At 42.7% G+C, this 114,621-nt stretch overlaps 3 protein-coding genes across 4 annotated transcripts; 1 reads left to right on the forward strand and 2 right to left on the reverse strand.

Annotated features, from left to right (window-relative positions):
• Positions 1 to 2,083: 2,083 nt before the first annotated feature.
• teni.1 (thiaminase I, tandem duplicate 1) lies at positions 2,084 to 4,002 on the reverse strand. The gene is made up of 3 exons (XM_072673977.1): positions 3,942 to 4,002; positions 2,737 to 3,040; positions 2,084 to 2,650 (listed from the first exon to the last, which is right to left on the reverse strand). Exons 1-3 carry the CDS (start codon positions 3,986 to 3,988, stop codon positions 2,324 to 2,326), a joined length of 678 nt encoding a protein of 225 aa, XP_072530078.1. The 5' UTR covers positions 3,989 to 4,002; the 3' UTR covers positions 2,084 to 2,323.
• A 5,002-nt stretch (positions 4,003 to 9,004) lies between these two features.
• Positions 9,005 to 75,374, forward strand: cdk17 (cyclin dependent kinase 17). The gene is made up of 17 exons (XM_072673162.1): positions 9,005 to 9,336; positions 43,123 to 43,271; positions 55,116 to 55,280; positions 60,749 to 60,882; positions 62,479 to 62,604; positions 66,673 to 66,729; positions 66,892 to 67,006; positions 68,236 to 68,330; positions 68,412 to 68,474; positions 68,695 to 68,818; positions 69,218 to 69,338; positions 69,896 to 69,993; positions 70,719 to 70,824; positions 71,886 to 71,928; positions 72,064 to 72,154; positions 72,243 to 72,320; positions 73,365 to 75,374. Exons 2-17 carry the CDS (start codon positions 43,145 to 43,147, stop codon positions 73,400 to 73,402), a joined length of 1,581 nt encoding a protein of 526 aa, XP_072529263.1. The 5' UTR covers positions 9,005 to 9,336; positions 43,123 to 43,144; the 3' UTR covers positions 73,403 to 75,374.
• A 969-nt stretch (positions 75,375 to 76,343) lies between these two features.
• elk3 (ETS transcription factor ELK3) lies at positions 76,344 to 105,871 on the reverse strand. 2 transcript variants are annotated; one of them, XM_072673165.1, is made up of 5 exons: positions 105,573 to 105,871; positions 87,146 to 87,354; positions 85,164 to 85,928; positions 81,734 to 81,856; positions 76,344 to 77,412 (listed from the first exon to the last, which is right to left on the reverse strand). In XM_072673165.1, the coding sequence occupies exons 2-5, from the start codon at positions 87,350 to 87,352 to the stop codon at positions 77,308 to 77,310; spliced, it is 1,200 nt and encodes a 399-aa protein (XP_072529266.1). In that variant the 5' UTR covers positions 87,353 to 87,354; positions 105,573 to 105,871; the 3' UTR covers positions 76,344 to 77,307. The 2 variants fall into 2 exon arrangements, with proteins under 2 accessions (XP_072529266.1, XP_072529265.1); XM_072673164.1 differs by having other exon boundaries at positions 87,146 to 87,357.
• Between the last annotated feature and the right edge of the window lie 8,750 nt (positions 105,872 to 114,621).

Consider the following 114,621-nt stretch of genomic DNA (forward strand, 5'->3'; position numbering starts at 1 on the left):
AGTGATCATATATATATATAGTGATCATGATTGACTACAGCTGGTAGCTTCACTTCACTGTATATATATATATATATATATATATAGTGATCATATATATATATATATATATATATATATAGTGATCATGATTGACTACAGCTGGTAGCTTCACTTCACTTCACTGTATATATATATATATACAGTGGGGAGAACAAGTATTTGATACACTGCTGATTTTTCAGGTTTTCCCACTTGCAAAGCATGTAGAAGACTGTAATTTTTATCATAGGTACTCTTCAACTGTGAGTGATGGAATCTAAAACAAAAATCCAGAAAAATACATTGTATGATTTTTAAATAATTAATTTCCATTTTATTGTGGGAAATAAGTATTTGATCATCTATCAACCAGTAAGAATTTTGACTCTCACAGACATGTTACTTCTTCTTTAAGAAGCCCTCCTGTTCTCCACTCATTACCTGTATTAACTGCACCTGTTTGAACTCGTTACCTGTATAAAAGACACCTGTCCACACACTCAATCAGTCAGACTCCAGCATCTCCACAATGCCCAAGACCAGAGAGCTTTGTAAGGACATCAGGGATAAAATTGTAGACCTGCACAAGGCTGGGATGGGCTACAGGACAATAGGCAAGCAGCTTGGTGAGAAGGCAACAACTGTTGGTGCAATTATTAGAAAATGGAAGAAATGCAAAATAACGGATAATCTCCCTCGGTCTGGGGCGCCATGCAAGATCTCACCTCGTGGAGCATCAATGATCTTGAGGAAGGTGAGGAATGAGCCCAGAATTACACGGCAGGACCTGGTCAATGACCTGAATAGAGCTGGGACCACAGTCTCAAAGAAAACAATCAGTAACACTCTATGCCGTCAAGGATTAAAATCCTGCAGTGCACGCAAGGTGCCCTTCCTCAAGCCAACGCATGTCAAAGCCCGTCTGAAGTTTGCAAATGACCATCTGAATGATCCAGAGGAGGAATGGGAGAGGGTCATGTGGTCTGATGAGACAAAAATAGAACTTTTTGGTTTAAACTCCACTCGTCATGTTTGGAGGAAGAAGAATGATGTGTACAACCCCAAGAACACCATCCCAACCGTGAAGCATGGCGGTGGAAACATCATTCTTTGGGGATGCTTTTCTGCAAAGGGGACAGGACGACTGCACCGTATTGTGGGAAGGATGGATGGGGCCATGTATTGTGAGATTTTGGCCAACAACCTCCTTCCCTCAGTAAGAGCACTGAAGATGGGTCGTGGCTGGGTTTTCCAGCATGATAACGACCCAAAACACACAGCCAGGGCAACTAAAGAGTGGCTCCGTAGGAAACATCTTAAGGTCCTGGAGTGGCCTAGCCAGTCTCCAGACCTGAATCCAATAGAAAATCTTTGGAGGGAGCTTAAAGTCCGTGTGGCCCAGCGACAGCCACGAAACCTGAAGGCTCTGGAGGAGATCTGTATGGAGGAGTGGGCCAAAATCCCTGCTGCAGTGTGTGCAAACCTTGTCAAGAACTACAGGAAACGTCTCATCTCTGTAATTGCAAACAAAGGTTTCTGTACCAAATATTAGTTTCTTTTTCTGGTGTATCAAATACTTATTTCCCACAATAAAATGGAAATTAATTATTTAAAAATCATACAATGTATTTTTCTGGATTTTTGTTTTAGATTCCATCACTCACAGTTGAAGAGTACCTATGATAAAAATTACAGTCTTCTACATGCTTTGCAAGTGGGAAAACCTGAAAAATCAGCAGTGTATCAAATACTTGTTCTCCCCACTGTATATAGTGATCATATATATATATATATATATATATATATATATATATATATATATATATATATATATATATATAGTGATCATATATATATATAGTGATCATGATTGACTACAGCTGGTAGCTTCACTTCACTATATATATATATATATATATATATATATAGTGAGAGAGAGAGAGACAAAGAGAGAGAGAATTTCATTATAACGCCTTTCTGAAATCCAAGGACACTTTACAGTGGTAAAAAAACAAGAGAAACAAGAGTAATTTTAAAGAGTTTTTATTTTTAAGAGTGTTTATTTATAGTATTTTTGTATATTTAAAATGACTGAATGAAAAGTATAAGAGTTTGCCAAATCACAAGCCTTACACATTTACATTTTTAGAGCAATGGCAAAGAAGAACCAATTCTAGTTCCTTACAGAATGTTTCAATATTCAATATTTGTTAAGACAATCACTCATTTGAACATTTTGAATGAATCATGGATCTTCTAATGAATCACTCCAAACAACCCCCTTTTTGCGTCATTTATTAGCTCAAGAAGAGGCAAAGAAGTCATGCTCATTCTGCATTTGCATGCGGAAGATGATGTTGGCCTTCTGCACTTTCTTCTCTGTGTTGAGGTACTTGTTCAGAATGGCCTTGTAATGCTTCTCAGGGTGGCCACCCATGTTGCCTTCTTTCCATGTGTAGTAGGCATTAGTTTTGGGTATGTCCAAGTTATTAGCCAGCCAGAGCCAAAGTCTGGAGCAGGGCAGGAGGGCCACAGTGAAATAGATAGGATCTTTCTCTTTCTTTATCACCTCTTGGTAGTGAGACAGATACTTCTTCATAGCTGGTGTGGGTTTGACAGGTGGTGCATCCTGTAGTCAAGACATTTATGAGATAAATGAACATTGCCTATAAACAATTGCATGACTGCACTAGTACTTGTCCGGCGTTTTCTTACCTTGAGGAAATACTGACTGAGAAATGACTCTGAGAAGAGCTTGTAAGTACTATATCTGCCCTTCATGAAATCTCTCAGGTCTGATGGCCTTTTGACGTTCTCACTCATCTTCTTCAGGATCTGAGTCACATTTAGCATGTAGTGGATGTCCTGCAGGGTGAAGTTGACGTAGCGCTCGGCCTGCAGGGTGCCACTTTGCATTTGTACCAAGAAGTCAGCCCTGAGCATCATGTTGGCAATGTCTGTGTTGTTGTTCCAGAGATACTCGTAGACATCCTCCTGTTGCTTAGATGTTACACCATAGCTACAGAGATATGAGAGCAAGCAAATCAGCATCTGAAGTATTAGAGGTGCATAGCTAATGCTTTATAAATCTATTATTAAATAGATGCATAAATACAATGTAGGCTATATATACCGTTCCACTGGCCCATGGGCTGCACTAGTCACATCATGAACAAAAGCATGCAAAAACATCTATGAAATCCTGAGATAGGATAACTGTGTCTTATGAAAATTACAAATGCGTACTGATGAGATATTTGACTAAAAAGCACAATATAAATACATATAATTCGTGAACAAAAGCACTGTTTTTTCAAAGTAACTTGATTTTTAATTAGAAACTTAATTCAAATTAAGTGACGCTTCAAAAATTGCATTTACAAACAAAACATGTAAAGGTCTCAGGAAAACTATGAAATACTATGTAAAATCTTAATATCGCAAAAAATATTTATAAATGTCTAAAATATTCTATTTTAATAAATCTTAAATACCCTTAATATCCTATAATTCAAATATAGAAATATTGTTAATATTAAAATAAAAATAAAAACCTCACATCAGTTCACTCTCAGTAAGTAAGTTGTTAGACCTAATATTTAAGATGCAAATTAAAAGTTTAATCATTTTAAATATTTATCATTGTTAATAATTATTATTTATTTAAATTTCTTTAATCTCTTTTATCTCTTTTTTAAACTTTGCATGGCAGCCTGGATTAAAGAAAAGTTTTTTTCTTATTTGACGTTCCCACTCCCCAAATGAATGATCATAACACACTGTACATAATCTGCTAATAATATTATTATAATATTATAGTTGAAATAAACTAATAAGAATTCCAGACTGATGACTAAACTCGATGCAAAGCTTAAACATACATACAAATCTGAGGGGAAATTGGTGTAATCAGTCCTTACCCCACAAATAACAGAACAAGTAAGCAGTAAAAAGCAGCGGACTTCATCTTCTCATCAGTAAGTGGAGTTACAGCTGCTGCGGTACTGTTGTACATTACAGTTGTAAGTGACACAAGTTGAGATGCCTTCTTTAATACCATTCATTGGTGTGGCAACATGGGGACACCTTTGATTGCCTTATGCAAACTATTTCCAGTATGTCTAAAGACTCATTTGACAAATAACGAAAGCAGAGTAATCACAGTGTCACATCAGTACAAGAAGAAACTTTGCGATTTCTGCTTTCATTCAGATACATTCGAATTTGACATGGTTGAACTTACTAATTATCTTCCTGGTTATTTATACTTATGGTTTATGAAATGTAATATGTATGTAATGGATTACTTAACTGTGTGAACAGTTTTTAAATGACATACACAATGTATGTATTGTGTATGTCATGTACATTTATGGCATTTAGCAGACGCTCTTATCCAGAGCGACTTACAAGGTTACTCGTATTACAGAGGAGGGCCAATGTAGTGTTAGGAGTCTCGCCCAAGGACTCTTATTGGTGTAGCGCAGCATAGTCACCCAGACCGGGAATTGAACCCTGGTCTCCCACATGGTGTTGTTGTAACGCAATGGTAGGTGGTGGTGTTATCTGTTGCGCCACACCAACCGACGCTGTATTGGGACATACATTCATACCACCATCAGCTGTGAGTGGTATAATTGAACAGTGGAAGCGTTTACAAACTACAGAAAGCAACTCCGCCACCAAGTGTCAGACCATGTAAAGTTACAGAGCGGGGTCAGGGCCGAGTGCTGAGCTCAGAGCATAGTGCTGAAGAAGATGCTGAAGAATCTGTTATAGCTGCAAAGGGGGACCAGCTCCTTATTAATGCCTATGGCTTTAGAAATGGATTTCATGAATGTTCCTGTAGGTGTAATGCATAGGTGTCTCAAACCCCTGGTCCATATAGTGTATGTCTGAGTAAGCAAGATGGGACTATGATGGGACTTCACGCTTTGAATACCCACATTCTGTGAATACATTACTTTTTATTAGGTGACCTTCCAGTCTAACTCCTCATTTGGAAACAGAGATATGCCACACAGTAAATATGCTTTTGGAGCTCATGTCGTCCCGGCTGCCCTTTTTTCTGTTAATTTTCTGAAATTACATCCTTTTTTAAACACAAATGTAAAATGCATTGACACTCCAATGTGATTCATTTATTAGGGAGACTACATGTTTCCATGGTAAATTGACGTTACTATGTAAATATTTGAGTAACTTCTCCAAATCCAATTTTTAAGTGCCTCGTACCTCTGATGCATCAGCTAGTAGACGTCAGTGCCAGCCGACATCATACTGAAGTGATTTGGAGAAAGAGAGAGAGAGAGAGAGACATCTACCCACCAGGGCAGAGCAAGGCTAATAGTGCTCACTCTGGCTCCGGCTGCCTTAAACACAAATGTAAAAATGCATTGACAGCCCTATTCCAATGTGATTCATTTATTAGGAAGACTACATGTTTCCATGGTAAATTTAAGTTACTATGTAAATAATTGAGTAACTTCTCAAATCATCTATTCTTGTTTTGTGATTCTGAAACCGTATCTCTTATCTCTTGCTGAGACTGGCCTGCAAAGACTGATGGGACTATGCCTCAGACCATATGCTGGAACCCAGCTCCATTAAGCCCTTAGTCCCACCAAACTCTCTAAATATCACCATTACCAAACTACAACACCCAGCCTCAGTTCACACTTTAGATGGGAAGCCAGCTGTTCATAAAGCCATTTTAGGCTCCCATGGTTAAAATAACACAACCTGCTATGTCCTGGTCCCCCAAATGTGTTCGCAGCTGTTTATCCTTGTCGTGTGAAGCCACCATAATTAAAAGTCCTGAGGTTGAGAAACAATCCAAATCCCAACAGAATATCTGGATCTCCAGGAGGTTTTCAGTGTGAAAAAGACACTTGTCCCCCCAATATTCCAAGTGACTGTGCCATTGACCTCTTAGCTGGGGCTTCTTCACCACTTTGTAAAGTCAAGTGAAACATGGGCCATGGAGGAATATATACAGGGACAGAGGGCTACGGCCCTGCAGAGACTACAGAGGCCTGAATTCTGTGATCATTCTGTGGGGCCTGTTTCTTTGCCAAATTGGATCTTGCAGTTTGCCAAGAAACACCTGTATTTCAAAGTAAGAAGCATGGTGGTGATAGTGTGATGGGTTGGGCAGGATATGGTGCATCAGGAAAGTTTAGGGGGAATCATGAATTTTGCTCTGTATGATATAATTCTTTACGAGAATTATTTAAGAGCTCTCCTGTCCATAAACTAAGGCTGAGGCTTAGATCATGCAACATGACACTGATCCAAAGCATCCAACTGGGCCCTCTCATTACAGCCCACCCTAATCGTACATGGGTACCATTTAGGCCCAATGTGTAGTGTACAATCCAAATGGTACCCCTCCTGCTCCTATTACTGAGCCTGGTGGGCATCCGAATGTGGGGCCAACATGGAACCCACAAACAAAACTTTCTAGTTTCTATTTGACCCAACCATACAGGCCCCACATGGGTATGTTATCGGGGGAAAGTAACTATAGTTATATTGATGAAGGGAGAGAACATCATCTACCCACCCAGAGAGAGCATGGCCAGTTGCGCTTTGCTCTGGCAAAGCAGCAAGGCTCAGGATTCAAACCCACAATCTATGGCCACACAGGTTGGCGGTACATAAAAAATGCGTCAAATGCGGGATTTCAGGTCAATTTCATGTAAGTGTTTGCTTCTACAGCTTTAAAGGCGTCTGTTTAAGCCGAACCTTGGCGCCTTCTCTCTACCACTATTGGTCTATAAGAACTGCATGATCTACATGAAGCACCAGATACAGTTCTACAACCAAGCAATAGAGATGGAAAATTCAGCTCCAGAAAAGGAAAAAAGCCTGCCCCTGGATTTTGCAGCAGAGCTGCCAAGGCGTTTGCACCTAAATCTTGGGACAGAATTTTTTTTCATGGACCTAAATTGCTGTCTCTACTATACAGACCTAATATTCTGAAAAATCCAAAAATTCTAAGTTTCTAATCAATTATCAGATCAGTTTTACACACAGCATGAAAGCCTGTCACACTGAACAAGCCCCCCCTAGCCAAAAGATCCTAACCACAGCGGACACCCAGGGTGACCTGAGGGTCAGCACTGGTCTTAATACAACAAAAGCCAGTGAAAAGGCCACGCAGCAGTCTCCTAAATCCTCAACAGCATACAGCTGAAGCTTGAGTAATACTTCTGTGTAAGTGAATTATACTGTACTTTTTGGGAAACTCTTACATGTACTGAATCCTTTTAGTAGGACCGGCACTTTTCCTGATTCCTTATTTTCTGTATTCTGTGAACTTCCGCTTTGCGCTCTGTTACTGCTGACGTAGTGCCCCTAATGCTGCTGTTAATAGCGTTTCGAAATCACCAAACTGAAGCATTTTGAAAGTGATGTTCAGAGGATAATGGAGGCTGTGCTGCTGCACCGGCCTCGTCAGGGGAGGTTTTGAAAGGACCCATGGTGTGTTGTCACAGCGGGGCTTTCAACAGTTTCACCATGAAAACCTTACCCGTTGTTTCGCTAAACATCTGGTTCAGGAACAGGTCACATAAACTGCTGTTGTCCCGACATTACTTAAAGAGGTGTGATCTGATGCACTGATCAAGCCAGGTCAATAAGTGGTGGGGCTAATTCAGGGGTGATAAGTGGGGGATGAGGGTAAAAAAAAGATGCGAGGGTTAGTATTGTTTGCTCGTGGGCTCCACAGAAGATCCATACTGCAGTAGCAGTGTTAAGGCCTGGAGCGGTAATGACAGAGATGCTATTCTCCCCATTGCAGTCTGCTTATATGATTCTGCAGCTGTTATTTTTAGGTCAAATTCTACATACTGTTGCTTTAACAGCAGAAAAAATGACAGATGTCAGAAATACATTACGTGGGGATTTAATACAGTGGCTGTCTATGTCAGGATATGATCTCTAACCTCTGGGTAGGATTGCTCATCCACTTTGCTGGATGCACACTGAAAGGGCACTCATCAACCCCTATTTCTTTATATATTTTTTTTCTACATAACAAGGTCTGCAATAACATGACTTTTACATTTATGGACTTTGTCTCTTATTGGCGTAGCGTGGTGGGCTTGTCTGGCCATGAAATCGAACACCAGTTAGCTATGGGGAAGGCAATAGGCCTCATTCACCAGCTGTTTCTGCTTAAAGCCCACTTACACAGTTTTCACAACGCTTCTGACATTCCCTGTGTTTTCTTATTTGGAATTTCTTCAATTTACGAGGACAATGGGATCCATCATTATCACAATTCTGCGCTTTAAAAAACTTTTCTCATAAACAGATTTAAGAAAATTCCTAAAAAGATAATGAGGACTGTGAATGAGGCCCGATGTTGTTATCCACTAGGCTACACTAGGCTAACTTAGGATAGGATTTGGGCTTCTAAAAGCTAGCTAGCAATAAGTAAAGGTGCACGTATTTGTCACTGTACAGTGTACACTGAAATGTGTCCTCTGCATTTAACCCATCTGGTAGTGAACACACACTCACACATGTGTTAGGGGCAGTGAGTACACACACACACCCACCCAGAGCGGTGGGCAGCCAACTCCAGCGCCCGGGGAGCAGAGAGGGTAAAGGGCCTTGCTCAAGGGCCCAACAGTGGCAGCTTGCCGAGCCCGGGAATCGAACCCACAACCCTGGTATCGATATCCCGGCGCTCTAACCGCTGAGTAAGATATTATCTAAAATTTAATTTTATGCTATGAAACGGTGAAAGATCTCGGAATATGTATTTTGTGGGGCTCCTTCAATCCAACAAAGTGCTGCTCCCATCTATGGACAACAAGGAATCGAGGCAGCAAGCCTGCGCTTTCCCCAACTGTCCAGCAGGGGGCTCACATTACCAGCGCTACACACGACGTTCCTCTTTCTGCCTGCAGGCGGCGGTGTTTCCCTGCGTTGTCGGGCTTGCTGGGGTAAACAGTCCAGCGGCTCGTTTTCCTCTTCCTCCGCTGTGAGAGTCAAGGCGGAGGCGGCAGCAGCGGCAGCAGCAGCGGCAGCAGACGGGTAGCAAATCCGCGATCACCCCTCCCCTCTCCCGCTACGGCCGGCCTCGGCGTCCGCTCAAGGCGAGACGATCCCAGCAGCTCCGCGAGAACCGGCTGTCCGTAACGGCCCGGTTTGACCGTTGGAGTTTGAATTAAAGAGCCCTCGCGAGGCGAACCGCTCCGCAGACAACAGGCTGCGGTGAGACAGGGGCGAAACGACGGCATCCGGCCTGCGGGAAGTCGCCGAGGGCTTCGACTCGGCTCGGAACAGCTCTTTTACTGTCTGGTAAGTCTCCTGGCTCACATTTCGTCCTTGAATTTTTCGCATTTTCAGCGGAGGAGCTTCAAACGTCACCCAGAGAGCTATCGCTAGCTAGCGTGTAGCCGCGGCGGCAGGGAGGTCGTGGTGTAGCCTAGCCAGAGCCTCGTCTACCCTGAGCGAAGTTAGCCAGCCAGCCAGCCAGCCAGCCAGCCAGCCAGCCAGGTTCTCGCTCGCTTTAATACCTGGAAATGTCAAATTAGCACTTATTACTGTCTGTTAATCAACAGCAGACGCGTTAGTCGTGCTGTTACTGCTGCCTTTTTGCTCTGTGGTGGATTATTGCCGTTGAGGCTGCTGGAGGGGGACAACACCAGCTCTGGCTTGCTCGTCTTTGCAGGTCTGGTGTGCTTGTGTTTACGTTGACATCCGAGCTAAAGCCATACGTGACAACAACATGGAGATGCTGCAGAGACTGAGACGAGGAGAAGGAAACAGGCTGGTCCACAGGACGGAGAGCTGCCTGCCTGCCTGCCTGCCCGCCCGCCTGCCTGCCTGCCTGCCTGCTCTTCCCTGGTGTGGGACTGCAGCCTGGGTGGGTAGGGGGCACATGGTCAGATTATGGAGTTGGTAGCTTGAGGAACAGCTCTTGACCAGCCTCCTAGATCTCCTAAAGTACCTCACATGGTTCAGTTAGCAGTGGCATAGGTCCATTAGGACCGCCTTAATCCCATCATCTTCCTAAGGATTTAATTTTTCTCGTAAATGTCAGAATAGTGAGAATCTTCGTCAAAACTTCGGAAGTGGCTTTCAAGGGTGGAGAATCCTTGAATTAGTTGAGAAACTTCAGGTCACACATCAAGTGTTATCACCTCTGAAAGTGGTTCTTCTGAGGCATCACTCGTGCTGTTACAGGTGGTGCTGTAGCTCTCTGAGCTGTGTTTATGCAGCCTCTGCTCGGACAGGTGGAGCCCGCTGACAGCGATGGATGGATGGAGAGGAATGCTGTTCTCCGGCTTCTGTATTTTATGGAAGGAGACCTCCTAACTCTGAACACATCTGTAACTGAAGACCGTGGTCAGCTACTGAATTGTCAGTGTTTTTGGAGTCGTCAGGTTTCGGTTCTTTAAGGAGTTGCAGGGAAACGAGCACTGTCGTACTACGTGTTGGGCATGTGCTGCAGATACGCTGGGGGTTTGTAAAGGTAAAGGTGCACGTATTTGTCACTGTACAGTGAAATGTGTCCTCCGCATTTAACCCATCTGTGGTAGTGAACACACACACTAGTGCACTAGGGTCCGACAGTAGCAGCTTGCCAAGCCTGGGAATCGAACCCACAACCCTGTTATCAATATCTCGGCGCTCTAACCGCTGAGCCACCACTGCTCCTACTTTGGTACACTTTGGGTACTGGGACAAGTCTAGTGGTATGTGTAAATGACCTGTATAGCTGCTCTGTTAGTGTGAGTAAAGTGTGTAGTACCATATAGTGACGCACATGTTTATGCATGTGTGTGTGTGTGTGTGTGTGTGTGTGTGTGTGTGTGTGATTATCCTGCTCAGCTGAGCACTGGTGTCAGTATGGGCCGGTGGCCAGTGGAGTAGTTCGCCAGGGCTGGCGCTCAATCGTTTTATCGGAGGCTCTTCAGATGGAAATGAGAGTGCGTTCAGCAGCCTGGCTTGCAGCCGGTGCACGAATGACCCAAATCAGAAGTGTGTGTGTGTGTGTGTGTGTGTGTGTGTGTGTGGGTGGGTTTAGTATGCATGCTTCCAGGATGGTGTGGTTCAGGCTCATATATAATATAATATAACATAAGTGGATGTTGTGCCCCTGTTGTACACTGATGGTAACGTAGGCCAATTTGTCATTATCCCAGTGGGTTTAGACCTCATAAAGAGGAACACTGTCTGGTGTTAAATAAGTGCGTGAGATCCACCCTGTAGATCAGCAGTGTTATGTGGCCTTTGTTACTCCAGTGTCTTCTGTGAACTCTTTTTATTACAATGGATCACGGCGAATATGCATGGATGCATGTTTTTTTTTTTTATTTGCTTTTTTATTTTTTGGTATTCTGCTCCAGTTTCCCTGCATCTCTATTCTTTAGTGCGTACAAGCATGTGTAATAAGGCTGCTTGAGGGATGCACACATATGGAATATTGGGCCAATGTTGATCTCTGATTATTTGTAATTTACAAATCTGCTGATGTGGCTGCAATCAGCTGTATAGTGTGGGTGTTATAGTACAAATATTAGCACAGTATTTAAAGGCAGTATATTGACATGACATGCAGACAAAATGCCTCAGTAGTGTCGGATTACAAGGAGTTATATCCAAACACATTTATTTAATTTAAATTAATTAATTAGTATGTTTGTTTTTTTAAGGGGTGCCCCAGTTCGATCCGGTGACATGGGGGACAATCCAGGTATTTTTAAGGCCCTCTTCCCTCTGCCAAGATTCTTTGCTACCCTCTGCTACAGCTAGGATATTATTTGTATAAAGTATTAGTATAAACACAAAGATCAGGTATCGGTATCGGCTGACGGTCAACGTTAGGGTCCTCGGATCGGATAGTGGGCAAAGAAATAGATTGGGATATCCCTTAATATATCCCATATGTCTTTATATATTATATATATGTGTGTGTATGTATATGCATGGTATATAATTGTATTCCTGGAGAAGCAAGAAACAGTAGTGATAAATTAGTCATATTGCACACTTTAACAACATGGCCCCTGACATACACTGAGACTGTTCCATACAGGCAAAAGGACAGGATCAGTTAGACAAAGCAGCAGTACTGTTAACCCCCACCCCTCCCCCTGTGTATTTTCACCGTGTTCAAATGCTTTCCGCTCTTAGTATTACTTGTTCTCTGTTATGTGCTGTAATAGTTCAAAGAATTATTATGTAACAGGATATACTGACGCTTAATCCCTTATATGTCCCGGTATTACAAGAAGTAAAGTGAGAATGTGAAAAAAAAGCCAGAGAAAAGACCGAGCATTAGTGGCACTGAAGGTATCCGACCCTGTCTTGCATTGATTAGCACTTTTTCTTTTAGTTAATTGTGTGAGAGAGAGCGAGAGAGAGCGAGAGAGAGCGAGAGAGAGAGAGAGAGAGAGAGAGAGAGAGAGGGAAAAAAGAAAAGATGCAGCCATTGGGAAACCCGATCTACACTGGGGAAAATGGCTATCAGTTGGCACTAGATAATGTTACCCAAAGTCTCTTGATCCCTAGCTTGCTCTCTCTTTCCCTCCTTTCAGGTCTTTTTGAATCAGTAGGTCAAGGACACAAGGGCAGCTGATGTATCACACCCCAATGCTTCATTTGGATACAACTCATTTCACAAATATTATAAACATGTGTCCTGATGTGTACACGCTCAGACACCTAAGAAAACAGACTGTTTACAAGATTGCATTCCACATAGCCGTTTCCACTCTGTTAATGTACGTGCAGTCTGAGCACCTGGCCTGAGCGCTCTCCATAACACAGGAAATGTTTAGAGGGAACTATGTTTTCTGTCCAGACAGCACTCCGACTTGCTCCCAACACAGCCCTCCAACTGTTGGTATGTGTTACACATGTTGTCTGTTTTGCAGTGACGCTCACTTTAGTTCAAATTCTGTCATTTGGAATTGGTGAAATGACATGGCACCGTGATTTAGACTTTGGGATCGGGCAGGGTATTGAAATGTAGTTCCTTAAAAAAAGCACCACCTGAATTATATTATACTAATGAGGCCTGAAACGTGTGAAAATTAGGTGCCAGGTGCCTTAGGGTCTGCTGTAGTTGTGCTAAATTAAGCCTTGTTAAATTGTGATCTGCATATTCTGTACTCAACGTTATTGCTTTTAAAACCTAGGTGCCTTCCAGTTCAGGGTGCCCTTCTGTTTTTATAAACCCACATGAATCTTACCTCTTCATGACATTTCATATTTAATATAGACCAAACCAATATTCCTCTGTCTTCCATTCTCTAACAGGAACTCAAGTTGCCTCTCTCTTGCTCTTTTGCACTCACTTAAACATGGCCTGCATTTATAGGGGGTTGCTCTCAACCCTTCTTATTACATAAAGTTAGTTAAGTAAGTCCTCGCTTGATGGCATCATTCACTGTGTGGTGTTTTGCAGCATCGCCCTGATTGTGTATTGTTTGGACTGAGGTTAGCCCTCATTGACTGTATCAATTTCTTTTGCAGTGTGAAGTCATAAAGCCCAGAAATGCTGAATTCTGTTATTTTGTGTTGATGGATATGTGGTAAAGGCACAGAAGCTGCTTTCAGTGTCCTTGCTAACCTTCTAAACTTTGCCAGCAGTCTGCCTGCCAAAGAAGTCTTTTCTTGGCTGTCTTCTGTTGATAATTGACTGCTGTTCACTAGCTGTGGTGCCTTATGATGTCACAGGCGGGCATTACACGGTTGTCATGAATTTAGCTGAAGCCTCACGGCCGTCTCTAGCAGTAACACAATGACAGCACCGGTGGTTCAGACATCTTGAGGGAGCTAGTAGACTCAATTTGACCTACTTGTGTCTGGTTTCGGTACAGGGGTGTTCAGTGTGGCACTTTCCACTGTATGCAATACTTAGTACTGTTTTTGTTAGCTTGCATATATTTGGGCAGACTGAACGTACCAGCAGAACAGCAGTGCCGCATTCAAGGTTTCATGTACAGTGGAAACGAGACAGGTGTAGCAAGGTTTGACAAGGTCTCAGACCTTGAGTAGCAAAAAAAAAAAGAAGGCTGTGGCATGTCACAAAATGTATGAAGGAACTGTCCACTGAATCACTATTCCAAGCTTTTTACATTTTCTGACTCTTATCAAACATGGGCTCTTCTTAGCAAATGTTTAAATATCTGAAAAAATGAAAGTAAATGATGCTCAGAATGGAGAAAGAGACTATAAGATGGCTAAGTATATTCAGCTTGCTGTTTCTGCAGTGCAGACTGTTTTTAAGACAGACAGTTCGGACTTCCGGGGCTCGAGATGCAGTATGGCTCCAAGTTACAGCTTCGATATTGGCCAAATAAATTCAAGGACTTTTGCTCTTTTTAATTGAGTTTAAACTGAAAGAAAAAAAAATGAGTGGACATAAGAAGCACAACAGAGCTCGAAGCTGAGGGGAAACTTTGTTGGGGGGGAAATGACTGATTATGAAGGGAGTAGATTCCATTAAAAAAAACACCCAGCAAATCCTGGATGCAAATGTCAAATGAGCTGTAAAAAAGACTGCAGTAGTGAATCTGAAAATGTCAAAATGTACCATGGACTATCAAAGGCCCTCACAGCCCCCTAACCTAAATATCATAGAAAAATTGTGGGTAGATCTTAAACAAGCTGTGCATTTCAGTCAAAGTTTGCCCTGAGTTTGCCCAGGCAATATTTGATGGTTTTTAATTTTTTTATTATTTATACATTTTTTATGTTCAGAGTTACTGTGCTTTTGGATTTGCTAAAAACATATATATATTTTTTTATCACAGAGGCTGCCTCTACTACTCATTAAAATCACACAATGTGTTAATTGGCCAAACAGCATAAGGTTGTAAATTCTGTATTTCTTTGTTATGATAATTCAGGTTGATGTTTATGTATGAGCATCAGCATTGACATGGGGCCCACAGTTCTCATGTCAGACACATGTCAGTGCATCTTTGAAAACGGCACTACTGCACGTGAAATTAAAATAATGTGCCATGTAAACCGGACCAGTTGTCTTCTAATGGTCTCCCAGCATTTTCAGGATTCACACAAGCAATCTCATGACTGAAATCTTAGTTACTATTTATTAGTATTTAGCTACAAATTTCTGGTCTGCTATAGATCTGCTTTTAATGAAACGTTTAGTGTTGTTTTTTTTTTTTTAAGCACCAAAAATCATAGTGTGATTTTCAAAGAATCTCTGTAAGCAGGAATGTCGGAAGGAGTCTGAAGGAAGTGGCTTCTTGACCTTAAAAGTCACAGATGACCGTTCTGTGACTGATTCATCAAGATGACATAATGCGTCTGTGTGACTTCGTACTTGATGTAGCTTGGCGTTTGATGTGAGTCATTTGATGTTTGCCAGTTCATCAAGGTGTCCCATTTAACCAGATTGGCCTATAACCAGACTCTGGAACTGGACTCTGCTGGTAACAGGACTGGCCTAAATCAGGGCTGTTCTGCTCACTGTTTAATATCAGGAATGGCATCTGCTGGCCAGTGAATTGGATTGGTACTCACGGGGACCCGGGCAGCTGTTGGGCATTTGGCCACTCATGCGCTCTGTCTATTTCAATTTCTCTCTTCTCTCATTCTCTCTCACTCTCTCTCACACACATTCTGAGCCCTAAACTCTGCAGCATGTAAAATGGAAGCTATTTCAGCCATGCAGGGAATGCAGCAGTGTGTGCATTAGTGATTTGTTATCGTATCAGGGAGGTCAACCCCCCCCCCCCTTTTTTTTTTTTTTTTTTTGCAAGGTTGAAAAGTTTCTAAGTGGTTGAGGGGATCAGAATTGTAACCTAGAACATGAACATTTTAAGTCCTGTCTTGCTGGGCTGTGTATATGTGTCTAGTAGTGACCCCATCCAAAGTCACACCCTTCCAGCCTACCCCTTGAGGTTGTGAAAGACTCTTTTGTATTGGGTCGCTCAGAGTCAACCTACGTCCAGTGCTTACACACACAATGACCACAGTGCCATCCAGTGCCTATTCTTACATCAGACACGGCTCTTCTGTGTGCCTCTTTTTCCTGTACATCGATCTCAGACCCCTTGTAACACACCCATATAGACCCACATCTCCTCCGATTCTCCCCAACTTTTCTTCTGTTATTTCGAGCCGTCATGATCACGTGATTAAGTTCTAATACACTGTTAATAAAACATCTCTTACACTTGATGTCTACATATGTCTTTCCTGTTCCATTAGAAGAAGACTACACATGCAAGCACTAGGACTATGTCATGACTACTTGATTGAACTTGATTGCCCAAATAAAAAAAATAAAAAAAATGTGTTGAAGGTTATCAGTAAATCTGCAGTGCGTAGTTGACAGTTTACATGATTGTTATGCATGTTGAATTCTACTGCCCTTCAGAAACAGAACCTAATGGACAGGCCCATTTCTGTTTTGGATTTTATTTTAACCTAAGCATGGTCTGTTATGGTTCATTATTGTTCGTTCTTAAGAAAAACGTACTTACTCGGTTACTGTTTGGTCTTTAATCTGTTTATAGTGTGAATCCCAGAATTATTGTGATTTTGCTGAAGCTGCATGCACACAGAAATGACCGATGACAAATTAAATGCTGTGGGCCGATACAGTCAAAATGGAGCCCTTTGGCCCCAATTAGCAAACGTACATTTGGAGAAACTTTGAAAACTGCATTTCATGAAAAGTACAACTTGCCAACTGTGACGCAGGGGTTGTGTTGCTGTCAGTGGCTGTTTACCAATGTTGCATGGCCATCAAAACATGACTCTGCCTTTAATCTGGGAGGACTGGAAGATGTCATTGTTCTACCGTGAATCTTAGACTTTTGGGATCTTCCTGAAGCTGCATGCAGACAAGAGATGCCTGCAAAGGCAAAGTAGGGCATTTCTTGTGGTGTCTTTTCATCTTACAGAGGCTAAAATATTTATGGAGAGGCATATTGACAGTGGACTGACAGTTTGGTGTCACTCATTCTTGCACTGTGTGCGCGAGCGGTGGCGTACATGTGCAGGGGTCCACCGTGGAATGAGCTCAGTGCCACTCCAAGCACATTGTTTACATTCCTTCAGACATCACTAAGCAACAGGGGGTTTCACAGATCTCTGCGCTCATTCCCTTTGCAGACTCTGTCCGAGTCTCGGTGTGTGTCTCTATTTTGCTGCGTGGGTCCTTGAAAACGTCTTTCAGCTCCCAAGTGTCCTCTTGCATTTGCTGATTACTAAATTACATTATTATTAATTAGCATTATTGTGTGTAGAGTTGATTACTCTTCTACAGCTAAACCATTAATATTGCTGGTTACATTAAATCCTCTTCAGCCCCTTGCCTTCCATTTCTCTTTTACCACTTAGTCCCACTCCTGTGCAGCCATGCACACTTTAGCCTCCCTCACATGAGGGTTCGAGTTTCCAGGGGAACAGGGTTTGCCTGGTCTAAACTTTCTTTCCCCTCTTCTTTTCCCCTCAGCCTTCCAGCCAGCCTCATCAATAGCTGCAATTCATCAGCCAGTTTTTTGAACACCCATGTTCCTTCGCTTATCTGCCATCTTAAAGACCAGTTTCTGAAAACAGCCAGTCCTCCGTGTAACGCTTGTGCTCTGAATGTAATCTGGGACTCAATATAGTACTGATCCACAGGGATTGAACTGAGGCTCAGTGTGTTCAGCCAGAGAGTGACTACATCACTGGGGCTGTAGTAGGTGCTGGTATTTTTCAGCACTGCACTGGGCTAGTTGACTTCTTACGATTTTGAAGTGCCGTGGTGCACGTGGATGACCTGTTGGGGATGCCGACTGTATCCAGTCTGTGGATATTGCGTAGTCATTGCGTAGTTGTAGATGTATGGCTATCCAAACTCATTGTAAATGTGTTAGTATTTGTTTAGATTATATATTTACTTAATGTAAATATACTTTATTTGTTTAACACATAAGTAATGAAAATTAATTAAAACAAAATGACTACATGTGAATGGAAATCTGGTAAAATGTCCATCTATATGTGAGATACATTAATAGGGCTCGATAATTACATTATCGACTTACCGTGATCATTTTTGCTGATCTCGACATTGTCCATTGTGTTTACTTGCGTGTATTTTGGCAGAGGCGTTGCTTTTATCCAGATGCACTGTTCTGTTCTCTTGTTCTCTCCTCTGACAGAGAGCTGACAGAGAGCCCTAGAGCAGTCCTAGTCCTAGAGTCCTAGAGCAGACAGTGACATGTACTACCTAGAAAAAAGAAGTACACATTAAGACCAAGACCTCAATAACGGCACCTTCATCTTGAAAAGCCGTCTTCAACAGGTAGTGGTGGAACTTAGCGCTGCCCCACAGTTTGGCATGCATTGAACCATGGATTAACCGCCAAAGGTTATTAAGTTTAAAAGTGTGGAATACAGTTTAACTGCTGCAGTAGTCGTTCACACCATTTATCCAAGCGATACTTGGACATTTGCAGCTTGTATTCCAGCGCAAGACAAACAGAAACTGCTTTCGCCTCTCAGCTTATGTGTGTGGGGTCTGTTGTAAACAAGTGCCGCTTGTTTATCGCAGTCATTAATGGGACAATATATCATCCAAAAAAAAACAGACAAAGTTATTATGACCGGCCTACATATTAACATAAGGCCCTCTTTAAGTATCTCAGTCTTTTCTGTCTTTTGCTGTATCAAAACCTGTATTGAATGTAGACACCGGAATATCATATTGGACGGAATAATGTACCCAATTCGTACAGTCATTACCCATAGAACAGACTGGGTATCTCCTAAAACCCTCTAGATTAATGCCTGATCAAAAAAAAGCTGGTTCCGAAACCGAGGTCGTCTTGTGAAGACTGGTAAGCATCCAAGATCAGCTCCGCTCAGAGTGGGTCAGTAGTCTTGTGTGATTCATTAAGAGGCTTGTGTATAGCTCTTAAGGTCAGCAGTCTGTAACCTGCTGTGTGCAGTACACTGAACTTCAGCCTCTCTGTTGTGCTGTGGCTTTGCGTAGCTTTGAGCCCAGATCAGTGCTTTGTCTGGCAGTCGATTTTTAATTAGTAATACAGTCGTTATTTATTAATTCATTTATTTATTTGTCTTTCTGTAAAAGGGCTCTAGAAAGTTGGCCAAGATGGGTAAAACAGATATGTATGGAAATGCACAAGCTGTTGGCTAGGTTTGGTCCTAGATAATGTGACACATGGTGGAGTAATGATTAACCATGTAAGAGGGGGGTCAAACTCACTCTGTTCAAGGCTTGTTTACCACACTGCTTTTATGCACAGCCTTAGCCCTTATAAAACAGACATGTCACACACATGCAAACATGTGCCACGTGGCTCTGCAGCGCATGAGGTCTGGATGCCTGAGGGAAGGTTTATGGTCAGTAATTAGAGCAGGAGGGGCGGTGCATCATAATGAAAAAAGGGGTATGATGGCTTAATTGTATCAAAGTTGATTTTTTTGTATTATTATTTTTTTTTTAAGAGTGCAACTTGTGTTTGGGGATGGTGGCTTGTATTTTATGTTGAGCTACAACAACTAATTAATATTCATCAATATATTATTGTTAATAATAATAGTTGACAATGAAGCAGTGTTATTGCTTAGTTGACTTGGGGTTTGTGAGTCCTGTTTAAATCACATGACTGAAAAAATACAGACTGGAAAAATAGAAACTGCAAAGGTTTGATCAGTGAAACTACAAAATTGGGGAGCTTCACTTTAACATCACTAAAAAGGTTTGTTGTGAGTTGTGTAGAAGTGAGCGTGACGCAACAGCATGACTGCCTTGCCTGAGCTTCTAGACATTTTCTGAAGGTATTGTAAATAATTTGCTCAGGTTATATGAACAAACAGTTTGAGACACTTTCACTGTATGCCTACAGGAGTTGATGTGGCATCCTGCTCTAAATCCGTAGTAATTAATATGCAGTTGGTCCCCGTTTTACACCACTAACAGCTTCCACTGTTCTGAAAGGACTTGCCACAGTATTTTGGAGTTCGGAATTTTTGCCCATTCGTCCAGAAGAGCATTTCTGAGGTCAGACGCTGTTGTTGGACGAGAGGGCCTGGCTCACAGCCTTCGTTATAGTTCTTCTTAAAGGTGTTAGATGGGGCTACGGTCAGAGCTCTGTGCATACAATTTAAGTTCTTCCTCACCAAATTGTCCCGACCATGCCTTTATGGACTATACTGCCTATATTGCTTTACAGTCCTACTGCAACAGAAAAAGGGCCTTCTCCAAACAAAGGTTCTACAAAGTTGGAAGCATAAAGTTGTCCAAACTGTCTTGGTATGCTGAAACATTTAGATTTCCGGTTCCTGGAAATAAGCGGCTTAGGCCAGCCTCTGAAAAACAGCCCCATAACATTATTCCTCTTTCACCAAACTTCACAGCTGGACGGTGCAGTCAGACAGGCTTGATTTTATACACCCATGGCAATGGAACTGCATGAAAAACCTGAATTCAGTGATTTAAGGTGTGTCCATATACCTTTGTCCATGTTGGGTATGATTTAAAAGATTGGGTGCCAATCGAAGGCCAAAGATCTTGTATTTTAATGCTATAAAATATTTCAAATATATCATAAAATGTATTAGAAATGTAAGACTTATCATTCTTACTATAAAATGTTATAAAGATCATATTGTTACAAGTATGTGATTCATTTTTTAGCTTTGCAGTTTTAAATGCACTCAGTGTTCAAAGGTTATGCATTGATAGGTCATGCAAAGCGTCCTCAATATGCACAGCTTTATTGTGTGCTTGTGTTCTGGAATGCCACACCTGCTGTGGGACAATGGCAGGAAGGTTTGAGTCATCATGACCATCAGAGCGGCAAAGAGGATCATGGGCTTAGTAGTCTCCTGCTGATGTTTCAGACCGAGTGGCAGAGCGGTCACTTAAACACACCCCCTGGCTAATTAGAAGGGCAGAGTGCTTCCTAATTCAGGGCCAGCTTGTCCCTGATGTCGGTGCTTTTTGAATTGTTACATATTTGTTAGTGACCAAAGGCTACAAAACATGGCCAAAGGAAAAGGGTTACCTCCATCTGTTTTAATTGTAGCTACTCTGGAAGAAATGCAGGACGTATCTGGAATTCCAGACCTGGAATTAAGGTATCTTAGTATGTACTAGTCGGACAAACACACAGCTTGAATAAAAGCTTTGCCAACAGAAAGTATACAAGAGGGGTATATAGCCCCCAGCGTTGGACTGTTACGCGGTGGAACTGTCGTCCTGGAGTGATGGAGCTATAGTTATAGGATGCCTTGGAGTGGAGTTTGTGATTTAAACGTCATCATCCGACATTATGCTCTTGCTCATGCTCTTGGCTGAATGTGAGCATATTGTCACAGCGGTGTTTCAACAGCTACTATATCTAAAGCCTACCTAAATGACACTTGCGCAATGAGGGGACTCCCTGTTATACTCTGTATTGCAAAATGAGCAAGAGCAGGTGTCTGTAGGTGTAGGTGTCTGGTGAATGTAATTTACCAGTATTACCACATCCCCAACCCCTCCCCCCCCATATATATGAAGTGCCACATCCACTCGCACTGCACAGACACAGCTTTACTGGCACACTCGACACACTTGGAGGATAATGGTACCTTCATCAGCTAACTGACTTTTTTGTGTTGGCCAGCACTGTCCTGAGTGATTGGGGCGAGAGGGAGTGCCATCCTACCCAAAGAGACAGGCCGGGAGAGAAAGAGGTCAATTATGCTCTCTTGGACTCTCAGGCACAGATGGCTGTGCCCTCAGCAGGGATCGAAGTCGTGATCTCCCAGTGATGGGGGCCCATTTCAAATATAGATTTTTAGTTTTTGGTGGTGGTTTTGTCTTCTCATAGATGACAAGGCTGTTTAATTGCAGTGTGTTTGTGTGTGTTTCTTGCTGGGTGCTTCAAAGTGTTTCCAGGGAGCAGTCGGAGAGCTTAAAGCACCAAAATAGTAAGTTTCCTTTCTGGAAATGTGTGTAATGTTCCACTTGGGGTGGGCTTCTTTTTTTTTTTTTTTTTTTTTTTTAAGTAGAAAATGAAAAAGCAACAGTCCAACAAAACAACCTGTGTCAGGTTTATCAGCATGAAGTTTCGTTACCCAGGGCAGCATGGTTCCATTAAGTTATTATTAATATTTGACTTAAATATCATCTGTTAATGTACTGTATTTCATAAGAGTTTTGATGTTTAGTGTCTACAGTGCCACCAAGCATAAATCACATGTTCTAGAGTTTGAGAGGATGCATGAAAGCTGTCCTGTGCTGCAGACTATATTTGGGCTCTTCTAAGTGGGCTAGTGGAGCATCCCTCAGGTGAATTTAAAGAGAAAGCGAGGAATGAAGGAAGAGTGCCGGAGAGATGGATGGATGGATAATGTGGGCCGGTGGCCCCCCTCTGGGACGCAGTGTGTGACGTGGGTGTCCTCTTTCACTGACCTGTTAGTTCTGCTGGGGTATTGTTTCCTTTGTGAGCAAAACCAAAACCTCATCCTGTTCTCTCGCTCGCTCTCTCTCTCTCTCTCTCTCTCTCTTTTTTTTATCTCTGTGTCTGTATTTCTCTTTCTTTTTCTTCAGTTTTCTGTCATGAGAAAATGCAGATATGGCATAAAAATGCACAGTGATGCATGATGTTTGGCTGTTGTTACGACTGAGTGTGAAATTTGGACAGTAAAAGTAGTGAATCAACACTGAAACCTGTTTCTAAACAGTTAGGGAAAGAACACTCCTTAGCCCCTCGTGAAGCTGGCGGACAAAATGAAAGCAAAACTTGCAAGACAAATGTGAAGCTTTTGGGAAGCTACATCAGATTTACAGTCAAGGGTGTGTCAGTTAGTGAGAATACTGTTGCCTAACTAACTAGCCTTAACTTGCCTAGTAAATCAGATCGAAGTAAACCTTTGTAACATTGTGAACATGAAGGACAAAAATTTTGGATGGTATCTCAGGAACCGTCAGAAAGGTATTCATACTGCGACAGAATGTTTGGGCTGTACAGTAAAGACTCTTATCGTATTGTGATCAATTTTATTACCATGATACGCAATATGCGTTTCTGAGCATATCAAGGATATCATCATTGCTTAAAGAACTTCGTTCCACTGCACTGGTCAAGACCCCACAGGAGTGACCACCACAGAGCAGGTAGTATTTGGGTGGTGAGTCATTCTCAGCACTGCAGTAAACACTGACATGGTGGTGGCATGTTAGTAGTCTGGCACGAGTGGATCAGACACAGCAGTGCAGCTGGAGTTCTTAAACACCTCAACATCACTGCTGGACTGAGAAGTAAAAAAGAGAGATGAGGAGACTACGACAAGGGGAGACAACAAAACTTACTTACTTATACTTACTATAGCGATATTCTTAAACATACTACAGTTTCCCCAATATCATGCAAAGCCGTGTCTTACTTGCTAATGGCTTACAGCTTGGGCTTTTCTGGTGCGCGTGTGATTGTAAAATTTGGTTTTGGGTTACGTCCATCAATCTCTGTCCACTGTCTGGACCATTTGCTGCTGTGCTTATAACTATGATGTCTCATCGACGTACCATTACCACCTCTATTGAGAAGTACTCCCACTGCTCCAGACTAGACTACAGCACCTGGCTTTCTCCATGGCCTCCACTCATTGAGCTCAGTGAATATAGGGTAGAATGTCAGGACCTCGTGTTCACACCAGGGTCTGTGTGTCGATTTTATTGGAGAGGCACAAGAGGAATATCCTGCTAGAGTCACTGCGGCTTATTGTTTGATTCGTCATGGAGATTATGTGCGATCATCCCCTTATCTCCCTTAGACAGACAGACACACACACACACGGTTGCTAAAACTCTCTGTACCCCTATTAGCATCTCGCAGTGTGATGAGGCGTTTGGGACAGTAAGTGTGTGATTTAAGAACGCCATGATTAAGGTGTGTGTATGTGTGTGTGAGAGAGAGAGAGCGAGAGAAAGAGAGGTGAAGAGAGGTCAGCATACTGCCAACGCCAGCTGGAGACGTACACCCTGGCTTTTTTTAATGTTACCTGAGAAACAGTTGCTTTAGTAGCAATGACCTACGAATACGTCAGGAACATCACTCAGTCTCTCTCTTGTCCGCTCTTACACACACTTTTTTCTCTCTCTCTCTCTCTCTCTCTCTCTCTCTCACACACACACACACACACTTTGTTTTTCCTGATTTATTTCTTCTCTTTCTTCTTTTGTCTCTCTCTCTCTCTCTCACTCTCACTCTCTCTCACTCTCTCTCTCTCGTATAGTGACATTAAGTCAGAAATTGATTGGGTCCGTAAATCTGTCTCTCTCTCCCTTTGCCCTCGTATACTCCTTCTCACCCTCGGTTCTTCTGTCTCTCCTCATCTTGTTTAATCATCATGTGAGTCTCACACACACATGAGCTTTTATGAAGAAATGGCACTGATGGCACTGGTAGTCTGCTGCCACATTCCTCTCTGTTTTTGTGTTTGTGTGTAAATTAGTTTTTTTTTTTTTTCTTTTCATATTTGTCTCTTCACGGTTTAGTCACGGTGACCATGTCTCTTTTGCTCCCTCACGTCTCTGAGTCTAGATCTGATTTCAGCAGAAACAGAACAGACTGTACAGGGTTGTCTTCGGTGTCGTCACGTTGGAGTTGGAGCAGTCGATTAACTGCTCATTTCTTGATTCTTTTAAATGATCTTTAATATTTTCTTCAAAAACACACACTATGCACTTCAGGGCATTATTTTGCAACATAAAAAACCTCTGTGTTAACGGATAACCTGTTTTATATCATAGCAAATTTTCACCTGAAATGGAGTAACAATTTGTACCTATTTATTTATTGTAATTGGAAAATAAATTGGTGCTGCCAATTTACCCATCTGTTGGCATCCCCCCCCCCGCCCCCAGCATTGCTGGGCAGCCAACACACTCTGAGGAAAGCGATGGGTTCCCAGCTCCGCCACACCATCTAAAAGATGTCTGTGCCGGCCATCATTTTTTCAGAGTGTGGGGGTGCGCCATCTACCCAACCGGAGAGGACACTTGTGCTCTCTTGGATTCGCCGCTGATGGCAAAGGCTCATTCGAACTCCTGGGCCACAGAGGTAGCGTATTAGACTGCTGAATTCACCTGATTCCTGAATCTGTAAATTGAACGAAATCCTGTCATCAAAATGTAAAAACCCATTGGAATGGTTACTCCCTTGGCTCTCATAGATATCCAGCTTTGGCGTAGTTTGACATCTGAATCCTAGTTGTCGCACACCTCTGCACTGCTGTGTGATGTCTTTGACAGATGCCCCCTTTTTCTAAGGACCTGCCAGATAAAAGGTGCCGAGGTACGTCACCTGTTGTGTGACGTACCTTCTGTTGTGTCTTCAGCTTTGTTCCAACATGTTCTTTCTTCTTGATAAAGTCAGAGAGAAGATTTTGAGCTTGAGAAAGGTGAAAATCAAGCACATTCAAACATTATTAGGTCTGTCTTACTGTTTCACTTCCCCTTTCTGTCACAGTTATTTCCTCTTTCCTTTTCTATCTTATTTTTTCCCTCTCTCTTGCTCTCTCCTCATACATTTAACCGAAAAGGCCCTTCGGACTGCTTTTTGAGCAGGCTCTGCCATGGACGCTTTCTCACAGGCCCCATTCATGGTGTACTGATCTGGGTGATGAGAGGAGACACACGCACACAGGCGGCATTGTGTGTATTTCTGTTCAGGCCTGATGGGTAGCTGCCTGTGACATTTTTAGATTAGTATTTGTGTGTTTGCGTTAGTGTGTGTGTGTGCCGTTTTGTAACAGCATCCAGACTGTGGGCTTATGTAAGCACATGATCACGCTGGATCACGCTGTGCTGCCACAAACCCATTGGAATAACATGTTTTGAGAGCGTGTGTGTATGTTTAAGTCTTTTGGTTAATAACAGTCACTTAAGCTTCAAGAACTAAAATGATAAGTGTAATGATGATTATTTGAAATATGTAGTGGTGTGAAGTGTACACAAGTCATTTGTAGAGTCATTTGTTTCATTTTCTATATAGAACATGTTTAAAACCGGACAACATGACATGTCATTCTCACAACTCTTTAACTTGTAGTTAAAAAGGTCAGTTTTAACGGCTTTAAATCGTGCTCCGGCTCATAATGACAGCTTATGGGTCGGGTCGGGCTCAGGTTCAGAACGTGCACAGGCTCAGGTAGGGTCGGGCTGTAGTTTTTGGGCCCAATCGAAGCTCTACTAGGAACTAAGCTAAAATCAATGCTTAATGCCTCTAAAGGCTCCCTCACAGAAAGCTTTAGGTAGTTTTACACTAAGACCTGGTTAGCAAACAAATGGACTATTTTCAGTATAGACCTACAGTGTCTGTCCCCACCACTGTAGTGAAGCCAGTAGGTTCTTCTACAATAACCCACTTCACACCAAACCACTCTCAATGACTTTGTTTACGTCTCAACTATCGGTGGATGCAGCCTGTTTGACAGCATGGTGGAAGAAGTCCCCTTTAAGATGGTCATCAAAATGTACTGTGATCACACTGCTCAAACACCCTGTGTTTCCATACTAGAACAAGTACAGAATCTGTAACATCCGCAATAGAAGTCGCCAAGATAAATTTATTCATATAGCTTTTCTCACAACCTAATGATGTTGCAAGGTAGCTTTACGGATGCCAAAGTGTGAAAGCCGAAGACGACAGTGGCAAGGAAAAACTTTCTCAGAGGAGAAAGAGATCATAGCAGGAACCAAGACTTCTCTGCTCTTCTGGAGAAACTACTTGTGTAGCGTACCAGGAAAAAACCCCTCAAGACCAGCCTGATGTTTTTAAGATGCTCTGACCCAGTCGTCTGGGCCAAAACTGTGGCTTAGATGCTTATACAAAGTGGCTTAGATGCCCAATTTTCCCTGCTTTTAGCACATCACCTTCAAGAACTTGCTGTTCACTTAAAGGTAATGGACGTATTTGTCACTGTACAGTGTGCACTGTACAGCGAAATGTGTCCTCTGCATTTAACCCATCTGGTAGTGAACACACACACACACTAGTGAACTAGGGGCAGTGAGTACACACACACACACACACACACACACACAGAGCGGTGGGCAGCCAACTCCAGCGCCCGGGGAGCAGAGAGGGTAAAGAGCCTTGCTCAAGGGCCCAACAGTGGCAGCTTGCCGAGCCCGGGAATCGAACCCACAACCCTGTTATCGATATCCCGGCGCTCTAACCGCTGAGACACCACTACCTGATGTACCTTTAGATGAAGATAATCATTGTTTTTCACATCACTGGTCAACGGTGTTAAAAATATGGCTAACTGGTGTCTATGAATCACAGTCAACATAACCCCACAGAATCCAGTGTTTTGCACAGGTTTTTACGGATATTATAATTGATCTGAGTAGTGGAAGTAATATTAATAATAATGCTGAATCAGTTCTTTCACATGTTTGTGTTGGTAGATCAGGCTGACACAGGGATGTAGTTTGAAGGTCTTAAGTGTAGCAGATACTAGGAATGCATAATAATAATGTGCAGAAAAGAAATTACACTTTAATAAGAACTTGCATTGTTAAACGTTAGCCTGCATATTATTATTATTATTCTGAAACCCGCCTCACACTGCTTTGTGGGTAATTCTTGGACATCTCAAGCTGGATATGTCATTTCCTTTTCTTCCAATATGTGATCCAGCAGTTGCATTTCTAATCATTTCTCTACAGCTTTATTTTTGTGTATGTGTTTGTGTGTGTGTGTGTTTGTGTGTGTCTCTCACAGCTGTGTTGAGTGGGAGATGTTGTCCTGCTTGATTATAGTCATTATTCATGCTCACTCACGCCAGACACTGTACTGTTTCTTTCTCTCACTCATTATTTCTTTCTCTCACACTGAGAATGTGGCCCTTCCTGTGGATGTGTCTTTGAATGGCTCCTGACCTTTGACTCAGCGATTGGCTGTGGTGGGCTTCGTATTTCAAGCGGCTCGGTCTTCCAGCTCCGTGTTCGTTGTTGTATTTTTACGCTGCTGTTACTGTGCACTAGTGACCTACAGTGCAGCTATACACAATACTAATTAATGTTATACCAGCATCCAGTCCTGCTTCTCTTTTCTTTTTTGCCTTACATTTTTTCATTCTGTTCTGGATGGTTGGTGCCGTGTGTTGGTTTAGCTGTACTGTATTGAGCATTTGCTCTTATTTCTGCTTCAATTGTTGAAGTTAAGGATTCATCATCCTGTTTGGTAGAAAGGTGTGCATAGACACAACATGGCGTGGGATCCAGCCGTTTCCACCTTCAGTGTGTTTAACTGCATTTATAATCTAGATTTATGTTGCATTTATGACTTTTGGCAAGTAAGTACTTACTTTTTTGAACATATTCAGTCATTCAGAATATGCAAAGCTAGTGTGGATCCACCCTGAATTTAAGGTACCTTTGAGCTATGATGCTGCCAGAATGCATATTTTATTGTATTTTGATTCACAATATGCCGTACTAAGTATCATGGATCTACACATTTCATTTCATAGAGTGAAATTAGTCCTGTTTAAATTGACAAAGTGTGGGAAAGTATTCGGATGGTAGTTCTACACGTCAAAATATTGTAATAAATATTTTGTATTTTATTAATTTTGTGATTTTTTTTATTTTCCCTTTTTCTTCCAGTTACTGTTACTGCCAAATAACCCACCCATTCGTAGCTCCCAGTAGCATTAGCAATGCTCCCGGCACTAGGAGATACATGGAGGAAGGCACCAGGTCCCCAGCTAACGTTAGCGCTCTGCCGCACCAGCTAACGATTGGAGAGAGGGGCATCTTCCATCCAATATTAAGCATGGCCAATTGTGCTCTCTGGGGCTCCGGCCAGTGATGGCAAAGCAGTATGGCTCGGGATTCAAACTTCTGGGCCATAGTGGAAGTGCATTAGACCGCTGAGCCACCCGGAGCCCCTTGTTAAAGTGTCTTTTAATATCGTTCTGTAAATTGAATGTTGTGATTACTGAACTATGCAGAAACCTGTGGAGAACAAGAAGGCACAGGAAGTGCTATGAGCGGTGTGTGCGCGCCTCTAAATCCATGCTTCTGCAAAGTGGGAAGGTGCAGATGTTCTTGTCCTGCTGAATGCAGGTGAAGCATTGGCTGAACTGATGGACAGGCATAATTATGCATTGTCCGTCAACAGTGAGTGTGGACCACAGGGTGTTTTTGCATATATTATGAGGGGGTGAAAAGGTCAGTGTCGGTTTAGACTTCCAGACTACAAAAGCCTGCAAACACGTAACGTCAGCACTGCTGGCTGATGCTGCGCTTGTGGTGCACAATGGTGTGTAGCTGTCGGTACTTGTTTTCCACAGTTACCTCTGTGTGTGTGTTTGGTGGTCGTGTTCCATTTAACCAGTAAAACAGCTATCCTCACAGTATGTGTCATGATATTTTGTTTATTGTGAAGGCTGTAAACAAGTTGGAACAGGCAGAATGTGCCTCATTTATTGAAATGCAGTGGGATTTGAGATGTGTGTTAAACTGCCTAATACTATGCAGTTGATGCAGTCACCCTGTGCCAATTTACTTACTTCATAATTGGATTAAATCTGTCTGCAGTTGCTCAGTTTCCCAGAAGTGCTGATACCAATAATATCTAAAGGAAAATAAGTGCCACAACATAGCCACTACAATATTGATATTATTAAACATGGCATGTCTGTAGCAGCGATTAGCAGTATTGGGCTGCTATTGGGCTGATAAGCAGACAATGGATCAGATATCGGAGTGAAAACTAATGTGGCTTGAAATAACACATACTCACAATGTGTGAAGCCATGTTGTTAGTTGTGGCTTTCTGTTTGAGTTGAGCATAATGGCCTACTTTTAGATGCTCATGTAAAATAAGGTGCTACAGTTGGGCACAGCTCATGTTGAAGATGAGTGTAGATCTCCGTGTTTGCACTGGCTGTTAACATTTTCACATTTCAGCATTAGAAAATAAATCGTGGTACTGTACCAGGTCTAGATAACCTGCTGACCTCTAGCTACGGGTTCATTGTGAAGAGTGCATGAATGGTTCTCATGAGACATCGGTGGCCTGAGAAAGGTGGGGAAATCAATGGAATCCATGAAATGTACACTTAAGGGAAATTAACTTGGGACCTAAATATAAGGTGCAGCTCAGCTTCTTGAAAGATCTACAACGTCTAATCATAGGCTACGTTCACACAGGAGGTGAAGTGGCCCAAATCTGATTTTCTCATCAAATCAGATGATGTTTATTGTGACCTATATCCAACATTCGTCTGAACGGTTCACACTCCTAAACTGACACACATGCACAAAAGAGTAGTGCTTCACATGAGCTCCACAAGAGCTTTTTTTTTTTGGGTTAACCCTAAGCCTAACTAAAAAGTGCTGAAAGCTGAACAGCCTCTTACATAACATTTATGGCTGTTGGTAGTTCAGATGGCATCCCCGGAACAGATTTCTTCTGAAATTTCTATGAATGAATTTCTATGAAAATGTTGATCTTGTGATACACAGTGTGGTTTTCTAAACATACTGAGGATACTCTTAGTGCTTAATTAACACTGATCACCTGCATGTTTCATTACAAACAGTATTATTAGACTGGTTTATTTAAGTACAGCAGGTGTTGAATAAAAAGTATCGGAATATTATTATTTAGGAATCTGTTGCTTCTGATGTATTTAGTCTGTGATTCCATGTATTGTGATAAATAGTGATTATAGCATATAGTTTTTTTTTCCATTTTCCATATCTACAAAAAGAGTAGGTTAATATTCTTACATTCTTTAAATAGCTCATCATAGTGATATAGGTTTATTGTAACATTTAAGACCAATAGTAAAGCTAGTACTGAATAATACAGTAGGTTCTATGCTGCACATGGGTGTTTTTTAATTGACTGTTTACCTGAATGGTTACTCGCTCTATGTTCAAGAAAGCGAGGGTCAAACCCAGCCCAGAAAAGCTCGGTGTTTGCTTTCTAACGCTACATTCTGCAAATCTAATTACATCACAAATCCACTCTGTTGTAGCAGCCCTTAATGATGTGTTTATTACAGAAACTCATCACCATACCAATAAAGATGCAATTAATAATGCATCCACATCCAGGTTTCAAATTAGGGAAATGGTTCCTCTTAGTGAAACAGTTATCACAAAGGTGTGTGGGTGTGTATGTGTGAATGAGCATGTGTGGGTGTGTGTGATTTTGAAGTGTTGTAAGGACTTGCTTAAGTGCTTTAAGCATCATCAATTGGATTAGCCTACCAGATTACCCTCCCTCACACCATTTCTGCAACCACCCTGCCTGTATAGCCTTGATTTGAGCCAAACATCCAGGCATGCTTTTTTTAATGGATTGATGTTTGGCTATATTAGGCTCGATCAACCAACCATTAACAGGCGGTGATGGAGAGAGCGAGTTAACAAAGCAGTTTAAATGGCAGCAGTCTGGATCTGGAAGGTAAAAAATTGTGTTGGTGTTTTGACTGCGTTTGAACTTGTCATTTTTATGTCAATACATTTTCTTTGGTTAAACTTGAGCACTTATCTCTTACTTTCCAAGTCTGCTGCTTGTCTGCCCAGCATATTTTGTACATGCCACCAGGTGTTTGCCACCAGATGCATGTTCAAAATACGCTCCTTCCACGTTTCACTTGCAGGTTTTGACTGGGCAGGGTGGAGCCAAGCTGCACCCTAACGATACATTTTTAAATGATGATAATTTAGCCTAATTTCCTTCTTATAGGCTTCCTGATGTTTTCTTTTTTCAGTAGTAGTATTTGTGAGGTCAGTCCACTTTTCGTAGGTTGCTACTCACCAAGTCGATTAGTTAATTACTGATCAATAGTGATGGCCTTAGTATGTGCATCTACATTCACCCAACACCCCTCACATACACACACTTTGACCCGCCACAGCAGACCAACAGGTGGATCCCATGACCTGCAGTTGACCCAAAGTTTACCATGGTAACCCCTGGTCTCTGTCGCTTTGAGCCTGATGTGTGTATCTCTCCAAGTGGCCGTAGGCTCTGAATACAGGTTAGTTCGGAGTCAGGAAAGTCAACAGGATTGAGGATTGTTCTTGTTGAAGGCTCTGTCCACACACGTCCGTGTTTTAGCCTCCTGTCCACATGAAAACGTTGTCAGGCGCAGAGACTGAGCTGTTCGAAAACACTCCAAGATGGGGATTTTAGTGTTGTCGTGTGGACGGGGAAAACGGATCTTAATGACGTCACAGAACATGTATGTTTCTGGCTAAATCTCAAATACCTCCTTACTCCCTATATAGTAAACTACATAAGTCCTAGAACTTCAGCGTCTACACACAGATAGCATCAGATTTCCACATCTGAATAAATGTAAATTCTGTTGTATTACAGATATATAAGTAAAGCTCTATTTAGACTTGGTCCGTTATTTTGTGGTTTTCTATAGTACATTGCATAAAGAGTAGTGTGTAGTTTGGGAATAAACCTCTGTGCTTGCTCTGTCCTTCTTCCTGGTGTTTTGAGGTCTCTCTCTATGAGGTACTATCATCCCTTACAGGGCTAGCATGCTCATACAAGCGTTTATTATAGTCATCAAAAACAGAGGGGGGGGGGAATATCTGGATGTGCACAGACAGGGCGTAAAACACATAGAAAGAAACAACTTGTAAGAAGTAAACATGAATCCTACATGAATGACTGACTATAATCAGACTAATAAATTACAGCCCCAGACCTGCTTTACTTGCTGGGGGTCTTCTTCTTTATTTGTTTATCTTTTTTTTTTTTTTCTTGTCTGCATTTCTTGTCTGCACTTTGGCTCACAGATCTTGAGTTGCCTTGGTGATTTCATGCCATTTAGCCAAACACAAAGACCCCCCCCCTCTCTCTTTCTCTCCCCTCCATCTCCACCCCACCCCCAGTGGAATGAGGGGTAGATTACAGATTCTAATCTGTGAGAAACAGAGGATGCTGAAAAGTCCCAGAGAGGAGGGGTTGCCATGGTGATGAGAAGGGATTGGTGTGTGTGGGAAGAGACAGACCGAAAGAGAGAAAGTAGAGAGAACAGTGAATACCCTGGCATTCTAGTTTGAGACAACTCCTCCAACATTTATAAGCCGTTCCAGCCCTGCCTGTGCCAGCAGTCTTCCTAGTGGGTGCAACTACGGTGTTTAACTTCGTCACATAACGGCCGTGCATTCGTCACCGGCCCTGCGTTTGATTCAGAGAGAGATGTTTGCTGCTTATCTTCATGCGCACCTTAACCTTGACTCTTTTTTTGGTTTTGGTTTTGTTTTTTTATCTATAGTTTGATTTGCATACTACTTGCTTTGTGTGTAAGTGTGTGCTTGTGCATATGCCTCTGTGTGGGTGTCTGTTTGGCTCCCTAACCAAGTCCCCCCCCCCCTTTCTGGACTGGGATTAATTAGGCTGCTGTGTGATGCTGCTGGCTGGTTTAGGTGTTTGAAGTCAGACTTTAATTGAGCTCAGTCTGCACAGCCACCAGACAGCAGGGCCGAGCCCAGCATTCAGAGGAAGCTGGAGGTGCCAGTCTGCGTGCCAGAGTCAATTCAGGCTACTGCTCTGTGTCTTAAAACACACTGACTCCTGACGCTGCCCCACAAATCTGCAGCCACTATGAGCTAGAAGTGGGAGGCAAAAAAGCTGTGAAACATTTATAGTACTGTTGTGGATGTGTTCAGGTATGTGCATCTTAAAATATTGCCACCGTGGTGAGGCCCAAAACAAACATCTCAAACCCTGAGCTGAATTAAATATCAACTAAAATAGCATAAATAATTCTTTCAAATGTAATTTTACCTTTTTACATAATGGCAGTAATAAGAGTAACATTATTAATTCAAATGTAAATCGCAAAAATTGCTTTACTTTATGGTCATTATATTCTCTGGATAGGGGAAGTCTTTCCGTGCTTGTTTGGTGGACTGTTGCTCTAATTTGGAGGATTTTGCTCTTTAGAGGTCTATCCACAAATTTCTAATGATGATTAGGTCAGGGGTCTATGAAGGCCATGGCAAAACCTTCAGCCTACTCCTCTTGAGGTGGTCAGTTGTTAATTTTGTGGTGTGTTCAGTATCATTATCCTGTTGTAGAAGCAGTCTTTTTAATCTTGGTCATTGTGACGGTTGCTTCCAGAATTTGCCGGTATGTAATAAAGTCCCTTTACCAGTGAAATGTTCCCCATGCCACTGGCTGCAGCACAAACCCAAAGCATGACAGATAAACCCCTATGCTTAATTGGTGGAGAGGTGTTCTTTTATTTCTTATCCTTTTTCTCCCTTTTTTACTGCCAATTAACCCACCTGTCCCCATCTTTCCCTAGTGCTGGCATTGCAAAGCCAGCCAGCTCCCTGTTCTCAGTTTGCTGCTGATACAGCATTGCAGGGCAGCTGACATGCGGACATTGCAGGGCGGCTGTGCGGGCCAACATCGTTTAAGAGTGGCGGCTAGTTGTGCACTCTCAGACTACGGCTGCTGATGGCAAAGCTTCATGTTTCGGGATTTAACTCGCGGCCCATAGCAATAGTGGTAAGGCGTTAGACTGCTGAGACACTCAGGGCTCCTGGAGAGTTGTTTTCTTTTCATGGAAACCGGTAGCCTTTTTTCCAAGCAAGTCTTTGCTCACTGAGACCCAAAAATTAAATGCATCAGGACTGTTTAGATGAATTGACACTGATGTTTGTTGTGGGGGTGCAGGAAAGGTTTTCTTCTAATAAGCCCAAAAATGACTCCCTCAACTCCCTCAACTGAATAAATTAAATATTAAATATTAACTGGAGCAACTTCATGCAGACAGGACTCCTACATATATGGTTTCACACAGTTTACACATGACCTATCATCCATTAGCAGTTTACAATGTTATATTACAAATGTTAATATTATTATTATTATTATTATTAACAGTTAATGTAAATAGCATAGCATCATTGTCTAGATAGTGGAAGGTACTGTGATGCACTCCAATCCAAAGATGAATAAGCAGCTACTCAAAACAAAATCATATTACATTCTCATTACTAGTCTCCTTCATTTGTTTAATGTAATAAGCTACTGATGTTGAGCCTAACAGTCCCTTATCCTCTTCTTTTTTTTCTTTTGCAGTTCCAAACCAAAAAGCTTTAACGATAATTTAGAATGAGGCATATTTATAAATGATAGCTGTGCCCTTTCCCAGAATGGAAGTGCCTAGGGGGACTAAAGGGTGGCTTAATTTTTCTGAATTAAAATAGAGCCTTTGAATGTTCAGCATTATCTCCTTCTACATCTTGGACCTACCCCCCAAGCACCACAGCGCACACACACACACACACACACACACATCCATTATAGTCATATGAGGGCTTTGTTTTGGTTTGACTAATGGGATCTCTCACTGTCACACACAGACCCCCTATCTTGCCGGAGGTTTGTGTGTGTGTGTGTGTGTGTGTGTGTGTTTGTGTGTCTGTGTGTGATGTGTAATGTATGTGTAAAGGCCCACTTGAGGGCATATGAAAGAGGATATCTCTAATGTCTTTGATTTGTTTTTGTTTTTTTTAAACATGCACAACTTGTGAGCTGGGAATTTGCAGGACTGTGGATCAGAAAAGCAGTACGTTTGTGAGACAGAGAGGGAAACGATGAAAGAGAGAGAGATGCACAGAGACGTCATGCTCTCCAGTCGACGCATTTTTGTTTAATATTAAATAATTCGTAGGTGTTTTTCATGTCCTAGATTTGAGCAGAATGTTTGAAGATTTAGGTCGATTATGATTATTTATGGGGGAAAGGGGGCAGAACATCTCCAAAACATCAGGCAGATCTTGTGTGTCTTTGTTTTTTGTATGCAGTGGTCAGTACCTAGTAAAAGGGGTCCAAAAGAGGACAACCGGCGAATCAGCGACAGGGTCATGGTCGCCCAAGGCTTGTTGATGTGATCCGTGGAGGCACCATCTGCTGCTGTCTTAGTGCCATATACCACAGGACACCTTTAGACGTCTTGTGGAGTCCATGCCTCGAATGGTCCGAGTTGTTTTGGTGGCACTGTTGCTCTGAAGTTCAAGTCCCTGCCGTGTGCTGAAATGTGAAGGAATCTGCCCTAATGTGATGTTGAAGCGAGAATAGACTGAGGATCTCTGGTTTAAAGACTTTAGGACCTTTAACTTGCAGATCAGAATTGATTTAATTGGTACTTTGAAAAGTCAGAGATGAAGGGACTATCCCGTCATACACCACTGCTGTGAAACCACATCGTCCCCCATGGTTTAACCCTTAAAAGATTACTGATTTTGTTTTGCTATACCTTTCAAACAAGTGGCATCCTGTACTGACTTCTGTCTAAACATCCAGCATAAAAAAAGGCTCCATAGAACAGCATAATCATGTCTAATCATGTCTACTCACGAGCATAAATGGGATGCTTTCAGTGAGCTAAAAGTGAAAACCCTGCATTACACCATGCTGCTGTTATGATCTGTGATATCTGTGACTTCTAACGATGAAGTAGTGCTGCAGTTGCGGCCCATCTCAGCCTGCCCACTTTCCTCTCAGGCTTCCCCTCCAGAACGGTGGCTGTACGGGGCAGAGGAGAGCGGCAGGCTGTAGATTATGGAGGTGGCGGAGGAACAATAGGCAGCACTGTCCCGTCTGCTGTGTGATCACTGGTCAGGAATTGAGGAATGTACCAACAGTGTCGCTGTCCACTGCAAAACAACCTTCTGGAGCCTTTTCTAGAACACAGGGCAACTCTGGCAAAGAGAGATGAACAAAGGGTGAACAAAGGCCAAGGGAAAGAGAGTACACTGTTGCCATGGTAACTAACCCTCTCATCTCCAGAGTGGAACTTTTTATTGGAGAGAGGAAAAACATGTTAATTTTAATGTGATTTTTTAAATGTTTTTATTTGAATAGAAATAGTGAGACAAAAAGAGGGAGTGAAAATTGTGCTGGTGGTGTTGCAAGTCTTCATTTGGAGTGTGTGTGTGTGTGTGTGTGTGTAAGTGCATGCACACACGCTTGTGTTTTAATGAGATGGCCTCCAGCAGAGAAGAAAGTGCTTAGCTTAAAGAACCAGCTCATATCTGTCCCCCTGTAGGCCAGCATCAAAGACTAAATCACATGGGGGGGGGTCATGAACGTGTGTATGGGTGTGTGTGTGTGCGTGTGCCTGTGATATGTGCAGGGGCAGTGAGGGGGTAGGGCTCTATGAATTAACTGTACTGCATGTGTCACCCCACCAGAATGTCACAAATGTTTATTAGGAGGGCATTTGAGAAGGGGTGGGGTTTTGGGAGTGGGTGATTGGGCGGGTGGGGGTGGGTTTGCTTTTTCAGGGGAATAAACTGCTAATTTTCATTGGCCATTTTTGTACGCAAAAGTACGGTAGCATGAGTTTTTTCACTGCCGTACAACGGCTAGCAACAGTCACGCTGTATTCAGGCTTATTTCTTTTTATTAGGAATGTGCCGATCAGATGCAGTGACTCCGGATCTGGGGCCGAACCAGACATTTTTAATGGCTCGGATATCAGCTTTTAACGTTCTAATCCACATACAATCTCTGTTTTCTGTAGAAGTGTGTCATCTGCCATCCTGTATGCACAATTGATAGACTTGATCCACAACTGCTGCAGATCAGTGTCTTAATTTTCCAAAAACTAGACAGAGTTCATCTGTGACCTTATTTTGGTGAGCAAAACAAAGCCGGGCTTAATTAGAGCTGATAAGTGCGGTGACGTTGCCAGTTAGCAGCCAAAATCCAAGGTAAAGTTGACTTCTTATTCTAACTCTCCATTCCACCTTAAATAGCGCCGCAGTTACGGTGTGTGCATTTTAACAGCAGAACGTAACTGCTGCATTATTTAAGGTGGAACAGAACGTTCAGGCAGGAGGAAAACTTTAGCTTGGAGTTGGCGCAGAGCCTCGCTGTGAACGTGACGCAGCAAGAGCAGGCGACTCCCAGAGCAGCAGGTAAAGTGTGTAGGAGGATTTACCTTCCAGAAAATGTTGGTCTATTGTCTACTGTTTTTCAGAGCACTACCAAACCCCCCAGTTTGGTTGTAGCTGTGAAACGACAGACGTTTCATTCTGTTCTCTCCATTTGGGAAGATCTAATATTCCTCCTAAACTATGTTGGAAATGATCTGTTCTACCAGCGTGAGAACCACACGCCTTTCTTTGGTTCTAAAGGAACTCTGAACGGCACTTTCAGAACTGAAGTTGTAAAGGAACTGAGAGCTGAATGGTCAGGTAGGTCAGTCAGACTGGACTGTAAGATATTAGGAACTATAGAGTTTCAAAAGTTTCTTCAAACTAAGTAAATCAGTTTAGTCTGAATTTGGTTCAGAAACTGTTACTAAAAATAGGGATTTTACTGTTTACTAGTGTGTATTAGCACATCTTAAGTTGTGGGGCTACAAAGATTGAATCGGATCAGTATCAACCGACAGTCAGCGTTAAAAGACTCTGGATCGGGGGTAAAAAAAACCTTGTTGGACATGCTAGCTTTTGATTGTATTAGTAAAGCAATAATCCTCTGGAATCCTTTGTTTTACTGTACAAATAGTGAAACAGCGCCCCCACCCCAAATGCCTTAGGTTCTTAGGCTTGCCCATTGTTTACCTGCATGAAAACAAACATGTTTGTGTAGTAAAGAGGTTTGTGTTAGTTGTTCCCTGTTCGGACAGGTCCTGACACTCAAGAATGTCAACTGTTCAAGCACACACACACACACACACACACACACACACAAATAGCTGCAGGGTGTGTCTGGATTCTCTCAGCTGGTATTGCAGTATGAACCACCAGCTGTTTGACAAGATGTGCACCATCAGCATGTACAGATTGTGTGTGTGTATGGCTATGAGTATGGCAGTGTGTGTGTTTGTGTTTGTGTGTGCCCTGATAGTGTCCAGACTCTAGCCTGTCCTGTGCCATGTGTACCCTGGCTGTGGAATAGTGGGATTGTGTGTGTGTGTGTGTGTGTGTGTGTGTGTGTGTGTGTGTGTGTGTGTGTGTGTGTGTGTGTGAGAGAGTCAGATGGAGTTTAGGCTTGATGGAGCTGTGACAGATAGCGCTTTAATTCTCAGTAATCCTCCTTTGGGGTGGAGTGTGTGTGTGTGTGTGTGTGTGTGTGTGTGGGGAGGGGGGGGTTGGCTGGGTCTGCCTCTTTTCCCAAGTCTGTGTCAAACAGATGGTGTGTCTGTGTGTTTGGGAACTTGGTTTTAATGCATTTTCAATACAAAAGTGTCCTGATTTCATAACACAACAGAAATGAATCCTGAGTTTGTGAAGTGGTTTTATACAGAAACTCCATGTTTCATTGTTTTTCATTGTGTGTCATTGCTGTGAATCGTGCTCTACTCGTGGTTGGCATAGATAAGTCAACAAGCAGCTAACTAACGAAAGCAACTGCAAAGTGGAGCTCCAGTTCCAGCTCTTCACAAGAGCCTCCCCTGTAACAAGAATCCACAAGCTGTATGACCGAGAGTGAGAGGCTGCTGTTGTCACTGTCGCACAAAACCTGGTGTCCTGACTTTTGCTGTGTTTCACTGTTTGACAGAATGTGAATCTGGCAGTTAATCTTTACAGTGTGTCAATAGACCAGTAGAAATGCTTTATGTCCAAATGTTTGTGGACACCCCTTTTAATGAACGCATTCAGCTACTTTAAGTTGCACCCTTTGGTGACAATAGAATAGGAGACTCTGGAGCCGATAAACAGAGCCGATTGGCACCATGTCTAATGCCAGGCTTAGGGTAGGGGGTCGGTATCACTTTACCCAGATGGTCTGTTGTAGATTCCTCGTAGATGCTCACTTAACATTCAACAAATGTCTCTTAAATGCAACTGAACTCTGTGTTGAGTGTAAATGATTGTCTGTTGAATGAAACCCGACGCTTAACCTTATACTTAGGTTTAGGGTTAGGTTTAGGATTAGGTGCAGGGTTACATTCAACTCAGTTCAGTTCAGTTGCATTTACTACATATTCAGTTGGATGTAAGTTTAATGTCAGGTGAGCGTCAATGAGGCATCTATAACGCACCACCCAAGTAAATTGATACAGAGAGGAGTAAAGCCGCCCAGGCTAATTGAGCTGTGGAGCAGTGGAGCTGTGTTCTCTGCAATGAAAGAAGGGTCTCCATCCATTACTTTTGGGATGAGTTGGGCGGAGTTAAAGTGGTGATCATCCAGCATCCTGACTTCACTTATGCTCTTGTCACTGAAGGCAATCAAATCCTCACAGTAGTCCTCCTCCAAAATCTAGTGGAAAGCCTTTTTGGACAGTAGAGACAGTAAAGACAACAACTTTTTTGTTTCTTTTTTTAATACCCAATACTTTTATCCATATAGTGTGTATATAATCCTTGAGCAAAGCCCTTGACCCTCTCTGCTTTAGGGGTGTCATTGCATGGCCGACTCTGTGGACTGACCCCAGTTTTCCATGCTGGGATATGCGAAGAATACAACTTCAGTAAAGGTGCAGAACTGAAGGCCAGTGAATAGACCCGCCAACGTGTTTCCTTTTAAAAAGGTCAGGTTAACATATTGTTACCCTTAGTGCCCACCACATACTTTTACATTCTATAATAGAGCACAGAAATCAAGCCCCACCTGAACACGGCCACCTAGCTGCACCGGATATTTTGTGTGTGTGTGTGTGTGTGTGTGTGTGTGTGTGTGTGTGTGTGTGTGTGTGTGTGTGTGTGTTTCATATTTCTCTCACTAGGTTCATGCTGACTATGCTGCTTCAGGCAGCAGGAAACACCTTGTCCAGGGAGCCAGCAGGGCTGTTTCTGCCCATTGTGTATGGGCATACACATACAATGATCAGCCATAACATTAATACCACCTCCTTGTTTCTACACTCTTGTCCAATTTATCACTGTATCAGCTCCACTGACCATATAGGAGCACTGTGTAGTTTTATAATTCCAGACTGTAAACCGTGCAGCAGCACCTACAAGGTGGACTAACTAGGTAGGCCTGTCTAATAGAGTGGACAGTGACTGGACACAAAAATTCCAGCCGCACTTCAGCTGAGTCTGATCCACTCGTACCAGCGCAACACACAACTAACACACCCAGTGCTGAGAATGACCCACCACCCAAATAACACCTGCTCTGTGGTGGTCCTGTGGGGTCCTAACCGATGAAGAACCGGTTGAAAGGAGTATGCAGAGTACACAGTGCCTCTGTGGTCAGTGGAGGTGTTGAAAGGTTACGGTAGATATATATATATATATACACACACACACACACACACACACACACACACACAGATGCAGCTACTTATTATCTGGGCTAAGGGGCTGGTGTCACCTTGATGCCTGCATGCTGAGATGCTGACCTACCTTTTATTCACTTTCCATTAGCATTACCCTTCTTATCCCATCTACCTCACAAGCACATTCTGTAATTGTCCTATTTAACCATGTTCCTGTGTACTCCGCAGTCAGAGAGGGAGGTAGAAAATAGATACAGTACGTGTATGATGTGTTTGGGTGAAAACGTGGCCCAGGTATTGATTCTTAATTAATTATCGGCATTTTAAAGATTTTAATGTGTGAAGTCCCTTGGCAGATCGATAGGATGCTAAAAGCCTTTTTTTCTTTCTGGTGAGACGGTGGTTTCCATTAGTGCTGATGTTGGAAGGACGATTTTAGCTGCTGTGAACGTTATTAGATAAAAAGGGAGCTTGGTTTCTCTTAGAGGCAGAATTTACAGTCAGAAATATTAAGCCATAATAGATCTCAATGTCATCACTTAAGATATCAGATCAGTTTACGATGTGACAACATCAGAGTGAAGTCCGTGTTTCAGAGCTAACTACAGAACCATATGCATGTAAATTAAGATGTATGGGTATCTGTATGTTTCTGTGTGTGTGTGTGTGTGTGTGTGTGTTGAGCGTGTATTGAACATGGACTGTTTGTTTGATTTTGATGCCTTTAATCTGAATCTTGGTTATTTTGAGCCCAGGCTGAATGAGGTTTCATTGCAATGGCATGAAATCTCATTAGTACTATATGTGAGAATTTCATTTCCACAATATTGTTTTGTTTACTGTGAGTTTATGTGCAAAAACGAGTGTGCTTGTGCATGCCTGTGTGCTTGTGTGTTTTATTAATGTGCCGAGGTGTCTATAATGACCGTGTTCTGCCTCTCATTAATGTTTTATTTAAAGCTTGTTGATTATTTATGAGCGAGTCAACCCCCCTTTGTTTTTTCCTTCTTTTCTTTTTTCTGCGCTTGTCAGATGAACCAAATTTTAGGCCTGGTGTTGGAGCTTCATAGAGGACTTTGCAGCAATTCATCAGAGTACACACAATCACTAGTGCTTATAGATCTAAGATATGTCATTTTGACAGTGTTGTTTTCATTTTTAATGTGAGACCTTGAACAGAAATCAGTACTGCATGCTTTTTTATTATTATTTTTCTTTGACCAGGTTTGGAAATGGACCTTTCAGTAAAACATATGGTGTAAAATACAAATACATCAAAAAGCACGACATGTTGGCATGTTAGGTCGTCTTTCAGTATGATTGGTCAATTGCAGATACTGAACAAGGCCATACAACACTATACACTTTACTTGGTAATGCATTATCATGCAGGGCTTCTGGGATGTTCTGTGCAGTGTGTCTTCAGATGAAATGTACTTTACTTTTTTAGAATCAACCACGTGTAACATTTAACACCAGCTATACGTCTGTGAATTCCCGTGTAGAACTGCACAGTGGAGCTCAGAGTGGAAACGCAACCGAAAATGGCTGCTTATCTAGTGCTGAAAAGTCCCAATCACACTGGATGCGATTCCCCTAGCTTTCCGATGGCTGCTGCTTTACTTTTGCTCGTGGTTAAAAGTGGTCTGCACAGTTAGCTGTTTTGTGTGCTTAGCAGTGTTTGCTATCTCTGCTGTGTTCTGATACTCACTGTACTGAGCTGAGTGGACTCTTGGTGGGGGGTATCCAGTTAGTGGTGTTAAGTCTCTACTCTAAAGGTAATGCGTTTTTTCCTCCACAAGGCACATTACCACAGTTTCTTTTTCAAAGTACATTCTGCGCAGTCTGTCTAATTAGCAGTGAACTTTGCTTTAATGAGGTCTGTTTGTATCTTCACAGGCCTCCCTTGCCTCAGAGGCCCATGGAGAAGATGAAGAGGTTTAAGAGGCGTTTGTCGCTCACACTCCGTGGCAGTCAGACCATTGACGAGTCCCTCTCCGAACTCGCAGAGCAGATGACCATTGAGGAGAACAGCAGTAAGGACAGCGGTAAGTGTGTTTGGTTATTTATATCTCTGTATGCATTGACTTTCTAAGGCTTTTCCTGACCCCTTTTCCAACATTAACATCTAAAAATCTGTATTTTACTTTTGTAAATTTGGTGTATTGTCATTAGGAACGTTAGTCATTTCATTAAGGATTATACACTCCTATTAATAAAATGTTTCTAATGATTCTTGGAGTGAAGTGATGCTGTAGAAGGGCTACGTTTGGTTCAATAAAGAATCCTGTGTGTAATAGAGATGTGGACTGAGTCTTTTAAAGGTCTAAAGAGACTCTGCTTGGTTCACACTCCTCACACATCTTTAATACAAACATGTTATTTTTCTGTAGAGTGTAATCTAGTTGTGCTGTTGAGAGGTCAGAGATATACACTTCTAGTATATATGCTTATCTGGGTTTGAGTGTTTGAGAGTTGGCTCTGTGCTGTGTTTGCCGAGTCACTGTACGGGTTAAGTGTTGGAGATTACGGGCTGCTTTAGCACTTTTGATTAGTTAGTGGAATTGGAGGAATGCAAAAGCTGCACAGCAGTGGGGAAAAAGTGCCTTGCTGTATTACACAGCATTGAGCAGGGGTCCTAATAAAAAGATTAACCAATTCTGTAAGCCCCCACAAAGCAGCCAAACTGCCTTAATAAGTGGGGGAAGGTCATAGTAGCTTCTATAAACTCTAACTAGCGTGGCTGGCTACTATCCTGTTCTTTATTTATTCCAGGCTTGTATAAATACTACATTTTATCTAAAGCAACATTTAGAAGGTCAGAGCACGGATACTAAAAGAAGAGGGCAAATGCATTATGGTCCCAAAATAATATATATAAATATATAACTCTACGATGGCCTAGAATTCATTCATTTAAGGTTAGGGAGAAGCTAGACTCTGGCTCTGGTTTACTCTGGGTTTGGTCAATCCGGTCAGTGATACCAGGCTGCTCTGCGCTTCTGTGAAAGATTGGGTCTTAATGCGGAATTTAATTCATTGACAAAAACCAAATTTTTTACTAATTTAGGAGTGACATAACGGATTACTCCGACAACCATGTAATCTGTATTTAGGGCCAGATTACTTGTTAAGAGTAACTCACCCCAAGCCTGCAGTCGCACTCTGTGCTGTGTTGTTAATCCCTTTGCCGTACATTTCACCACAGGCTTGATTTTACTCTATATACTTGGATTTTGCCACAATTTGTTGAAAACTACGGCGGAATTGGAGCACGACCGAGACGTCCGAGGTCAAGACTGAATGAATGATGAACCAGAGGAATCGTTACTGTTTTCATCAGCAGCGACTGGCATGTAATTAAGGCTGGGGGGGGAGAACGGAAGACATTATTTCTCTTTCTTTCCTTTTTTCCAGCACTCTTTCATTATTCCTTCTCCGAGTCAGCTGGTAATTACATAAGTCATCACAGTCCTGTGAGCAGAGTTTGTCTTGTCCAGAATGTAGCATGTGACTGTAAGAGTCGGACTGAATTAGCTCCTCTGCCCACAGGCACACTTAATTTATAGTCTCCATTAATAAACAGACTGATTCAAACTGGACAATCAGCCTTTATCTACACTGGGAGCTCGTTTTGGTGTCATTTTGAATACAACTACAACTACCTTCTATTGCGGTGCTTTGGGGCCCCAAGGGGTTTCATCTGTACTTCATAGCTTAAATAAGATACTGTGCTTTTTAAAGGAGGGCAATGTGACACTATTTTTAGGTGATGGATTTTAATCAGATGTTGTTTTGGCAATGAATTATATCCTAAGTATATCTGTTCTATAACTGTATTGTTCAATGGGACTTGGGCTATAAACAACCGGTTAATAGTAACTGTACACTGTTAAAGGTATAAGGTCATTGAGGAACTATTGGAAGAAATATTTGCTGATTTTGATGGGATTTAATAGAATCCATCTTCCCGTGCCACTGGCTGCAACACAAGCAAAGTATGATCAAGCCACCCCCTTTGTCGAACAGTTGGAGAGGTGCTCCAACTTATTTTTTTCTGCAAACATATCTTTACTCAATGTGGCCAAAAGTTCTGTTTGAAATGAATTAGTTTACAGGCCTTGTTTTCAAAATGCTTCAGGCTTTTTGGAAACGTGTGATGCTAAATTCTGTGGTGAGGACACCACACTGACTTTTCCATGAGGCTCATATTTGTGCCGGTGTCGCTGTCACAGTAGAACAGTCCACCACTACTCCAGAGTCTGCTAAATCTTCCTAAAGGTCTTTTTTTTTTTCAGTCCAACAGGGGCTTCGATTTGCCTTATTAGCAGTACAGTTAGCAGTTCTCTTGGAAAGTTTTCTTAGTCTTCCAGACCTCAGCTTGACCCCACCATTCTTAACTGCTATTTCTCAATTACATTATGAACCAAGGAAATGACTACTTAAAGAAAAAAAACCTTATAACCTTGTGCTTTGTGGGCCTCATTTAAATATTCAGAGAGCTAGGCAGCTGTTTAGAGGGGCTTGTGGCTGCTGATTGTTTGGGACAATATGTAAGGGGATCGAGTATTTATTAAGCTTTGAAAAATGACTTTTTTCAAATCAATTGATTTTTCCATGCGATGATTGCAAATAATTCAGATCTCTAACAAGCCAAGCTAAAGCAAAATAAAGCCTAATTTTCTACTCTGAAAGTGTTCAGAATTATAATTATACACAATCCTGCTTAAAATATGAAAAAGAGAATACTTCACCTTTAACTTTGTGTCTTTTGTAGATCGTCATCTTCTACTCACTTAATGATTCACAGGAACAAATCTTGACCAGGGTTGTTATACCTTTATTAATTTTGACTTGTTTGTCTGGCTTTCTAATGCCAGCTGAACATGCATTGCAGTGATCTTTATGAAACCAGTCTTTAGTGTTTTGCATTGGACCTGCAGCTGCTGAAAAGCTGTGGATGGAAAACCGTAGATGCCGGGACCCTCCCTTGACGTGGAGCCTGTGAGGGGAAGTGCAGCAGGGCGCGATTTGTGAAGCGTCCGGTTCATTGCGTGCGTACGGTGCAGTGGCAGCCTTGGCAGTGGACGCGATTCATGAGCGCTGGCTAATTTTCTGCCTCAAACCTTCCTGAACGATACAGCTCAAAGGCCAGTTAGGACATGTGCAGCTGCCAGCCACTGCTAAGGTTTCTGCCAGTGTGTGGAAAGCAAGCGTATGCGATGTGCTTGAGCTTATGTCTTTGCATCTGCCACTAACCGGAGGCTGCATGTAGCCTTGTGTCTTGATTGTGTTGACATTACTTTAAGTAAAGAACCTGCTTTGACTCGTTTCAGTTGGGTCTTACAGCTGTCTTTGGAAATGTTAGCGATGTGGACAAAGTACATCATTTGCTATTATGTTGGTTCATGCTGTGATTTGCAAAACCCAGTGCAGTATATTCAAAACACTGGTGTTCTGGTGTATGCGTATGTAGATATTCACATACTCTAAACTAACGTGCTGGATTCACTCATTTGCACACAGTGTGCATGTTGTGCCGTTTCTGGTAGGGTGACCGTATTGTTGACCAGAGTACATTGAACCAGGCTGCTGAATGATTTATAAAGACCCTGCCATTACGTAACCATCCATTCCCAGAGCGTCGTCTTCTTTTACTCTGCTCGCCTCAGTGAGCACCTGCTGCACACGAAACAAAAAGCCTCTGGTAAACCACAGAAGTTCTAGGCCCTTAAACACATTCGCTAGAACGACTGTAATTGCTTTGTGCCTAAAGACTAAAGACATTAGTTATGACTAAGCTGGAAACTGTGAAACGATGCAACCTACACATCTAGCCTTCACAAACTGACTGATGTATTCTCATTTTAGTGCCACAGAGAGCATGTTACAAACATCCCACTGTAAAGCCTCCCTTAAAACCATTTTGTTTGTGTAAATGGCAGGGAGCGTAGCTCAAGTGTACACTAATGTACCCAGATAGCCCATCTATTTGATTTAGTTTAGCTGCTTTTATGCCTGGCCCGGGCTACAAGGTAATCGGGGTCATTATGCAATCGCAATCGCAATCGCAAAAGGTCTCCTGATGCTCCTAAACGATGATCTTCCCAGGTATTCCTGTACTGTGGGATGTCTATATTCCTGTTTACTCCTCCAGTCCTCTCTCAGTGCCGTCAGGCCAGCCAGTTGTGACTCTGTATCGTGTGGTGTGGATGCTGATTCTCTGGTGTGAAACATGTTGCCAAGCTCCTTGTAAGTGTGTACAGAAGACGTTATAAGCATGCAGTATGTATTTGCACTGTTCACCCCTTCTTTTCAACCATGGTTTCATCCAAACTATTCTTCTTCTTCTTGACTTTTTTTTTTGTTGTTGTTGTGCCGCAAGCACTCACCACCGGTATAGCAATAGTCTCTCTGTCGTCTGCCATGTTTGTTTAGATCTAGTTTGCGAGAAACGTCCGCCTACTTTTGTGATGTAACAGTTCACAAAAAAAACTCCCTTGAGGTTTTGAGGATTGAAGCCCTCGGTGGAGACGATCTGAAAGTGTGTGGTGTCTCGTTTCAGGACATATTGTGTAGAGTGGGGACTTTGATGACTTACATTGATCAAGGACAGAAAAATCAGTGTAAAATGTCCTCGTGTGGAGTCTTTCAACGGCGGTTAGGATTTTTATAATCCTGTAGTGTGGGCCAGGCGTTAGGTGCACACTAGCATTCAGTTGCACACACGCAGTCCAGAATGGGATGCTCTGAGGCAGCCACACCTGAGCTTAAAGTCATCATGCCTAATGCCAAACGCTGGCTAGAGGGGTTTAAAGCCCCCAGCATTGGGTTGTAGAGCAGTCTAACCACATTCTCTGGAGGGATGGACCTCTGTCCAGCACCTTTAAGATGAATTGGACTTTGTAATTTGTAATCCAGACATAGCCATGAACATCACTACCTGATGTCACTGCTGCTGTTGTGGCCGAATGCAATCTATTTGGGGCAGTGTTCCAAAGTTTAGCGTAGAGATACCACTTTTAATTTTGCAATGTTGATTTTAAAGACATGAGCATTGACAAATACTGATACACCACTGATGGGTCCACAGTAACATCTGTGAAGAGGTGGCTATATTAGGCAGCAAGTGACCAGTCAGTTTTTGAAGGTAAAAAAGGGTGTGACAAGCAGGACAAATGGACAAGCATAAGAATCAGAGACACTTCAACAAGAGCCAAACTGTGATGTTCTAGACGCCTGGGTCAGAACATCTTCAAACCACACGAATCACAGATCTTGTGGGGTCTTTCTGGTATGCAGTGGTCTGTACCTACCAAACATGTTTCAAAAAAGGACAACTGGTGAACCAGCAACAGGGTCATTTGATGTTATCTATGGAGGCCCCACCTCACAACTTCTAGGGCATAAAGGATCTGCTGCTAACGTTGGTCTTGGTGCCAGATACCACAGGACACCTTCAGAGATTTAGTGGAGTCCATACCTTAACGAGTCAGATCTGTTGTGGTGGCACAAGGCGGACCTGCTCAGTATTAGGCCTGTGATGTTAATGTTATGGCTGGTCGGCGTATATTTGTTTTAAATTCTACTGTTTTTATTACAGCATCTAAAAGTAGAGGAGAGGTTAGAAGAGACAGGAGTCTGTTACTGTCTGACTCCCTTTTAATACCCTTGATTTTGAAGAATTTTTGAAAGAGCAGGTGTCTACAAAGTTTTGGACAAAGTGTACCGGTTGGTTTGTTGGTTTGTTTGTTTGTGGGAGTGTGTATGTATGTTACTGCTGCAGTACATATTGGATTTGCACATGGATCCTAATAAAGCAGACACCAGGGAGCAATGGAACCAGCCCTTGTGGCACAAGAGCTCATGCCATTCTCACTGGAGCTCTGTTGCCTAGCAACAAGCCATGTAAAAGCCTCCCTAGCAAGAAGTTGCTTACGTGTTGTACTCTTGCACTCCAAATGAGTAAGATGAAGCTGGATCATCAGTTATGGGGAAGGAAGACAAAACCGTTCTATGTAGGGCTGAACAATTAACCAAAAATGAATCAAGCGTCTAATCTACGCAGTCATACTTAGATTAGTTGAAAATTCTGTAGTACTTCTCCTATTTTGTATATTCATGTGCCGTTCCGTTCAAAAATGTACTCCACCCTGTCTACTCTAAGACATGGACTTTGGAAGAAGACATGGACAACATGGATTTTGGAAGAATTTAAGCATCTTATATTATTGTTCCTTAATCATAATCAAGTTAAAATGTTCAATTAATCAGAATATTGATTTGAGGTTCATTATCCAACACTGGTTCTATGCACTGTTAGTATTAAAACTGGATATTAGTCTTGATTATTTTGAAAACTTGTTGGCAAAGCATTTGTAGTCAATAATTGCCTGAAGTCTGAAACCTTTGGACATACCCCAGTGCTGAATTCCACCAGAAGTGAAAAGCATGCTGAATTGGGTTGGGACAACTTTCTTTACCGTTCTTGGGTCACTAACACAGTATGTTTTTAGGTCGATATCCACCTACTGTGAAGTACCGCCCCATCAATTTTTCAAGGTTTGACTGAATTTGAGCGGGAAGATTAGCTCTATACACTCAGCAGTTACATATCAATAAACCCCAGTGACCCAGTTCCATTGGCAGCCATACGTACTTATTAATTAACAGTTCCTCCGTCATGTTTGACAGTTGATGTGCGGTGCCACAGGCTTTTTTCTCTTTTCTCTCTAATGTCTAATCTGACCTTTCTGTTCTGGAGTAAATACCAGTATATTTATGTTCATGAAGGCATCTCTTGATTGCAGACTTAACAGTGATACGCCTACCTCCTCAAGAATGTGCTTGACTTAACTAGATATTGTGAAGGACCTTTTCTTCACCAAGAAAACAATTCTGAGATCCTCTGTTTGCCTTCTGTGGTTCTCAAGGCTTTTTGGTGTTGCCAAACTCACCAGTGCACTCCTTCTTATTAAGAATGTACCGGATAAAATACCCCCTAAGGTTTTGGCTATCTCTCAGATCGATTTTTGTTTTCACTCTTATTATGGCCTTCTTCACTACCTATTTATACAGCAAATTGAGAGTTCCCATGAACGACTACCAAATACAAATACCAAATTAAATCTGTTATGAAAAAATGAGGAACAGACCACACCTGTCCATGAAACGGCTTATCAGTCAGCTGTGCAGTTACTTTGCACCTGTGAAAGTGAAACGATTGTGTGTTCAAAAGTTAATAAATTAAAAGGTTAAGTCATTTCTTTCTTTTTCATTTTTTAGCTGGAAGTCAAAACAGCAATTACATCTTGGTTGGTTCATAGAAGATCCATCAAGGTTAAATTCTTGCAGATCTGACTGGGAGTATATGAAGTATATTGCATAGTGCCTTCAGCCCACATGGCCCATGTTGATGCTGTCTTAAGAGTGTTACATTTCTGTTATGCTAATCCAGGTGGAATGAGTCCCACTCTTTACATCTACATCTACAAACGTCAGAATACTTCACTTAATGTGACTAAAGAAAAGCATCAACATAATCAAATATTTGCTGTGTCCCAAATAGAAGGCAGCTGCCTTGATGCCTTCTGATCAGTTAACTGCAATTGGGTTGTAGATGCCTTCATCACAAAGCTGCTAAGATGTACTGCCAGGATACCGACAACAGTCAGCTGGTTGCGTAACCCACTTAAATCTGTCGGACATAAAAAGCCATAAATCAGCCACTGCACTGACCATTTCTTTTCAGAAATAAATTAAGGAAAACATAATTGTAAATAAGTATATTTGTACAGATTGCTGTTCACTTCCGTCGCTTTTCTCTCCAGATGAGCCGGGGCTCTCCTGCGATTCGGTTCTACGTACCTTCATCACAATGCTGTCTTTTAAAGTACTGACTGAGGGGACCACATAGGCAGCAATGCATCAAGGCAGCAGCCTTCTGTTGGGGACACCACCAACAACCCAGAGGACCATAGGAATATGTAGGGCAGTAAAGGATATATCTGCGCTGTCCTCACAAAACAGCAAGATGTAGGGACCTTATCAGGCAGCATTTTATACAAGCATTTGATTAGGACATGACCCGGTACCATCCTGCTTTCGGGTTCTGCCTGAGTACGCTTCAGACACAGCCATTGTAATGCATTTTCAGACATTCTGCCCAGCTGTAGAGCAACAGCTGAGAACCGCAGCTTAGTGTGACTGAACCAAAGTATCAGAGGCCCTGAATTGTGTGTTTTAGTTGCCGGAGTAAGAGCGAGAGGGTGAGAGAAAACAAGCTTCATGTTTTGATTTAGATACACTTAAGAGGAGCCTTTTTATCTCCCTGCGTAACCCAAACTAACCCGGCGCTGTAACCCTGTGAATGTGCGTAAGGGATCGGAGGGCGTAGGGAAAACAGTATTTGGTAGCTGAACAGGTGGCATTGGCAGGAGTGTGTGCAGGCACAGGTGGTAGAGACAGGTGGAGAATAGTGGACACAGACACAAACATGCACTCACACAGAGGCCTGTGCCAAGTTTACTGCACGGGTAGGACTGATAGTGTAACACTAGTCAGGATGCTCAGTTTTAACTTTAACTATAAGTATCCCTAAATAATCTAACATCAAATAATAGGTCAACACAAGCGTGAGCTGTCTGACATTCTGTTTTCTGTATGTCACAGCATGATTACTTATTTTAAAGCAGCATTATGTGAGAATTGGTGGTATTGCTCTTGGGTTCCCCTTACAGTTACACAGGGAGTGTAGTTCACTTTTACACCACTGTCGTAAATACAAATTACACTATGAGCTACCGCTCAAGGACAGCTGTACACACACGTTTCTGGACATTATTATAATAAGATTTTACACAAATATGATACAGCGATACACAGTTCTTCTGCAGTTCAACTAATGTTCCATAGTGCAGTAGCAGCATCCCAGGCCTGGAGTGGCAATGACTGAGATGCCATACTCCCTATTACAGTCAGTGGAGGTGCTATTGTAATCTAAAATGCTAAATAATGTTGCTTTAACGCATTAAAATCATGTTCTACATCATATCCCGAGGGCCACATAATTTGGATACACTGTCCCTGCAGTAAAGTTACATCATAGAAGGGCTATACAGCAACCTAAATGGCAAAAAAACTAGACAACAAGACAAATTAGCAACTGAGTTTTCTGGTTGGTTGCAAACAGTTCAGTACAAGTCTAGCAAGTATAGCAGTCGTTCAAAGTGGATGAACCCTGAGGCTATGGCAGTTTGGCCTGTTAAACTGTGTGACGCAGTTGAATATTAATTTGACCTACTGTTGTCACTTCTGTACTAATCATATGCTCTTTTAAGGGGGTTGGTTTCTTTTTTGCTTCACTCTATGGAGGGCAGATTGCCCAGCTGAGCTGCTTCTTGCAGGCTGCAGCTGCACTGTTTCCGTTATTCTGATATTTAATAAAACAAGAAAGCTATTTCACGGCATTGATTAGACTGCTGCGTAAGCTTGGAATGGTCCTCACCACCTTGACAAAAGAATAAGACATATTACCATAGAACGGAGAATCTGAGTAATTTTGCATCTGCAGTTACCTACAATTTGAGGCTGGAGAGCTACCTGCTCTTTGGCCATGCCTTTGCGTAGACAGCTGTCTGAGTTGTGAATGTAACTGCTCACATATTTTCCTGTGTGCAACGTGTGTTACTGTAGGCTTCTACTCGAGGGCAGTCCAGAGAACACTGACCGTAAAGAACTTCCAGATTTAAGCTTTAAAAAAAAAAAAAAAAAACAGACCAAAAAAGTGTCACCTTGTGTGTCTAAGGTGGTAGTAACGCCAGGCTCCCGCAGATGCAGTTGTAAGAGGATGAATGGCCTATAATACCTGTGAGGTATCCAACGAGACATTCACTGCACTTTACCGATGGGTCGCAAAACAGATGCTAATGATTGGCTAAAAGGAGTGATTGAATTTGGGCGTGCCAAAGACCATAGTGTGAAGGAAGTACCTGAATCTGCAGGTGTATCGAGGCGTACGGTCATACGGGTCTACCAGCAGTGGCAGAAATCCCTGTTTACGGAACATTCTCATCTGTCCAGACATTGCCCTTACCTTTTTTTGTGTGTGTTCTGCACTTTGGGTCCGTGTTGCGTTCATTTCTGAGGACGGACGCAAATGCGTAGTTAACAGCCTTTACAGCTCTAGCCTAAGGCTGCTCTTTAGCGTTTGGAATCTGGTGGTTCGATGCAGAGAGGAGCGACTGAAGGACGCTAAAAAAATGGGGGACCAGAGAAAAGTAACGCATTCAACTCAGTGCGGTCTAGAATTCTGCCGCTATACCCCACTGTGTGTGTGTGTGTGTGTGTGTGTGTGTGTGTGTGTGTGTGTGTGTGTGTGTGTGTGTGTGTGTGTGTGTGTGTGTGTGTGTGTGTGTGTGAGAGTGAGATGTTCTGCAATGAGTTGATTGATGGGTTAATGTACAATGTCTCCTATTGGTGAGGGGTTGTCATAGTGACAGCTGTGTACCAATCAGCTGCGGTTTCTCAAATGCTGCCAGTTGTAGTTCAAGGTAATGTTGTCATGGCAACAGCTGTGTTCTGATTGGCTTGCATGGAGATGAAAAGTGAAAGGTGTGTCGGATGATCTTTCTGGGTCATTCCGTGTTTCTTTTGCTCTCGCTTTCTCTCTTCTTCTCTTCCTATGTGGTCGAGGTCTTCCTACAGATTTCCTGTGGTGTTACTTGTCATGTACAGCCGTATCTATGAATATATTCATGCAAATCTATTTAGAAACAAGTGCCAGAACCTGTTTGCTTCACAGCCCAGCTTCACAGAACTAACACTCAGGATGGATGGCAAAGTGTAGTGGATGCTCCACAGCTATCTGTGCACAAGTTGAGATCTTTCAGGAATAGCTGTGTTGTGATTACATGGTTAATGAAATCAAGGCAAATGAAATCAAACGTCATGCATTTTTACTCTTTAATACATAAGAAAATTCCCTCTCATTTTCCATCACATATCTGCCCAATATCATTTATTTCACTCCATTCTTGGACACACAGAGTGCACTGTTAATGTCATTACATGCTGGATCGTTTGACAGCTTGTGACTTCTGGTTAAAATTACTGAATATTTTTCAGTATTGTGCAGCCCCTAGTAGTGGGTGGGTTTATGACCTATGCATACTAACTTGTACTTACAAGTACATGTACTTACGATTTCTCTTATCCATAAAGACGCCATTGGATACACTCTTGAAACATGAAGATACTGAGTTTGTATTAGAAATATAATATAGGTCAGCTTGTGTTGAGATTCCTACACTATTAAAATGTTCAATCACAGAGTATTTACCCTACACCCAGACCTGTCACATTTATTACATAAACACCTGACCACAATTATAATCCAGAGTTGTCACATTTCACAATCATTTGTTGCAGCAAGCAGAATGTGTGTTGGGCGGCTTTGTCATAGGAAAAAAAAGGCAGTAAATTTTAGAGTTTATTGAGACATGGATATGGAGTTCACAGCTGTTTACCACTAACTGATAACCATTAAATCAGTGCTAAAACATGTTCAAAATACTGCACCCAGTAAATTCGCTAATTCTAATTCTAACCGTGTATCGTGTATACTTGCAGAATGTCCATATTTGCTCAGATGTGTCTGTTTGTCTGTGCACAGCAAGTCTGTCCGTTTTACTGGCTTGTGCTTGTATTTGCTCAGTGATGCACAAAAGAGCAGTAACATTTTATTAGTTAGTCTTAAAGCCTATATCAGGATGCTCGTATGTGAGTGTGTGTTTGGATAGCTAATCAGGTAGTTTCTTTGTTAATCATTGTGTCTTACACTGCTGTATGAATCTCTTGTGTTGACTCCAGTTTGTTGCTTATTGTTGTTGCAGAGCCCATAGTGAGGAATGGCCGGCCGCCCTCGTCACACAGCATGCACTCGTTCCTGCACCAGTACACAGGCTCCTTTAAGAAGCCTCCTCTGCGCCGGCCTCACAGCGTCATTGGAGGCAGTCTAGGCTCCTTCATGGCCATGCCTCGCAACGGCAGCAGATTGGGTAAGCCGACCACATGACCTTGTCCTCAGTCAGTCAGTGCAAGGCCATGGCAGTGGACTACTTATCTGTGGTGTATAAGTGATGTGTTATGTGCATGCGGTTAGTTAATGTCTCCTTCTGTTTGTAGCATTTCTTTGTCTTTATTCAAGCATTTGGGTGCAGGTGCTGGTTCAGGTAGCTTGCTTTCAGTGGTAAATTGATATTTAGGTTAAAGTAGAACCCAGTTGGATAGAAGTATAGAGTGAAAATACCCTTCCTCCACGGTCAAAGTAGACTAGACCATATGTCAAAGCTATATATGTATCGGGCTGATAATTGGAACACTAGGTGCTTTATTAATTATTGATTACAGATACAGATTACTGTTGTGCTCTATTATGCATGTGCATCTTTAAAGGCAGCAGTAACCGTCTGGGCTCAACATACCCCCATTCTTTACTAAGTATTCAATCAAACATTTTGTTGTGATATAAAACTATAAACTTCAGATTCATGGCCGATTGATATTGTGGAGAATTGATGTATTGGCCATCACTGTCGTACAATAATGCACTTTCAGGATAACAGACTTGGGTCTTGTGTCTCTGTTACTGAAGAGGTGTTTTGTCTGGCTCGTGTGGGGGTGTTAAAGCGTGGAGTGAGCATGCTCACACTAGCAGGAAGTGAGTCAGAAGAGGGTTGCAAGGAGGTGAAGCAGCGGGAAGTGTGTGTCACTGCTCTGACAGTTCCGTCCTGCTGCTTGCATAGTGTCTTGGTGTGTGGTTCCCATACCCGCAGACATTATTTACCCGAGACACACACACACACACACACACACACACGTCCAGACGTGCTTGTCTTCTATGCACGCACATTCTCTCATCTGTTGCTGTTGACGTCAGACTCAAAGAGTGTGTGTGTGTGTGTGTGTGTGTGTGTGTGTGTGTGTGTGTGTGTGTGTGTGTGTGTGCGCGTCTGAAAGATAGGTATATGTGATTCTGGGATAAAATACTTTGAGAAAGCTGAAGCTGAGGTTTTGGACACTTGGCAGAGAGTTAAATAAGGCCCTCAGTTGTGCGAGTTTTGGCTGGGAGTTTGACCCAGTTTTACTTTAGCTGTATTTTCCATGTACTTGAGAAAGTAGAGCAGAGCCTGTGCACGTCTTGCGTTTCGAGAGAGACCAGAAAAGAGAATGAGAAGTGTTGGAGAGCTTCTTGCAGATGACAGGCGGAGAAAATGAAAGAGCATGTTGGACGATGTGATGGTGACAGAATGTTGACACACACAGAGAGAGAGAACCAGAGAAGACATGTGGAAAGATAAAGGTTGTCTCCAGAGATTTGACACAGCAACTCATTACCTCTCCGCAGGGGCATACCAACTCCTCAGAATCTGTGGGGGAGGAGATGTAGGAATCACCCTGAGAAATACCCTTTTCAACTGTTTCCGCTTCTTTTTTTTGCAGTTTTGCAGAGTTTACGGCCTGGCACTAGTATAAAACGTGTGTAAAGAGCGTGTGCTCTCTGTTAATGTCTCATAGGTGCTTACAGCAGCCTATTGAAATAATCTCTGCTGTAAATCCATCCTGTCCTCGCTTACGAGTCATGTCTCTAACACCTTCAGTAAGCCTAGACTGAGCCAGAATCATACACAGTAGGCTTTCTATTCTGGTATGTAGTAGGGGTGTAACAGATCTCACAACTCGCAGTTTGTCTCGTATCATGGGTTTTGGGTCACTTTTTTTTTATAAGTTTAAAAAGGAAAAACTTAAAAGCTTAAAAGGAAAAAGAGAAAGTCTAGTTGAACTTTGCGCTCTCTTGAGGCATCAGTAAAGCTTCAAAAGTGTGACCATGCTTTTTGAGTAAAAAAAAAAAAACCTGCCAGACTGTCTGACAGGGTTTCTGCAGATGTGTCAAGGTCCATATTTGCATCCAGTGGGTCCTGTAACCAGGGCGCTCTCAAAATATGGATCAAATGATCTAATAAACTCATAGGATCAGCCAAGTTAGATAAATATCAGCTGACGTTTGGGATGAAAATCTGCTGATTTCGGCTGACGCTTGGGCTGAAAATCGGCTGATTTCTGCTGACGCTTGGGCTGAAAATCGGCTGATTTCTGCTGACGCTTGGGATGAAAATCGGCTGATTTCTGCTGACGCTTGGGATGAAAATCGGCTGATTTCTGCTGACGCTTGGGATGAAAATCTGCGAGTGTTTGGGCTGAAAATCTTTCTAGGCATATGGCTTTCTCATGACACTATGTTTACATACAATAGCAGGATTGTCCATATCTGTCCACGTGTCATACAGCTGCTCAGTCTGTGTTTTAGCTGCAGCTCTGCATCAGGTTTTTACAGTTGTTACTGTAAATTATTGTAATTATTACTATATATATAAAAAGTAACAGCGGCAGTAAAACTGTTCCATATTCTTATGGTTAAACTCTCAGCTACTAGAACTCTACTGAATCAGCTACTTGAGCTCTAGTGAGCTAAAACTTGAGCTCACGTACAGCAGTTTGGAAAATGCCCCGGACAGCAGAACTTTAACATCAAATAAGTTACAGCCCCCCACTCAGTGTCTCACCCTGCTCTCACTAATTGGCTTCATTGATGTGACTGTTTGCAGAAATGCAAACGGTTCCCATTGAGCTTCTTTATGGTCCTGGGCTTCTCTTTTCTCATGTCTTTTCCTTTCCTCTCCCCTCCCGTCTCCTCCCTTGCCCTCTGGGGGTAACAGGAGAGGAGTGGAGGGCAGCTGGATGCTGTAATTGTTGGCCCTGAGGTTAGGCACTCTTTACTTCCTTAGTCAGATGAAAGGCTGGGGATGTTTCACTGCAGTGGGGAGCAGAAGGCCTCTCCCTAAAACAGCCCTCTATAAAACTACAGCTCACAATTACAGAGTGCACACCTTTCACTCCGTGCCGTATATGACGATATGGTGTCAGCATCACCGTAAATTAGAGCTCAGGAATCTCAGTGCAGTGTGGGTATCCAGAGCATACCTGACTAAAGGCTGCTACTGTTGTTTTAATGTTTCATAATGGGATTAACAGTTGCGTAATTCTGTTAAATTTTCCATATGGTCTAGTTTTTAAAGTATGAATAAACATAAAGATGAATAGTTTAATCTGTAACCATTTTCACACACGTTCCTTTTAGCATTTGAACAAAACCACATTTTATGATGATAAATTACTCTCGCTGCTCCAATCCTGACCTTTGCACCCCCAAGTGGTTTAAAATTTAGTAGCGGTGTCTGTAACTCTGCCTTAACTAAACTAGAGAGAATATTTCCCCTTATTACGTAGCACTGGATAACAAGCTTCTCAATGTTGATGCTCTCATTGGTGGCTGTTTTTAAACCAGCACTGAAGAGCCGAACTGAGTGGATGTTAATGCTAATACACACACATGGATTGGATTATAAGATATTAAACACTATAAAACAGTGATTTTAAGAAAAGTCTCGACTAAACTAAATCAGTCAGCCCAGAATGTCTGGTTATAGAAACTGATACTGAAAATAAAAGATTTTACTGAACAGATTAATCAGCAGCTCATCTGATCTAAACTGTGGGGCTGGATTATTAATACAACCCAAAGATCGGATTGTTATCGGCAGAGGCTAAATAACCTGATTGAGACATCCCTTGTTGTTGTTGTTGTTGTTATTTGAATTAGTAGGAGGAGTAGTAGGAGTAGCAGTAGTAGGAGTTTCAAACCTCAGAATACTGAAATTGTAAGGTGTATTTTACAGCGTGATAAAACATTTTTACTGCATCATCCACCCTAACGCTGACGCTTGTCTCGTTTAGTCAGCAGGACTGTTTTCTCCCAATCACACTCATCCCCCCATCCCACACAATAAAACGCAGCAGGTTGAACGGGTTAGCCTTCACTTAATCCCTGCCTTCTGGTTTGTAAAGTGTGTGTGTGTGTGTGTGTGTGTGTGTGGGTGGGTGTAAGGGTTGCTAGGATTCTAAAACCCAGGTTACATCATAATTTGTCCCATTGGTCAGCTCCGATAAGCAGGATCATACTTTTATGTAAGAGAGAGACCAAGAACATGAATAAACACCATGTGTATGTATATATACGTGCACACACACACACACACACTATTACCCACAAACGTTAAAAACATTCCTTCTTATAGAGCTTCCAGCATACAGAATATGTTCTTATGGTAACTTCCCTAGGATTGGTGCCTAATAGATCACAAAGAATAAAGCTATTTCAGATATACATTGGATTACAGATAAGTATAAATGGTGTTACCAGCAGCTCGCCTGGTCTTTCAGTGCAGTGAATCTGCTGCGTGTGTGTGTAGCTGTAAACATGTCCACATTTGAATGTGTGTTAGAGTAATACCGAGGCATGAATAAGGCCTTTCACTGAAACGGTGAGCTTAGGGAGGAAGTGCGTGCGTTTTTTTTTTTCTTTTTCCATCACTCACACTCTTAACCTTAGTGAGAAACCTAAAAAAGCACTGCTGACAAATACAACTGGACATAAAGGGAGACTGTATTGCTGTTGCAATGATTTTCAGTTATTTTGTAGAATGGCAATAATCTAAATCATTCAAAGTTGTGAAATAAATCTTATGTGAGTACACACACACACACACACATACACTGCCTTCTGGGCTCAGTGTAAATCGCTATAGGAGTTATACAGCTGTAATGCACTTTTTAAAAAGGCCATTATGATGAAGCTGTTTATTTGTACAATTCGTCACTTAGAAATGTTGGTTATCTATACTTTACTGGAGTAATTTTTTTCAGCTGCCTTTTTACTTCTACTCCTTACATTTTCACACAACTATCAGAACTTTCTACTCCTTGTTTTCATTCTGGCTTGTCGTCGCTCAAAAGAAACCAAACTATCCAGATAAATCGCACCATCCGGAAAGTGCCTCATAGCAGAAAGTGCCTCATAGCAGAAAGTGCCTCATAGCAGAAAGTGCCTCATAGCAGAAAGTGCCTCATAGCAGAAAGTGCCTCATAGCAGATGTATGTAGCCTAGTATGAAGAGACTCAGGAGAACTGGAGTAAATTGTCCCAACTAAGCTCCACATTTACATTCCAATAAAGCTTATTGATCACACGCCTCTGAAGTTTGACTTTTTGCTCACTAGTGCACAGAGATGCTCCTTTAATAGATCTGATATTACTAAAATGCTTCATTTTCAATGAGCAGATCTGCAGCTGAAACAGGCAGCCTAGTACAGCCCAACATTTTTCAAGATTTTAACAGAACATTTTCCTCATTATGGCTTTTAGAAAAATTTGTTTTTGGGGAGGGGGGGTAATGCATTATAGACCCCTGTGGCGCGGCCTAAGCTTTTGGCCTTTGTTTTCCTTCAATTACTTTTCTACTAATTTCGTCTTTTTAAACCCTAGTATCTACACTAAGTAATGAATGTAAATACTTTTGACTCCTTTGTTTTTTACTAATATTGCATTTCCATATCCGCTCTGTGTGCAGATATAGTCCATGAGAATTTAAAGATGGGATCAGACGGTGAGAGCGACCAGGCATCAGGAACGTCTTCAGATGAGGTGCAGTCGCCCACTGGAGTGTGTCTCCGGACCAGGACGCATCGCCGCATATCTATGGAGGTGAGTAACTCTGTGCTTTTGAGAATTAGTTTGGCTTAGTTTAGTGCAGTGGAGAAATGTGCTGCCATTATGGGCCGAGTACCACTGGTTTGAATCCGGAGTCATGCCATCAGTAGCCGGAGAGAGCTCAAATTGGCCTTGCTCTCTCAGGGGTGGGTGATGGCACTTCTTTCTCCCCACATCACTCTGCTTTGGTGTGTTGGTCAGCACAGACTTCTGTTAGCTGTTGGATAGCTCTTCCTATACAAATCTCCGTTCCACCTTAAAATAGGGTTGCCATATCAGACATTTCTGTACTAGCACCGGAATGGCAGTAGCGTCTACATCTTGGAGGTCCCTTGCACACGTGAACACATGGCTGTTTGCTTTTTGTGCTGGATTTTCATTGGCTATTGACGGGACCCGTTCAGACTGGGTCAATTACTAGCTTACGGTCAGAGTCTGGGGGGAGGGGGGTAGTGCAACCCAGCATTTTAAACCAGCATGTCTTTAGAACGACTCTTCAAAAGCTGGTAACTGCATGCATGTGCTTATTGACAATTCCCTCTGTGTTGGGCAAAAAGTAACAGTGCCCAAAGATATTCAGAGATAATCACTCAAGCACACTGAAACAGCTTGTGTCTCTATGCGCGTGTGTTGTGTGGGCACGTGCCCTTGTGTGTGTTATCACCCTGAATAACCACAGATGGAATGGAGATGTGTCACAGTTGACTACAGTATTTTTAGTATAGTGTAGGGGAGGTGGAGGGATTTCTCCAGAACTTCCTTCTCCTTAACTCCTAAAGGGGAAGGGAGGGGGGGGGGGGGGTGTGTTACTGATTAATTGATTGATTGATGTAATTATTTGTTTATTTATTATCTATCCTCATTCCATCTCCCTGTTTTGTCACTGTTTTGCAAAAACCTTTCATCTAAAACATGTTCTACAAGAAAAGAAAACAAACATATAACCTTTAATGGAAGTTAATGTAGTACGATGTATTCTATTTTTCCATTTTGGAGCATTTCTATTGGTTCATTCATCATGAAAATTGTGAGACTAGGTCCACATTTACATTGTCACACACTCTCACTCACTCACTCACTCACTCACACACACACATATAAACACACTGACAGAAACTGTGAAATTTCACGTCTTGATTTTCTATTGCCAACAAGCCCTAAATTCATTATCCTCCCTGAAACCAGCATCGCATGATACTGATGGAAATAACATTTAATTCCATCAGACTGTTCATTTATTGACATTTCTGCTGATCTTCCAGAGGACTCACTGCTGGCTGCTTTAGTTGAAGTGTTTGCCCTCTGCTGTTTAGATTGTGTAACTGCATGCTCTGTATGTAGGTGTTTCTACAGGATGGAACAGAGCACATGCTCCCAAAGATGTGTAAAACATGAACATGTGGCTGTTTTTCACAAGTTTGTCAGCAGTTATGAAGCTATGGTCTAATTATAAACGTATTTCTTTACAACAGACATACAGTTAGAAATGAGATTGAGCTGCAAACTGGCCATACTTTGCAATCAGAGATCGCCTGTAGATACTGGTTTACTCATTTAGAAAATACGTCTGTTATCTGCATGTGTTCCTAGGACCTGAATAAGCGCCTGTCTCTACCTGCTGATATTCGCATTCCTGATGGTTACCTGGAGAAGCTGCAGCTGAGTAGCCCCCCCTTCGACCAGCCTCTCAGCCGCCGCTCACGCAGGGCCTCACTGGTGAGTGTGTGTATGTGTGTGCATGCATGCTGACCCGTATGTGTATAGAAATAACTGATGCGGTTACAACCGCATAGTCTTGGGTACAGTACAGTAAATACAAAAACTAAGAGACACTGAGACTCTCCCGTTTACCCAGTCACATTCACACACAGTGGTTCCTATGTGTTTGCTAATACATAAATACATAGTTTTCCATAATAATTCCATAATATTCCATCGTTTTCCATACTAAAACCTCGGTACTTAAGGATACCTCATTTAATACCTCAGCATTAAAAAATTAAGATTAGTTAGTAAGCCTGGGGTTATTATTATCCACTAACTACTCTGATCTATGTAGTTATGCACATCTGGAGCCACAGAGAGGGTGATAGAGGGGTCTATCAGTAAATGTCAATACATGACTAACCTAGACGCCATTCATTTTAGCTAACAGGGTTAGAAATGTTAAAGAAATCTGCTTGTGCAAAATCATGTTCCATGTGACCACATACAAGTGGTGGTTAAGTGTGTGTCTATCAGAGATGTCTCCAAAATGGCTAATGGCCCTGTTCCTAAAACCACTGTTTCACCACTAGTCAAGAATCCAGAATTTCAGTGGACAGTAAACACTGTTGCACTTAAATAATGAAAAAAAAATAATTCAATTATTGTTCTGCCGGTTTCCATCTCACCCCTGTAACTGAACACAACACAGCAGCATAAGCCGCATAGCAACCCACAAATCATAGACTATGGAAAATCTGTCAGAGCAGTTCTTTCATTTGACAAGAGTTCATGATGTGGCATGCCACCTTTTGTGAGGCTTAATGTGAAACCAGTGGCACGAGTATGAGTCACGCCTCTGTAAAGTACTGTGCTGGGCGCTGAACTTGCCACTGGTGCTCTTCTTTTAAAGTAGTAGTTTCTTTTACTCCGTTAGGCAGCCCTTACCTTCAGCGTTTTCACACGATTAACCACCAGTGTTGCACAGTCCGTAGCCCAGGAGCCGTGATTGCAGTTTCCGGATATCATGATAATACAGAATTACTCGATTAAAGAATCTCTTTTCAAATTTGCCTTACTTTAGTTGTAGCATTATTTCTGACCACGAAAACGTACGGTTGACAGATTGTGCCAAAGGTGTTGGTGGTGTGCTGTAGAAGCGGTTTCCTGAGTAGGAGTTACACTTATTCTGTGTAACAGATATCTGTGATTCATGAAATTGTGAATAGTTAATTTTGAAGGTAGTGCAGCACAAGTGGTTCTCTTGTGACATTTGTTTGGTATCTCACTATGGAAAAACACTCTGTACATGACCAGCCACAAAAGCACCATGTCTGGCAGTGCCATCTGACGGTCCCCGCCTCCCTTTATAAATGGCATCAATATAAATCTCTATAAACTTCTCTCAGTTCTCTTTCCTGTGAAGATCACCAGCTTTCCTCAGTGCAGTGGGATTAGCTGGCATTCCACTTCACTGTTTTGGCTGTCCTGCTTGTTGCTGGAAGCACCTTTAATATAAATACACTTTATGGACACATATATTGGGTCACCTGCTTATTTATTGGTTCTTTCTAAATCAGGAGTATTAAAAAAGAGCATACTTAGCTTTTGATGGAGTGACTGTAACTGTCTCTACTGTCCAGGGAATAAGGCTTTCTAATAGATTTTGGAGGATTTGCAATGAGAATATGATTGTATTCAGATACTAGAGCAATAGTGAGGTCAGGATGTTTGATGATCACCACGCCACCTGATCCCAAAAGTACTGGATGGAAGACCATCGTTCCAGAGAACAGTTTCACAGCCCAATACTGCGGGTATTCAACATGGTACCAATAGGTTCATGTTTATCTGCTCTAGTGAGTCCTATTCTACTAACAGTACTGCTGTACAAGGAATAGACAAGGTGTGTGTGTGTGTGTGTTTGTGCATTTGCCCATCTGTGTCAGCAATGGGTGCAACTTATATTAGCTGAATGCATTCATTAGAAGGGGTGTCTACAAACATTTGGACATGCAGTGTATCCGTGCCTAGTTTGGCCCCTTTGGCTAGCTCTGCAGATACATTTGCTGGTGAAGCCTTACTGGTGCCGTTTTACGTTATGGTAAGTTGACCTTAAGAGCAAAACTAAATGGTCTAATGGCTTCCCTGAACTGAAAAAAGTAATAAAATAAAAAAAGGTAAAGGGTTCTGCTTGCTTTTGCCCAGTAGCCCATTGGTGTATGATATCGGTGAGGGTGGATCTCCATAATTGCCCACCGATGGTAAGAGAGCCCTCCCAGAGTTTTAGAGCTACTCAGCTGGAGGGCTTAATCCACAAACCCAGAGGCAAAATGACCCACGCTGCAGCCACTTCCAAACACCGGCCAGCTAACCCCCAAACTCAGAGAAGAGGCAGGGAATCAAGCAGTCATGCCTCAGCACACTGTATTGAGGCTCCCCTCAAACACAGCACATCTTGTGCACAGCGGCTTCCCACAAACAGTTCACCCCTGGGTTTTAACCCCGATTTCCAGGGATATGAGCTATGATATGAGCTTCAGTTTGCAATACCCCTCCCACCTCCACCCATCTTTAGTGTGCGATCAGCATATTGCGTTATTATGCCATATTTTACAGCTGTGTGGGTGTGTGCACGTACATAAATGGGGTTAGTGTCTTAATGCTTACCTTAAATTGCTTTCATGTGTTTGAATACAATAAACTAGCCTTTGGACCTAGATGGGCTTCTTCCAGTGGTTCCTGTGGTCATAAAATCCATGTCCTTTAAGTGGGTCAGGACAGTCAGACGTGTCAAGATTTGACAGCATTTATGCCTGGTTTAAATGAAAATGCTTGTTTTTTTGTAGAATATGTAAAGTATTTTACACACAGTTTAATTTATGCTGGCTTTCTTTCTTTAAATGACACAAATTTAGCCTTCACCCTAGTGGAATATCCTGCACCATCTTCTGGTGTCTTCACCTCTACTTAATAACTCACTCCTATTTCCCAGAAAATGTCTCCAGGCTAAGAGATGAGGGTTTCGATCACTTCTTTGTATCTCACAGTGAAATTTCTATAAGCCTGTGGAGGACCGCCAGCGGTCTCATTAATATTTATACTGACTATTGTGCCTCGGCGTCTTCAGCTGTTTTGAAATGGAGTATTGTGAGATGATGCATTCTGATTTGTGGAGTGTTAAAAAGGAGGAGTGGTCTGAGGAACCAGGGCCAGCACCAGAATTCAGCTGTTCTTAGAAAGAGTTGAAATCAGTAATCTGGGATTGTGACGGCCAATACCAAAGCTTGCTATGGCAAAAATTAAGTGTTGAAAAATTTCTATAATTTGGATTATACTCTTAAAGAATTAAGGTTTCTAAGAGGATGTTAGCTTGGATTTGTGCTCTGATGAACGGTATAGAACCTTCTCAAAAGGTTCTTCACACTTGCACTTGCACTTATTATAAAGGCCAGATCATAGATACACAGTCTTATATCTCTGAAGCGGATTGACCTATAAGGACAAGTTTCTGATTGATTAAATTTGATTGATTGGTAGATGTGGTCAGTGGTGTAGATAGTTAACACCAGTGTGAAAGAGAGCAGCATGTTCTAGTGCTGCATGGTACCCTAAACACACTGTCACACTGTTCTTTGTGTACCTAGCAGGTTTTGCATGTGAAAGGCTCCCTACTCTGGTGTCTGCGTTTTCTTGGCATCCATTGTTCTTGGCCGTCATCCGTCTCTGTCGTTCCCACCCCACCCCTTTCGTGTGTGTGTATGTATGTGCGCCTGTATGAGAAACGGAGGAAGAGGGAGAAGTGTGCGCCAGTTCATATGTTTTGTTTGGGCGCCCCCTGGTGCTCCCTCTGTGTGTAGACGCTTGTGTGTTTGTGCGTATGATTAATGGCTTTGTCTGGGAAGTGAAATTAGCTGCAGATATCGGGAGATCAGAGCCATTGAGCACAATCTAAACACGTGTCTGTGTGTGATAAGGTCTGTTCAGCCAGTGCTGGCCTGTTCAGCAGTAACTGCAGCTATAGCTCATTATTGACAATCTTGCTCTCTCTTTCTCCCATCTCTGTTTATCTCCCTGTAGTCAGAAATTGGCTTTGGAAAACTGGAGACCTACATCAAACTGGACAAACTTGGAGAGGTAAGAGATTCTTTTGGACTTGCTAAACTATATATCTATACACTGAATTTCCATATATGGATTACATTGCAGTAATTTATAGAACTGAATATTTCCTAGAAACCTAACATACTTGACTATTGTGTTGTGATAGCCTGTACTTAAAAAAATCTTTATCTTCAGGGGACGTACGCCACAGTCTTTAAAGGCCGGAGCAAACTGACGGACAACCTGGTGGCTTTGAAAGAGATCCGGTTAGAGCATGAGGAAGGGGCGCCATGCACAGCCATCAGAGAGGGTAACAAACCCTCTTTAACTTTTGAGTCTTTCGTTTCAGTTATTTATTTTACTTTAATTTTAGGACTGGTCACGATGGTCACCAACTCTCTACCTGGCTGTTTACCTTCCTGCAGGTTTCACATCCAATCCAAATGTAACATGCCTCATTCAGCCATTCAGGACCTCTCAAAGCAATTATTAGATGGATCAAGTGAGGTTGATTAGGGTTGGAGCTAAAGTCTGCCAGCAGGTGGATCTCCAGGAGCAGGGTTGGTGGCCACTGGCTTAGAGTTACTGTATTCTGCTGTCCAGTTCTAGGTCTCTGGTGACGTGAAGGAAGTTTTGCAAATAGCAATCTCAAAATAAACTCCTTTAGACCACAGTAGCAAGCACAGTTTCCTTCCCAATTTAGTTGTGGCTAAATTCAAGCATCTCCAAGCATCTCTCTTGATTAAGACCACAGGACAGCAAATGCATCCGTTGTGCATGTTGTGTGACTCATTTAGGCATCATTCAGTCGGTTAGTAAAGGGTACGGAATGACATGCAGCAGAATGGGGCTTAAGTCCCTGCCCAGGGAAGGCACTGGACAAGACTCCTAACTCTGCATTCACATACACTATATGGACATAAGTATTGAGACAGCCTACACATTACACCTACAGGTGCTTTTATAACATCCCATTCATAATCCACAGACATTTAAACGGAGTTGCCCTCCCCACACACTTTGCAGCTATAACAGCTTCCACCCTTCTGGGAAGGCTTTTGACAAGATTTTGGAGTGTGTCTGCCGTGCTTGTTTATTTGCACAAGTTTTGCCCATTCATCCAGAAGAGCAATTGTGAGGCCAGACACTAATGTTGGACGAGATGGCCTGGCTCATAATCTCACTTCAAGTTTAACCCAAAGGTGTGGTGTTAAAGTCAGATCTCCCACCCACCCATGTCTTTATGGATCTTACTTTACATGGTCTGACACTTCGTGCCTGAGTTGCTGTGGTTCCTAAACACTTCCACTTTTCAGTAATACCACTCACAGTTGATGGTGGAATATCTAGGAGGGATAATCCCGAACTATATTAATGTAGCTGGGTACTGGTGCTATATTTCTTTTTTCAGTTAAGTAATTCTGGGTCACAGAGAAGAAGCTGAATGCTCTAACATTTTACGATTTGCCCTGGCAATCACATAATCTGAAATAGATCCTGCTCAGCGTTCCTGTATCTTTTTCTTCCCTTCTGTTTCAGTGTCCTTACTGAAAGACCTGAAGCACGCCAACATTGTTACTCTCCACGACATCGTCCACACAGACAAATCCCTCACCCTTGTTTTCGAGTACCTGGTAAGAGCCTCTTGACCTTCCATTCTAGATTCTTCTACCTCCCGAAGTTTCTGTGTCCTTAAATGCCATTTTTCTCAACAGGATAAGGACCTGAAGCAGTACATGGATGACTGTGGGAACATCATGAGCATGCACAACGTCAAGGTATAAAACCAGCTGCACGTACACCCACACACTTGTTTGCTTGTCCACAATACTTTTTTTTTTGGGGGGGTCTGTGCTACTGCTACCATCTCCCACCCATCATAAAACCAGTTAATATTGTGGTGAACAGCGGCACCTTGCTCTGATCAACGCTGGTTTATTGTACCTTTGATGAATCCAAACTGTATAAACACCTGATGGTCTTATTGTTTGGTTCCAGATTTTCCTGTTTCAGATCCTACGAGGGCTGGCATATTGCCACAGGCGTAAGGTTCTGCACAGGGACCTTAAACCACAGAACCTGCTCATCAACGAAAGAGGAGAGCTGAAACTGGCTGACTTTGGTATGTTTAGATTAGGATCACTGATTAAAATGTGTTTTCTTAAACAGTGGTTTGTTTGTAATTTGGAAAAATCTTTTACAGATCTCTATTATAATAAGCAAAAGTCTGATGCCCATTTACATGCGTTATTGCCACAGTTTTTTATATAAACAAGTTTTGATTGGGTATTTAAAGACTTTCTATGAGGCATTTTGAAGTTTTTTAAATACAGATTGTTCTTGTTAGGTCAATTTTTTTGTCTGATTAGATAATTGCTGAAGGTTGAAGGAAAACGTAATTGGTACATAACAGAAAACATCTTAATAACAGAGAATTGATCGTGACAGCCCTACTTGGAAAAGATCGTTTTGGAAAGAAATCTGTACTGTGTTATGATTCTTATTTTCGGTTCTGTTGCAGGTCTGGCCCGGGCCAAATCGGTCCCCACTAAAACATATTCAAATGAGGTGGTGACTCTGTGGTATAGGCCTCCAGATGTACTCCTGGGATCCTCTGAGTACTCTACGCAGATCGACATGTGGTAAGTGTGTGTGCTCGTCTTTGGAAGAGCTTTACAGTGACCTGAGTGTGCAAGCAAGTAAATGTAGATAAACTGCTTATGTAACATAAAACGTCGGCTCACCTGTAACAGCTAACTTTATAGTAGATGAAGTAGAATGATTTTTTATGCTATAATAAGTTAAAACAGCGAAAAAAACAGCAATAATGGGTTCTTGCAGAACAGTGATGATATGCTTTAATGAGCAAATCCTGGGTCTTGTCAGTGCTTTAAGAACACTGGTGAACTGCATTTTTTTATTACAGTGTAATTATTACACTGTTAAAGTGTTATTACATTTTACTACTGTAAGTCATATTTGGTGCATCAAATTTTAAGTAAGGTTTGTGGATAAAAGTTTTCAAATCTGCCTTTTTTTTTACTGTATGTCGTGAAAATGTCTTGAAATATCGTGAAATAACATTTATTGGTCAAACAAAAAAAAACACAATGCATATCTCTGAATGCAAAAACTCTGAGTTTTTCATGCGTGCTGCTCAAGGTGTATGAGTGTGTGACACATGTATGTATTTCTACAGGGGTGTAGGGTGTATATTCTATGAAATGGCTGCCGGCCGGCCACTGTTTCCAGGATCTACGGTGGAAGATGAACTGCATCTCATCTTCAGGTTACTGGGTAAGCACACACTGGAAAATAAAACACAAGCTCTTTGTATTCAATGCTAAATTAGGTCATAGAGCCTTCGTGATGAAATACACACTTCGTCTCCAGACGTTACAGTGTGCACACACACATTCGCCTCCCAGGTGATGTCATGTGCCGTTTAGAGCTGAAGGTGGTTTTCACCTGCTCTAAAAACAAACAGCCTTCTAAAAACAACCATGTGATGCTCCCAAAGTGCGCGCGCGCGCACACACACACACACACACACACACACACACACACACACACACACACACACACAGAGTAAAGCAAATAGTGTACCAAGCTAAGGAAGCCAACCAAAGTTTTATTGGCCTGATGAAGGTAGAGAGGATAAAAAAAGGATAAAGTGTGTGAACATCTATGAAAAGTATATTACGTACACATAGATGATATATATAGAGACAAAGTTTTTGCATGACGATATGATATCTGTAGGCAAGCCTGTAAGTATCCTGTGTGCCCCTGAGTACATAATCAATGTAATTGACTTCTTTGAGAACAAAGACTGTTTCATATGTGACCAGAATATTATAGACACCCCACAAACAGTGGAGTAGTGTTTATATACTAGTACGAAATGCTGATTCCAGTTCCTGTTTTTAATGCATGAACATTATGATATTTTGAGGTTATTTTACTGAGGGTGTAATTTGAACAGTGTCTTCGTTAACAGCAACTGTGTTCTGCTTATGTAGGTACACCCACAGAAGACAACTGGCCAGGCATTTCATCTATTGAGGAATTCAAATCCTACAGCTTTCCCAAATACAAACCACAGCCCTTCATCAACCATGCCCCCAGGTACGCTTGTGTGTGAGCATCTAGGTGTATGTACAGTTGCGAACAAGACCAATATACTACCTAATATAAGTGGTGCTTTCTCCAAATTCATCGCTGTTAAGGACAGCTGCAGTCTCAGAATCATTCAACCCCTTCATGACAAGCATCTTTAGTACTTAGTAAAGCATCTTCTGCTGTTATGACCTGCTGCAAGCGTGATGTATAGCCAGACACCAGCTTCTGGCAGCGTTCGAAATCTACCCTTGTGGGCAGTGGCCCACAGTTCAGTAGTTGTCTTGGGTTCAGTAGTTGCCTTCTTCAAATCCCACCAAGGATTTTCTATGGGGATCATCCAGGACTACTTCTGAATCAAAACCATTCGAGGTATGCTTGGGATAAATGTCCTTTGGAAGGTTCAATGACGCACAAGCTTCAGCTTCCTGACAGAAGGCATGACGTTTCCTTCTAGGATTTCCTGATACTTGATTGAATCCGTCTTGGCCTTCCATACGCTGCAGGTTTCCAGTGCAAAACGGTGGGAAACAAATCAGCGAGCCACCACCATGCTTCACTGTAGGCAGGGTGTTCTTTTTAGCGAATGCTTGGTTCTTCCTCTTTCAGACTATCCACTGATCCATAGACCCGAAAAGGTCCAGTTTGTTTCGTTTGTTGCTTGTTTTAATCACAGAACGGATTCCCAAAACTTCTGTGCAGCGATGAAAAAAGAAAACTGGACCTTTTGGACCTGTGGCTCAGCAGTTCTTCAGAGTATTGAAATTCACATTATTTTAATCTTAATCATTTTAAATATTCTAAAAAAATGTTATATGCATCTCAGACTACTTAAAGGAGCAAATGGGGAACGGTCCCTTTAAATATTGTCCCTGTCCCTGCTTATTTTACTGCCTGCTGCTAGTGACCATGACCTATGTATGTGAGCATGTGCGTTTGTGCCAGTAAGTCAGGATATCCTGTGGAATTTTTGAGCTTTCCTCTTCCTTCCTCTCATTTGCCACTCTAATTTGTCACCACACTTGTGTTCTCTCTCTCTCTCTCTCTCACACACATACACACACATATAGGCTGGACACTGAAGGAATTGAGCTGTTATTGTCCTTTCTTAAGGTAAGTACACAGTTTCAGTTCTCTTGCCCTACAAAATGACCACACTTTCGTCACACACTCTCAGATCAGTGATTCATGCTGTTCCTGGTTCTCTAAATGTCCTTCTCACTTTTTTTTTTTTTTTTTTCCCCCCAGTATGAGTCCAAGAAGCGAATTTCTGCTGATGATTCAATGAAACACTCCTACTTCAAGAGTCTGGGCATGCGGGTGCACACGCTGCCTGAGAGTGAGTGGACGTGCATGCACACATTCAAGTATTAACGTTGTGCCATTTAAAGGCCTTCTCTCTGATGCAGTGTGTTCTGTTGCGGCAGGTATATCTATATTCACACTGAAAGAGGTGCAGCTTCAGAGGGACCCTGGCTATCGGAACTCTTCCTACCCGGAGACAGGTCAGTATGTACTGTATGATTAATGTAGTCACTGATGAATCAAGTAATCAGTGTTTTAGAGGAAATATTTTTTAACAGTTTATATGCATACTTACAGTACACAATAAAGTGCAGTAATTAAAGCCTCAAAGGGGATTACAACTTATACAGCACTGTTCAGAGGTTTTAAGCACATTATATAAAACCATTACTCTCAGCAGTAAGAATTGTTACTGGAGAATCTTCAGATCACATTAAAACAGATGCAGGTTTCCTAAGGAAAGTAGTTGAGGATGCCCCCCAGCCAGCACAGTGTGGTTGTGTTGCGTTTCATCAGCAGCTCATCTGATTGTAATTAAGCAACCAGGTGTTGGATGAGAACTCTAAATAATACTAGACTCCATGAGGAGAAATTTGGAGATGTTTTAATGAACACAAACTTTTGCACAGTACACAAAGTACAGGGACTAAGCTGGGTTAATCTTCTGGCCTGCACTACTCTGTTTGTCCAGGAGGGGGTGTCATGGGCTGAGTTTGTGTACTAAATGTCCAAATGTTTGTGGACACCCCTTCTAATGAATGCATTCGGCTGCTCTAAGGTCCACACACAGCTTGTGTAGTCCCTGTTGAGAAGTATTACCAATATAATATGACTCTCTGGAGCAGATAAACAGACCCTGTTGGCACCACGCCTAATGCCAGGCATGGGCTACAGGTGGTGGTGCTCCATCCAGTACTTTTGGGATGAGTTGAGAATGAGGTGGGGTGGGAATCTCCCAACTTCCTGACCTCACTAACGCTCTTGTTGCTGAACGCAATCAAATCTTCACAGCAGTGCTCCTCCAAATTCTAATAGAAAGCCTTTTCCCCTGGACAGTAGAGACAGTTACTGCAGCAAAAGCAGGATAAACTCTTTTTAACCCCCTTGATTCAAAAGAAACCATGAATGAGCAGGTGTCCCAATACTTTTGTCCATATAGTGTATTTCTCTCCTTTAAAGTCATAATCAGGCTGGAAATCATTCATTGTCTTAACAATTGATTTTGTGTCTCTGTGTCTCTACAGGAAACAGCAAGAGCAGAAGGCAGAGTATGCTGTTCTAAGCTTCGCTGATCTATGCACTCACTCTCATGAACACACTCTCCCAAGCACACGCGTACACACACCAACACAGACACAAGCACACAGTGAATCAGGATGTTGGCTTCTGCTCAGTGACTGTCTATAGTATTGTATAGACTAACTGACTAGCCTCCCCCCATCAGACTGCTTTAGAGAGAGAGAGAGAGAGAGAGAGAGAGAGTGAAAGTGTGTGTGTATATGGATTTGAACGGTGGGTGAAGAGGACTGGTCAGCTCATCTCTTTCCCATCCTCTTGTGTCCAGCATGCAGCCAGTCTCAGTGATGAAACAACACACCGACACGCCCTGACCCACCTCCGGTTCCCTTGTTGGGCGAGTGGGGGGGTGTGCATATTCGTGTGAGTGTGTATATTTATTGAAGAGGTCCGTGGGCTTGTTTTGTTTGCTGCTAATCGACTACTGTCTCCTTATAACTTCCCCACTCTCAGGCGACCCTCCTGGTTGCTACGGACACGGTAGTACTGCCGTCGCAGATTTTATGATCTTTTTTTTTATATATACATATATATAGAGAAATAATAGTTTCAGAATAATTCAGTCCCTAATGTTGACTTTAGAGATGCCGATGGGTCTACACAGATAATTATTTTCTTTCTTTTTTTGCCCTCGTTTTGAACTCTTATGTAGCTTCGTTCCTACAGACTTTGCAAGACTTTGCAGACTTTGCTGAAGCTGTACAGAAACTGCCCGCCCCATTCCAGTCTGCAAACCTTACATTAACATTTCGAATGACCCCATGCTCAGAGGAGAGGCCAAACACCCTCTGCGACCCCCCCCCCCAACCTCCGACCGTTCAGTGAGCCGTGGACCTGGTCACCGAGCTGCTGTGGGAGCCCACGTGAGAAACCAGCTCCAGCAGCAGGAGGCGGTCGAATTGTCTGTAGCCGGGGTTGTGGTCGCCGGTACACTTCCAGCCGACGCCACGGAGCAAAGCCGTGAAAAGAGGGGGGGAAAAGCTGTGAGAGGGGGTCGAAAACACTGGACCACCAGTAGTCAATGTGACCTCTGCCAGGAAGAAAAGGAGAAAAAAAAAAGACTGAAGACCAGACCTAGCTTCATCTTCCTCCTTCTTTTCCTCCTCCTCCTCCTTCTCTTCTTTCTGCTTGGACTGAAGTGCTTGTATGGTTTTATTATGTTTTTCTTTGTTTTGTTTTTTTTTTTGTTTTGTTTTTCAGAGCTAATTATCCTAATGCGTCGTCAGTGACTGTACAAAAATGTAAAGTCCTACCAGATCTCCTACTTCACTTTGGATTATGTGGAAGTGTGAGAGTGTGTGAGAGTGTGTGAGCGAGCGAGCGAGTGAGAGAAATATTAAGGAGATCAGACTGTACAGAGCCTCGTTGCGCCATGCTTAGTGAGGTTTGTGAAGACGAGTTAGTTGCATTAACAGTATTAAGAGAATTTTCCTAAGTTACATTTTTGATTCTTCTGTGAATAATGGTATGGTATCTCAGTGTGGCATGTTGGAGTCCCACTGTGTCCCGTTTGTGCTTGATTTTGTTCTGAAGAGGGGAAAAAAAAATGTGTGGAAACCTACAGGATCAACAACAGAGAAAGCGGCTGTATAGGACCAACACCTTTTTTCCAGCGTTTGTACACATGAAGAAACATTTCAGAGGTTTTAGATTCAACAGACAACGTTGTTGTTTTTTTCAACTGACAGGTTTATGTTGATTAATATTGTGATAATCTTTTTTTTTGCAGTTGATTGTGACTGGAGAAGCGTGCGTGTATGTGCGTATGTGTGTGTGTGTGTATGTGTGTGTGTGTGTGTAGATGCATGGAACGCCTGGTGTGTCGTAAAAACCTCGCCTCTGTGGAACACTGACACTCACAGTTGAAGCTGTTGACTGAATTGACCATTTAACTCTTTCTACTGCAGATATTTATTTCTCTTAATCAGTGAAGTAAACATGGTCTGTTTCATACAGAATACTCTCTGTGGTCTCATTTCAGCAGTTTCATGGTACAGGTGTGTGTGTGTGTGTGTGGGGGGGGGGGTATCTGACTGCAGATATCGATCATGAGTCATTATGTCCGAGTGTGGTTTCCTTCACATATCCTTGCTACAATACTTTGTGACCTAGAATGTATTTTTTCCTCATAACTTCATAATTTTACACTGAACCTATAGAGAAAAATGTACACACACCAAGTAGCAGCTGCTTTACTGCGCCCATTACTGACGCTGGCATTCAGTTGCATAGAAAAGCATTGCCAATATAGCGTGATGCTCTGGGGCAGCCATACATGATACATGTCCTGTAGATAGAGGAGTATAAATCCTGCAGCACTGGGCTTCTGTAGTATGCTGGAGCTCCAGACAATACCTCTGGGATAAGAAAGAGTGGCATTTTTAATTGATAACTAATCATCTGTTATCAGGACCTGACCTCACCAATGTTCCAAAATCCCCACTATTCCTCTTCATTTCAAAGCATACATGACTGACTGACTTTGAGATACATATATAATGCGTGGATATATAGAGAGGGCTAGATAGATTATGTGTGAGATGTCCGAAAGTATGTAGAGAAGTCAAAAATATATATATTGGAGCATTTCTGATGGTCCATTAAACAACAAAATGAAAAATGCAAAGAACAGCTGCCGGATTCAAACAGTCAAAAAAACAACACTAGCAAAAGTACAGATACAAGGTTTTTGTGAGAGCATGATGAGCAATTTTGTTTTATTTTATTAATTTATTGAGATATAACTGATTATTTCGTAAAAGTAATGGTTTCATTTTTTACTTTGACATATTTGACCATTTTTGACCAATAGAAATGCTCCAATAGACTTCCACTGACACTGATGATATGTGTGTCAAATCATATATAGACTTTAAGCAAAGGTCTTAAGAACTAGCCAGTATGTAGCATTCAATGCTTTCCTTTTATTTAAAACAACTTTAACAGGCACATTTTCTTGACTCTTAGAAAGCAACAATATAAAATTATATGAGAATACACTGTTTCCAATTCCTTAATGAAAAACAAACAAAAAAAATACCAAAGCTATTACAAAGCTTTTCTTTCCAATATGATAATGGAATTTCGTCTATTACAAAAAAAAAGCTGGAAAATATTACATATACACATTCTTACACAGAGAAGGCACAGCCGGTAGTTTGAAGCACAGTGCATACAATACATTAATATACAATACAATACCAGACAAATTACAGAAAACCTGATTCACAGCCTCAGAAAGAGATTACAAAATCCAAAACAACTGAAACTACATGAAATTAAAAGGCTAATAGGGTCCCTCTAATATGGGCTGCAGTGAGCGTCCTCTCTTAGCATTCAATAGGAGCTCCGTTAAAGTGGGCGGAAGTCGAGATGGAGCGGAGAGAGAGATTCCGATCACAGCACCAAGGGTGTGACTCAGGTAGGACTATGGGAGTAATCAGAGCACACCTGGGATCAGAATTCGACCTCGCCATGCCTTGGGACCTCTCGTGCTAGGGTACACACACACACAGAGAAAGGTCTGTGTCGATGCACCAGAAGCTTTATAGAGATGTTTAAAACAATTCTAAAGCAAACTTAGAAGAAACTCTTTGGAGAAAGCTATAGATTCTAAGGCCGAGATTTTCCAACAGCTCACGGTTTCCACTGGTGGACTTTTGACTTCCTTTGGCACGTGTAAAGCCATGTGAGCCATTTGGTGTACAGCCTGAGTTCGATTGAGAAGGTTCTGTAGAGGAAAGATCACTATTTGCATTAAAATGTTGGTTGTGGTTACTTCTGTGGTCAGGTTTAACCACAAGGGGGTGTAGTGCAACCTTGAGTCTGTGCAGACTTTTTAGCAAGTGTGTGTGTGTGTATGTGTTTGCAGATAGGTTGGTGGTGCAGGAATCAGGATTTCTGAGCACTGGAGGAAAGGAGGAGAGATGAGGAGGATGATGTGGAGTCCAGGTTGGGGAGAGGCACAGGGAGAGGTCCGTTCAACAGGGTGGGGAACTGTGGAGGAGAGAGAAACACAATCAGCGAAACGAGACCTAACAGAGATCATACTGTAAAATTATAAGCACACACACACACACACACATTGGCTGCGAAAAGACAGAGCATTAATTATAAGAAGGATGAGGAGGGGAAAAATAAGACTATTATATATTATAATATGATTATAATAGCCTGTCCTCCAATCAGTGGCCGACCATTTTCACCATTAGTGTTGGACACAGATGGAAATTGGTCTCTGCCTTTAACAAAGACATGCAGTGAACAATGAGCACACATGCTTGGAGAGGTGGGCAGCCATTGACTTGTCAGACTCTCTGTAAGGGCCTTGGCCAACAGTGGCCGCTGAGCCCAGGTATCAAACCCACAACCCTGCCATCAATAGTCCAGGGCTCCAACTGCTGAGCCACCACTGCCCCCTTTTACAGGCTCCCTGTAATTGCCTGCCCCACTCCCACACGCACATCTGATGTGCTGCAAGAGAGACGGCAGGAGAAACTCTATAAAACAAGCTGAAATGTTCTGAAAAGAAAACTTTTTTTGTGCCCCAAAGAAAAGATATTAAATTCAGCCCCACGCTCTTAATAGTTTTGCAAGAATCCTCAATTAATACATTTTTAGGGCCCCTGTCAGTCACAGGTCCTTGTAATCGTCCTAACTACCCCCTCTCTCCCTCCATACAGCACCCCTATAAGATGTATCATGCTACTCCGGCCCTGTCCACAAGTATGTGGACATTTTTAAAAACAAAGCTTTTCCGCTGTGTTTTGGCCTTCAGTGCACACAGACAGAGCTTAAGGTCACTGAAAGCTACGCCTTTTTAATAAACGCTCTCGAGGGTGGAGATATTTGAGGATGTGAACACTGACCACAGTGTAAGCTTGAGCATGTTGGTGCTAAATAATGTCTGGCTTTACTTTCTCATTACATGATGACTGAAAATATTGCATTCAAACGCTTCCAAAACTTTTCTGCCTAATCAGGAGAAAGTGTGTGATTCAGAGACAGCAGCCTCGTCACAACGAGAGAAAAAAAAAACACACTATGCAAAGAGGTTTTTTTGAGGTTTTTTTCCTGGTAGAAATCAGGTTTTACAAGTTATGCCTTTTTATGTCATTTTTCTGGGGTTTGACACACCAGCACAATGCAGCAGTAACTGCCACGATCACAAACTATTTTTTAATTAGTAAATCATTTTTACATCAAGCACTGCACTAAATCCTGCTAAATGCAACAATCAACTAATCAAGCGTTATTTAAAAACAGAACATGCAGTTGGTCGGCGTCTCTTAGTACAGACAGTGTCCAGAATATGTTTTTAACAAAATTTAATTCATCAATTTGTTTTTATTTATTTTTTCGTATTTGATTTGTGTCGTTTTCCACTTTTTCACCTAATGTGATTTTGGCAGTTGTTCTTTAGTTCATTAGTGAAAATCTGACAATGAAATCTACTCAAAAATATATAGAATATATACATGGAATGGACCAATAGAAATGCACCAAAATCTTTGGACACTGACTAAGTTGACATTTTGGAAATACAAGGTTTTCCTCAGACAGGGACTGAATCGTCAGATTGCCAGCCCTGATTCCAGCACTGCAGTCTACTCTCATTTCTGGAATCCCCCCACCCCCTGCCCCCCGGCACCCTCAGCTCTCTACAGAGTATAAAGTCGGCTGCTGAAGATCACGGTATGCTGTATAAGTGAATATCGGCACACGTGGAAACACGGGGAGCGCTCAGAGGTTTGAAAACTATAAGGAAAACTGAGAGACGGGCTTTATTCCGACTGCCGGCTGAATCGGTGTACTTGAATGAAACGACTACACAAACGGAACCAGATGCTGGAGCTCAATGACTAGCTTTTCCAGTCTCTCTCTCTCTCACACACACTCACACACACACACACACACACACACACACACACACACACACACACACACACACACACACAGAGACACAAACATGTACATAGTCAGCCCCTCATGACCACTAATGCATCATGGTAATGCTAGGAGAGGAACTTCCTGTTATGAGAGAGAGCTGACCATACACACACACACACACACAGAGTCAGTCTTTTTTCAGTTATCACCCCCCTCCCTTTTTTAACAGGAAGCTGCCCCCCACCGTATCCAATGCAGAGAGGAAACATCTGTAGCTTATTTCCAAACCCTAACACGCACGCACACACACACACACACACACGTATAGATACACAAGCAAATCCTTAGCCCAGAGTGACAGAAAAACCTGGTGGGAATAAAGACGGAATGGTCATTAGGAACGTCGGAGTTTGAGAGTCCTTCAGTCGTCTGGAAACAACAAGGAGAAGAAAAAAGAAAATGCTGCTTTAAAAGAAATGGGGAAAAAGGCACAGAAACCAGGACCTTTCCTCCGCAGCCAATCAGTGAATGGCAAAGTGATCATGTGACCAGTCAGAAAACTCCCTGTGCCATCGCCTGGAGAGGAAGTGTGAGTGTGTGTGAGTGTGAAAGTGTGTGTGTGTGTGTGTGTGTGTGTGTGTGTGTGTGGTGTAGCACAGCAAAAGTATATTATTAACTGTCGCTGGCTTCGTCATGGAAGTAGCCATGGTTACCTACACAGTTTCCTGTTGTGATGTTTGTGTTGGAGACACGCCCTGCCCCTCACACAGCGACATGTCCATAAGCACAAAGCAAACACACACACACACACACACACACACACACACACACACACACACACACACACACACACACACTCACACATACACATACACACTCACTTCGCAGACAGCAGTCTCCCCTGGGCCAGAACAGGAAGTATCCACAGGATTTCCCCTCTCGCTCACATGAGCAGTGAAACACGACCCCAAACAGAAACACACTCCCCAAGCAAAAGTACGTACACTGCACACACACACACACACACACACACACACACACACACACACACATTTATTCTCACTCACATATCATAGCTGCTGTCATATCAGAAGCTAATGGCTATTGTTTTGTTTAATATTGAAAGGACCAATAGAAATACTCCAAATTCCCTTTTTACACAATTACTTTACATTACTTTACAGTACTTTACACTGCTCTTATTACATTAATGTAGATTAATTAAGTTAAGAAGGTTTAAGTACTGAAGTTGCACAAGAGTGTTGATATGCAAACAACCGAAAAGACAAAAAACATCATTTGCATACACACACACACACACACACACACACACACCTTTCCCCAGCAAAGAAGGCTGTGATCTGCTCAGTGCTCATAATAGAAAACACAGATAACCATCTCCCAACAGTGGCTTCCCTTGATTTCAAACACAGAGCCAGCACACACACACACACACCTACTGCAGTATGCATCGTCCATCTTCCCTCATTACAGTGCGTGATGGTAAAATCTAACCTGGGTGTTTCAAGGGAGAGTTTTCCGTGTGTTGCACTGTAACTGCTCTACACTGAAAACGTTGGAAGTACAGACATATCAGAATATTAGGACCACCTACCTGACAGTGGGAATAACCAGCCTTGGCTTGGATGACAGTAGTGAGACAATGTGGGATAGGCTGTACTTTAAGTTAGGGAAGATGCTCATTATAGAGGTTTGCTGCTCGTCGGTTGCTCAGCACTACTCGCCGTACTCGGCGGACCCTCTGGCATCGGTGGCCCATGGAGCACCACTGTTCTGCTGTTGGGAGGCACTCAAAGTCTATTCTCAGTACGTCTTCATTACAGCGGCTCTGGATCATCCTCAAAGTTAACGGTTTCCACGATGCTTCCCCATTTCGCCCATACCAGAATATTATGACCCAGGTATTTGGAACGAACTCGGCCCAGGACGCCACCGATGCCACGTTGTTGACATGGTTGTTCTACCAGAGTGCATGGGCAAAGGATGCGATTTGACTGATGATGATGGTTTTGCACTCTGCTACAACTGACTGGTATGTTCGTTGATTCATACATGCTGCAAACCCTGTCGCATTGTATCTGGGACGTCCCGGTCTGAGTTCATTCCAAATCAGGGGTGGTCATAATGTTCTGTTATGACTGTGACAGCGGGCGAAGCGTAGTAGCATCTCAGAAACCGCTAACTTTGTGGGATGTTTCAGAGTCGTAGTGAAGGTGTACAGAGAACAGACTTCTCGCACATTGACTGCCTCCTAATGCCTTAACAGTGGTGTCACACAGGCCACTGATGCCAGAGGGGTACGAGGACTCCCGTTTGGGTGAAAAACTGGGTGACTCCAGTTTTAAACAATTATGCAAATTTAATTGGCTGTGTGTGTGTGTGTGTGTGTGTGTGTGTGTGTGTATACCTGGAAGAGGGAGCCGTGTCCCTGTAGTCTTGCTGGACTGAGAGGGGCTACGGGACTCAGACTGCTCCAGAAATGAATGGAGGAGAGGAGAGGGCTTGGAGCCAGCAGCAAGCCCGAGGGAGTCTGCAAGCACAGGCAAACGACACACACACACACACACACACACACACACACACACACACACACACACACACACACACACACAGAGAAAAAGAGAGGTAGAGGGTCAATTAGGAATGCTGAATGGTCTCTTACATTATTATTTTTTGTATTTTATATAATTAAACTTAGGTCATTACAATGTATTTCCTTTGCTAGGTTGTTCAGATCATTCACAGTCCATGCACTATGTGTCCAAAAGTTTGTGGACACTCCTTCTAATGAATGCATTCAGCTTCATTTTAGTTGCATCCATCGCTGATGTGAAGGTGTGCAAATGCACACATAAACTTTGTCTAATCCCTGTAGAGAAGTACTGCCTATAGAATATGACTCTCTGGTCCTATTGGCACCATGCTGCCTAATGCCAGGTATGGTCTAGAAGGGGTATAAAGTTCCCCAGCATTGAGCTGTGGAGCAGTGGAAGAACTCTGGAGTTCTCTGGAAGGATGGTTGGTGCTTCACCCAGTACTTTTGGGATGAGTTGGGGATACTCTTGATTTCAGAAGAAACAGTGATTTGAGCAGGTGTCCAAATACTTTTGTCCATAAAGTAAATAATAGTAAATGTAATTGTGTGTATAGACAAAAGTATTGGGACACCTGCTCAAATCACTATTTCTTCTGAAATCAAAAGAACTGTACAGCACTGGTTTCACTAATAAGTGTGTGTGGGTGCCTGTACAGCTCTTTGTTTTTGGTTTGAGGAGTAAAGTGTTGCTCATGATCGAAGTGCATGTTTCTCGCTGTCTTTCTACAAGCTCAGACTTAGTGTGGAGAAGCTGAACTGGCCGATCTGGTTGTAGATTTGGCTACTGCATCATCGTCAGAGTGCAATAAGAAATCGAGAATACGGTTGGTGTGAATGCATAACCTAATTATATAATCAAATTCCCCTTGGCAGAAGCGCCAGTAACGGTCTGGGAGAACTGGTTTGGGCTGGTTTTCCTGAAGGATTTGAGAGTTCAAGCAATGGTTCAGTTAGGAAATGCTATCAACGTTAAGCAAATGGGCCGTAGTTAGCATTATGCAGTCACTACCAGCTCATCTGACCTGTAACCCCAAGTGCAGTTATTTCTATAGTAGCCTTCAAATGCCTGAAATGGCCTGTAAACAACTGCAACCTAGTGTTATAGCTGTTGACTGGTAGAGAGAGTGTTCAGTGTGATGCTCGCTCTACCATTTTAGAAACATCTCAGTTCCAGGTACGTGTTTCTGTGGTGTTTTGATGAATCAGGGAGTTTCTGACATATACACCACACACACTACACGTCCAGATGTTTGTGGACACCCCTTCTAATGAATGCATTCAGCTACTTTAAGTTGCACCCATTGCTGACACAGCTGTACACACACACACACACACACACACACACACACTCACACAGCTTGTCTAGTCCTTCTAGAGAAGTGCTGCCAATAGAATAGGACTCTCTGGAGCAGATAAACATGAACCTATTGGCACCATGCTGCCTAATGCCAGGCGTGGGCTTGAGTGATATAAACTCCAGCATTGAGCTGTGGAGCAGTGGAACTAGCGGTGTTCTCTGAAATGATGGCTAGTGCTCAGTCAAATACTTTTGGGATGAGTTGGGGAGTTGGGAATGAGGAGTTGGGGTGGTGATCATCCATCATCTTGACCTCACTTACTTTTGTTAGCTCTTGTCGTTGAATGCAATCAAATCCGTACAGCAATGTGCTTTCAAAATCTAGTAGAAAGCCTCCTTCCGTGGACAGCTGAGACAGTAAACTCTTTTTAATACCCTTGCTTCTAGAAGAAATGGTGAATAAGCAGGTGTCCCAATACTTTTGTCCATAAATACACTGCAGGGTGGTATATCCCAACAGCAGTATGCAGCAACCTGACTGTGATGCACATATTTAGTCTATGTACTGCAGACCCGTCGTTTTTCCAGCTAGCTAAGTGAGAGTGAGCGAAAGAGACGGAGACAGAGACAGAGAGAGACGGAGACAGAGACAGAGACTGCGTAAACGAGTCTTTGGCTTCTTAGAGGTCGGGGACCCTGAATCGGCAGGTTCCGGGTGTAGAGAGACATATGAAATCAATTTCATCTCTCCCTCCTTCGTTCTGTCCCGTGTCACTCTGCAGTGTAGTGTGCAGGATTATGGGCATATGGCTTCACTTACAGGTCCGTCTCCTCCCTCTTTCACTTTTACTCCTCTCTCTCTCTCTCTCTCTCTCTCTCTCTCTCTCTCTCTCTCTCTCTTTCTCTCTCTGACCCTTATTTTCTCTCGGCCTCTTCATGCCTCAGCATGTCCATCTTTTTAAGCCCTGCCTGTCACGTATCTATTTCCTCTTAAATACCCAGACTAAAGGAGGTTAAATAGGGTGATTTCTATATTTATTTGTTTATTCATTACTTTATGTTTTACAGTGCATGAGTCCAATACAGGCTATAAGACTGTGTGTAAGATCAGACAGTAACTGTCAATAACGGGAATGGTTTCAGCTCTTTTTTTTTTTCATTTTTTTTTTTAGGACATTCCTCAAAGAAACAGCAGTGGGACTGTCTCCCGCTCGGTAACTGCTACCATGCAGACTCTGTGCGTAACTACTTTATTTATCTTCTCAGAAAAGAAAGACTTTCTCCAGGAACTGTGGCAATGTTTTGGCAACTGGACGCTAACAAAGACGAAATGTGGAATGAAAAGGTGCCGTTTCTTGTTTACTTGTTCGTGTTTAAACACATTGCATCATGCTGCAGAACCTGCAGTACGTCACATTCTGCATGGCATGAGCTGTACCAGAACACTGCGGCTTTGATAAGCAGTGATGCTGATTTTCAGTTCTAGCGGTATTTTAGCAATGTAGAGGAGAACTTTACAGCAGTGTTTCTGTTGCCAAGCAGTTACTAATATTAAATACTAGTTTAATATTATCTGATATTGTACAGAAATGTGCAAAATGTCATGATGATGAATTTTAGCAATATCCTCCTGCCCTCATCACACCTTTAACTAAAGATGCACAAAGAGTGTGTCCATTTTTGCTCTAATCGGCTAACTTTGTGATCAGTGTTGCAGTTGCTGTCATGCAAAATAACAACTTTACAGGAGAAGAAAAAAAAACTTAACTTTAAATTTTTTTTTTCAAAAACTCAAAAAAACGTTTTTGTTTGTCGTTTTGATTTTAATTTTAGAAAAGCCAGTCTGGTGAATACTGTTATTTCTATAACAGTACTACTCTGGCTCTATAGAAATTATGTTAGGCAAAGAGTATGTGTGACTGTGTGTGGGTGTGGGTGTGTTACCTGTGCAGTAAAGAAGGCTGGTGTGAGGGACCCTGAGGGCAGTGCAGGGCTGTTGAGAGCAATGGAGCCCAGGTCACTTCCTGAAAGCAGTATGGAAGGGGCTGAGATTTCCAGGCCTTTGGGTTTTCGAGCTTTGGGGGGAAGTCCATTGCTGCTGGCCCTCCTCTCAAGGGGCGGGGCCTGGGCCTGGCTCTGGGCGCGCTCCCTGTGACCGGACGATAAATTGAGAGGCTGAGCGTTCTGCTCTGATTCGTCCATGCGAGCCTCCGGGCTCAGGCCGGGCCTTCGCGTGTAGGACGGGCTCGGAGAGGGGGAGGGCGAGCGCGAGGAATGTGGAGAAACTTTCGAACTGAAGAAAACCTCTGAGGAGGTGGGTGCAGGAGAAGAGGGGATGGGTACCACCTTCTCTGACCGATTAGTGACGAACCGGATCACGGTTGGTCCTTCCTCGCCTCGCTCCGCTCCTCTCTGCTTCTCCACTTTGATTGGATGAAGCAGGGGGGGCTGGCCCTGGAGGGAGCTGACGGTAAACGATGAGTACAGGCCGGAGTGCAGGTATTCGTTCCTGCAGGTGGGGCTTCTCAGCGATGACAGAGAGAGTTTTGGAGACTCCTCCCCTTCTCCACCATCAGACTCCGCCTCTTGTAGCATGACTCCGCCTCCCTCTCGCCCGAGCTCCACTGCCTGAGGATCCATTTTCAGGATGTCGGGAAATGAGACAAACTTGTACACGAACTTCTGCCCAATCACCTTCTTTATAATGTTCTGGAAGAGAAGAAATATGAATTATGAAGGTATGAGGAAACAGCTGACCGTGATATTTTTTAGGTCCACCATGGTGTGTAAGCCTTGAAGCACCTCATTTTTCCTCACTTGAAGATCATTAAAACACTGAAGTGGAGAAATTCTAAGGTGCAGATTCTGGGCCACACAAGTGAACATCCACGCATCTAAGCACTGGCTCTAGAATCGGTGTATCAAAGGTTCAGCCCCGGGTGTTGCCATAGCCACCCGTGAGAGTCCCTCTCCTCCCGGCACTCTGAAGTAACAGAACAGCTAACAGAAGTAAGGCCTTTGGGTTTTTAACCTTTGGGAGGAAGCTTGTTGCCGCTGGTCCTCCTCTCAGGGGGTGGAGCCTGGGCCTGGCTCTGGGCCTGGCTCTGAGCATTCTGCTCTTGTTCTTATATGCAAGCATGTGGCATCTTGTGTCTCAGAGGAAGCCCCTCCCAGCACTGGTAGCATTATGTGATGGGGAAAGTCTTTTCGCTAGTGGGTGGGAATTATGTAATGCAGCAGACTGGGAGTGTTGAACAATGGCATGTCAATCAAGCATGCTTATTAAATATATGGACCACAGCCAGACAGTTCTCAGGTAGGCCTGATGGGAGTTTATTTAAGTAGTGTTTTATCAGATTTTTATCTCATATTTACACAGTGTTCCCTGGAAAATTATTAAGGGTGCTTTTTTACACTAGGTTTTTTTTGTTTTCTTTCAATTTGGTACTGCCTATTAACCCACCGTAGCCTAGCAATGCCCCCAAAACGGGGCCAGCCACCACCTCTTTTTGAACTGTCGCCAGTGCAGCATCACCTGGCAGCCTCTAAGGCACACTCTGAGGAAAGTGCTGGGTTCCCAGCTCTGCCACACCAGCTAACAGACTAGGTCTACTGTGCTGCCACTAAGACCCAGGGGTCACCTTGCCATCGGCAGCTGGACGTGCTCTCTCTGGATGGGTAGATCGCTTACTCTTAAATGTGATGCTGGCCGGCACTGTTGACCTGTTTGCTGGTGTGGCGTAGCTGGGGATTTGGTGCTGTCCTCCGAGCATGCCGGCTGCCTTTCGAAGGCATTTCGAAAAAAGAGCCGATGGCTGGATGTGTCGTAGGAGGCATGAAAACCATTTCACATGGAATCAGAGGTAGGACTAAGCCTAACACCTGGTGGCGCTCTGAGAGGGCATATGTTTAAGAGAGGGCCTAACCTTGTCGTAGTAGTAACGCAGCGCTCGGCTGAGTTTGTCGTAGTTCATGTTAGTCTTGTTCTTGCGCAGGCCCCAGAGTTTGGCCACCTCTTCGGACTTGAGCAGCTTGAACTCGCCGTCATTGGACGTCCAGCAGATCAGGTGCTTGTGGCTCTGGTCCAGCAGCAACTGCAGCAGGAACTGCCACAACGTGATGGCACTCTCCATGTCTGCTGTAAACAGAACACATACACTCTGGTCAAAACGAGAGAAATACCATCTCTCACCGCCTACTGCACCTTTTCCACGTTTACCCTCGGCCTCTTCTACTTCGCTACAGTTAGTCCTGCCCAGCGTGATTTAAAGGCAGTAAGGTTCAGCAGTGCAGACCTGATCTGTGTGCTTTTCTGCATCTTCAGTGCAACATTCAATTCCAGTCAGCGACTTCCGTGTGTCACTGATTTCCAGAAGGCCAGTAACCACCACACACGTGTGTTAACTGGGAAAGCAAAGGTGCTCTGAGGACACAGTCTAATGACCTTAAAGAGCTTTGCTGAGCTGCTGGGGAGATTGTGGCCCTGTGTGTGAGTGGATATGTTTTTTCTAAATGTGTGCTGATAACAAGAACCACCTGCTGTATACTTTTCTCACTTCTGTTCCAGAACTTCCAGCTTTCATTAATAACCAGAAGTTAGACCATGCTTTTGTGAGAGTGAGTGGGTGAGTGACTGAGCAAGTGAGTGAGTGAATGTCTCAGTAAGCAGTGAGGACAAGGTCTTATAAGCCTAAAGAGGTCTACTTGACATGAATGCCATGGCAATGTTAGACTTTCAAATTCAAAACAGGAATTTGGTGAAACCTTGCCTTTTGGTGAGGGGGGTGGTTCTGAAATTAAAGCAAGATCAATATAATACATACACAATCAGAAAAATTCATAAAGCATCTAATATTTCATTAAATGTCCCTTAGCAAGTTGCACCTTGACCAGAGGCACTATTCTATAGGTATATGTCATAGACCTAGAAGTATAATTGTTGGTTTTCAGACAGGGACCTGAATTTAAACACGGTCCACGTATCTTCGATAGGTCTGAGTTCAGGACTTTGGATCATTAGACCATTCCAAAGGCCTAATCTTATCCAGCTTTATCCATTTTATAACCATATTCATACAACAACCATTATTCTACTGAAACACCCATTTATGTCCAAGTTACAACCGTCTTATGCTGAAGAATTCTGAGGTAGTCCTCCTCCCCCATTATTCCATCCACCTTGTGTAATGTACCAGTTCCACTAACAGCAAATCAGCCCCAGAGTATGATACTACCACAACCATGCTTAACAGCTGGTTTGAGTGTTTTTGAGGCAGAATGCCTCACTGTTCCTTCTCCAAATATACTTCTGGTCATTGTGGCCAGACTTTAGACAGTGACATTGGTATTCCAGCAGCTTCCAGTTCATGGCAGGCAGACAAACGCCTGGCGGCAATGCCTCAAAATCTACAGCTCAGAGAGACAGTCCTGACTTTCTTCTCAAGCCTACACTGAGCTCCTTGGCCTTTCCCATTGTACTTTTTCAGGAGGACTCAGACACATAATGTGCGAAATAGTAGAAAATAAAATAAATAATACATAATAACACATTTGTACATAAAGTGTGGGATATTTTATAAAAAGTCTACATGTCCAAATGTTTCTGGACATCACCTTCTATCCCTAGTACAGCTTGTCTAGTCCCTGTAGAGAAAAACTGCCAATAGAATAGGAGCAGTATATGGAGCCCCGCAGCTTTGAGCTGTGGAGCAGTGCAACTAGCTGTGCTCTCTGGAATGATGGATGGTGCTCAATCCAATTCTTTTGGGGTGAGTTGGGGATGAGTTGGGGATGAGTTGGGGATGAAGAGAGAAGGTGATCATCCAACATCCTGATTTTACTAATGCTCTTGTCACTAAATGCCATCAAATCCTCACAGCAATTATGCTCCAAAATCTGAACAGTAGAGATGGTTACTCCAACAAAAGCAGGATCAACTCTTTTAATACCCTTGATTTCAGAGGAAACCATGAATGAGCAGGTGTCCCAATACTTTTGTCCTTATAGTGTGTTCCAACCTATCAGATGCCAATGTTTTCCAATATCCATGGATGTATTTTGTATTTGTATCAGTTGTATCAGTTCGACCTCTCACAAACCTGTGGTCAGTACTTTTTCCATTCCATACAGGACACTGTGGCTAGTCTATCAATCTCACAGACACTGTCATGTTAAAACCACACATACTACTGCAACCACATTACCCACAGCTACACAGTCTAGCATTCGAATGCTAGAATCTGAAGAGGGAAAAAAATCTCTCTCTGAACAAAACCATGGCTTCTGCCCTCCCTCTAACTCGGCAAGCATTTCCTGTTCTGTTGCGTATTAACAAACCATCTCATAAACAACAACAGGCCAACTCCACGCTGACCTGGTGGCAGCTAGGGCTGGCTGTAAACAGGCCCTTCCCAGCGGCCTCTCTTCTCCAGCACTGACCTGAGCTCAAGCTACAGGATGTGTGGAGGCCTCGCTTAGGAAAGGGGCAAGGAAAGGAGTGCAGACAGATGGAGAGCGCTAACCTACACAAAGCCACAAAAGCCCACACGTGGACAGACAGGAAATACTGCCAAGGTAAACGTGGAGTTTGTCCCATTTAGAAAAGGATGGCAAAGGGTGCTGAGCTCTAGCTGTATGGTTTTGATGAAATTTAATATCCAGCTATTTTTATATTTAATAAAATGAATGAACCCACGCTATCTGAATACTGTATAATACAGGAATCTCCTACAAAATTGAGAAGTTTGATTGGGTTGGATTGGATTGTCTCTCAAAACGGCATCAAACTAAATCACTGACTGTTGTAAACATTAACCAGACAAAAAGCAGATTTCCAGGAAGGAAATCGATTATTTATTTAGTACTGATGCACAGTGATAGCGGTATTGGCAAATACAGTCGTGTACAAAAGTCTGGACTGTTTCAATTGTATGTTTTGTATGAAAATAGGCTCAAATCCTATAGAGAAAACAACCTTGAATACAGCAATTTGTACGACTCCTGGGTGGCACTACTGTCTAAGCGCTGACCCTGTAAGGTATGCAAGTTCAGTCTGTTGATGGTCCATTATATTGACCTTGCTCTCTCTGGGTGTGTAGGACAGCTGCTGTAGGACACATGCTAGTTTTCACCACTGAAGCACTGGTGCCATTGTGTGATGGGGGGCGACAGCGATGGCGGCAAAGCTACTGGGTGAGAATCAGCCCAATGTATTAAACAAATGGGCAAACATTTGCCATGAAAATGATTTTAGAAAATTCTGTTTTTTTTCCAGTGTTGTCGTGTGGGCAGCATAATCCAGATGTTTTTAAAAGTATCCAGGTACGTGGGGCTGCGAGCGGCTCAGCGGTCTAATGCGCTTCCACTATGGCCCAGGGGTCGCAAGTTCAAATACTGAGCCATGTTGCTTTGCCATCAGCAGCCAGATTCTGAGAGAGCACAATTGGCCGTGCTCTCAGGGTGGGTAGATGGCGCTGTCTCTTACGCAATGTTGGCCGGCACCACCTGTTGGCTGGTGCAGTGAAGAAGCTGGAGACCTGGCGCCTTCCTACGAGCATGTCGGCTGCCTGGTGATGCAGCATCGGCGTCAGTTTGATAAGAGGAGGTGTCTGCCTTAAGTCCTTACCCTTCTAGTGTCAACGTCAACAACACACAATGTGACCAGATTTACTCAAATACACTTTTGGCATCAGACAGCGTTAATGAGAAAAATTACAATGGAGGGTGGAGCCCAAATGGGTGGGGTGGGGGGCGGGGGGAACCTGAGAAGAGGAGGAGACTCAGGAACTTTCAGGAGAACTGACCGAGAGAAGAGGAGGCATAAGGATTTCTCGGTTAGTTTAATCATTAACGTGGCCCGAACCCAAACTGGAACAAAACTGTTACTGGCAGACAACTGTGAGTGAACTGCAGAAACCAATACACACATTCATTCACACACACACACACACACACACACACACTTAAACACACGCTGAAAATGCTGGCAGGCGGCCCAGGGCAGAGATAAGAACAGTGCAGCACTTCAGCTTCAGTGAATGAGTTTGAAACTGTAGCGCGGCACCCAGCGCTGCTTTCCTCTCCCAGTCTGAGACAGGACAGAGACAGCGATCTGCCTCCACAGGATGTCCACTGAGATACTACTTCAAAACAGCTCAAATTCAAACCAGGTTAGAGTTAGAGTACTACACCCCCTCCCCACCACCCCCCAATGCCCCCAGCCCGCCCCCCCACCTGCCCCATTCAGTGCAAACAGGCGGCACTGAAAGCTTGAGTGCTCGACGCTACTGCCGCAAATAAACCTGATTATGTTGGCAGAGAATAAGCTTTCAATTTCTGTCCAGCTCGACTCAAACTGATCAGCTGGCTCCTCTGTGTTGGAAACATCAGTGGATTCATTGACACTGACTAGCGACTATCGATTGGCAGTGGAACTCTGGAATGATGGTGCCTCATCCAATACTTTTAGGATGAGTCACTAAAGCTCTTGTGGCAAAATGCAATCAAATCCTCACAGCAATGCTCCTTCAAAATTTAGCAGAAAGCCTTTCTCCCTGGACAGTAGAGACAGTTACTCCAACAAAAGCAGGATCAACACTTTTACAACACTTGATTTCAGAAGAAACAAAGAATGAGTATGTGTCCCAATACTTTTGTCCATATAATGCAGACATATAAAAAGGCAGAGCCATAGCCAAACCATGCAGAGTCTTTCTGAAAGATTAAAAAAAGCCTTATTCATAAAGACAACTTATAGTTTCATATAAGCTTCAGACGTTTTCAGTTTTCTCCATGGTTTGAACCCTGTAGCTTCTCTGTACACTATGTAAAGTTAAGGGCGTTTTTGCATTTGTAAAGTTGCCTTGTTTTTCTTAAAATATGCCTTATCATCGCTGGTGGACACTACTTAGTAATTAATTAGTAATTAATATTAATTATGTTAGTAGACATAAATGACTTATACTTTTATTGAATTACATTTCCCATATAAAAAATACTAACACTTTTTTGCTGACTTTTAGACTTTTAATGTACTCATTACATTTTTAAAGACCACAATTTTTGGCAAATTTTAATTTATTTATTAAAATTGCATCATTTTACTTGGATGGTCCGCTGTGGAGGTCTTTTAGATATTCACCGGACATTCAGCTAACATTTAACTAAATGTCTATTAAATGCAACCGAACTCTATAACTGTAACCTTAACTTTAGCCCTAGTCCTAGCCCCAACCATAAACCTAACCCTAGCCCTAACCATGTACCTAACCCTAGCCCTAGCCATAAACCTAACCCTAGCCCTAACCATATACCTAACCCTAGCCCTAGCCATAAACCTAACCCTAGCCCTAACCATAAACCTAACCCTAGTCCTAGCCATAAACCTAACCCTAGCCCTAGCCATAAACCTAACCCTAGCCCTAGCCATAAACCTAACCCTAGCCCTAGCCATAAACCTAACCCTAGCCCTAACCATATACCTAACCCTAGCCCTAAACCTAACCCTAGCCCTAGCCATAAACCTAACCCTAGCCCTAACCATATACCTAACCCTAGACCTAACCCTAGCCATAAATTTGACCCTAGCCCTAACCATATACCTAACCCTAGCCCTAGCCATAAATTTGACCCTAGCCCTAACCATGTATCTAGCCCTAACCCTAGCCATAAACCTAACCCTAGCCCTAACTCTAACCACTGTGGCTGGTCTGATTCCTCGGCCAGGCAAGCTCACCACGCTGCACCAATAAGAGTCCTTGAGCAAGACTCCCAACTCTACATTCAGCGACCTGGATAAGAAGATTCAGAGACGGGTGACTCTGGATACGAGCCCCCGCCGTAAACCAAACGTACTTCTTCCACCAAATCACCCCCAATCACTGCTGTTTCAACGACCTGGTGAAACTGAGCAATCCTGATAGCCCCGCCATCAACACGCTGTGTGTCTCCTGAGTGCGTCAGCCAGACACAAGGTGAGTGTGTGTGTGTGTGTGTGTGTAAGCGAGACTTATTCAGCGGCAGCAGAAACTCTGTGCTGATTTAGTGTCTGAGGGAAGAGAACATTAGCTGCTTTGTTCAGGCTGCTCTACCTTACAGCCCACAGATGAACACAGACTACATCACCACTGGGGGAGCTGGGGGAGGAGGAGACGGGGAGAACATCTACTCCTGCTTCAAAACTGGAGTAGCTTTGCACACCTAAAGCCTCTAAACAGCACACAGAGGTTCAGAGGTTTCACAGGTTAACCCTCTGGAGTCTGAGGGCATGTTTTTTTGCAGATCTTCTTAAATTCGCCTTTAAAGGCACATGTATACGAGAAAACGCCTACATGTTTCATATCAAAATGTTCAGAAGAACCCCACCTCTCTCTGTAATGATACCTAATGTGACCTAGAGTGCTGTGTGAAGAGGTAATCTGACCCTAAACCTGAAAATTAAAGTCCGATTTTAGACATTCTGAATATTTCCTGTAAAAACATATCTCGTGTGGATGAATTATTTTGGGGCTTGAAACAGGTTTACCAGAGTCTGACGTTCACAACAGCAGTGGGGTGTACAAATAAAAGACGAATCCTGAGAGTCCATTGGTCAGTTTCACAAAACATCAAGAAACATAAAATTTAATTTTAATTACATTTAAAAATGTCCCCTCATTTCCACCCTAATACTTTAACATTTCACTAGTAATGACACGGTTATTGCCTGGATTATTCATGTGTAATAAACAGCTATAAGACACTTCATTTTAGGGGTGTAAGAAAATATCAATATATCAAAGTATTGCAATATTATCTTTTGTAATACTGTATCAACAGTTTTGATTATTTTGAGTGTTTTGATTATTAATTAATAAGGTAAAGGTAAAAGTGCACGTACTTGTCACTGTACAGTGTACACTGTACAGCGAAATGTGTCCTCCACATTTAACCCATCTGGTAGTGAACACACACACACACACACACGTGTGTTAGGGGCAGTGAGTATACACACACACCCAGAGCGGTGGGCAGCCAACTCCAGCGCCCGGGGAGCAGAGAGGGTAAAGGGCCTTGCTCAAGGACCCAACAGTGGCAGCTTGACGAGCCCGGGAATCGAACCCACAACCCTGTTATCGATATCCCGGTTCTCTAACCGCTGAGCCACCACTGCTATATTGCTATACTGCATATATAGTTTATATGTAAACATCCCCAAAATCTCCCCAACTCATCCTAAAAGTTTTGGCTGGAGCAACACCATCCTTCCAGAGAACACAGTTCCACTGCTCCACAGCTCAATGCTGGGGGGCTTTATACCCCTTTAGCTAGTCCACACCTGGCATAGGGCATGATGCCAATCCTATTCTATTGGCAATACTTCTCTACAGGCACTAGACAAGCGGTGTGTCTGCACATCTGTGTCAGCAATGGGCGCAACTTAAAGTAGCTGAATGCATTCATTAGAAGAGGTGTCCATAAATATGTGGACAAATGGGGTGTATACTACTATACTATCCGTTTGACATATTTACTTCGTGCAGAAATGATGTGCACACCTGAATCAGGTAAATTCCTCTCTTTCAGTGGATGCACTGACATTCCAGCATTCCAGAAATACTTGTAGATCATGATCTTTAGGCTTTATTTCCCATACATTTTCCCAACAGGCCTAGATGAATGTAGACTTCCTCGGTTTTCTGATTTCTGGACATGGTTAAAGAAGTTAGATGAAAAAAAAAAACATGCATGGAAAAGAAGGTGTAGGACACAAACATCCTCTGGCTAAGGGTAGGGCCAGCAATGATGAAAAAAAGACAGACCTGCTAGTGTTACTATTTAATACTCAGAAGACAAGCTTAAAACTCAAAATCAGGTATAATAAATAAAATATACCAGAGAATATAATATTCAGGACATACATGACAGAACATCCTGTTTAGAACTTTGGTTTCATTTATACGGTTCTCCTTTTTTTTTAAAATAGATATTGTCACAAGGCAGGACTTCCAACACTGGCCTGGGGAATTACCCCTTTAAATGTCCACAAACCACCTGCGGACTGACGGCTCTGTCCCTAACTACTACACTTAGAAAATAGTTGAGCCAGCGTTCTTCAGTAAAGGCAGTGGTCCTATAAAAACTAAGGCAGCTCATAGAACCCCTTGGATACTTACTACACTATTGACAATTTAAGGGTTCTTTATAATATAGAACCATAGCAATTTACAGTACCACTTACATAACCAAATGAGGGCTTACTATACTGTTAAAAAAGAGGGTTCTTTAAGGGTTCTTTAGTTAAGGCAGTGGTTCTATATACAACCATAGCAACTCATAGAACAACACGGATGCATATTACACTCAACACAAGTGCCTTCAAGGGTTCTTTAGAAAATGCAGTGGTTCCATACATAACCATGGTAACTCAAATAACCAATTGGGTGCTTATTATACTCCTAAAAAAGGTTCTTTAAGGGTTCTTTAGTAAAGGCAGTGGTTCCACACAGAACCATGGCAACTCAAATAACCAACTGGGTGCTTATTATACTCTTAAAACATAGGGTTATTTAAGGGTTCTTTAATAAAAAGGCAGTGGTTTTATATAGAACCAGTGCAACTCAAATAACAATTTGGGTGCTTATTATACTCTCTAAACATATGGTTATTTAAGGGTTCTTTAGTAAAGGCAGTGGTTCTATATAGAACCAGTGCAACTCAAATAATTTGGGTGCTTATTATACTCCTAAAAAAGGTTCTTTAAGGGTTCTTTAGTAAAGGCAGTGGTTCTATATAGAACCAGTGCAACTCAAATAATTTGGGTGCTTATTATACTCCTAAAAAAGGTTCTTTAAGGGTTCTTTAGTAAAGGCAGTGGTTCTATATAGAACCAGTGCAACTCAAATAACCAACTGGGTGCTTATTATACTCTTAAAACATAGGGTTATTTAAGGGTTCTTTAGTCAAGGCAGTGGTTTTATATAGAACCAGTACAACTCAAATAACAATTTGGGTGCTTATTATACTCCTAAAAAAGGTTCTTTAAGGGTTCTTTAGTAAAGGCAGTGGTTCTATATAGAAGTATTGCAACTCAAAGAACCATTTGGATGCTTTAATAGTTCTTTGCCTGTTCTTTTAAAAGGTTCTTCCCATTCCTGGTTTGTGGATTGGTCCATATAGAACCTTAAAAAAAGGGTTCCACTATGATTAGGAGTCAAAGACTACTGATTTTAGTACCACACAGACCGTTTTTGCTTAGAGAGTATAACTACAGAGCTATAGAGCTGGCAGTTTGTGGCGTATGGTGTAATTTACTCCTCTGAATTTAAAGGGTTAGTACAGTTCAGTGTTATGCATGTGGTGAAAAATGACCTACATGATACTGAGAGGAACCAAGACTTTCTTAATCTCTGCAACCTGTCCCATCCATCATTCGTCCTCGGGAGAAGGCTGGCTCCGAAGGCCTCTGTAAAACGCCAGCTCACCCTGTTTGACTGAGTTACAGGCACCAGAGGGTATGATGTAACTGTCGTTAAAATCACTGTGTGATAAGTGCCATCAGCACCACACACATGCATGAACTGCATGAAGCTGCAAATTGCACAGGGACTGATTAGATGAAAGAGTGAGAGAGTGAAAGAGAGTGAAAGAGAGAGAAAGTGTACAGCAGATAGAGAGTAACAGGCTGGCTGACTCACTGGTGTGGATAACGCTGACAGTGAACATGTTTTATTGGCAGAGAGGAACTCCCTGATTGCCATGTGGCTTATTTGGGGAAAGTCTTTGTCATGTTTCTGACAAACCCTAACACACACACCAGCACGCCCACTGTCCGTTCTACTGAACTCCAGCGATCCTTTCATTAATCAGCTTTAAACGTCTGCAGACGTTAGTATTGTTCAGTTACTAATCTTAGAGCCAGCACACGCCAAGCCAATAAATACCAATAAACCCTGGCCAGGGTTGATGGGCCATGCTTGTGCTTACTGTTGGGAGAATTTAGAATGGTGTCCTTTCCTCACAGGCTTGACAGCAGTTCATCAGTTCCTTTTTTTAACATTTTAAAAACATTGAAATATTAAAATGTTGGTGATTTCAGGGTTGCAGTGCTCTGGTCTGGTGCCATTGCTAGGTTTCTGCCCGCGGTTTGTTGTTTGTTGGGTTGGTGTGCTCTGGTTTGTTGGGTGGTGTTTGTTGGGTTGATGTGCCCTGGTTTGTTGGTGTTTGGTTGGTGTGCTCTGGTTTGTTGGTGTTTGGTTGGTGTGCTCTGGTTTGTTGGTGTTTGGTTGGAGTGGACTGCTTTGTTGGTGTTTGGTTGGTTGGAGTGGACTGCTTTGTTGGTGTTTGGTTGGTTGGAGTGGACTGCTTTGTTGGTGTTTGGTTGGTGTGCTCTGGTTTGTTGGTGTTTGGTTGGAGTGGACTGCTTTGTTGGTGTTTGGTTGGTGTGCTCTGGTTTGTTGGTGTTTGGTTGGTGTGCTCTGGTTTGTTGGTGTTTGGTTGGTGTGCTCTGGTTTGTTGGTGTTTGGTTGGTGTGCTCTGGTTTGTTGGTGTTTGGTTGGTTGGAGTGGACTGCTTTGTTGGTGTTTGGTTGGTGTGCTCTGGTTTGTTGGTGTTTGGTTGGTGTGCTCTGGTTTGTTGGTGTTTGGTTGGTGTGCTCTGGTTTGTTGGTGTTTGGTTGGTTGGAGTGGACTGCTTTGTTGGTGTTTGGTTGGTGTGCTCTGGACTGCTTTGTTGGTGTGGACTGCTTTGTTGGTGTGCTCTGGTTTGTTGGTGTTTGGTTGGTTGGAGTGGACTGCTTTGTTGGTGTGGACTGCTTTGTTGGTGTGCTCTGGTTTGTTGGTGTTTGGTTGGTTGGAATGGACTGCTTTGTTGATGTTTGGTTGGTGTGGACCCCCCTCCCCCCCAATTCACACGGGTTCACCAGGTTCATCAGCTCCTCTTCTAAACACTGTTAAACTACTGCCAGTGTTGCTGTTTGTTAGGCAGGTATATGCTGTGGCCGAGATTCTATGCTCCAGTGTCCAGGCTGTTCGTCTAGCTGACCGTTTACCACAGCAGATGGTTTGGAGCCGCTGTGTTACTGGTATGTGAACGTTTTGGTTAGATGCTAAAGTTATCTGTTGGAGACCACAGAGAGAGAGAGAGTGAGTAAGTGTGACACACAAACACACATGCACACACACCCAGTTAGACCAGTTACCCACACAGGCCAGACCAGATGAAGTCCAGGATGTTTCCACGGTGACAAAGGAGGATGTGGTCAGGAAGGACTAAGTCTCTGCCAAGACAGGCTGGAGATATTTACCAGGAAGTTTGAGACACGGACACACACACACTGATTTCTATTCACTAGCACTGTATGACACATATTTACACAGTCATTCGGGAGTCCCAATCCAGATCAATAAGTGCTATCTCTCTCTCTCTTTACCTCTCTCTCTCTCTCACACACACACACACACACACACACACACACACACACACACACACACACACACACACACACACACACACCCTATCCCGCTGTTCTGCTCTTTTTTTTTTTTTTGCTATTTTTTTTGCAAACCCCCAAAGAGGCGAAATAAAACTGTTTCCTGCTCCAGCATCCTCTGGAGCTGAGCATCTGTGTTAAGCGACCGTAAAACTGTCTAAATCAGGACTTCCTTCAATTCTCCTTTGAAGGGCGTCTTCCTGGGAATGCCGCTCCCAAACTGAAAGGTAGGAATTCCTGCTGCAGGGAGCCGGCCGGAAACTCTGGGACAAGGGGACCGCACAGACATTGGGCACAAATGGAAGATTTCCTCTTGTTTCCTCTTCCGGACTCCAGCCAAATCTATTGTTGGGGTGAGCGAGTGACTCATCCGCATATTCAAACAACACGAACGGATCACTCCTGCAGTGTGACATTACTAATTCAACTCTCCGTTCAACAATGATTTCACCTGGCAAGCTGATACCTGGTGATGCCTGGACTTCCCCTGGCACTCAGCAACAGCACGGTGGCACCATCAGATCCTCCCTGGGCAGACTGACGTCACTGCAAGCATATTCCCGAACCTCAGTGTGGGTTAACCTCTTAAACTTCAGGCTTTTATTCACCAAGTACCATATTCATAGTTCACCATTTGTCACCTTTTGACGTATGTAAATCTGGCAGTTGTTCTTTGCAAACTGTCCAAATTTCATGGTGAATGGACCAACAGAAATGCTTCCAAAATTACTTGGAATAAAATCCAGGTTTAATTCTCCTGTAGAGCTGGTGTTTTGGAGGTACAAGGTTTTTGCATGACAGCAGCAAATCATTCGGTAACTACAACAAGACTAAGATTAAGTCTTGCAGTTGAACCCATTAAAGATTAAGGGCTTGTATGTACAGTTCTTTGAAGCTATCGCACCAGTCAAAAGTTTGGACACAGCTGGTTGAATGTGTACTGATCATCATATCTTGGATGGCCATATTTTTAATCTTCAAAAAAAAAAAAAGAGGACACTGGGGACACCCAGGTCTCCACCGTAGTTAGGATGTCGTGGCTAGGGGGGGTTTCAGGTAGACCTAAGTTGTAGGACCATTCAATCTACAGCTTCTACAGCTTAGGCTTATTTGAAACCCTCCAGCCAAGGCATCCTAGGAGTCCCCAGTGTCCTCTTTTTTGAAAAAAACAAAACAAATATGGTCATCCTAGCATTTGGAGCAAATGTTTTTAGGATGACGATCAGCACACATTCAATCAGGTGTATCCAAATTTTTGACTGGTACTGTAAATAAAGATTCAGAACAAAACACAGACTGCTTACATACACTACATGTCCAAATGTTTGTGGACACCCCTTTCTAATGAATGCATTCAGGCTGCACCCAATGCTTGTCTAGTCCCTGAATAAAGCCCCCCGCAATGAGCTGTGGAGCAGTGGAGGAACTGTGTTCTCTGGAAGGACGGTTGGTGCTCCATCCAGTACTTTTGAAATGAATTATTGAGTTGGGGATGATGAGGTGGGGTGGTGATCATCCAACATCCTGACCTCACTAACACTCTTGTCGCTAGATGCAATTACATCCTCACAGCAATGTTGTTCCAAAATCTAATAGAAAGCCTTCTTCTCTGGACAGCAGAGACAGTTACTCCAACAAAAGCAGAAAAAAACTCATTTTAATGCCCTTAAATTCTGAAGAAACAGTGAATGAGCAGGTGTCCCAATACTTTTGTCAATATAGTGTCCTTCATTCTTCAAGACATAGTAACACAAACTTCCTGTATGGTATGAAGAGAAGTGGTAAGACGGATGCGATGTTGGCCCTTTAGAAAATGAATAATCCTTAAAATGAGCAATTTGTACTTGAAGCACTTAACTTCAGACGAGCGTCTGAAAGTGGGCTATCATGATGGACCTGCTCAAAAACTCGACCACCCCACAGGAAGAAACACACAGCTAATAACGTGGCACCACACGGGGAGAGTGTGTGCTGTTTCAGGATTGAATCTGAATTATTATTTTTTTATATTATTTAATAACTGAATAATAAGCTTATGGGTAAAGGACTGAGGTTAAAAAGAGCACGTATTCAGTCTGGAATGAAGAAGTTCCTCAGCTCTGGGCTTTCAACCGAGTTCCTTTCCACCATTTGTGACAAGAACAGGATAGTCCAAGTAGTGGATGAAGAATTCTGGAGTGAAGCTCTGAATTTCCCCACTCAAAAGCTTTAAACCTACCTGCCCTTCAAAACGTCTGCCTCTCTGAAACATGAGACTCCATGCGGAGTCGCGTTTACCTACATACACTACATGGACAAAAGTATTGGGACACCTGCTGATTTACTGTTTCTTCTGAAATCAAGGCTATTAAAAAGAGTTTTTCCTGCTTCTGTTGAAGTAACTGTCTCTAGTGTCCAGGGAAGAAGGTTTTCTATAGATTATGATTGCACTGCATCCGAAAGTACTGGATAGAGCACCATCATCTTTCCAGAAAACACAGTTGCACCGCTTCATGTTTATCTGCTCCCAGAGAATCAAACAATCAGACAAGCTGTGTATTTGCATTTGCACATCTGTGTCAGCAATCATTTATTAGAAGAAGGGTGTCCACAAACATTTGGACATGTAGTGTACTTTATAGTAGTTTAGCTGTAATTAATTATTGAATCTGGACAATAGGCCTTAAGGTTAACAGCTGATAATACGCCCCTATAACTGAAGGCTTATTAATACTGTGTGATTAATATGACCATTTATGATCCATTAACTAGAAGGAACACCGACAAGGGCCACCATCACTGGAGCCCACGCTGGAGCCAGAGCTCCAAGATCTTGGAGGCTGCCCCCCCCCCCCCACTTTAACACACACTAACACATGCAAACTGCAGCAGCCCAGTCACTTTTAATGTCCATGCACTACACACACATATGCAAGCAAGTCCCTCCGCTGCAGCGTGAGCGGAAACCCGTAATGAGATTAGTTGGTGTGTATGTGTATGTGTGTGTGTGTGTGTGTGTGTGCAGACATTACTTAGCCATGACTAAATGTGGTGGAAAAAATCTGAACCTAAGGCCGTCACAGTCACAGGGCTTCTTTTACCCTCACCAGCACTCCTCCTCGAGGCTCCGGGACCACCTCACCTGAATCCGACCCAAGGCGGGAGCGCCTCAGGGACGGGCCACTTTATCAGAGCGAAGACTAAAAGCCCTGAGACGCAGACGAAAGCCAAGGCAGGCAGATGCATGGACTGAAGTTTCTTTGTTGGCCCCAGTGAGTCATTTTCGAGCCGCTGTCTGCTGCCAGTTTCTAAGCGGAAGGCGCATGGCAATTAGTCTGCTGCTGTTTCCACACAGACCAGGCGCTCTGCTAGCGCTGTTAAAGGGCCAGCAGCAGCGGCCGGGGCGGCAGGAGGAACGGCAGCAGATGAGTGGACATTACAGCACTCGAGATGAACAAAGGAAAGAGGGGAAAAGAAGGGGCAAGTGGGCAGGGAGGGTTTGAGCTTTCAAACTGAGTAAGGAAGGGCTGCCAGTGGCAGAATACAGGCAGTTTTTAGCTTCGTCATTTTAAGCAGGCGAAACTTCCTCAAGTGCAAGTACACACACACACACACACACACACACAGACACACACACACAGACAGACAGACAGAGTGGAAAAAGAGACTTCATTCAACTCACGCAGAGCAGAGTACTGAACAGTACCCATTAAACACCTATAACAGAGTACCTAGCAGCACTGAACAGGACCTATTGAGTACACACAGCAGAGTACTGAACATATAGCAGAATAGTGAACAGCACTCATTAAGTACACATAAAACAATATACACCTATAGCATAATACTTAACAGTTTAAAATACCTACAGCAGAGTACTGAACTGTTCCCAGTAAAAATACCTATAGCAGAGTACTGAACAACACACATTAAGTGCACATATAGCAATGTACTGAATGGTACCTGTTAAGCACCTACTGAACAGTTCACAATAAACACTTATTGCATAGTACTGAACAGTGCGTATTAGATACACCTACAGCAGAGTACTGATCAGTACCCAGTAAAACACCTACAGCAGAGTACTGATCAGTACCCATTAAAATACCTACAGCAGAGTACTGAACAGTACCCATTAAAATACCTACAGCAGAGTACTGAACAGTACCCAGTAAAATACCTACAGCAGAGTACTGATCAGTACCCAGTAAAACACCTACAGCTGAGTACTGATCAGTATCCAGTAAAATACCTACAGCAGAGTACTGATCAGTACCCAGTAAAACACCTACAGCAGAGTACTGATCAGTACCCATTAAAATACCTACAGCAGAGTACTGAACAGTACCCAGTAAAACACCTACAGCTGAGTACTGATCAGTATCCAGTGAAATACCTACAGGAGAGTACTGAAAAATACCCAGTAAAATACCTACAGCAGAGTACTGAACAGTATCCAGTAAAACACCTACAGCAGAGTACTGAACAGTACCCAGTAAAATACATACAGCAGAGTACTGATCAGTACCCAGTAAAATACCTACAGCAGAGTACTGAACAGTACCCAGTAAAATACCTACAGCTGAGTACTGATCAGTACCCAGTAAAACACCTACAGCAGAGTACTGATCAGTACCCAGTAAAACACCTATCCCAGAGTACTGAACAATACCCAGTAAAATACCTACAGCTGAGTACTGATCAGTACCCAGTAAAACACCTACAGCAGAGTACTGATCAGTACCCAGTAAAACACCTATCCCAGAGTACTGAACAATACCCAGTAAAATACCTACAGCAGAGTACTGATCAGTACCCAGTAAAACACCTACAGCAGAGTACTGATCAGTACCCAGTAAAACACCTACAGCAGAGTACTGATCAGTACCCAGTAAAATACCTACAGCAGAGTACTGATCAGTACCCAGTAAAACACCTACAGCAGAGTACTGATCAGTATCCAGTAAAATACCTACAGCAGAGTACTGAACAGTACTCAGTAAAATACCTACAGCAGAATACTGATCAGTACCCAGTGAAATACCTACAGCTGAGTACTGATCAGTACCCAGTAAAACACCTACAGCAGAGTACTGATCAGTACCCAGTAAAACACCTACAGCAGAGTACTGATCAGTATCCAGTAAAACACCTACAGCAGAGTACTGATCAGTATCCAGTAAAATACCTACAGCAGAGTACTGAACAGTACTCAGTAAAATACCTACAGCAGAATACTGATCAGTACCCAGTGAAATACCTACAGGAGAGTACTGAACAGTACCCAGTAAAATACCTACAGCAGAGTACTGAACAGTACCCAGTAAAATACCTATCCCAGAGTACTGATCAGTACCCAGTAAAATACCTACAGCAGAGTACTGATCAGTACCCAGTAAAATACCTACAGCAGAGTACTGATCAGTACCCAGTAAAATACCTATCCCAGAGTACTGATCAGTACTCAGTAAAATACCTACAGCAGAGTACTGATCAGTACCCAGTAAAATACCTACAGCAGAGTACTGATCAGTACCCAGTAAAATACCTATCCCAGAGTACTGATCAGTACTCAGTAAAATACCTACAGCAGAGTACTGATCAGTACTCAGTAAAATACCTACAGCAGAGTACTGATCAGTACCCAGTAAAATACCTACAGCAGAGTACTCATCAGTACCCAGTAAAATACCTACAGCAGAGTACTCATCAGTACCCAGTAAAATACCTACAGCAGAGTACTGATCAGTATCCAGTAAAATACCTACAGCAGAGTACTGATCAGTACCCAGTAAAATACCTACAGCAGAGTACTCATCAGTACCCAGTAAAATACCTACAGCAGAGTACTGATCAGTACTCAGTAAAATACCTACAGCAGAGTACTGAACAGTACCCAGTAAAACACCTACAGCAGAGTACTGAACAGTACCCATTACATGCCTCTAGCAGAGTACTGAACAATACCCAGTAAAATACCTACAGCAGAGTACTGAACAGTACTCAGTAAAATACCTATCCCAGAGTACTGATCAGTACCCAGTAAAATACCTACAGCAGAGTACTGAACAGTACCCAGTAAAATACCTACAGCAGAGTACTGATCAGTACCCAGTAAAATACCTACAGCAGAGTACTGATCAGTACCCAGTAAAACACCTATCCCAGAGTACTGATCAGTACCCAGTAAAACACCTATCCCAGAGTACTGATCAGTACCCAGTAAAACACCTATCCCAGAGTACTGATCAGTACCCAGTAAAACACCTACAGCAGAATACTGATCAGTATCCAGTAAAATACCTACAGCAGAATACTGATCAGTACCCAGTAAAACACCTATCCCAGAGTACTGATCAGTACTCAGTAAAATACCTACAGCAGAATACTGATCAGTACCCAGTAAAACACCTATCCCAGAGTACTGATCAGTATCCAGTAAAATACCTACAGCAGAATACTGATCAGTACCCAGTAAAACACCTACAGCAGAGTACTGAACAGTACCCAGTAAAACACCTACAGCAGAATACTGATCAGTACCCAGTAAAACACCTACAGCAGAATACTGATCAGTACTCTGTAGGTACACAGAGAGCACAGCACTGATCAGTACCTATTGAGTACCTAAAGCAGAGTACCGAACAGCACTTCTTGAGTACTAAACAGCTCATAACACAGTCACACTCAGCCTGACATATGAAACACACACACACACACACACACACACACACACACACACACACGGTGTTAAACACTAGCCCTGTAGTCAGTATGGGCTACAGGCTAGCCTCCTCCTCAGCTCTCTGCACTAGAAGAGCTTCTCGCTACTTTTACTCAGTAATGTCTGAACACTTGCTCAACTCCGCTCGAACCCGGTGAACACGCAGTGAGGAGTGTGTGCTTACCTGTGAGTAATGCTCGGGATTTTCAGCATCTATTAAAAACAATTCCGTAAAATGTCCAGGTTTTCCATGCTGTCGGTCGACTCGGCAGCACAGTCTGACTGTAATGGGATCCCCACTGTTTTTTCACCTCTCTCTCTCTCTCTCTCTCTCTCTCTCTCTCTCTCTCTCTCTCTCTCTCTCTCGCTCTCTCTCTCTCTGAGCAGGAAGTTGGTGCAGGCAGACAGCGAGCCGGCTCACTTCCTCTCGCGCGCTGTTCCCCAGGCGCTCGAGCCGTCTGTGTAAACACGCTTTCCCTCCTCTCTCGCGCGCGCTGATGATGGCGCACACACACATACACATTAACACACACGCACGCACACACACACACGCACACACACACTCAGTAATATTGTAATCCGAATCTGTGCCCAAAGCTGCTCCGACTGACGTCACCATCTTCCTGCCCGGGACCGCTGGGAGGAGCCCGTGTTCCTTCCTCCACATGTGTGTGTGTGTGTGTGTGTGTGTGTGTGTGTGTGCTTTATCTCTCTAAGAATATAAGAGTGAAACACCCTCACTGATTTAAAGGTCTGAAAACATCATTTCACGCGCAGGAAATGAATTTAAGCTCAGAGGATAAACAGAGCAGCTCCCAGACATGAAGATCAGCTCCAGACTGTTCCACTCGGTTCAGTTCGGTTCAGTTCGGTTCAGTTCATTCAGCTTAGTTTGTTCAATTGAGTTCAATTAGTTCAATTATATTTAATTAAATTGAGTGTAGTTCAATTCAATTGAGTTCAGTTAGTTCAATTCTATTTGATTCAGTTGAGTTCAGGTCTGTATAATTCAGTTGAGTTCAGGTCTGTTTGATTCAGTTGAGTTCAGTTAGTTTAGGTCTGCTTGATTCAGTTGAGTTCAGGTCTATTTGATTCAGTTGAGTTCAGTTAGTTCAGGTCTGTTTGATTCAGTTGAGTTCAGGTCTGTTTGATTCAGTTGAGTTCAGGTCTATTTGATTCAGTTGAGTTCAGTTAGTTCAGGTCTGTATAATTCAGTTGAGTTCAGGTCTGTTTGATTCAGTTGAGTTCAGGTCTGTTTGATTCAGTTGAGTTCAGTTAGTTCAGGTCTGTTTGATTCAGTTGAGTTCAGGTCTGTTTGATTCAGTTGAGTTCAGGTCTGCTTGATTCAGTTGAGTTCAGTTAGTTCAGGTCTGTTTGATTCAGTTGAGTTCAGTTGAGTTCAGGTCTGTTTGATTCAGTTGAGTTCAGTTAAGTTCAGGTCTGTTTGATTCAGTTGAGTTCAGGTCTGGATAATTCAGTTGAGTTCAGGTCTGTTTGATTCAGTTGAGTTCAGGTCTGTATAATTCAGTTGAGTTCAGGTCTGTTTGATTCAGTTGAGTTCAGGTCTGTATAATTCAGTTGAGTTCAGGTAGTTCAATTCTATTTGATTCATTTGAGTTCAGTTCTGTTTGATTCAGTTGAGTTCAGTTAAGTTCAGGTCTGTTTGATTCAGTTGAGTTCAGGTCTGTATAATTCAGTTGAGTTCAGGTCTGTTTGATTCAGTTGAGTTCAGGTCTGTATAATTCAGTTGAGTTCAGGTCTGTTTGATTCAGTTGAGTTCAGGTCTGTATAATTCAGTTGAGTTCAGGTCTGTTTGATTCAGTTGAGTTCAGGTCTGTATAATTCAGTTGAGTTCAGGTCTGTTTGATTCAGTTGAGTTCAGGTCTGTATAATTCAGTTGAGTTCAGGTCTGTTTGATTCAGTTGAGTTCAGTTGAGTTCAGGTCTGTATAATTCAGTTGAGTTCAGGTCTGTATAATTCAGTTGAGTTCAGGTCTGTTTGATTCAGTTGAGTTCAGGTCTGTATAATTCAGTTGAGTTCAGGTCTGTTTGATTCAGTTGAGTTCAGGTCTGTATAATTCAGTTGAGTTCAGGTCTGTTTGATTCAGTTGAGTTCAGGTCTGTATAATTCAGTTGAGTTCAGGTCTGTTTGATTCAGTTGAGTTCAGGTCTGTATAATTCAGTTGAGTTCAGGTCTGTTTGATTCAGTTGAGTTCAGTTGAGTTCAGGTCTGTATAATTCAGTTGAGTTCAGGTCTGTATAATTCAGTTGAGTTCAGGTCTGTTTGATTCAGTTGAGTTCAGGTCTGTATAATTCAGTTGAGTTCAGGTCTGTTTGATTCAGTTGAGTTCAGGTCTGTATAATTCAGTTGAGTTCAGGTCTGTTTGATTCAGTTGAGTTCAGTTGAGTTCAGGTCTATTTGATTCAGTTGAGTTCAGTTGAGTTCAGGTCTGTTTGATTCAGTTGAGTTCAGTTGAGTTCAGGTCTGTATAATTCAGTTGAGTTCAGGTCTGTTTGATTCAGTTGAGTTCAGGTCTGTTTGATTCAGTTGAGTTCAGGTCTATTTGATTCAGTTGAGTTCAGTTAGTTTAGGTCTATTTGATTCAGTTGAGTTCAGGTCTGTTTGATTCAGTTGAGTTCAGGTCTGCTTGATTCAGTTGAGTTCAGGTCTGTTTGATTCAGTTGAGTTCAGGTCTGTATAATTCAGTTGAGTTCAGTTGAGTTCAGGTCTGTTTGATTCAGTTGAGTTCAGTTGAGTTCAGGTTTATTTGATTCAGTTGAGTTCAGGTCTGTTTGATTCAGTTGAGTTCAGTTAGTTTAGGTCTATTTGATTCAGTTGAGTTCAGTTGAGTTCAGGTCTATTTGATTCAGTTGAGTTCAGGTCTGTTTGATTCAGTTGAGTTCAGTTAGTTTAGGTCTATTTGATTCAGTTGAGTTCAGTTGAGTTCAGGTCTATTTGATTCAGTTGAGTTCAGTTGAGTTCAGGTCTGTTTGATTCAGTTGAGTTCAGGTCTATTTGATTCAGTTGAGTTCAGGTCTGTTTGATTCAGTTGAGTTCAGTTAGTTTAGGTCTATTTGATTCAGTTGAGTTCAGTTAGTTTAGGTCTATTTGATTCAGTTGAGTTCAGTTGAGTTCAGGTCTATTTGATTACTGAATACAGACCCTGTGCTGGTGGGGTCTGGAGCAGCAGGACGCTGTGCTGCAGGTCTGTGAGGTACTCAGTGTGAGGGGCTTTGAGCTGCTGCTTTTGATAAAGTACCTCAGTCTGAGCTTTACAGGAGTGCCGGCACTTTTACCTACCTGTGGTTGAGTCTCCTCTGAAGGAAGCTGTGCAGACTCACCTGGTATTCAGTAAACTAATCAGAGCACAGCAGATATAGCTGTTACACAACCAGTCCAATCTCACCAGTTCATTTAGCTCATTCTCATTCTCTTCTCTTTTTCCCCCGTGTGTGTGTGTGTGTGTGTGTGTGTGTGTGTGTGTTTGATGCCTGTCAGAGTGAGAAATGGGGGCTCCACAGGGGAGTGGAACCATCTTCCAATTTCCTGGAGGGAAATCCTCTCACTGACAGGAAACTGAATCCCACTGCACACACACACACACACACACACACACACACACACACACACACACACACACACACAATTGCAAGCAATTCCTCTCTCTCATTATATATCACTGTCTCTCTGTCTCTCATATATTTCATAGCAGTGACAGTCAGACTGACAGACAGACGCTGTGTGTGTGTGTGTGTGTGTGTGTGTGTGTGAGCAGCAGTGTGTTTAAGGAGCAGTGTGTGGAGTGCTGGTGGTTGTAATGAGGGACTCCACCCACTGGCGATGTGCTTGGGAAAGCTGGACACATGCAAGCAATTAAAAACTCAACAGTTGTGAAGAAGCTCCAAACTCCACTCAGACCACGACATCTAGTGGAGGATGTGAGAACTGCAGCCATACACCTTCACACTGCCAGTAAACCAGTGGCTCCCAGTCCTGTCCCAGTGCTCTGCACAGGGTGTGTGTTCCCCTGGTTCAGCATGTGAGCAGCTTGTTAATTAGCTATTTGAGTTACAGTGAGTTGGGTCTGGTCTGCTGGAGGAGAAAACGCTCAACATGAGCATTATGGGGGTCTAAGCCCAGGACTGGGATTAGGAACCTGTGGTGTATCACAGTATGTAGGCCAGCTGTATTGACATAATGCTTATTATTATATTCTGGTAGCAATGTATATTATTATTATTGTTATTATTATTATTAATAATAATAATAATACGTAATGTTTATTTAGTAATGTTGATACAACAACTGTCTGTTAAATCTCCTTATTTAATCAAATCCACCAACTCCTATTTATTACTCATATTAAATATGAGCCACTCTGCCAAATACACTATATGGACAAAAGTATTGGGACACATCTCTTAATCTTAATTCAGGTGTGTTTCATTCTGTCCCATTGCCACAGCTTTATAAAATCAAGCCCATAGCCATGCAGTCTGCCTTTCCGTGAAAGAATGGGAGGTTCTAAGGAGCTCACTGAACTCCAGCTTGGTTTTATAATAGGAGCCACTGCCGTGAGAGGTATTATTATTGAACAGTAGAAGTGCTTAGGAGGAACCACAGAGAGCCACTCAGCTGTCAAGTGTCAGACCACGTAAAGTTACAGAGCGGGGTCAGGGCCGAGTGCTGAGGAGACTAGTGCATACATGAAGAATAGTGAAAGTATTAATGCCCTATCATGGATTTAGAATGGGATGTCATTAAAGCTCCTGTAGGTGTAATGTGTAGATGTCCCATTACTTGTATGTTGTGGCATGTGCCCCTAGTAGTAAACCCCCTCCCATTAATCCAAAACTTCCTCACTTCCACCACTAGACGGCGACATTCTGCATTCTTATGTACCGTCATACTGTAATAATCTAATGATGACTTAAATGCCACATCAGGCCAAAAACCTATCCCAGCTCAAAACAATTATGAATTGATGAAGATAAGAGAAAATGGTAGCAGCACACAGTCTATTAAACACACGAGTGCTGTTATACATAACCTTACAGTAAATACCTTTAAAAGTTTGTGAACTGAAATATCCACCCATCCTTCCATCCAATCATCTTCTTATCTGCTTCTTCCTGGTTAGGATCGCCAGGGGTCGACTATGCCAAAGTTTACATGGCCTCTGTTATAATCTGCCACTATTGTCATTAATATTACCACCATTAATCCCATTAAACACTTCAATGCTTATCACACACTGAGGTGTATTACTCAGTGACTACAGGGACTTCTGCACAAACTGGTGGCGCTTTTCTCTGCTAATAGAAGTTTGTAATACCACTTCGGGCCGCCGGCAGACCATAGGCTTTTTAAGGGATTAACCATCATTACATTCATTACAATCTCAGCTGTGATCACATCCTATTAAAACATCATTCAAAATGTTTTCATTATTTCCAGCTATTACACTCCAACACTTGCCATAATCAAGACTGATTTGTTTTTCTTAACAAAGTATTCTGGACAAAAGTATTGGGACACACTTCTTCATTCAGTCCCATTGCTACAAAATCAAGCCCCTAGCCACGCAGTCTGTCTTTCTTACACACATAAGTGAAAGAATGGGAGGCTGCTTTAAGTGGCACTGATAGCTGACACAGATGTGCAAATACACACACACACACACACACACACACACACACACACACAGCTTGTCTAGTGCCTTTAGAGAAGTGTTGTCAATACAATAGGACTCCCTGGAGCAGATAAACACCACGACTAATGCCAGGCGTTAATGCCCAGCATTGAGCTGTGGAGCAGTGGAGCTGTATTCTCTGAACTGGTGCTCCATCCAGTACTTCTGGGATGAGTTGGGGAGTCGGGGATGACGAGGTGGGGTGGTGATCATCATCCAACATCCTGACCTTGCTGATGTTCTTGTCACTGAATGCAATCAAATCCTCACAGCAATGCTCCTCCAAAATCTAGTAGAAAGTCTTCCTCCCTGGACAGTAGAGACAGTTACTCCAACAAAAGCAGGATGAAGTCTTTTTAATATTCTTGATTTTGGAAGAAACAGTTAATAAAGTAGCGTCCAAATACTTTTGTCCCAATACTTTTAACCTGGATTTGACCTTAAACTGATCTGGGTTAGTTTTATTAGGTTATATGGGTTAGTATTATTAGGACCAATATAATATAATGTAATATGCACACACACACAAGACAGTGTATGAAATAGTACAGTCTATAGCTCTGAGTTCAGGAGACAGGTCTGTTTAGAAAGAACTGTTAGTCTTGAATTTTCATTCTCACAGAAGGTTGCTGGATCCTGCGGGTGAGTCGACACAACACCCTGACACGAGGAAGGGCTGTGAACTCTCCCAGATTAGCAGTGAAATTGATTCACTCAGATCTAATCTGACACTCTCACGCCACACTTTCTAATCTCACATTTCTCACGCATTTCCTCTCCAGTCTTCTGAAGGAGCCAAGGAGAGTTCAACCCCCTGATTTCAATGAAATGGTTCACTGGAACTGCAAGTGAATCGTTTCTCAGCTTACTAAAAAACTCTGGCAAGAAAAACTAGGAAATATAGGGGAGAGAAAAGAGAAGGTGACAGAATGTGGCCCAGTTTTTCACAAAGAAAGATGGGTGTAGTTAGGCCTGTCACGATAACGAAAGTTTCTGGACGATTAATCGTCTCCTAAATTATCGCGATAAACGATAATATTGTAACATGCAGAGTAAAAAGCGATGTCTTTTATCTCCTTCAGAATGCCGTCTTTCACTTCATTATATAAAGCTGGAATGGCAGTTTGAGAGATGTATGTAGAGTATGTTTTCTTTGGTAATTCGTACTGCCTGTCAAACGTTTTCAGCATGTTTTTGAATGCTGGTTTTTCCACCGTATTTAACGGCAGCATCTCTTTGGCTATATAGTGAGTTACAGTATTTGTGATCCGTGATGGTCACCTGCTTGGACGCCCCCTCTCCAACCGGGTTCTTTGTTTCCACCTCGGTAAATTGAACTGGATGGTTGTGCTTTAAATGGGCTCTTAGGTTAGTTGTATTACCACCTTTTGTTGCCACTGTTTTTAGACAAAGACGACATACCGCCTCGTTAAAGCTGATGGGCTCTCCGCGCTCATTTGTCTTAAAGCCAAAGTGTTCCCACACTGGAGCAGTGCAATGTGGCTTTGAAACCAAGTCCATCTTGAATTACTTCTCCAAACTTTCTTTCTGTATCTGTGTAACTGTTTTTGCAAATTCCTATTAGCCTCGAATATGTTCGCCAGCTAACACGCCTCCACCTGCGTCTGCCTCCTCTGTGTGCAACGCACGTGTTTCCTATCCGATAAATGTCGCTGTCTGGCCCAGACATGTCTTCGCCTTAGACAGGGAGCCGGCGAGAGAGCTGCACCGTGCACCTTGCAGAAATCTTGCTGCGTTTTTTTCTAATGTAAACAAACTCACGCGAAAACCAATTGGCTATTATCGGCGTCTGCTAAACTTATCGTGGACACGTCCATTTATCGTACGATAAGTCGATAACGTAATTATCGCAGCAGGCCTAGGTGTAGGCCTGGGGGCAGTGGTGGCTCAGCGGTTAGGGCACCGGGATATCGATAACAGGGTTGTGGGTTCGATTCCCAGGCTCGGCAAGCTGCCACTGTTGGGCCCTTGAACAAGGCTCTTTACCCTCTCTGCTCCCCAGGCGCTGGAGTTGGCTGCCCACCGCTCTGGGTGTGTGTCTGTACTCACTGCCCCTAACACATGTGTGTGTGTGTGTGTGTGTGTGTGTGTGTGTGTGTGAGTGTGTGTTCACTACCAGATGGGTTAAATGCGGAGGACACATTTCGCTGTACAGTGACAAATACGTGCACCTTTACCTTTAGTTCATAAGTGGTGGAAATTAGCCTGCTAACATTAGTCCCTGAATATCATCAGAAAATCCTCAGTGATGATATTCACTCCTTTTTTGGTCAACATTTAACCAATGAGGGCAAACTTTTAGCAAGCTGTTCACACTAAAGCAGTCGTCCCTGCACGGTGCCAGGCCCAACAGATGGAGCTTCAGGCTCATCAGCCCTGCCTAATTTATTATTATTTATTTTCAACAAAGAATTTTACCATTATAGTTAAATTTAAACTGTAAAAGACAGCCTTTAGCACATTTCGTGATCCAGGACCAGACTGTGGTGGTGGGGTGGTGAGGCCCAATGTCACATCTTTTCAAGGGCCCAAAATCCAGAGTGGCACCCCTAAATCTCCCTGCTGCATAGTGGTGGTGCCTATTGTCAGGTGTGGGCTAAAAGGGGTAAAACAGCTCCCCAGCATTAAGCTGTGAAGCAGTGGACTTGTGCTCCATCCAGTACTTTCGGGATGAGTTGGGGAGTCGGGGATGACGAGGTGGGGTGGTGATCATCATCCAACATCCTGACCTTACTAATGTTCCTGTCGCTGAATGCAATCAAATTCTCACAGCAATGCTTACAGAAAAATCTTACAGAAAGTCTTCCTCCCTGGACAGTAGAGTGGAGACAGTTACTCCAACAAAAGCAGGATGAAGTCTTTTTAATAATCTTGATTTTGGAAGAAACAATTAATGAGGAAGTGTCTCAATACTTTTGTCCCAGTACTTTTAACCTGGATTTGCCCTTAAACTGATCTGGGTTAGTTTATTATTAGGACCAATATAATATAACTAATACAGATGTATGAGATAGTACAGTCTATAGCTCTGAGTTCAGGAGACAGGATGTTGGATGCTGTATAGTGGAGGTGCTTAAAGCTAAAGAAAGGTAAATACCGTCTGCACTCCTTAACTGCACTGGATGCACAGGCTTAAACGCTTTACCTTTCCCCATTATTTAATTAAGCGTTAAATAAAGTTACAATTGTAATAAATTAAAGTTTTTAGCATATATATATATATATATATATATATTTAATTATTTTATAATATTAATTTCGTTTAATAATTCGCTTTGTTTTGGGACGCTTAGTGGGCAGCTCGAGAGGGGGTCTGGCTGCAGGAAGGGATCCACGCTGCATGTCCAAGCCCCGGAAATGCCCTCTCAAGCCCCCTGTCTGTCGGTGGCCAATGAAATTAGTCGGTGGGGCCTGGTTGCTGGAGGGGCTCCACCGGGCGCGTTGTTTCGGTGATAGCAAATAAGGACACCTGTATAATTTTTTATTATTATTTTTTTTTAAATATTTTTATTATTCAGTG

This window comes from Salminus brasiliensis, chromosome 2, assembly GCF_030463535.1.
Source record: "Salminus brasiliensis chromosome 2, fSalBra1.hap2, whole genome shotgun sequence".
Taxonomy (NCBI): domain Eukaryota; kingdom Metazoa; phylum Chordata; class Actinopteri; order Characiformes; family Bryconidae; genus Salminus; species Salminus brasiliensis.

What these genes read in the sequence shown, in the direction of transcription:
- teni.1 (XM_072673977.1), bottom strand. Translation starts at nt 3,988, where the DNA reads ATGAAGTCCGCTGCTTTTTACTGCTTACTTGTTCTGTTATTTGTGGG. An exon ending in CTTGTTCTGTTATTTGTGGG is followed by an intron (nt 3,041 to 3,941) that starts GTAAGGACTGAT and finishes ATATCTCTGTAG; the next exon opens with CTATGGTGTAACATCTAAGC. An exon ending in TCAGTCAGTATTTCCTCAAG is followed by an intron (nt 2,651 to 2,736) that starts GTAAGAAAACGC and finishes TCTTGACTACAG; the next exon opens with GATGCACCACCTGTCAAACC.
- cdk17 (XM_072673162.1), top strand. Translation starts at nt 43,145, where the DNA reads ATGGAGAAGATGAAGAGGTTTAAGAGGCGTTTGTCGCTCACACTCCGT. An exon ending in TCGCAACGGCAGCAGATTGG is followed by an intron (nt 55,281 to 60,748) that starts GTAAGCCGACCA and finishes CTCTGTGTGCAG; the next exon opens with ATATAGTCCATGAGAATTTA. An exon ending in CTCTTCCTACCCGGAGACAG is followed by an intron (nt 72,321 to 73,364) that starts GTCAGTATGTAC and finishes GTGTCTCTACAG; the next exon opens with GAAACAGCAAGAGCAGAAGG.
- elk3 (XM_072673165.1), bottom strand. Translation starts at nt 87,352, where the DNA reads ATGGAGAGTGCCATCACGTTGTGGCAGTTCCTGCTGCAGTTGCTGCTG. An exon ending in CAGCCTTCTTTACTGCACAG is followed by an intron (nt 81,857 to 85,163) that starts GTAACACACCCA and finishes CTGTGCTTGCAG; the next exon opens with ACTCCCTCGGGCTTGCTGCT. An exon ending in GACACGGCTCCCTCTTCCAG is followed by an intron (nt 77,413 to 81,733) that starts GTATACACACAC and finishes TCTCCTCCACAG; the next exon opens with TTCCCCACCCTGTTGAACGG.